The following is a 134,517-nucleotide window of genomic DNA, read 5'->3' as shown; positions in this document are numbered from 1 at the left end:
GCCTCGGACTCGTGACCATGCCTCAACCCTCCCAAGCGCAGGGATGACAGGCGTGTCCACCATGCCTGGCCTCACAGAGGAAGCTTCTGATGGGGGTCCATGTACTGGGGGAGGTTCATTAGTCTACGATCTCTCAAATGAATGCCTTAATGAACTAGAACAAGAACTCTAACAGGACGTGCCAGGTCCTCCAGAAACCGCTAAGAAGGGGCTGGGACCCAAGAACGCTCCAGGCCGCATTCCGGAAGGTCACCCGGAGGGTGAGCCGACGTCAGTCCCTCAGCCCTGCTAGTCTGGCTGCCGCTAGTCTGGCTGTGTCGGGAGCCCACACAGCAAGACCAAAGAGACACTCGCTACCCGACAGGCCCTTTCGCGCGTTCAGCCCCACTTCCGCTTCCGGAATTGGAGGCGGGGCTTCCGTCGGCAGAGGCGAGCCCCGGAGCCGTCAGGGGAGGCCCGGGCGGAGAGCTGCGACTGCTCGGGTGGGAAGCCGCGGGGCGTGCCATGGCGGCGAACCTGAGCCGGAACGGGCCGGCGCTACAGGAGGCCTACGTGAGGGTGGTCACCGAGAAGTCCCCGACGGACTGGTGGGCAGCGAGGCGGGTCGGGCCGGGGTGGTGGGCGGGATTGGAGGGGGCGCCGGGGGCCTCTCTCAGGGGCGCAGAGCCCAGCTCTCAGCCCACCTCAGCACCCCTCCATCGCCCTCGGTGGACCGCCGAGTCCATGCCCTACCTCGCCGCACACTAGGCCCCGCGGGCCTCGGCGAGGACTCGCGCGCCGGCCTTGCAGATCTTTTCCCATTCTGGGACTAGCTAGAGCCCCGGCGTCCTGCGAAGGTGCCACCCCTCCGAAGGTGGACGCCTAATGCTGAGGTTGCGAATGGGCCTTCGTGGTCTGACAGCACTGTTGGGAACTTAAGCTTGTCCTGAGGCTCAGATAAGGAGTTCAGAGGTGGGTCTCTATTTCTCTTTCCTGTGCCTGAGCCATGGGGAGAAGAATGAAGGATGTCTGGGAAAAGGCCCCTCTCTTCCCGCCCCTCTGCTATGCTGTCCATTGTATAGGTCTCATCATGCAGTTCCGCCAGGCGCGGTGGCTCAAGCCCGTAATCCTCCTACTCACGAGGCTGAGATCTGAGGATTGTGGTTCAAAGCCAGCAGGAAAGTCTGAGACTCTTACCTTCAATTAAACACCAAAAAGCCAGAAATGTAGCTGTGGCTCTCAAGTGGTAGAACATTATCCTTGAGCGAAAAAGCTAAGGGATAGCACACAGCCCTGCGTTCAAGCCCCACAGGGGGGAAAAACAGGACCTTACTATGCTGGGAACCTGGATCTGAAGTTTCTAGCTTAATCCTGTACAGCTTTCTGCATGCCCCCATACTCAGCTCTTTGCAGTAGGAATAGCTGATACTGCAATGCCGTTTCACTTTCCTCTTCATTTTTTTTTTCTGCCAGTCCTGGGGCTTGAACTCAGGGCCTGGGCACTGTCCCTGAGCTTCTTTTGCTCAAAGCTAGCACTCTACCAATTGAGTCACAGCACCATCTGGCTTTTTCTGTTTATGTGGTACAGAGGATTCAAACCCAGGGCTTTATGCATGCTAGGCAAGCACTCTACCACTAAGCCACATTTCCAGCCCCTCCGAAATGTTTTTATTAACCAGTTCTTAGCATTTCCATGTATGAGAAATCTGCTAGGTATGGTGAACTAAGGTGACCAACCTTGGGGAACAGAAACTAGACCTCAAAGGTGGCATTATGATGGACCCCTCTCCCCTCACCCCTCCCCCCTCTCCCCCACCCCCCCCCTCTTCCTTCTGCACAGGAGCCAGAAGTAGTCCTGGGCCCTGTGGAGCTTTTTCCTATTGTCTGAACCAAACTCTGTTGCTGTGACTCACCACATTCTCTTATCTAAATGCTTTCTTGTTTCCTCTGCACTTCCTTGGTGTCTCAGTTGTCTTGGGAACTATCACAGCCCAGCTGGCTGTGCAGAACTCTAGTGTTCCTGGTCTTTTCTTGGGATCTGCTGCCACCTTGGTCTGGTACTGGCTTACCCCACCTACTTTTTTTCCCTTCTGAGGCTTCAGGGCCTACTCTTTTCTCTCACCATATCCTCTGCTCAAATAGCTATGTTTCTACCCTCTCATTCACCTCCAAGCTTCTACAGCATTTCAAGTTGTTCTGTTCACTAAATGAGACTCTGGCTTCCACCCAGAGTCACAGCCATTTAGTTACTCAACAAGACTATGGGGCAGGTCCTCACTCGTAAGCTGAAATATATATATCTGAACCATCTTACTTCCCCCTCCCCATAACTCTGTAGTGGCTTCCTGTTGCACTTAGAGTAAAGCCCAGACTCCTGCCCTGCCTGACCACTATATGACCGCCTTCCTGCTCCCCTCCTGCTTAAAACACTGTGGCCACACCTATTCACCACCACTCTGCGTGGCCGTTTTTCTCTTCCTCAAACATCTGATCTGGTTCCTCTTCAGAGCCCTCTTGCTGCTTCCTCTGCCCAGAGCAAACTTCTTCCACATCATTTCAAGTGGCTCTCCAGCCTTCATATCCACTCTTGAAGTTGCCTTCTCAGAGGCTTTCCTAGACTCAGCCTCCCAACTGCAGTCACCTCAGTGACTTCCTTCAGATACATAACAGACATACCTGAAACTCATGGACTAGTTTGTAGTTGTTGTTGGTTTTGTTTTATTTTTTGTCACTTTTATCACTTCACTAGAAGGGGTGAGTGAGTCTTTTGGCTCTAGTGCCCAATTGTTTTGTATAGTAGATGGTCAGATAATGGATGGATAAACTATACAGAAAAGGCAGTATAGAATATCAAAGAAAGGAGATGGCCTTCAATTTGGTGGATCATAGAAGGTTTTACACAGAGGAGGTACCATTGAACCAGGCCTTGAGACTAGATCCAGAGCCTTGGCTCTCAATCTTGGATTTGTCTCCAGCCCAGATCTGGACATGATTTGTTCTCATCCAGTTTACATGTCACCTTCTGTGCCTACTTTACTCCCTAACCAGATATAAAATTAAATGTATTTTTTGTTTGTTTTTGGTCAGTCGGGGCTTGAACTCTGGGCTTGGGCGCTGTCGCTGTGCTCTTCAGTTCAAGGCAAGCGCTCTACCACTTGAGCCACAGTGGCACTTTGGTTTTCTAATGGTTTTTGGAGATAAGAGTCTCTGGGACTTTCCTGCCCGGGCTGGCTTTGAACCGCAATCCTCAGATCTCAGCCCCCTGAGTAGCTAGGATTACAGGCATGAGCCAGCCACACCCAGCTCAGTATTCTTTTGTCTCTGTTAACATGGGCAGAACCTTTTGGGGATTATTCATGGCCACACTCATATCACAGTAAACAGGTTCTTAGAACACATTTTTTGAAAGAATGGTTGAATAATAAGATATTTGCTGTATGTAGGCCAGCTCACTATGTTTTTTTCATGTTGATTTGAAAGAAGGGTGGAGTTCCATTGACTGTGGGGTGTTTCTCTGAACTGGGCATATTCTTGAAATGGTTTAGAGTGGAACCTTGAAGAGAGGGGATAAAGTCAGAGGAGTAGGCAGCAGGCCTGGAGTTTGGCCATATTAACTGCAGAGCCTTTTCTGTCCTCTGCCGCTGTGGTTTTCTTCATCCCCTGGCTGGTATCCAGGGACTTGGGTCCATCAGCAGGAATGGTCTTCTTTTTTTTTGTCCGTAGTGGAGCCTGAACTCTGGGCCTGGGTGCTGTCCCTCAGCTCTTCAGCTCAAGGCTAGCGCGCTACCACTTGAGCTACAGCACCACTTCCAGCTTTTTCTGCTTATGTGGTGCTGAGGAATCGAACCCAGGGCCTCATGGATGCAAGGCAAGCACTTGACCAGTGAGCCACCTTCCCAGCCTGGTCTTCCTTTTTTTTTTTTGGGTGGGGGGTCCAGTCATGGGGCCTGAACTCTGGGCCTGGGTACAGTCCCTCAGCTCTTCAGCTCAAGGCTAGCGCGCTACCACTTGAGCCATAGTACCACTTCCGGCTTTTTTTTTTCTGCCTATGGGTGCTGAGGAATCGAAACCAGGGCCTCATGCATGCAAGGCAAGCGCTCTACCCCTGAGCCACCTTCCCAGCCCCTGGTCTTCCTTTTTTTAAGATGGCTCCTCCAACTCCCCAGTCTTTCTTTCTCCTGTTTTTCTCTGGTCTTTTTTCTTGAATGTTTCTTCTCTATTGTTTCATCTTCCGATAAGCAACAGCTCTTAGTAGCCTGTCTGTTCCCTGCTTACCAGGCCTGCTGAACCTGTGTCTGAGTTCTCTATCTTTCTCAGGCAAACACATTTCTCCAGTGGTATTGGAAAGTCCCTGACTTCTGGATTTCTGTCCAAATTACCTCTCTCAGGCTGGGGAGGTGACAGATACTGGGCAGGGTGTCCCTACCCTTTGCCCATGCAGCATTGCTACAGTGTTGGTGCTGGTGGCTGGGCTCCATGTGCACTGTGGAGACCTCATGCCCACCTTACCTCTATGAGACCTCTGAGACCTCTTCCAGATTACTGTCCTTAAGGAACCTTTGTTTTGGTCAAGAGACTGCATGGCTCAGACTTAAATTTACCACTTAAGTAGTACCAGTTTATACACCAAAAGCCTTTCCAGACTCTTATGAAGAGTCTTCTCTTTACAAGAGAAGAAAAGACACAGCCCAGTGTCAGCAGTGGAGACTTAAGGCTGTGCTAGATAGAGAGTTGTCCATGGCATGGGTCCATGAGAGGAGTGGCAGGTTGGTAGTCTTGACTGGGACTTCATATTGTGTCACTGCTTCTGGTTTCTAATGCTGTACATGCTTGTTAAAACTTGTGTTTGTGGGAATCTCACACCCAGGCTGGACCTATGCCACCTTTCAGGCTTTACAGAAGGCAAATAGGCCCAAGGGTATTGGGCAGCTTTCCAGGGTGCCTGGTGACTCTCTTCCTCTCTCCAGCTTCTCCTTTAGGTAGTTTGTGTTCAGGAATATGTTGCGAGTATCTTTTGTCTTTTCAGATTCATGTTCCTGGTAGTCAGAGGCATATTTTAGCTATGAACATGTAGAACGATAATGTAAACCTTTACAGCCAATGTTTTCCTCTAAGTAGACCTGTGCTCCTCATTTCCACGTCTTTGTCCTCACAGTAAGCCTCACCTGCCTTAGCACCTGCCTGGTGAGTCAGCAGGGCAGAGCAGAGCTAGTACCTGCTGTGCTAGGTGCACTAAAGACACATGGAGCCCATACTACTGGCCACTGAGCACACTTCTGTTTTGTTTCAGGGCTCTCTTTACCTATGAAGGCAACAGCAATGACATCCGTGTGGCTGGCACTGGGGGTGAGTATGACCCAAATGGGTTTTCAGCACCAGAAGGCAGGAAAATGACTGTTACTGGTCCATTTTGCTGACATTTTAGCCATCAAAGAAAGAAGAGGGAATTCAGCACAGAGGCAGCCTGTGTCCAGGGTACTCCATTGGAAGATGCTATTCTAAGAGATAGTGCAGGTAAAAAAGGTCCACAGACATGTCCTTTTCTGTCTGCTCTGCGCTGGCCAGCTACACACAGGAACCTTGTGGTCACTAGGAGAGGCAGTGTTGTTGCAGGTGGTCAAGGAGGCCTATGAGCAGGAACGACCAACTCCTGGCACCAACAGACAGAGGCAAAGTAGGCGAAGTCAGAGATAAAGGGGGTATAAGCCACATGTCTCCAGCTGAGAAAAGCCTGCCTAACCTTCCCCTACTCCCTGCCCTTCCCCTCCCCCTTGCAGTACATGGCTTCATTGTTCAAGGATGCCTGAAATATATTCTTTGTCCTGTTAAACTTAAGTATGACTTTAGTGTCTCATTGATAGAAAGTTTCTTCCTGCTATAAGCTGTTCTCTCTGATACATCCTCTTTGTAATATTGCCTCTGCATGGTCATTGCACATGGCTGGCAGGTGCCCAGCTGGTGCACCTATCTGAGTTTCCTAGTATTGCTTCCAGTGGCACAAAGCAGTGCAGATTCAGTATCTCATGCCCAGATTCTGTGGACTCTAGCTGAAATACCTGCTCCAGTTGCCTTACTTCATGCCCAAGAAGTTCAGGAGTTTAAGCTCATTCAGAAGAATGATGTAAGGCAGCATATCCTGACCCCCGCCCTCCCCATCAGAGACTCTGAAGGAGGAACTAGTAGTTTAGCTGCAGGATGTTTCACAAGGTCCAACCCCTTGGGTAGCCTTGCAATACAAATGGTCTTGCATAACTATCCTGAGCCTTTTGTGGGATCCATAGGACAAGCAACAAAACTAATGTATTGACCCTCCATTTGGAAGTCTGGTGGCTGGTTTACAGTGAGAGAGAGAGAGAGAGAGAGAGAGAGAGAGCCAGCCAGCTTGATCTCAGCGCATGGGCACTGTCCCTGAGCTTTTTTGCTCCAGACTAGCACTCTACCACTTGAGCCACAGTTCTACTTCCAATTTTTTGCTGGCTAATTGGAGATAAGAGTCTAACAGACTTTCCTGTATAGACTGGCTTCAAACCACAGTCCTCAGATTACAGCCTTCTAAGTAGCCAGGATTACAGGCATGAGCCATCAGTACCCAGCTATTTTTATTTTTTTATTTCTCCAGTTACCTTTATGTTTAGAAGAGTTGTTTTTTAAAGTGTGGATAAAAAGTCACATAAGGTGCTTATTAGAAGTACATACTCCTGGGTCCCATCTGCTTTCAGAAATCAGCCTAGCCAGGCACTGATGGCTCACACCTGTAATCCTTAGCTACCTAGGAGGCTGAGATCTGAGGATCACAGTTCAAAGCCAGCCCGGGCAGAAAAAGCTTTGAAACTCTTATCTCCAATAAACCACAAGAAAACTGAAAGTGGCACTATGGCTCAAGTGGTAGAATGCTAGCCTTGAGCTTAAGAGCTGAGGGACAGCACTCAGGCCCAGAGTTCAAGCCCAATGACCAACAAAATAAAGAAATCAGCCTAGTAGGGGCAAGGCCAAGGAATCACTATCATTATTATTATTATTATTATTATTATTATTATTATTATTATCATCGCTATCATTACTATTATTATCTTATGGTATCGGTAATCTAGGACCTTTTGTTAGGTAAGAGCTCTACTACTGAGCTATATCCTCACCCCCAGGAATCTGATTTATTTATTTATCTAATGGTTCTGGGACTGAAACCTAGGAACCTGTACTTCCATGTCAGGCAAGCACTACACCACTGAGCTACAGCCCATCTCAGGATTTTATTTTTTCCCCCCATTTTTTTTTGGGGGGGGTGGTATATGGGTTTGTACTCAGGGCCTTGTGCTTACTCAACCTGCTTCCTTGTTCAGCTGGTAGGTTACCATTTGAGCTACATCCCTAGCCCTGTTTTGTGCTAGTTAATTTTGGAAACTTTTCTGCCTGGGCTGGCCTTGAAAGCACTATCCTCTGAAGCTCAGTCTCGTGAGTAGCTGAGATTACATGAGCCACTGGTACCCAGCAGGAATTTGATTTTAAACATAGTTTCCAGTATAATTCTGAAATAGGTGGCCTGAGAAGCCCTGGATGCAGGTGTCTTGTACTCCTGTATACCAGGACCAGGTACCTGGGCAGTCAAAGGCATGAGCTGTTTCTGATCTTACCTATGATTCTGCAGAGGGTGGCCTGGAGGAGTTGGTGGAGGAGCTCAACAGCGGGAAGGTGATGTATGCCTTCTGCAGGGTGAAAGATCCCAACTCTGGCCTGCCCAAGTTTGTCCTCATCAATTGGGTATGTGGTCTTGTTTCAGCTAGTGTGACTGATGAAAATCCCTGGTCTTCTTTTCTGCTTTGACTTGACTTCAGAAACAGAATATTTTACTGACTTCACTCAGTAGATCAACAGAACAGCTCAGAGCAGGCCAATGAGCAGAATAGTGAATTAAATCAATGTGGTTCAAAGAATAACTGGCCTTGCTGCATAGAATCCATCTTCAAGCCCAGAATTATTCCCGCAAAATGGAGTAAAAGCAGTCACAAGAAGTTACTGCTCCTTCTCCTTCCAGGTAGTCCTTGCCTTGAGCAGAGCCCAAGGGAGTGCACAGGAGCCTGAGAGTGTGGGGTGAAGGCCTCCAGAAGAGTAGAACCCCTTTGGTGGGGACAGGAAGGCTTAGGAAATGACCCCACAATGGGAGCCAGCAGCAGTCCTATGCAGAGAATATCCTTGAGCCTCTTGGAGGTTGAGGACTAATCTTACTGACTGAATTGGGAGAATGGTTTCTGTTCTGGAGGATGGAAGAGGGGCTGTTCTGGCAGGGACAGAAAAGCTAGTGGGTTTCTGAGTACTTGTGGGCAGAGAAGTGGCTTTAGAGGAGGCCTGGGTAATACCAGATATGCTTATATTGCAGACAGGTGAGGGTGTGAATGATGTCCGGAAGGGAGCATGCGCCAACCACGTCAGTACCATGGCCAACTTCCTGAAGGTGAGGGCTAAGGCTGTCTTTCTGCCTATTAGGGGACTTGCAGGATCAAACATCTCATGTACCTGAATGCAAGTGAGTCAGGATAGAGCTAGAGTTGGAAGCTTGCCTACTGATGTTCTGTTTGGCCCTTAGGTCCATAGGCAGAGGCTGCTAGGAAGCCAGAGCTCCCTGCAGGCTGGCCTCCATAGGGCAGAATGAGGACTCTGCTGGTGCTAATCTAGTGGACAGGCTGAACCCAGGATTCTGCTTTGTTTATGATCACTCTGAGCAGTTTAGTCATTTTTTTCAAGATTTGGATGAAAGAACAGGTTGTAAGCCCACCACCCTAACCTGTACCCCTTTGTTGTTTTTGTCAGTCATGGGGCTTGAACTCTGGGCCTGGGCACTGTCCGTGAGCCCTTCAGCTCAAAGCAAGCACTCTACCACTTGAGCCACAGCACTATTTCCAGTTTTCTGGTGATTAATTGGAGATGAGTCTCACAGACTTTCCTGCCCGGGCTGGCTTTGAACTGCGATCCTCAGATCTCAGCCTCCTGAGTAGCTAGGATTACAGGCGTGAGCCACTAGCACCTGGCTAACCTGTATCCTTTTGATGCTTTCCTTTCCAGGCCATTTCCAAAGTAGTAATGTTACTTGTCTTACAATTGTACTTTCTTCTTTTTTTCCCCCAATTTTTAAAGCTTTTTTTTTTTTTTTTTGTCAGTTGTGGGGCTTGACTCTCAGACTGGGTACTGTCCCTACACTCTTCAGCTCAAGGCTAGTGCTCTACCACTTGAGCCACAGTGCCACTTCGGGTTTTTGGGTGGCTTACTGGAGATAAGAGTCTCATGAACCTTCCTGTCAGAGCTGGCTTTAAGCCATGATCCTTAGATATTAGCCTCCTGAGTAGCTAAGATTACAGGTGTGAGCCACTGACACCCAGTTTCCAAAGCATTTATACTGGCGCTGACCCTATGGCTCAAATGATAAGGTGCTTACCTTGTAAAGTGTAAGGTTCTGAGTTCAAACCCCAGTTCCACCAAAAGTCTTTCTGTCAAAAGTAATCTGTCCTTGTTTTTTTGTTGTTGTTGTTGTTTTATTTTTTGCCAGTGCTGGGGCTTGAACTCAAGGCCTGGGCACTGTCCCTGAGTTTCAAGAGGTAGCATTCTACCTCTTGAGCATGGCGCCACTTCCGGCTTTTTCTATATATGTGGTACTGAGGAATTGAACCCAGGACTTCATGCATGCTAGGCAAGCATTCTACCACTAAGCCACATTCCTAGCCCCTGTTCTTTACTTATTGAGTGTATTTTTCCATTTCCTTGGTTCCTGTCTTTTTTTTTTTTATCTTTTCTTTTTTGGTACTGGGAATCGAACCCAAGATGTTGCTCTTGCTAGACAAGTACTTTGTCATTAAGCTATATTCCAGGCCTTTGGTTACTGTCAAGGAGACTTGAAACTCCAGTTTCCAGTTCTACTCACACATCTTGATATATACCTTGGCTTTTCCAACTAGTACCTGAGAGTTTTTGAGCTGCTGTTTCTTACTCATGCATGCATACATGCATTTTCAGTCCTGAGGATTGAAACCCGGGGCCTCCCACGTTAGGCAAGGCACTTTACCACTTAAGCTAGGCAAGGCCCTCCCACTGAGCTCCATCCCAGTGGGTCTATAGTAACAGTTAATGAGGTCACAGGTCTCAGGAATAAGTCAGTGGTTCACTCTTTGTAGAAAATGTGCCTGTTCCAGCATGGCCTTTTAAGTTAACTTGGTTAGAAGTAGGCTTTTTGTATTGTTCATGCCTATGCATCTGCTGAACTACAGCAGGGACTCTGTAGCACCCACAGCTCAGTCAGGGAGGGCAGGCTTTGGTTCCCAGCAGAGAAGTGCCTTTCCATCACCTGATACTACTTCTGAGTACAGTAGTGGCCTTTGCTATGTGGACAGATAGGAGATTGGTCAGTCCTTTTCTGGGTTGCAAAACTTGTATTTTTAAGTGCTGCTCCTGCTACAGGGGGCCCATGTGACCATCAATGCACGAGCCGAGGAGGACGTGGAGCCTGAGTGCATCATGCAGAAGGTAGCCAAGGCCTCTGGGGCCAACTACAGTTTCCACAGAGAAAGCAGCAGCTTCCAGGATGCAGGGCCCCAGGCTCCAGTGGTGAGTGCCACCTGCCCATCACTGGTCCTTCATTGCTCCAGACGTCAGAGTGGGGCCAGAAGTGTACTGATGGCATCTAGGTAGTTGGACCCTCCTGCCCACAGATGGTAACCCGAAGCTCTGTACCAACCAACCACAACTAGTAGTTGAAGTAGCTATTCTGGAGCCTTTGTTCAGAGGAGAGGCTCTTCAAGAGTGTATAGCTATGATAGCCACCTCCAGGGTCACAGTGCCAGCATGACCTGGGGCAGGAGCCACTTCATAGAAACTTCAGGTGGCATCAGAGCAGAGCCTGAAACCAAAAAACCCTCTGGCCTAGCACCAGAGAGCTGACAGCCAGTAACTGTATCATCAGAAATAAGAATTGGGATTTGTAGTGATTCCCATGGATGCTACCATGTCTGAGGAGCAGCCTGGCGGAGGGCTTACAGACAGGGCCTTTCCTTCCCCTGTCCATAAAGGCCAGGCACCATCAGACAATGTTGTCAGGATTCACATCCCTGCTAGGGCAGTTACCTATGCTGCTCTCCTTTTGTGGTTTGTTGTTTTGTTTGTAACAGGGTCTGACTATATAATAAGCTGGTCTCGGCCTCCCGAGTGCTGAGATTACAGGTGGGTGCCACCACAGCCAAGTCCTGGACTTCTGTCTGCACATTTTGTTGTTTGTGTCCCTGAGGGTGATAGTAAGCTCTGTTCAACTGTGCCCACTGGGTAAGGCCCTAGTAGTGTTCACCTGCTCCCTTAAGAGCCCTGAGAATCTTCTCAACCATGCCTCTTCCTCTGCATTCAGTGTCTAAGCTTCTATGTGGGGCCAGCTCTCCAGTGTATGCTCTGTCCCCGCAGGGATCTGTGTACCAGAAGACCAATGCTGCATCTGAGATCAAGAGAGTTGGCAAAGATAGCTTTTGGGCCAAAGCTGAGGTAAGTGCATGTGCATGTGTGTGTGTGTGCACACACGCGCATGCACGTGTGCACCAGTGAACATCTTGTATAGGTCTTTGGCTGCCCATTATGTATGATTAAAGTGAAGGCCTAAGTGGGTTAAGTCACAGCAAAAGTGAGCAGTATCCTATTAGTATAGTCTTCCTGACCACATGTGCCTGTATGACCTGATCCTGGGTAGGGGGTGAGGCCAAGGAGGCAGCATGGGGCTGAGTGGGCAGCTCCCCTTTCAGAAGGAGGAAGAGAACCGTCGGCTGGAGGAGAAGCGAAGGGCTGATGAAGAGCACCAGCGGCTGGAACAGGAACGCCGGGAGCGGGAGCTGCAGGAGGCTGCCCGCCGGGAACAGCGCTACCAGGAACAGCAAAGCAAGGCCAGCTACCAAAGGTGAGCCCATCCTGGGCTGAATCAAGATATTAACCCTTGTGGTAGAGGCTGCTCTGGAAGATAGATCTTCAGGTGTCCCTGTGCCCTCAACTTAATCTCTTAGAGGGAAAAGGACTGAGGGCACAGTCTCAGAGACAGCCAGCAATCCTCAGCACTTCCCCTCCTCCCCCCTTCCCAGGATGTATGAGCAGCAGCAAGAAGCAGGTTCAAGGGACAGAGAGGAGCAGGTGAGTCTTGGGTATCTCCTTCCATGGGGCCTGGGAACTTACTGGTTTGAACCCATCTCCCTCAAGTCAAAGCCTCAAGCCACAGATGGAGGGCTCAGCCCAGACATGTACAGTGAACCTAAGGTACATCTAGGCACATCAGAAGGACCAGTGAGGAGGAAAGCCATGACAGAGCTTCTGGCCCAGTCCTGGGAGAGGCTGTGTCAGTTTCCCACCACCTAGCCACAGCTGGATTGCCTGCCTTTGGGGTGGGGCAGTGAAGTACGATGAGAAGCTGTTGGGTTCCTGCTCACTGCTGAGGTCAATGTATACTCCTCCAGGAGTCTGCTGGTCAGCGGGCCACACACCCAAGGGAGATTTTCAAGCAGAAGGAGAGGGCCATGTCTACCACCTCTATCTCCAGCCCTCAGCCAGGTAGAACTTCTCTTTGGCCCTGGCCACAAGGCTGGGTGGGCTGAGGGGAAGCCTAGAGTGCTGTGCAGGGCACAAGGGAAGAGGGGGTGGGAAGGGCAGCCCAGGGCCCAGTGTCCCATCCTGCCTTTTGCTGGCACAAGGACTTCCGTGGTGTTTCTGAAGTGGCATTGTGTTGGTTGGGGTTTACAGGCAAGCTGAGGAGCCCCTTCCTGCAGAAGCAGCTTACCCAACCAGAGACCTCCTTTGGCAGAGAGTCAGCTGCCACTGTTTCAAGCCCCAGAGCAGGCAAGGCACTGGTTACTCCATAGGTCTCTGAAGGGGGCGGTAGAGAGGGACCTGTTGTGAGAGGGAGAGGTCAAAACCTGCTGTCTTCTGGTGCAGATGTTTGTGAGGAGCCAGTGCCTAGCACTCCATTTATGGTGCAGGCAGAAGAGGAAGCCACATATGAGGAGCCCCCGGAACAGGAGACCCTCTACGAGGAGTCCCCACTGGTGGGTTCCCTGTGGGGGATGGGGCTGTGAGGGAGTCACAGGTCTGGATTTTAATGGTGTACTGCAAGGGGGGGTTGTGGGGTTGGGGTTTTTTTGAGACAGAATATGTAGCCCAGCCCATGCTCACTTAGAACTTGCCTCAATTTTCAGCATTGGGATCAGAGGTATGGGCCATCATGTCTGGTTTGCGGGTTTTTTTGTTGTTGTCGTCATTGGTTTGTTTTTTGGTGTTTTTGTTTTTTTTGTTTTTTTTGTTTTTTGCCGGTCATGGGGCCTGAACTCTGAGCCTGGGTGCTGTCCCTCAGCTCTTCAGCTCAAGGCTAGCGCTCTACCACTGGAGCCACAGCACCACTTCCGGCTTTTTCTGCTTATGTGGTACTGAGGAATCAAACCCAGGGCCTCATGCATGCAAGGCAAACACTTTACCACTGAGCCACCTTCCCAGCCCTTGGTTTTTTTTTTTTATGTGTTGAGTGGTTTTTGTTGTTTTGTTGGTTGAAGGGCTTGAACTCATGGCATGGGTGCTGTTCCTAAGCTTTTGCTCAAGACTAGTGTTTGAGCCCCAGTGCTACTTCCACTTTTCTGGTGGTTTATTGGAGATGAGTGTCATGGACTTGAACAAACTTGGTAAATGCTCTGCCACTTAGTCACAGTCCCACACTGTAGACTTTCAAGCATGTGGCAATTCTCCTTCAACTTTTTTCTTTTTGTGGCAGAAGAGATGGAGGGAGAAATCAAACTCATACTTTCTAAGCAGGTACTTTTACCACTTGAGCCATGCCTCCAGTCCCTTTTTGCTGTGATTATTTTCAAAGTAGAGTCTTAATTTATGTCGGGGCTGGTCTGGGCTGCATTCTACCTGTTTATGCTTCTCCACAATATTAGGAATGACAGGTATGCACCGCTATCCCCACCCATTGATTGAGATGGAATCTCACAAACTTTCGTTTGAGGCTAGCCTCAAATCCTCCATGTCTGCCTCCCAAGTAGCTAGGATTACAGGCTTGAGCCACCATGCCTGGCTTTCATTTGACACTTCAAGCAGCCTGTGCTGAATTGTATGTATCCTTAGTCCATGAGGGGAGGTATATGTGCTGCCTTTTCTTCTGCACCTCAAGGTCACAGTTGTGTTGTCAGGGCAGAAGCAGCAGTTTCCTGTCCCTCCTCCTCTCCCCAGAGCTGCACATCACCCATATGTCGTGTCTTCTGCCCCCCACCTCAGCCTGAGCCACCTGTGTGTGAGGGCTGAGTAGAGGGCAATGATGTCTTCTTCCTCCCAACAGGCGCAGCAGCAAGGTGCCAGTGCTGAGCTCATTGACCACTACGCTCAAGGCCGGGGGCTCAGTGGGCAAGGGTTGTGTGCCCGGGCTTTGTATGACTATCAGGCAGGTAAGGTGCCCCACTTGGCTGCCCTGAGCTACAGGTCCTGGAGGATGGCCCCAGGGGTGTCAGAAGAGAATATCCCCAAGTAGGAAGCATGTTTTGAGGACAGAAGCCTCTTTGGAGGGTGATGACTGTGGTACTAGAGTTTCTATCCTTAAGAGCCTAGGCATTCTCACATGCTAGCTTACTGGAAACTGCTTGCCATCCCTAAGCAGTGGCTGTGTTTGTAGAACCTCCGTGTCTGTTCCATGAGCTGAGCTAAGCCTGGACACTGGTACCAGGCATCCCTGCCCAGGTGGAGGCCTTGGAGCGGTGCCTTGGAGCATCTTCAGCCTCCCACAGTGCTCAGGAAGAAGGTGGCCCTGCAGTGGGCCCACTGCAGTGACAGTGATGCTGAACCACTTGCAGGCTGAATGGAAGAGGGATGCTCCCAAGGGGGATGCAGAGACCCGGGGGCAAGTGAAGGGTGGGGGAATATGGGCAGGACCTGATCAGCACCCACCCCATCTTGCCTTCCTTGTAGCTGATGACACAGAGATCTCCTTTGACCCTGAGAATCTCATTACGGGCATTGAGGTGATCGACGAAGGCTGGTGGCGAGGCTATGGGCCTGATGGCCACTTTGGCATGTTCCCTGCCAACTATGTGGAGCTCATTGAGTGATCCTGAGGTCCATCACCTTTACTTACCCAGATGTGGCTTTCCAATTGCTGGAGGAGGAGGCCCAAGAGTCAACGTCTCCAATGAGGATAAAGCCTCAGGGCTCCTTCTGGCCCAGATGGCTCATCCCAAATGCAGCAATAACCTGGTGGTTCCCAAACATGCTTCCTGCGGCCTGTCAGGCTCACCTGTGGTCAGCTCCTGGGTGAACTACCCAAAGACAGCGGCCATACAAATAGAGGGCTAAGCAGAGCATCTGGAAGCTGTCTTCTTTCTACATTTGCCTTTTCTAACTCATCTCTCCATTGTCTAAGGGGTGGTGGCTATAGCTATTTGGAATGGGACCTGGGAACTTAAAGAGAGTTGCTTTTAGGAGTGTCTATAATCAGAATTGCAGTGGACCGTAACAGTGTTGACAGCAGGGGCTGACGTCCAGAGCCTTCCCTGCCCCACCCCAGTTCTCTGCTTCTGGGTGTGTGAAAAAGCTAAGGCCGTCTGTGCCCTTCTGTGTGTTTCACCCTGTGTCTGCTGCCCTAGGGTACATCTCAACTGAGTTTTGTTTCAGGAGAAAGAACACAGTGATATATTCCTGCTATCTTCCCATTTTCTGTCCCAGCCAACCTATGTCTCTGAAGAACAAATTGAAGTACATTTGAGTCCACAGGCTCAGCTATGCTCTTCACTACTATGGTCTGAATACTCCCATGTGGAACACACACACATGCACCTACATCTGAATTGTGTCCGGGGAGTGTACATGTGTAGTCTACATCTGTGGCCCAGCCACATGTAAGAGAAACAGGATGTAGCTGAAGTTGACGTCTTTCATTTCTGCTCCAGGAGAGACCAAGGAGTCCTAGCCATGTGGTCTAGCATAAGTGTGGACAGAGAGCTGGGTGCCAGTGGCTCACACCTGTAATCCTAGCTACACAGGAAGCTGAGATCTGAGGATCACAGTTCAAAGCCAGCCTGGGCAGGAAAGTATGTTCAACTCATCTCCAATTAACCACCTAAAAACCGGAAGTGGCGCTGTGGCTCAAGTGGTAGAGTACTCACCTTGAAGAGCTCAGGGACAGCACCCAGGCCCAGAGTTCAAGCCCCACAACTGACAAAAATTAAAAATAAGTGTGGACAAAGGTAGCCACACTGGCCATCTGGGAAAATATCCCTCTTCAGCCTGGGAAATGCCAGGTGGATTCAATTCCCAAGTTCAGGTCAAGGTGACAAGTTGCTGCCCCAGGCCATGCCCCAACCCAGTCCCTCTTATATCCTGCCTATCCCTTAGGCTTCTCCCCTGTTCACTGTTACGACTGGAGGCCTTATGGAGTCTGCCCTGTTGTGGGCCTGAGGCTTCATGTTACTTGTCCCCACCTAGGACGTTGGGCTCAGAGTAACAACTATGGTAGAGAAGCATCCATTCTTTGAAGGCAGCAGGTGAGGAAGCACTACAGCCCTATCCTGTCCATGGGTCTCACTTCTTGTGGCAGCGTTTGGTCGCTTAGGTTGTTCCCAGAGTATTGTGGGCTGAGAATATAGCTACCAAATGGCTTTAAAGCTTTAGTTAGGGTTGCCTCAGAGGCTTGTTCACAGTATAGGGCTAAACAGCCCTGGCACCTGCCTCTACTTGTCAGCGGTTGACACTGGGCTGGTGTCAGCTGCTGACAGGGATTGGGGGCAGCTGCAGGCCTGCTTGGGGCTCCCAAAGCCAGTGGGATAAGCAAGACATATGCTCAACTGAATGCAGCGTGCAGAGGTGCTTTTATTGCTTATGTTCCCCCTTATTTAGCCTTGCCCTGGGCAGCCACCGCCTCCATAGCCTTCCGCACAGTCTCTTCATCGCCCAGGAACCGCATGGGTTTGGTGGGCTTCAGTGCCTGGTCCAGCTCATACACAATGGGGATTCCTGTAGGCAGGTTCAGCTCCATGATGGCTTGGTCTGACATCCCTGGACCAAAGGAACAACATCCTTGACCCTTCTGTCCCCAGCCCACCCATACAGCAGATCCCTTGGCCTTTGTGGACCACAGAACTGGGAACTAGGCCTTTTGACACTAACCTAGCCCTTGGAGGCTATAGAAATGTGCTTAAAAGGTCTGGGCAGAACCCAATTTGATGGGGCAGCAGTGGCAGGACAACTTTATTCTCCCTTGAGCAGCTGTGGTCTGTGGTGCCACAGTCTCAGTACAACATGAACTGGCCAAACCACAGTCGACAGTGGGGAAGAGCACTAGCTGTTTGGTTTCTAGCAGTTCAGAGCAGAGGAGACAGGGAGAAACCTGACCCTGCCTACTCCAGCAGCCCCCTCCGGGAATAGCAGCTCAACCTTTGGTATTGCCATCACCCCACCCCCATCTAAGACTACTGGAGAATGTTCTCTGGGGAGCCAGACACCCTCCATTCCCTCTGGGCTCTTGTCACTTGTATGCCTCTTCCAGAGCAGGCTCAGAGGCATGAAGGCTCAGAAGGGAAGGACAGAGGGTCACTCTCATTGGATCCAGTGTCTCCAGGGACTGGAGATCTGAGGTATGCCCTCCTCCTTTATTTTTGTGACCCCAGCCAGCCCCAAGGTCATCTAGAGATTAATGTTAAGGCCCTGGTGAAAAGACCATTAGTTAAGGCCCCTGCACAACCCACCTGTCAGCCCTTGCTCTTCAGTGGGGGCCCAGGGTCTTAATCAACTCCATTAACTCCATACCCATCTTTGGGTACTCTTAGTCTTTGCCTAGAGAAGTTGGGGGAGGGGGGGAGGATGGGACCCACTATGAGAGGAACCCTGAATTAAGAGGCAGGCAAGGTGGCACCTGATTCTAGCACTTAGTAGGCTGAGGCTGGGGACTGAGTTCAGGCCAGCCTAGGCTACACAGCAGAAACAAGGCTGGCACTAGGAGAAATGTCATGAGCTCCCCAGGGACTCATGGTTTTCCCAGAGTCCTGCAGCAAGCTAGGGCTTTTGAGTCCTGCCTTTTCCTAACTGGGCCAGATGCCACCACCAAATCTGTTCTGTTGAGTCAGCTCCTGACCCCACTTTCCTGGGCAGCCAGACTTAATAGATTAAAATGTGCAGAAATAGGAAAGTATCACTAGAACTAGATGCTTCTCAACCCTCTCCATTCAATCCACTTACAAACTCCCTCCCCACTTACAAACACCCCCACATACCCTGCACCTCTGTTTAACTAGCACACAGGAAGCCTTTGTTGTCACCCTATCCATCTGCCTCCTGAGCATGGACTTTACCTTCCAGGTGTTTGACGATGCCTCGCAGGCTATTCCCATGGGCTGCAATGAGCACTCGTTTGCCAGCCTTGATCTGGGGTGCAATTTCCTCATTCCAGAAGGGCAGGGCCCGGGCGATGGTGTCCTTCAGGCTCTCGCAGGTAGGCAGCTCTCCAGGCTTCAGGCCTGCATAGCGGCGCTCCTGAGAGAGGCAGAGACATTACTGTTCCCTGGGCAGGTGGGCCCCTACCCCAGGCTCCCAACCTGGAGCTCCTCCCAGCAGCTCACCTTGCTGATGGTGGTGTAGTAAGGGTGCTTCTCATCCATTGGTGGTGGTGGGATGTCAAAGGAGCGCCTCCAGATCTTCACCTGCTCCTCCCCATGTTTGGCTGCTGTCTCAGCCTTGTTGAGGCCCGTGAGGCCCCCATAGTGCCGTTCATTAAGGCGCCAGGTGCGCACCACAGGCAGCCACATTTGGTCTGTGCCATCCAGGATAGTCCAGAGGGTACGGATGGCCCGTTTCAGCACCGATGTGTAGCAGATGTCAAACTCCATCTTGGCATCCTTGATGGCCTGGGCTCCCCGCTTGGCCTCCTCAGCCCCCTTTTCACTCAGCTCTGCATCGAACCAACCACAAAATCGGTTCTCTTGGTTCCACGTGCTCTCACCATGACGGACCATTACTAGGCGGTGTGCAGCCATGGTGTAAGGGGACACAGGGGCTCCGGATGGGGACAGCTGCCTCCCTAGCACTCCAGCTTTATAACAGTCTTCCCAGCCCCCATTCCATGTAACTGCCAGTCAGCATTCCAGGAAGGACAGGCAGTGGCAGGTGGCCAGTAGCAGAGCTGCTGGGGGTGGGGAGGTACACACGACTGAACTTAAAAATAGCTTCACACAGCCATCAGCCCTGCTTGGGCTTAGGTGACAGGGCCTGGCTTGGTAGAGCTGCTGAGGCAGGGCCAGGGTGAAGGGCAGAAGTCAAGCCTAGGAGATCAGGACTGCCAGGACCAAAAGGTCTCCAGGAGAAGACTTCCTGGAGGCTTATTAGTGTTCCTCTGTGACTTTACCAGATCTGCCTGGCTCAGGCAGAAGCATAAACAAGTCCCAGCCCCACCCAGAGCACTGGTGGCTCACACCTGTAATCTTAGCTACTCGGAGGCTAAAAGCTGAGGATTGCAGTGCAACAAAGTCCAAAACTCCAGTTAACAACTAGAAAACTGGAAGTGGCACTGTGGCTCAAAGTGGTAGAGTGCTAGCTTTGAACAAAAGAGCTCAGGGACAGAACTCAGGTCCTGAGTTCAAGCTCCATGACTAATCAAAAACAAAACAAAATTCCAGCCCCTATTTTGGTCACTTCTTTGTTTGAATGTCTCACTTGTGATCTTCCTGCCTCCACCTGCAGAGTGCTGAGATTAGAAGCAGGTACCACCATACCTGGCCTCTTGGTCACTCTTAACACAGTAAGGAAACTGTTACAGAGGGAAGCCAAGGAGTGAGTGTGTGTGTGTCCCACGTACATAGCTCTGTGAGACTGTGTTTAAGGGTGTCTAAGTGTCTGCATTAAGAGCCTGCAGCACATATGTTGTATGCATGTGTGTACTGTCTTCAGGGCATGTGTTGCATACAAAATGTGTATGTGCTTAATGTTTGTTGCCAGGCAGATCTTCTGGGGACTTTGTTCTAGTTAGCCTGGCAGAGAATTACACATGGCTGGGGCGTGGGGGGTCATACTCATGCATCCAGATCTTTTCCTGGCCTTCTGCTCCTTCCCTCTGCACAAGGACCTTGCAGGGATGGAAGTAACTGGGAGCAAGGCCCCTCGATGGGCAAATGAAAGATCACTGTGGCAGAGCCAGAAAGCAGACTCAGGGCCATCCTTTTGGGAAAAAATATCTGCCCTGGTAGGAAACACCACCAAAGCAACAGCAGGGGCAAAGGCACAAACCACGCTTGGCTTCCAGAACAACCCACAGGCAGTATGGGTTCCCTCCTTTGGGTTCTGTTAAGATTTTGTTCTTATCTGAGTCTTTGCCCAAGCCAGGCTTACCTCACTTGGGAAAGACAGTAGAATTTATAGCTCTGATGGGCCTCCACCTCTAGGGCTAGAATGGAGTCCTGGGGATTGTCATGTGCATAGTAAACATAGCAGAACACCCAGAAATGGGCCAATCCACAGGATAGGCAACAAGGAGTTGAGCCCAGGACTTCCACATTTGGGTTCGGAGAACATAACCCCCTGCTATGCCTCAGGTAACAGCAAAGGGTGATTGGTAGGTGTGGCCTGATTTCACAAGAAGCCCTCTATACACACACCTACCCCTTCTGCCCCTTGCAGACCAAGAATCCTCACATACAGATTTGAGAGAACTTTTTGCAGGCCAAAGAAGCCACTGAGGCTGACAGGTAGAACCCATCTTTCCCAGCAGCCCCATGCAGGCCTCCCATCTCCCTATCCATTTTGTCTGAAGCTGTGTTCCTGATGTCATGGGCTACCTTTTGTGTTGTGACCACACCAGTAATGGAAACATTGGCCCAGCTAAACATAATGTGATGTGACAGTTCTGACCCACAGATTGTGGAGCACCAGATGAAGAGATGCACAGGCAGGACACACACACACACACACACACACACACACACACACACACACACACACACACACACACACACACACACACACACACACACACACACACACACACACACACACACACACACACACACACACACACACACACACACACACACACACACACACACTATAGTATCAGCATAAGATGACACAGAGATCAACGGAAAATTCAGAGTCCAAGAAAAATAACCTACATAGTAAATGATGATGATGATGATGCAGTGCTGGAGTTTGAACTCAGAGCCTCGTGTATGCTAGGCAGGAGCTCCACCAGTGGTGGCTAATTTGCAAAATGAATCTAATAGGAAAAGAGTATCTTTAATAAATTATGTGAGGACAACTAGGTAATGACCCCTTACCTCAAATCTATATAAAAATTACCTCAAGCCAAGCATTGGTGGCTCATGCCTGTACTATCATCTTTTTTGGGGGGTCTGGTCGTGGGGCCTGAACTCTGGGCCTGGGCGCTGTCCCTCAGCTCTTCAGCTCAAGACTAGCACTCTACCACCTGAGCCACAGCGCCACTTCCGGCTTTTTTCTTTTTGCTTATGTGGTGCTGAGGAATCGAACCCAGGGCCTCAGGCAAGCGCTCTACCACTGAGCCACCTTCCCAGCCCTGGTGGCTCATGCCTGTATCCTAGGTACCTCAGGAGGATGAAATCTGAGAATCACAGTTCAAAACCAGCTCACTCAGGCAGGAAAGTCCATGAGACTTTTTTTTTTTGACAGTCCTGGGGCTTGAACTCAAGGCCTAGACACACAAGATGCCAGGGGTTCATTTTCTCATAAGGAAAGGGGAGAGAAGACTAGATCTTCACATAAATCTTGAGATGACAATCCAAAGAGAGCCATAAGATTCTTGATCAATGTATGCTTTTGAAAAAGTATGAAATGAATGCTCATGCAAAATTGGTTTTATCTGGGCACAAAGAGTACAAAGTAGAATGTCTGTCTTCGGGGAAACAACAGAATACATGGGTGGTCATGTCAATAATCTCAACCAACACTAGGGAGACTGACACAGAGGACTGGACTGCAGGGCCAGCCTGGGCTACACAGAGATGGAAACTAGCCACTAGTCTGGTATGGTCTTTTCATAGCAAGAACCTATTTAAAAAAAAAAATAGCTGTAGGACATGCTAATAAAGGAAGGGGCAAGGGCCAACATGAGCTGGCCCAGAGCAGAGCAGCTAGAGGCTAGTTTTCATGTTCTCTATTTTCTACTGAAAGACTGTTTACTGAAAACCTCTTTAACAAAAGTGTGTAAAAAATAAAAAGAGCTGGGTGCCAATGGCTCATGCCTATAATCCTAGCTACTCAAGAGGCTGAGATATGAGGATCGTGGTTCATTGCCAGTCTTAGCAGGAAAGCCCATGAGACTCTTATCTCCAATCAACCACCAGAAAACTGAAAGTGGCGCTCAAAAGTGGCTCAAGTAGTACAGTGCTAGCCTTGAGCTGAAGAGCTCAGGGACAGCAGCGAGGCCCTGAGTTCAAGACTCACAACCGACAAAAAAAATTTAAAAAGACTTGGCTCATACAATTCTAGCTACTCAGGAGGCTGAGATCTGAGGATCACAGTTGAAAATAAGCCCAGGCAAGAAGGTCTGGGAGGCACTTGTTTCTAATTAACCACCAAAAAAAAGAGAGGCAAAAGTGGATCTGTGGCTCATATGGTAAAATGCCAGCCTTGACCAAAAGAGCTCAAAGATAACCCCCTTAGGTCCTGAGTTCAAATCCCAGATGTGGCAAAAATAAAGAAGGAAGAAATTTAAAAAAAAAAAAAAAAAGACTGCTCTATCCTCAAAAGAACAAAAACCAATAAAGCTCCATAGCAGAAGGGGAGGATGTATGGAGAGGAAGGAAGATGTCTGGAGGAACTAAACCACAATGTGTTAAATCTGCAACTGCAGTGACAAAACACCTGACACTAACAAAGGAGGAAAAATTCCTTTTGGCTCATGACTTCAGAGGTTCAGTCAGTGGTCACTTGGCTCCAGTGTTTCCAGGCCTGAGGTGAGACACAACATGGCAGAGGGGTCATGGTGGAACAGAGCTGCTGCTCATCTCATGGGGCCAGATAAAGCCAAAATGGACTGAAGACAGGTATCCCTTTCAAGGACAAACACTCAGTGACCAGTCCTTCAACTGGGCCCACTTCCTAGTTTCTACCACCTCCAATATTGCCATCAGATATACCATGCTCAACTATGCATCAAACCATGATGAGAAGGGAGCCCTAACAATCCAGTCATTCCCAAGCCCCACCTCTGGATATTGCACTGGGGCCAACCCTTCAACACATGAATTCTGGGGGAACATTTCACATCCAAACCATACCTGCCAGACCTACTAAAATGGCTAAATAGTAAAAACACTAAGTGCTGTCAGAGCCAGAGCAACTGCTTTAAAGAACATTTAATGAAGACAGGTGGTTCACTCTGCTGGTAACCTGCAATGTGTCTCTTCTTTGTAAACTTCAAGGCATATTTCCCTCATGACCCCAAAATCGTATGCTTTGCTATTGACTCAGAGGAAATGAAAATGTGTTTACACCAAATCTTACCCTCATGGATATAGCAACTTATGAATAATCATCAAAACCTGGAAACTAAGCCTCCATCAGCAGACTCGATTCACCATGAAGCATTTATAACCTACACTGATAGAGGAACTACTGCTGCCTCAGCAAACTGCATGACTTTCAAAGGCTTTGTGCTAAGGGGGCAGACAGTAATGCAGCTCAATCCCACATTTATGACAGAACCACTGGCTTGCAGGGTGGGAACATGTGACCATAACAGGACAGTGTAAGGTGATATCTATGGGACAGACTGTTGCATCCCAGTGATGGCAGAAGTGACAAGTTTTTGCATGAGATATGTTAAAAACCTATAAAACTACACACCCAGAGCCCTCTTTATTGCATGTTTATTTTTTTTTTTTTAATTTGTTGGTCGTGGGGCCTGGGCACTGTCTCTGAGCTCTTTTTGCTCAAGGCTAGTGCTCTACCACTTTGAGCCACAGCACCACTTCTGGTTTTCTGGTGGTTAATTGGAGATAAGAGTCTCACATCCTTTCCTGCCCAGGCTGGTTTCAAACCATGATCCTAAGATCTCAGCCTCCTGAGGAGCTAAGATTACAGGCATGAGCGACCAGCACCCGGTTTATTTTAAAATTGATAAGTGGTCAGAAGAGCCCTCACCTGACAAGGTGACCAAGTCCCAAAGGAGACCAGAGTGGGCTCCAGGTAGGCACAGCAAGGACCAGACTGTGCCTAAACATGTGGAACACACAAGATGATCCTCTCCAGCACTTCTGCCTCAGAGATGAGGAGTTGACCATGTCCAATCTGGCACCCATCAGCAGGAAATAGTGAGACAGGAAATGGCTTGGATGGGGGGCCCAGGAGAGTGTGTACTGAAGTTGGCAGGGTGGCAGGAATGGTAGCGGCCTGGGGCAGTGCTTGGAACTGCATCATTTGGGTTTGGAAACTGCTGCAAAGCTAGGTAGAGCTGCTGCCAGAGAGGCAAGGCATGACTTTGTCCTTAAAGGCAAAAGAAGAGTCTGGCTGGGGACTGCAATGCTGGACTGGCCTGCAGAGGGCCTGAAGATGCTGACACACACCCCTCAGCACCCCTATGAAGATGTCACAAGGCCAGAATGACCTCCTCCACCTCACAGTACAAGCATGGGGTAGGGATGCCTGCTTCCCTTCCAGGCACTTCTAGTGGGATGCTCTGCAGGAGCCTCCAAGGCATCTCAACTGAACAAATGCGCACACCAGGACCGTAGGCTCTGCCATAGCTCCGGATGTGGGTACTGCTCAGAGCCCTTACCAGGCTAGGACCCTGAGGCATGGGGAGGCTAAAGCTGACCCCGAGCCACACAGCTATGAGGCTGGCTAGGCAGGGCCCACCTCACCAAAGCCCCTGCAGTGAACCCCTCTGCTGGCAGAGATGAGGACGTGGGACGTAGCCAAGCATCTAGCAGTCCCTCATTTCTTACCTGTGGGGACACCACAGGATCAGGCGTTTCTCTGCTCAGGGGGAAGGTACTCAAGGCCAAGGTGTCGGAAGATATCTTCCTCAGAAGCAACATGGAAAATCGTCTTCTGCAACAAGACCCACAGTCTACTGGGACACCCAGTGCCCTCCCCCTGAACCCTCCTGTCTGCATATGTGCAGGGCACCAGCCAGACAGTTTTACTGTGGACAGGGGGGACCGGGAGGCAGAAAGCAGGGACCTTTGCTATGACAGGGTACCCTTGTAGTTTCAACATTTTGCAGGAGTTGAGACCCTGATCTGGGCTCTGTGGGTTCTAGGATGGAGGGATCTGGGCCATTTCTGGGGCCAGGAAGCAGGGTAGTTCTTGTCAGCATACCTTCTCTGGGTCAAACAGCCCATGGCTGTTCAGACATAGTCCTTTCTCCTTGCGGCTGAAACGGCGCAGCTCCCGCTCAAAAAGCTAGGGGGAAATGACTGCTCTGAGTCAAGGTAACCTACCCTGGCCTTGAACAGCTCCAGTAATAGCCCAGACCTACCTGAGAGCCAGTCCAGCCAAGGAGAGCAAAAGGGAACTGACTGCTGGGGGCAACCACCAGATCTACCCTCACGGCTTTCCAGGCACTCCAGGACTCCAGGACTCCCTCAGCAGCCCCTGGAGGTTGTGGCAGGCGGAAAATGCAGAAACTTCTCTCAAAGGCATCCATGGTGTGTTTCTGCTGGGCCAGGTATGTGAGGTCCCCCAAGTGGCTGGGATGGTGCTGGTGATACAGGACAAGGCCCTGCAGGGAGAGGCAGTTGTGTGCCAGGTATCACCACAGTGCCAGGAGGACAGAAGGCGAGTCCGTGGCCACCCCTGGTCTGGGGCACTGAGGGCCTCACCTGGCTCTGCAGGTGGTGCAGTAGTCTGGGCAGCAGCCCCACCTCCTGGCCCTGCTCGGGGTGGGTGATGAGGAAGTCCACATCATGGCCCAGCATCTTCCCTCTGAGGGGAGACAGTATGATTCCCACTTCCGCCTTGGGCTGTTTCCTTCAGGTAGTAAGAAGGCCACCAGTGTTCAAGGCTCTGGTTCCTACCCTGGGGAGGGACCTGGAGTCAAGGAAGAAGGGCATGTTGGGCTCCCTTACCTCCGGAAGCCACCGGTGAGTGTGACAGTGGCCCCAGGCAGGATCTGTCCCACGGCTGCCTCCACCAGCTCCTGCAGGGCCTCAGCATCAGACCGCCCAACTGGGGTGCTCAGGTCCTGGTGGTGCTGCAGTCCTGTGGGTAGCACAACCCTCCTGACTCTCTCAGCCTGCCCTCCCCACTTGGCCCCACACCTCAGCTGAGCCCCAGATGCTACAGCAACACCAAAAAAGGGCTCCAGTAATTCTGATTGCAGGGGGAAGATGTCAGGAAGTCCACCCGCCTACAGCCAAGACCCCCCCCCCCAATACTTCCTGCCACTCAGGGAACCCGCAGATCCATGCAGTACAAAGGGCTTTAATTTGTGGAAACTTCTTGCCCAGGTGGCTCTGGGGAAGCTCAGGGCCAGTCTTCCCTTGAGCTCACCTGCTTTCTGCTGCTGGGTCAGTCTCTGGGGCTGCTCTCGGAGCTCATCTAGGGTTCGAAGCCCTTCAAGGTACCACCGGTTGGCAGTCTTCACCCCCACCCCAAAGATCTGGGTGAAGAGCTGTATGAAGGAAGGAAGCACTGGGTCAGGAGCAAATTTCTCAGGGGACACACATTGTAGCTTTTGTGCCCAAGGCAGAGGGCAAAGACTCCGACCCAGAGTCCAGCCTGTGCAACACTTTCTCAAAGGAGTGAATTCACACAATCTGTGAACAGCCCAAGGTGGGAAGGGGCTCTACTACCCGCCTGCCAAAAGCCTACAGTAAGCTACTTTCTAATCACAACACAAAAGTCCCTTCTCCATGCTCATACAGGCCAAGCCTGTGCTTTTAACAGAACCAACATTTTCTTAATTCATCAACTCAGCAGGCTCTCAGGTCACTGGGAAAACTATGCCTTTCACACTGATAGTAGCTGGAACTTACTGCTGTAGTTCTCAAAAACAAGGTGTCTATCAGCAAGAGGATTGTTTCTGCAGAAATGCTGAAAGGGCTGGATAGGCCTACTCAAGGCTTCAACTTGGCAAGTATGGGGTGGCAAGTCTCCCACATGTAGTAGGTGGGAGGAGGAGGACCCAGTTGCCAACTGGTCCAGGGGAACCCAGGACCAAGCATGTCGCCTGCCCTGGCCTATGGGCCTGAGACTCTTCACAGAAACTTTGGAATGAGACTGAGGCCAGCTCACAGTCGTGGAGGCTGCACACATGGTCTAAACCCTCTGTGATTGGGTCTCCTACCAGTGGAAGGCACTGATGTGCGTCACAAGAGGATGGAGCTGGTGTACAGAGAGGCAGAGGGGATAAACAGCCACAGCCTTTCAATTTCTAGACATCTTTCCCTTGATTCTCTGGACCCAGAGCACAAGGCAGGCCACTGACACAGTAACCAACAGATACTGAGTTTAAAAATGCACTGGTGAGCCAAGTGCCAGTGGCTCACATCTGGAAGCCTCGCTACTCAGGTTGAGATCTGAGGATCATGGTTCAGAGCCAGCCCAGGCAGGAAAGGCCGTGAAACTCTATCTCCAATAAACTACAAGAAACCGGAAGTGGCACTGTGACTCAAGTGGTAGAGCTCTAGATTTGAGCACCGAGAGGCTCAGAGTCAGATACCAGGCCGAGTTCAAGCCCCAGGACAGGCAAAAAAAAAAAAAAAAATGCACTCGTGGCTCACACCTATAATCCTAACTTACTCAGGAAACTGAGATCCAGAGGGCTAAAATTCAAGGCCAGCCTGGGCAGAAAAGTTCACTAGACTCCATCTCCAAAATAACCAACAAAAAACAAGACTGGAAGTATGACTTAAGTGGTACAGTGCCAATCTAGCAAGCATGAGACTCTGAGTTCATGGCCCCGTACTGCAATAGCAACAATTGATAACAATAATAAACCAGGAAAAAACAGGACTGGAGATGTGGCTCAAGAGGTAGAGCGTCAGACTAGCAAGCACTAGGTCCTGAATTTAATCCTCAGTAAGATGAATGCCAAGATTGTGGTGTATACCTATAATTCTAACACTCAGAAGGCTGAGGCAGGAGAATCATGTTTGAGGCTAGCTTGGGCTACCAAGTAAACTGTCTTTAAAAAAATGATTAAGATGGGGAGGGAAGGGATGGTAGGGGAAAAACAAAGGAGAAGGTAACAATGCTCAATAGGAAATGTACTCATTACCTTACTCATTAATTGTAACCCCTCTGTACAGTCATTTTACAATAAAAAATAAAAAAACGATTAAGAAAATAATCAGCTTCACAATTATATTGCTTATGAAACAATTTCCTTGATTACTAATATAACTTTCTGTTTCCTTGATTACTAATATAACTTTCTGCTAGCCTGGATACATCTGGTGACTTTGGAATTCCCAGAAGGAGGGCAGGATGGAGGACAGGGATACCAAGGCTCCAGCATCAGTCAGTTCTTCTCCATCCCCTGCCCAGCAGACCCTCACTGGGGCTGGAGCTGGAACTGAGGGGGAAACCACTCACCTACCTATGTCAACATTGAGATCACTTCATCTCAACACCCATGTTGCTTTACTCAGCAGACAGCCTGCCCCAGGCCCCAGGCCCCAGGCCCCATGCCCAAAAATACATCATACATGGCTTGCAGCTAACTCTTCCAAGACTTACCCGTCAATACTGACAAGGTTCTGGGCAATCTCCCACAGTATCATGGCCTTGCCTGTGATAATCCCCACCAAAAATTCAAAGTACCTGAGTTACTATTCACTGGCAGAAAATTCCTTCTATTGTCTAGCCTCAGTCCCTCCTGCTGCAGGAAACTTATTCTCTCCCCTGAGCCCCTTTCCCTTGGAAAGGAGGATATTTATGGGAACAAAAATGTGAAATCAGAAACATCCTTGCTAAAAAGCAAACATCTTTCCCTCTCTCAAGTTTTGCAGTTTACTACAAACTTTGCTGAAGGCCATTGGCAACCTTGAGGCTTATCACAAGCTGTACTGAGTTGCTATATTTATTAGTCAGGAGCTTGTAAGAGACCGTGAGACTCCTATCTCCAATAAACCACCAGAAAACCGGAAGTGGCGCTGTAGCTCAAGTGGTAGAGTGCTCGCCTTGAGCTGAAGAGCTGAGGGACAGCTCCCAGGCCTAGAGTTCAAGCCCCACGACCGACAAAAAAAAATCACTTCTGTAAAGAAAATTTCAGGGTACCCCCCAACCATGTGAATGAGTTTCTAATGTTTTGAGAACCAGGGGAATAAATTCTTATGTTTTGAGATTTAAAATATACTATCCCTTCCCAAGGTTATGTTTTGACTTCTGTAAGCCAAGGATACGTTTTGACTTTTTGTAATAATGTCAATAGCATTCATAGTATTGACCATGCTGACTAAGTCAAAATTATGTTTTGCCTATGCTCTTGTGACTCAGCCTATGTTTTCCTTCCGTAAGCTTGCTTGCTTGCTTGGGTAAACATGACCTGTGTGAAACCCCTTCCTATAAAAATCCCCCATGAAAAGCAAGTGGGGCTGCTCTCTAGCTCTGTGAGCTAGGGACAGATACCACATGGCTAATAAAAAGGCTTCCAGCCAGTGTGACTGAATGCTGTTGACTCCTTTCACCGATTGTGGGTTCAAGCCCCAGTGGTCCTGGGAAGTTTTTTTTATTACCTTGCCCTCCCAAGAAGCCACACAATACCAACTATACCAACTACCTCAACACATATCTGATGACCTGACACCTCCAGCTACAAACCAGGTGTCAGAAAGGTGTCAGAGTAGACAAAACCATGGCATCCAGAGGGCTGGGCTGGTATGAAGACTAGCCTTCATACCAGATTAGCAAGCACACAGAGAAAAAAGATACAAGCAAGGCAGGCCTATAGCACCAGGATAGCAGCCTGACACACACACACACACACACACACACACACACACACACACACACACACACACACACACACACACACACACACACACACCCCACCCCCACCCCCCCCACCCCCCCACCCCCCCACCACCCCCCCCACCCCCCCACCCCCCCCACCCCCACCCCCCACCACCACCACCCCCACCACCCCCACCACCACCACCCCCCCCCCCACCACCACCACCACCACCCCCACCCCCACCCCCACCACCCCCACCCCCACCCCCACCCCCACCACCACCACCACCACCAGGATAGCCTACACACACACACACACACTCACACACAGAGATGTCATACTGCACCCCCCAAAAAAACCACATTTTGCTGTGTGCTGTTTAGCATACATGACAATAGCCCCTCAAGAAAAGGTGGCTCAAAAATAGGAGCTGGAGCCTGGTGCTGGTGGCTCACACCTGTAATCCTAACTACACAGGAGGCTGAGATCTGAGATCTGAGATCACAGTTCAAAACCAGCACAGGCAAGAAACTCTGTGAGACTTTTTTTTTTTTTTTTGTCGGTCGTGGGGCTTGAACTCTGGGCCTGGGCGCTGTCCCTCAGCTCTTCAGCTCAAGGCGAGTGCTCTACCACTTGAGCTACAGCGCCACTTCCGGTTTTCTGGTGGTTTATTGGAGATAGGAGTCTCACAGTCTCTCCTGCCCGGTCTGGCTTTGAACCACGATCCTCAGATCTCAGCCTCCTGAGTAGCTAGGATTACAGGTGTGAGCCACCAGCGCCCGGCTCTCTGTGAGACTCTTATCTCCAATTAACTACCAGAAAACTGGAAGTGGGGCTGTAGGTCAAGAGGTAGAACGCTCGCTTTGAGCTGAAGAGATGAGGGACAGCGCCCAGGCCCAGAGTTCAAGCCCTACATCCAACAACAACAACAAAAAATAGGAGCTAGGTGCTGGTGGCTCATGCTTGTAATCCTAGCTACTCAAGAGGCTGAGATTTGAGGATCACAGAAGCCAGCACAGGCAAGAAAGTCCTTTAGACTATTATCTCTAACTTTTTTTTTTTTTTTTTTTTGGTCAGTCACGGGGCTTGAACTCTGGGCCTGAGTGCTGTTCCTCATCTCTTCAGCTCAAGGCTACCACTTGAGCCACAGCACCACTTCCCGTTTTCTGGTGGTTTATTGGAGATAAGAGTCTTACAGGGGCTGGGAAGGTGGCTCAGTGGTAGAGCACTTGCCTTGCATGCATGAGGCCCTGGGTTCCATTCCTCAGCACCACATAAGCAAAAAGAAAAAAGCTAGAAGTGGTGCTGTGGCTCAAGTGGTAGAGCGCCAGCCTTGAGCTGAAGAGCTGAGGGACAGCGCCCAGGCCCAGAGTTCAGGCCCCATGAACGGACCCCCCCCCCAAAAAAAAAAAACAGAGTCTCACAGACTTTCCTGCCCTGGCCGGCTTTGAACCATGATCCTCAGATCTCAGCCTCCTGAGTAGTTAGGATTATAGGCATGAGCCACCGGCACCCAGCTTACCTAACGTTGGAAGTGGAGCTGTGATTCCAGTAGTATAGCACTAGCCTTGAGCAAAACAGGGACAACATCCAAGTCCTGAGTTCAAGCTCCAGGTCTCTCTCCTTCTCTCTTGCTCTCTCTCTCTCTCTCTCTCAGACAGACAGACAGACACACTAATAGTCTAGTGAAAACAGATGGTGCTGAATGATCCAGAAAATTCCCTGTGCTCAAAACAGGCTGCCTGTCTCCATATGGCAGCCTGTACCTATCAGGTATTGGATTAGCTGCCATTTCCTCAGAGACCTCTCTAACCCCAGGGTTAACTGCTCCTGCTGGCTTCCCAAAACATTTCCTGAACTGGGAGGTACATACCCACCAGGGTCCTAGACCTGCCTTCGTACCTTCATGGTCTGGTACCTCTCTGAGCAGCGAATTTTCTCCACCTCCTCACATGCCCCATGTTCCAGCAGCTCCTAAGGAAGAGCACAAAGCAAAATCCTAAGCCTAGAAGAATTAAAGAGAACAGTCAGGTCAGGGCTGGGACCTGAGGAGGGAGAATGCCCTCTACACCCTGAAGAAAGGGCTCTGTGCTGCCAGAATCCAGTGGGATCTGGTGAAGAAGCCAATACTTAGGGAGGTGACCAGGAGCTGGTGCCATAGCAGGGGTGAAATCCCCTCAGGACTACAGTTGCAGTAACTGAGGACTTGATAGTATAAGTCAACTTTCAGACAACTAACATATACTAGGATATATAGTGTTTGCTTTGCAGAATGTGTAAGACTTCATCTAAAGGGGTAGCTGAACATGTCAGAGCCTCAAAAGACATATACTCCAGGTGCTTTTTCCTGCCACTGTGGACAGTGTAGAATAGTGAGTGTGGTAGGACACCAATGCTAATAAGGCACTATACCAAGGCTCTCAGCCACCAACTCACACACAAGGAATCTGTGTGATGGCTTGTGTGTCCAAACTGTCATACCACACACCTCCTGCCGCCCCTCATGAACCAGGCCTCCCCATATCCCACCCACTCACCCCATTCACCATGGCAGGCACCTACCCGGACCACCCTTGAAGAATGTTCTCCAAAGTAGGGTAGCCCCTGCAGCTGCCTCAGGGATGTGACAGGGGAGGGCAGGGCCCTGAGCACTGCAGATGCTCTTTGGAAGGAGAGGCACCGACCCTCACTGCCTTCAAAGACTGCTGCCTCTGCCAGTATATCCAGGGCCTCCTGCAGGGAGAGGTTTGGTTAAGACACAGGCTGAGCAGGGTGCCTTGCTCTAACCTATCAACAGCCACCCAGCCATATCCATGGTCCCAGCTGCTATGACCTCCTAAAAGATGCAGCTCACCGAAAGGGTAGTGTTGTGATGTGTGAGAGGCGTGGGGCGCTGACAGGCATAGGATGGAATCCACTCTGGGCTCAGGGGCCCCTTCCTGGGCTCAGCCACCTGAGGAACGGTAATGTAGACATCATCACAGGCTGCAAGACAGGACAGCTAGGTGACACATAAATGCTTGTCTCTCCTGAGCATCCACCTGGCCCCTCTGAACTTAAAGGACACAAGTAGGAAACTCAGAGGGCAACAAAACCATGAGAGGCATAAACATGGGAGGCACTGCTCTGAATAGGTTGAGATGGCACTCTTCATGCCCAAGCAGAAGCAACCCATGGAACACACTGCCTGCCATTGTATATTCGACTTAGTATTTATAGCTCTTCCAACCTTCACAACCCCAGAGGATTGGAAGCATGCTTCTGTGACTGGGCTAACAGATGAAACCAGGACTAAGGACAAGGCAGCTTGGCTTCTGGCCATCCTAAGAAGGAGCTCTTGCTGACCAACAGGTCATCCCAAGTACTCCAGAAGAAAAGTCTGAAGATGCTAAAAAAAAAAAAAAACAAGTACAGCCTAGCCAGATGTGGTGGCTCAAGCCTATAATCTGAGCTACTTGGGAGACAGAGATCAGGGTAGCACAGTTCAAGACCAGCCAGGCATAAAATTTTGTGGGACTGACGAGCACTAGTGACTCATGCCTATAATTCCAGCTACTCAGGAGCCTGAGATCTGAGGACTGCGGTTTGAAGCCAGCCCAGGCAGGAAATTCTGTGAGACTCTTTATCTCACAGTGAGTGGTTAACTAGAAGTGGAGAGCTTTGACTCAAAGTGGTAGATCTCTAGCCTTGAGGGAGAAAACAAAACCTCAGGCCCTGAGTTCAAGCCTCATGATGACTGGGCACAGTGGCACAGGAAGCACAAATAGAACAACTGCAGCCCAGACTGGCCTGAGCATAAAGCAAGACCCAACCTAGAAAATAATAAAGGCAAAAAGGGGCTGGAGGGGCTGGGAAGGTGGCTCAGTGGTAGAGTGCTTGCCTTGCATGCATGAGGCCCTGGGTTCCATTCCTCAGCACCACATAAGCAAAAAGAAAAAAGCCGGAAGTGGCGCTGTGGCTCAAGTGATAAAGTGCTAGCCTTGAGCTGAAGAGCTGAGGGACAGCGCCCAGGCCCAGAGTTCAGACCCCATGACTGGACCCCCCCCCGAAAAAAGGGAGCTGGAGGGGTGGTTCAAATGGTAGAGCACCTGCCTAGCAAGCATGATGGCCTGAACTCAGAACATCAATGTACACACACACACACACTAGTGGACCCTACGTAGTGAGGACAGGTGTTGGGATGGCCTAGTCTCTAAGCTCTTGCTGTAGCCCCTCTACTTGCTCTTCAGGGACCCAGAGGTTAGGGGAGCTCTCTCATTATCCTCCTCTCCCTTCCCTTTCCCCTCCCCTCCGGAGGACAATGAAACAATGCTTCCCATCACACCTCCACTGAGTTGGGCAGCACAGGCTCACCTCTAGGCGGTGCCGGAACTCCACAGGGACAGGCTGCCCAGCTTCCATGCTCTCTGTGAACCAGGTGATGTCCAGCAGAGCAGGGTGGGGGCCATCTGGACAAGTAGTAGCTACATGCTCCTGCCAGCAGATGGCCTCCTCTGCCGAGGTCTGCTCCATCACCACGTGGGTCACCTCAGAGCTGGGGGGAGGGAAAGAAGGGAGAAACCCAGGCCCCATCCTGTTCTGCTCCATACATCCAAGCCTTTGTTCCTGCTATGCCCCTCTGCATGGTGATATTTTCCAAATGTCACCTCTTCCAGAGAGTCTTCCAGGCATCTCCCCCTGATGCAAGGAACAACTCTCACAATTGTAGTTCTGGGTTCCAGATATTCACAAGTCACCTGTTAACTTTCCATTCCACAGAACAGAATTCCTTACAGGTGGGGGAAAAGGTGGTGCTCATCTTGGTGCTGGGGTTTAAGCACAGATGCCCAAGCCTTCCTGCATTATCCTGAACCCATTCCTGCACATGGTTGGGCAAACCCAGTCTATATTTCCTCCTACATAAAGTTAGGTAACCCAGCTATCTTTGTAGAGCTGTTATAAAAATGCAGTGCTGCCAGGTGCTGGTGGCTCACACCTGTAATCCTAGCTACTCAGAAAGCTGAGATCTGAAGATCGTGGTTCAAAGCCAGCCTGGACAATAAGATCTGAGAGACTCATTCCCTATTAACTATCAGAAAACCGGAAGTGGTGCTGTGGCTCAAGTGATAAAGCACTAGTCTTGAGCTGAATAGCTGAGGGACAGCGCCCAGGCCCAGAGTTCAAGCCCCATCACCAACACAAACACACACACACACACACACACACACAAAGCTAGGCCAGGTATTCAGAAGACTGAGATCTGAGGATCGTGATTTGAAGCCTGCTCAGGCAGGAAAGTCCGTGAGATTCTTAAGAGTATATTCAATTAATCACCCCCAAAAGCCAAAAGTACAGCTATAGCTCAAGTGCAGAGTCTTAGTAACCCTAAGTGGAGAAGCTCAGGAGCAGCGCGGGGCTGAGTTCAAGCCCCAGGACCAACACCAAAAAATAAAAAAAATAAAAAAACGGTAAATGAGCTAACGTAAGTCCTCTTGCTCTCCCGATCTCAGCTTCTGTCTGCCCGGGTATTGTCTTTCTGGGGTTCTGTCCCTCCAGGAAAGATGATAACTTGTGCCCACTGTTGCGAGACTCCGGAGGATCAGGTGGCAACAAGCTACTCCTCCCACGCTGCCCCGACCCTGCTCGCCTCTTTGAAATGCCCCTGGCGCCATTCTCGGCAAAGCCACAGCCGTTCCGGCGTTTCCTAACACCCCACGTTGCGGAAGTGCGGCTCCGGGCTGGAGAAGTCACGTGACGGCGAAGGCGCCAGGGGCAACTGCGAACCCCAAACCTCTGGGCGCTGCCGCTGTCCCGTCTGGGTCTCCGCGTCTCCGAGATCAAGGGGTCCCACACGGGGTCAGCCCAGCCCCCCGCGAAGCAGGCGTCCCGCCAACGCGGGCAGCCTCCGGCCCCGCGCGGGCCACACACCTGAAGGCGTCGAGGACGCGGAAGCCTTTGGACCGGGCCAGGCGCGTGAGGAAGGCCCGGCGGCTGCGGCCCATCCTGCGCTCGGCCAGGTAGACGGCGACGCCGGGGAAGCGGCCCGAGGGCGGCGCGAGGGCGGGGGCCGCGAGGGCTCGCGCGCGCCGGCGGTGCGGGAGCATCCGGGCGCAGCCTGGCGGGGCCGGGAGACGGAAGGCGGGGAGAAAATGCCGGGAAGGAGGAAGGAGAGCGGAGAAGTCAAGCGGCCTACGCCAGCAAGAAGAGGAAGTGGAGCCGGCTCGCCGTCAGCACCGCCCTAGGCAAATAAGCTCCTCCGTGGGATTCGCGCTCTAACGCCCGGCCCGCCGTCAAGCTAAGGAACCGAACCCACGCTCGGGACAAACTTGGCCCGGCTTCGCTGACCGGGGGTGTGTGTGGCTTCCTGCATCCGGGATCTCGGCTTCCCCTGTGAGGGGCGGACCGGGGAGGGGGCGGGGCCTTATTTGCATCTGGGAAGAGCTCGGCCTTAGTGGGGCGGGGCGGGGCGGGGCGGGGCGGGCGAGGGGAGACGAGGCGGGTCTTGGCCGCTTTGATCTGGCCCAACGGTCCCCAACAGCAGCCTGCTTCGTCCCACCCAGTGGCTCCTGGTCCGGAGTCCTTGGACCTGCGGGTCCAGGAGCTTCGCGTGGCCCCGTGTTGCTGCTGCTGCTGCTGCTGCTGCTTCAAACACACGAAAGTATTTTTTTTAGTTACATGGCATTGGGACAAACTGGCCAACCATTGGAAAAATAGAAATTGGCTCCAACCGCTACTGCTTAACACTAAATAAATTCCAGATGAATCACAGATTTTAGAAAACCCGAAACACACGGTGTAGAAAGTTGATGAGAATTTTTTAATGTCTAAATACCACAATAAGTTTGGAAATACTAGATGGAAAGAATGATTAACTGGACCACGTACAAATGTAAAAATGTGACCAAGAGTGGTGGTACACACCTGTAATCTCTGCACTGGGAGGAGGCAGAGGGATCTCCATTTAGAGTCTAGTTTAGGTTTTCAATATAGCCTATAATATACTGTACAATATACCCTGTCTAAGAAAAGTGTTGGGGCTGGGAAAGAGTGCTTGCCTAGCGTGCATGAAGCCCTGGCTTCAATTCCTCAGTACCAACCACATAAACAGAAAAAGCTGGAAGTGATGTTGTGGCTCCAGTGGTACAGTGCTAGCCTTAAGCAAAAAGAAGCTCAGGGACAATGCCCAGGCCCTGAGTTCAAGCCCCAGGACTAGCAAAAAAAAAAAAAAAAGTGTTAAAAAGTTTGGCTGGGCCACAAAAAATAAAATACCTAAGAGTTTACTAAAGAAGTGAAGGACCTGTCCTGCCCATGTAATTGTAACTCCTCTGTACAGTATGTTCACAAATAAAATAAAATTAAATTTAAAAAAAAGAAAATAAAAAAAAAAGAAGTGAAGGACCTCTACGATGAAAACTTTAAAAACCTGAAAAAGGAAATCAAAGCAGAACTTAGGAAGTGGAAAAACCTCCCGTGCTCCCGGATTGGAAGGATCAGCATTGTGAAAATGGCAATACTTCCCAAGGCTATCTACAAATTCAATGCAATACCTATCAATAGTCCAACCTCATTCTTCAAGGAAATAGAAGGAGTAATCCAAAAATTCATATGGAACAATAAAAGACACAAATAGCAAAACAATCCTTAACAGAAAGAACAGTGCTGGAGGAATATCAATACCAAATTTCAAACTCTACTACAAAGCCATAGTGATCAAAACAGCTTGGTACTGACACAAGAACAGAGCTGAGGACCAATGGAATAGAACTGAAAACCCAGAAATGAACCCACAGCCCTATACCCACCTAATCTTCGATAAGGGAACTAAAAAAAATAGAATGGAAGAAAGACAGCCTCTTCAGTAAATGATGCTGGAAAAACTGGTTAATCTCCTATAGAAAACTAAAGCTAGATCCTTATATATCACCCTGCAACAGAATAAACTCCAAATGGATCAAAGACCTCAGAGTCAAAGCAGACACCCTGAAAACATTACAGGAAGGAATAGGAGAAACTCTAGGTCTCCTTGGAACAGGCCGAAATTTTCTTAATAGAGACCCAGAAACACAACAAATCAAAGAAAGGTTGGATAAATGGGATTGCATTAAACTGCAGAGCTTCTGCATGGCAAAGGACATAGCTAGCAAGATGAATAGAAAGCCCACGGATTGATTGGTAGAGCTTCACTAGTCAAAGGACAAGGGTCTCATATCGAAAATATACCTGGAATTCAAAAAATTAAATCCCCAAATAACAAATCCTCAAAGAAACAACTGCCTGATAAATAAGTGGGCTAAAGAATTAAAGAGAGGGCTGGGAAGGTGGCTCAGTGGTAGAGCACTTGCCTTGCATGCTCGAGGCCCTGGGTTCGATTCCTCAGCACCACATAAGAAGCCAGAAGTGGTGCTGTGGCTCAAGTGGTAGAGTGCTAGCCTTAAGCTGAAGAGCTGAGGGACAGCGCCCAGGCCCAGAGTTCAGGCCCCATGACCAGACCCCCCCCCCAAAAAAAAAAAGAATTAAAGAATTAAAGAGAAACTTCTCTGAAGAGGAAATAAGAATGGCCAATAGACACATGAAGAAATGCTCAACTTCTCTAGCCATAAAAGAAATGCATATCAACTTTTCTAGCCATAAAAGAAATGCATATCAAAACGACAGAGAGATTCCACCTCACCCCAGTTAGAATGACAATAATCAAGAACTTTAATAACAGATGCTGAAGGGGATATGACCAAAAGGGAACCCTACTGGATTTTTGGTGGGAGTGTAAACTTGTTCAAGCAGTATGGAGGTTCCTCCAAAGACTCCACATAGAGCTCCTCTATGACCCAGCAATCCCACTTTTGGGCATTTACCCAAATGATCACAAACAAGGCCATACTAAGGCTACCAGCACAACTATGTTTATCGCAGCATTATTTACCATAGCTAAAGTATGGAACTAACCCAGATGCCCCTCAGTAGATGAATGGATCAAGAAAATGTAATATATACATATATATACACATACATATGTGTGTGTGTATATATATTGGAATTCTATGCCTCCATCAGAAAGAATGACATTGCCCAATTTGTTAGGAAATGGAAAGACTTGGGAAAAATTATATTAAGTGAAGTAAGCCAGGCCCAAAGAAACATAGGTCCCATGGTTTCCCTTATTTGCAATAACTAGTACACGTGTAGGACAAGCAGAAAAGGCCAAAAGCTATGTACATATGATCATATAAGATGATATTAAGCAAAATGAACCCCAAGAAAGGGACACAAATATCTTTTTTTCTTTCTTGATATTGTCCCTAACATATTTATAATGTACCATGTGATTTTTTTTTCTTTGTATGTTCCTCCCCCACAGTATAACCCCTGTTCTCAGTACAACCACTTGATGTCAGTGCTCTGCATCTTGTATATACACTTCTTTAATTCGGGGAGGGGAAGGGAAAAAACAAAATGCTTAAATAAGGATACAGGTTGACCCATTGTAACAATGAGATGTACAAAACACTGTTGAAAACAAACTTTACAACTTTGGCAGGGGTGGGGTAGTTGTGGAGGTGGGAGGGAAGGTATGGTAGGGGGAAAACAAAGGAAAAGGCAACAATGCTCAATAGGAAATGTACTCATTACCTTCCTCATATAACTGTAACCCCTCTGTACAGCATTTTTACAATTAAAACAACATACAAAAAAATGGCTGAGAAGGTGGCTCAGTGGTAGAGTGCTTGCCTTGCATGCATGAGGCCCTGGGTTAGATTCCTCAGCACCACATAGGCAGAAAAAGCCAGAAGCAGAGCTGTGGCTCCAGTGGTAGAACACTAGCCTTGAGCTGAAGAGCTGAGGACAGTGCCTGGGCACAGAGTTTAGGCCCCACGACCGACCAAAAAAAAAAAACTAAAGTCAAAGTTGAGAGGATGTGTTGGTGCTAGAGGATGGTGAATTCAAGGATAAGTTGGCCTACATAGTAAGAACCTGCTTCAAAACAAAACCAATAGTCAAAAGACAAGCTTGGAACAAGTGTGATTTATTTTGAAGTGGAGTAATTCTGTAATTATAAAATGAAAAAAAAATAAGCAAGTGCTGGTGGCTCATGCCTATAATCCTAGCTACTCAGGAGACTGAGATCTGAAGGTCTCGGTTTGAATCCAGCCCAGAGAAGGAAAGTCTGTGAAACTCTTATCTCTAATTAATCACTTGAAAACTGGAAATGGAGCTGTGGCTCAAAGCAGTAGAGCACTAGCCTTGAGGAATTAAAAAAAAAAGAAAGAAAAGAAAAAGAAAGAAGAAAAAGCTCAAAGGAAGCACCCAGACTCTGAGTTCAAGCTCCATGACTGACCAAAAAAAAAAAAAAGATCACTACTAAAAATCAATAAAACCAAGAAAGAGAGAAAAAGTAATAAAAGAATTCCACAGGGGCTAGGAAGGTGGCTCAGTGGTAGAGTGCTTGCCTTGCATACATGAGGCCCTGAGTTCGATTCCTCAGCACCACATAAGCAGAAAAAGCCAGAAGTAGTGCTGTGGCTCAAGTGGTAGAGCACTAGCCTTGAGCTGAAGAGCTGAGGGATAGTGCCCAGGCACCCAGGCCTAGAGTTCAGGCCCCACAACTAACAACAAAAAAAGAATTCCACAGGTAAAAAGTAAAGGGTAATGAAGAACTGACAACAAAATAAGAGTTTCTGTAATGACCATGTGTGATTACAGAAGCACAAATTTAAGACCATCTTCACCTCTAGGGTTATTAAACAAAAAAATGATCACACATATTGCAGGTATGAGGAAATTGGCAGTTTTAGGAGAGACTTTCTAGAAGCCAGTTTGGCAACCATACCTAACTAAAGGAGAACAAAAGTCACACACACACATTGTTCCATCAATTCCTTTTCCAAGATTGGGGCTATGTGGAAAAGGAGATGAATCTAAGAAGAAGTACCACATCTGGACAGACACCTACCTTATTCAGATGTGCTGCATTTGGAATCTTTACAGAAATGTCTCTCTGCTCAAACCATTAGATGAGGAAGGTGGGGGTTGCAGGTGGGCTCAGCTTTCCCTGTTTCTCTTTGTTGTTTTTTTCCTTCCTCAGTCCTGATCTGCACACTCCCTCAATCCAGCTCTGCACCAAGGCCTTGCACTGTTTCTTCTCCTCAAGCATTTCTTTTATCTCCCAAGGGCTGTCTTACCCCTAGCTCTGGCTAAAAGCACAAGTCTGAAAGGAAGAAACAAATGGTTCAGACCAGTACCTCTTTGTCTTCTGTTGCTCCTCCTAGCCTGCTGACCACTTGCTTACACCTCTAGGCCTTGAGCTTCCGAGGCCTCAGGACACTCATGACCACAGCCTGGAGGTCACGGGTATAGCCTCTTCCTCCTTACTTCCCTGTTGGGAACTCTGGAGCCAAGCTGTGAGGCCTGGAAAGGGTGGAGAGATTGGAAAGCTATCTCAACATCTATCGGAAGGCTGAGAGCTGTGTCCCAGAAAGATCAAATAGTCTAGGCAAACCAGAGGTTCAAATTTCTACCCAAAGTGTGAGATTCTTGGGCACCAAAAGTTTAAGACATTGGAGATAAGATGGAAGTCTATGTTAATGTTGGACTGTTTATTGTTTCCCTCAGCTTCCTAAGATAAGGGAGTCAATTATCACTTATAGGCAAAATATGTTTCTTGTTAATGATTGTAACTTCGAAGATAGATTGATACCCTAGTCTCTGCATGCACAGACCTACAGTCACCTCCCCTATACTGAGCTAAATAAACAAGCTTGTTAACAGGAGCTCTGGGTTCACAAGCTGGTGAGCGCTGGACCCCTGGTGCCTCCTTTCTATCCTCTCTCTCATTTCTTAGTTCTCTTCCTGGTATCCCGTCATAGTGCTCTTCCCGATTGCAGTTAGCGACATCTCTCCATCCTGTCAGCAGGGCCAGAGCCTGTGTTCCTTGTCTGTAGGACAGCTCCTTTCCTCTTCAGGGTATAACTTTTCTAGATGTCCCCTGAGTGGATCCCTTCAGCTGTAAATGGTTCCTTTCCTCTTAATGTCTTCTGTCTCAGCCAAGCCACCTGGGCTCCTCCTTTATCTCCTGGGGAGACAGACAACACTTATTTACTTATAAATAATGAATTCAAGTACTATGGTATGAATTCAGAGTCTCTCCCTCTTCCTCTCTCTCTTTCTCTCTCGTTCTCTTTCTCCCTCTCTGTCTGTCTCATCTTTTTCACTCAAGGCTAATGCTCTACTACTTGAGCAACACCTCCACTTCCAGCTTTTTGGTGGTTAATTGGTGACAACTCTCACCAGTTTGTCTGCCCAGACCGAATTTGAACAGTGATCCTCAAATCTCAGTCTCTTGAGTAGCTAGAATTACAGGCAATAAGCCACCAGTGCTTGACTCTTTCTAAAATTTCTACTAAGGACATACTTATATTACTTGGAAAGAAGAGTGAAAGAAAAGGCTGGAAAACAAGGTACTGAAAGGTCTGTCCCAGGCCATGCAGGCCCTGGCCTCCCTACCTCTGGCATAAGTCTCTACCCAGCTGGTTAGTCACATCCTGGGCTGCCTTGGATCACTCTTCCCAACCAACTTGGGTGGGTCCCAGCCCTAAGGTTACAACTGCAACCAGTGTGGCCACACCTTCCCTCACCTGCCCACCTTCTCCCAGGCCCTTCCTTGTGTAAGCCCAGGTCAGACCTCAACCCTACTTCCCCTTTTGGTTTTTTTTGTTTGTTTGTTTTTGTCAGTCGTAGGGCTTGAACTCTGGGCCTAGGCACTGTCCCTGAGCTCTTCAGCTCAAGGCTAGTGCTCTACCACTTGAGCCACAGCACCACTTCCAGCTTTTTCTGTTTATATGGTGTTGAGGAATGGAACCCAGGTCCTCATGCATGCTAGGCAAGCACTGTACCACTGAGCCACCTTCCCAGCCCCACCTCCCTCTTTTGGCCATGTGGTCTCGGCTGTACACAACTTGGGCGGGGGAGGGAAGCAGCAGTTAGGTGAACTTCTCTTCCTGACTGAATACTGTGTGGTGTCCTCTTTATCAGCTACCTAATTAAACTCAGTATATTTAATTTATCTTACAGGAAACATCCGCATTTTGTAGGTGAGGAGACTCTGCTTTGTTCTCATCACTCCATGCTGCTCCCAAGACCCACTGACCACCCTCCCCCAGGGATCTCCTGGTTCTCAAGAAAACCTCACCCTTGACCTTATCTGAAAGTGTGGGATCACCAGCATCAGGATGATACCCATACCACAAAGCCCAAATGGGACACTTTGTACTATAAATTCCAAACAGGACAGTATGGATGATAATCTTCAACAGGACAGGACAAAGAAATTCCAAAAAAGAGTCTCACCCTAGAATGTACAAAAATCTACAACCCCCCACACTCCCACTCTTTTGTCTCCTTGACCCTGCTTCGTGTTACATGGAATCCCTCTGTAGCCATGATTAAAGCCTGTTCTGGTCTGCCGAGGTCTCTCCTTTTGTTTACTTGATCTTTCCTAACACTCCAGACTCAGTTTCCTAATAATGGGTAAGGAGACTTCTGGCCTGAAGCCAAAGTATTTTCTCCCTCTCCTTCTCCCTCCCTCTCCCTGCTTCCCTCTCTGTCTCTCTGTCTCTCTGTCTCTGTCTCTATCTGTCTCTCCCTCCTTTCTTGTTTTGTTTTCCTCCAAAACCAAGACTCAAACTTACTCTGTGACACTAGCTTTCCCTCACTGGCTTGTGTGCTACCACTTGAGCCACACCTCTAACACTTCTCTCCTTATTGTGCTAGCGTCTTGCATAGGTCATGCAGCACTTTATCACCTACCAGGCTCTCAGACTGCCAGAGATGCCCCCTCCGGATATACACGTAATCCTCCAGGTGCACAGCCACAGGGAGGGTCTGTGAATAAGAAGATGTGGCCTAAGGAGGTAGCCTTGAGCAGCAGACAGGGCTGAGGCAAGGATAGGTATGCAGTCTCCTTGTTTCTCCTCCTTTCCCTGAATCTCTGGGTCACTGCAGGGATTCCTGGGAAGTAGAGGACTCTGACTGGCTTTGATGGGCTGTTCCAATAAACTTGGCTCAGGTGCTCCCAGATCCATCTCCTCCCCTCTCTGAGATCCTCCCACACAAAGTCAGAAAGCCTGCACAGTCCATCTCCTGTCTTGGCCCTTTAAGCATCCCTGAGGATCACAGTCCCCTCCCCTGCTCCCTAAATTTGGTTATTCCTACCCAGCTCATGTGCATGATTTGGATTATTTTGTCCAGATGAGCTTATGTTATTTCCAAGATGAATCTCATTTGGCTATTTCCTGTTCCAACTTCCTGCTCAAGAGTGTCCTACCAGAGACTCCTCTATACTCACAGCCTTTGCAAATCCTTCCTGGGGTATCTCTTGATACCAGTTCATTTTGGAGTCATCTACACCTACGCTCAACCTGACCAGAAGCCATAAGTGCTAGGACTCTGGCTTGCTTTGGAGGCTCTCCCTCCCATCTTGTTCACTCCCTCTTTATAGGCTACCTGCCAAACAGCACTTGCAAAGTGTGTAGCCCATCTGATGCCACCACGAGAAGGCAGTGTGGAGTGGGGCTGGGAAGGAAAGGGGCCTGCCTGCTTTAGGGGCAGCAGTAAGCCTTGCCCCCTCCCCTGTGTGCATCCATACCATTTGACTACTAGGCCTCCATTTTTTTGTTGTTTATTTATTGTTCCAGTATTGGGACTTGAACTCAGGGCCAAGGCACTGTCCCTTAGTTTCTATTGCTCAGGACTGATACTCTATTACTTGGGTCACACTTCCACTTCTGGCTTTTTGGTGGTTCATTGGAGACAAGAGTCTCTTGGCTTTGTCTACCTGGGCTGGTTTGGAACAGCTATCCTCAAATTTCAGTCTCCTAAGGAGCTAGAATTATGGCATGAACCACCAGCACCCAGCTACCAGGCTTCCTTGAGATGAAAAGGACCGGCGCTAGAACAGCCTGCATATCTCAAGTGTCTTGTGCTAAGTGGGAAGAGCCACAAAAAGTAGATCTATATCCTGTTAAGAAAATTTACAAAAGGTAAAACTATGGAAGCTTCTGATCGTGGTTGGCCCCAGAAGTGCTGTTATGGCCTTCTCTGAGCTATTCAACATACAGTGGACAGCTAAGCTGGTATGTTCAGATCACATGATGGCTTTATTGAGTTATCACATTGGGCAGCTAAAACAACAGTTCCTGAGGCCAGCAATTAAAAAAAAATTCATGTGTCAGCAAGGCCATATTCCCTGAGATGTCTAGAAGAGACTACTACCCACCTTGTTGCTCCCAAGTTGTGGGGACTTGCTATAGTCTCTGCTGCTGCTTTTAATGTCTCCTTTTCTTGGGTTTTCTCTGTCTTCTTTGTCTGTAATGTCCTCTCTTCTTTTTTCTTTCTCCTATTTCTCTCTGTCTCTCTCTGTGTCTCTCTTTCTGTCTCTCTCTCTTCCTTCCTTCCTTCCTTCCTTTTTTTGGTGCTGGTACTGGGGCTTGAACTCAAACTCAGGGCCTGGCACTGTTCCCTAGTATTATCACTCAGAATAGCACTTTGAGCCACAGTTCCACTTATGGCCTTTTTTTTTTTTTTTTTGGTGGTGGTGGTGGTTATTTGGAGATGAGACTCTTTCAAACTTTCCTACCTGGGCTGTCTTTGAACCACAATCCTCAGATTTCAGCCTCCTAAGTAGCTAGGATTCGAGGGATCACTTTTCAACCTGTGACCCAGGGTTGCTTTGCCCTGCCTTCCCTGACCTGTACAAATAAATTAGAGCCTTGGAATTTGGGTACTGTTGTGGTTGGTTTTGAGTGATCGGTTGGTCTGTGGTTGTTTTGTTTTGTGGTAGGGTCTTACTTATAGCCCAGGCTAGCCTCAAAACTGTTATCCTCCTACCTTAGTAGGAGTGCTAGAATTATAGGCATGATCCACTTTATCTGGCTTGGATTTGGTTTTTGGACAGTAGAGACTCTAGTATTGGGGCTGTGGCTTGCCCAAGGCCTGGCTGATTATGTAACAAAATATTGGATCTATTTTTGAAAAGTGATGACTGCCTTTTAAGGAAGGTGTGCATCTCACTGCTGCTGGACAGGCATCAAGTAAGAATAGGGCAGGGAGCTGGAGGCCTGGGACAGGATCCAATAGAAGATGTGGGTGGGGAGTTCAAAGAAACACTCTGACCTTTTTCCACCCAGGGCTTTGGCTGGAGAATCATGGAGAAGGAATGTATCCTCAAAATGAAGGTTCTTGGGGTTCACTTGTCTAACCAGGCCAGCACCCTGTTGGCAACAGGGATGAGCTTCCAGAGACCGGAAGGCTTAGGAGAGTGGGGGTGGGGGGAGGTAGAGGGGTAAGGGGTAGGAGTGTGGGTTGGGGGGGTTGCTGGTCACTGTTTTATTGCAAATTACAAACTATCTGCTGCTTCTACTTCAGATTACTTTATTCACTTAAGAGCAGAATATAACATTATTATATTATATTCTTTTATAAACAGACCCAATGTGATTTATTTAATTATTTTCCAGTTTTCTGCTGTTGTCATTGAAATAAAACACAAGAGGTGGGTATCAGCGGCTCACTTCTGCAATCCTAGTCATGTCAGGAGGATGAGATCAGAGGATCAATGTTCTCAAAGCTAGCCCAACTAGAAAAGTCTACCAAGATTCCATCTCCAATTAACCAGCAAAATACTGGACAGGTGTAATAGCTCAAAAGCAAGCAAGCTAAGAGAGTGAGGCCCTGAATTCAAGCCATGGTACCAGCACAGCAACAATAACAAAACCCAAACATGGGTACAAACGTGGAGCCAATAGTTCTAATTATGGACACTGGCATAGAAAGTCTTGCCAGTTTCCCAGCACTTTGATTCATGGCTGGAAATCCAGAGAAGCTAGAAAGGAGCAGGCAGTTCCTATCCCTGAATAGGAACAAGCATTTGATGTACCTGATCTACAGAACATCCTGCAGCAACAGCCACTGTACAACATTGGTTATTTCTTCTCCTGATCAAGTAGCTGGCTAATGGCATGTGGTTCGCTGACACTGGACACAAAATAATACCTTATGACATAGCAGTAGTTTGGGAAAAGATTAAAACCCAAAGTATGTTTTTTTTATGATCACGTTTCATTTTATACCAAAATAAAGTCAGACAGATGATCCTGAGCCAAGTACCATCTACACTTTTTTGTTTACATCTTTGAGATAGGGTCTTGCTCTACAGCTCAAACTGGTCTTGAACTCACAGTCTCCCTCCAACTCAGTCTCCTGATCATTGGAATTACAGGTCACATGCAGCTTGAAAAGTTATCCCCCACCCCCATCTTACAGAGATAAGAAATAGGTTTAGCAGAAATATGATTCAAATACTGTTTCTTTGGGGCTAAAGGTGTAGTTTAGTGATAGAGCACTCATCTTGAGGAATTGGGTTCAGTGGCTCACACCTGTAATCCTAGCTACTCAGGAGGCTGAGATCTGAGGAGGAGGATTTGAACCAATCCTGGGCAGGAAAGTCTGTGAGACTCTTATTTCCAATGAACCACTAAAAAGCCAGAAGTGGAGTTGTGCTCAAGTGTTAAAGTGCTGGCCTTAAGCTAAAAGGCTCAGAGACAGTGCCCAGAGTTTAAGCCCCAAGATCAACACACACACACACACACACACACACACACACACACACACACACACACACACATGCACGCACGCACCCATGCACGCACACACACACACACGCACGTGTGCAAACACACACACACACAGAGCATCTGACTTCACAGCCATTCTCTCATCAATTCACTCAATAAACTTCTGTGTGCCAGGCTGTTCTGTGCAGGGGAAGAATAGAATTATGACACACAGAATCCTCTGCCTGCATGACATTCTCATTGGGCAAGAAAAATGGACAACAGTTCAACAGAGATAACATGTGCTAGCCCAGAAGGTGTAATCAGTGGTAACATATGCCCCACAAATCTTTCCTGTCTGCTTCCCTTTTGCAGTGGTGTTCCCCCCCCCATAAGAGGTGAGGTTTTGCTGGGCACCCCTTCATTCCACACTGGCCCTGGGACTTTCTTTTGCCCACAGAACATAGAAGTGACATTGTGGTTCTTGGAGGCTAATCCTTACAAGGGCTAGATGCTGCACGTAAAGAGGCTGGACCAGTTATCTCTCTGGGCACTGTAGTACCTGCTTGTAATCTCATTACTTCAGAAGCTAGGCAGGAAGATAAGGAGATTGAGGCCAAATTAGACTTTATATCAAGAGAAAGAACAACAAAAAGCATGCTGACAGCCAGCCGCTCACCCCTGTAATTCTACCTATTCAGGAGGCTGAGATCTGAGGATCAAAGTTTGAAGCCATCCTGGACAGAAAAGTTCATGAGACTCTTATCTCCAGTTAACCACCAAAAAGACTGGAAGTGGAGCTGTGGCTCAAGTGGTAGAGCCCCAGCCTTTAGTGAAAAAGCTAAAGAACATGAGGCCCTGAGTTCAAGCCCCAAAGAAAAAGAAAAGGGGTGGTTGCTTTAGTCTGCATGTGACAAGAGGCCACATGGACTAAAAAAGCAAAGTTCCCTGGTGGCCACCAGAACTAACTCTGGCTTCTGCTTCCCACCAGTGTATGGAGGCTTCAATTGAGGGCAATTGGAGCAGCAACTCACAGCATCAAGGGATTCCCTGGTGCTTAAGACCACATCCAGAGCAGGGGGAATGCCAAGGGTAAGGGACAGCTCACCTAGCCAATGAAGTCTAAGCTATGACCTGACAGAACTGAGAGGCCCTCTCTCATAAGGGGAAGAACAAGGTAAAGCCGTGCCCTGCATGTTCAAGGAAGAAGATGCTGTCTAGCCTGAGTCAAGTAGACAGGGAGGAGGAGTAGAAAGTGATCAGATCCTATGTAGCCGTCAGATCTAGTCAAAGTCGCTGCAGGGATTTTGACTTTTTCAGAGTGAGAAGAGTTTTGGGCATAGGCTCAAAGTGTGACATGAGGGGCTGGGAAGGTGGCTCAGTGGTAGAGCGCTTGCCTTTCTTGCATGAGGCCCTGGGTTTGATTCCTCAGCACCACATAAGAAAAAAGAAAAAAGCCGGAAGTGGCGCTGTGGCTCAAGTAGTAGAGTGCTAGCCTTGAGCTGAAGAGCTGAGGGACAGTGCCCAGGCCCAGAGTTCAGGCCCCATGACCGGACCCCCCCCCAAAAAAAAAAGTGTGACATGACCCCTATCAGCAAAAAATCAAGACCCTATCTCAAATAAGCACTGCAAAATGCAAAAAAAAAAAAAAGGGGGGGGTGTTCAACAGTAGTGTGATGCTCTGAGTTCAAACCCAAGAAAAGAGAGAAAGAAAGAGAAAAAGAAAGAAAGAGAGAAAGAAAGAAAGAGAGAAAAAAAGATGGAAAGCGAGAAAGAAAGAGAGAAAGAAAGAGGGAGGGAAGGAGGGAGGGAAGGAGGGAGGGAGAGAGGGAAAGAAGTAAGGGAGGGAGGGAGGGAAGGAAGGAAGGAAGGAAGGGAAAGGAAGGAAGAAAGGGAAAGAAGGCAGGCAGGCAAGCCAGCTGCCAGTGGCTCACACCTGTAATCCTAGCTACTCTGGATGCTGAAATCTGAGGATTGCCATTCAAAGCCATCCAGACAGGAAAGTCTGTGAGACTTTTATTGCCACTACACTACAAAAAAGCTGGAAGTGGAGCTATGGCTCAAGCGGTAGAGTGCTAGCCTTGAGCACAAAAGTTCAGTGACAGCGCTCAGGCCCAGAGTTTAAAAAAAAAAAAAGAAAGAAAGAAGGAAAGAAAGGAAGAACAAAAAAATAGAGATGGGGACCCTGTTTAAGAGATAGATCAATCCCAGTCCATGATCCTTGTCTGGATTCCAATTCAAACAAGTAAACAGTAAAAAGAAAATGAAGAAGAAGAAGAAGGAGAAGAAGAAGAAGAAGAAGAAGGAGAAGAAGAAGAAGAAGAAGAAGAAGAAGAAGAAGAAGAAGAAGAAGAAGAAGAAGAAGAAGAAGAAGAAGAAGAAGAGGACTCATACAACTCATGTGTATAATTACAGCTGCTCAGGAAGCTGAGATAGAAGATCTAAGCTTAAAGCAAAGTTAGCATGAGGCCATATGTAAATTACATACTAAAAGCAAAAAGACCAAATACATGGTTCCAGGTAGAGTGCCTGCCCAGCATGGGACAGGCCTTGAATTTAATCTCCATTACCCAACTGCAAATAAATGTACGACTGGAGGGAGGGAGGGAGGAAAGAGGGAGGAACAGATGGAAGGAAGAAGGGATAGATGGATGGATGGACAGATAGGTGGATAGAATTGAGCAATTAGTGAAGTCTTCACTTTGAGTGGATTTTGAATGGTAAAGATCTAAGGTTGGGAAAGGTTTTTTTTTTTTTGGGGGGGGGGTCCAGTCATGGGGCCTGAACTCTGGGCCTGGGTGCTGTCCCTCAGCTCTTCAGCTCAAGGCTAGCACTCTACCACCTAAGCCACAGCGCCAGTTCCAGGTTTTTTCTTTTTGCTTATGTGGTGCTTGAGGAATCGAACCCAGGGCCTCATGCATGCAAGGCAAGCACTCTACCACTGAGCCACCTTCCCAGCCCCAGGTATTTTTTTTAATTGTTGTTTTATTTTTGGTTTTAGAAATGTATAGTAAGCTGACTATGGTAGCTAACACCTGTAATCCCAGCTATTTGGGAGGTAAAGATTGGGAACTCTGAAGTTCAGGTCAGCCTGAGCAAAAAGTTCCCGGGTCAGACTATCTCAACCAATGGAGGGCATGGTAATATAGAGGCTACATAGAGGCATAAATAGGAGGATCATAGTCCAGGATGGCATGAAACGTAAGATTTCAAAATAGCAAGAATGTGACCTAGCAAGCACAAGTCCTAGAGTTTAATCCCCTAGTACCACCAAAAAGGAAGGAAGGAAGGAAGGAAGGAAGGAAGGAAGGAAGGAAGGAAGGAAGGAAGGAAGGGAGGAAGGAAGGAAGGAAGGAAGGAAGGAGGGAAGGAGGGAAGGAAGGAAGGAAGGAAGGAAGGAAGGAAGGAAGGAAGGAAGGAAGGAAGGAAGGGAGGGAGGGAGGAAGGAAGGGAGGGAGGGAAGGGAAGGAAGGAAGGAAGGAAGGAAGGAAGGAAGGAAGGAAGGAAGGAAGGAAGGAAGGAAGGGAAGAAAGGAAGAAAGGAAGGAAGGAAGGAAGAAAGAAAGAAAGAAAAAGAAAGAAAGAAAGAAAGAAAGAAAGAAAGAAAGAAAGAAAGAAAGAAAGAAAGAAAGAAAAGAGAAGAAAAGAAAAGAAAAGTGTAGCCATTCCTCTTGGTGAAATCATTTGGTATTGTAGGGTGGAGGAGAGGGTCCAGCACACAGATGGACCAGGTGGCCTATCAGTTAATCTGTAAGAGCAGGTGCTGGCAGGGACTTAGTGTATCATCTGTTTTGGCAAATGACTGAAGTTTTCCATAATAGAATATTTCTAAGCATGCGTACATAAGCATGGTGAGATAAAGCCTTGCTCAGGGCTCTCTACTAGATAGTTCTAAGCCCTTTACATGCCTTGGAACTCTTGCCTGGGAGGTTGTGTTACAATCAGTGTCCCTATCTTGCTGGGGAGGAGTTGGAAACAGAGAAGACAAGCCACTTGGCTTAGCTCACACAGCTGGAACAGCAGCATCGGGGTGTGAACCCAGTTGTCTATCTCCCTCAGACATCTCCTGGTCTAAACACTTTCAAAAAGATGGCAGATTATAATTCTACTCTCTGAGAGGTGGGATAGTCTTGAATTTAATACAACTTATCATGACAGTTTTGTTATTTGGCCTGTTGCATTTTCTAATTTTTCTACGGTGAGCACACAGTACTTGCGTAATACAGGACTTTCAAGAGAAAGTTTTTCAGCAGAACAGTGCCAGAATCAGGGTAACCAGCATATGTGCACAAAGAGATTTGTTAGTGAGAGTACTGAGTCCAGGCCCCCAGCAGCTTGAGAAGGCAGCAGTGGATGGCACTGGCCAAAACACAGGGAGGGGCTGCCTGGAGCATGCAGTTCAGGGTAGGGAGAGGTCTCTGACTACTCTGAGGGTCCCTGTCCCTACCCCAGCCTGGCACCAGGCACCCAGGGCACACAGAGTACTGCCACTTATGGCCCTACAGCCCCTCCTCCTCCTGCAGAGCTCATTTTGGGAGTAGCCATCTTGAGGAGGGATAGGGCAATGTGGCCATCCCACCCTAGCCACTACCTCCATGGCATCTGGCTGGGGTAGTGCCCACTAACCCCAGGCACACTGCCAGGAACCAGCCTCACACTTATCAGGATTTGGAGAGGTGTGGACACTGTCATCCAGAATCTTGACAGGATCCCCCTTTCCTTTCCTCTGCTCTCCCCTGCAGCCCCCCTTGGATCTCCACCCATTAGTTCCCGATCTTGTCCACTCTGTCCTAGGCTCCATCAATTCTCTGGTCTGGTCTTGGGCTCCACCTCAGCCTATGGGTATCACTTCTTCATTCAAGACAAGCTACTTAGCGACTTCTGCCTCAATCAGCTAAGTGAAGACCCTCTCTGACCAGGACAGGTCCAGGCTGGCTTCTCACCCTGTGCTCCTTCTTCTGGAATCCCTCACAGTAGTTCCTCCCATCTGGGCCTTGGCATCTCTGTCTCCTCTGTCTAGGGACTCTTCTGGATTATCTAACTCATCTTATCCTCCAGGAAGCCTGAACTGTTCCTCAGGGTTGGGCCCATGAGTCTCCAGTCCATGGGCTGTAGCCATTGTCTCCTTTGCTGAAGGGAAAGCTCCAAGGGCCGGGCCCTGTGTGCACTTGGGGTCCTGACACATGGAGTCAACTTACTAACTGCCTTGTCCTTATGCTAAATGTATGTTCCTATCATCAGGTTCACAGAGGCCCGGGACTGGTCTTGAATGCACCAGCTGTGACTTCCCAGAACTCTACTTCTTTTTAGTTCCCAAGAACTCACTCTAAGCTAGTGGACACAGAGTCTGACTTCCTTTACTGCCTTGGGAGGGGTTTACTGATAGGACTGTGGCTCCGGTTAGCCATGGTAGGCCACAGGGGCTTGCTCACACCAACAAATGGAGTGCCTGATCCTTAGGGTTCAGAGCCCAAGGGAGGGAAAACATTTGGGAGGTCAAGGACTTAGTGGCCCCTCAGAGGGAAAGGCTTCCTCCTTGAGAAACACCAGGACCATCCCCTCCCCAAGTGTTCTACAATGACCTGCAGGTGGTGAATGGGGTTTCAAAGAGAAGCCTGAAAAAAGGAGGTGCTCAGCCAGAGTGAGAAGGCAGGAGAGAAACCAAACCTTTAGGTTTGTGGGAAGCCATGGATCTTGGGAACAACAGACCAGATCCTGTGCCACCAACAGAAGGCAGCTATGCCTGGTCAGAAGTCAGAAGGTCCAGGCTAGCGATGGAACATGAGGGTCTCTTATCAGGTGGGGTTTCTGCAGCAGGGGTGTGTCAGGCTTCTGGAAGGGGAGGCAGGGTGAGGACAAGAGGAGCCTTTGAAGTGGGAAGAAGAAAGAAGAGCCATTCCAGAGCTGGGTATAAATGGCTCACACCTGTAAATCCTAACGGCTTAAGAGGCTAAGACTTGAAGACCCTTGTTTGAAGCCAGTCTAGGCATTAAAGATTGTCTCCAGTTAACCATCAAAAAGACAGAAATTGTGTGCCTCAAATGGTAGAGTACAGCCTTGAGTTGAAAAGGTAAGAGGGCCAGGTGCTGGTGGCTCAGGAGGCTGAGATCTTGTTGCACCATAAAGCAAATACAAATCCAGTCATGAGAAAACAGAGAAGTCATATTTTGGGAGGTGGAATTTGGGGTCGTTATTAAAGGCCAGCCACTGCAGATGGACTCTTGTCTCAAAGATCTGCATCCTGCAAATACAGTTAATGCTGCTAGGAAACTGAGCCATGAAGGCTGGAGAGGAAAGAAAGAACAAAAATAATACCAACAAACCAATTCAGCTCCAATGGAGACTGAAATGGTTTGTCTTAGTGATCGGAGTAGAGCCAGGAGACAGGAAACAGGAGACACATAACATTACACAATGGCTCATGAGCTGGTCTCAGCCTAAATAGTGTGAGAGTCAGGGGTCTGGGTCATAGGAAACTTGAATCCTAGGCACTGGACTGACAGGTTTAGTAACCTACCATCCAAGACCCCACTCCTGCCTGGCTTCATAGTCCCCTACCACAAAGACAAGATGACAGACCCTACCATCCACCATGGGGCCAAGATGGCACCAGATCCAATCTCCCTACTTCAATCTGGGGATCTGTAAGGTCTGTACAGGGACACCTCCCTCCCTCTTGACTAAGTTTCTGCTCAGTATCTGTTACCTAGGTAACTGGCAGACCTGGAAGCAGTCACCTTCCCCTCCTGCTAGGTCACATCTTGGGCCACCTCTGGTCACATGTCTCCCATCTGACCTTAGGAGGGTCCCAGACCCTGAGGTCATGTCCAGATTCAGTGTGCCACACCTGGCCACACCTCTTCCTGTCCCTAGCCTAGATAAGTCCTGGCCCAGGGGTGGACTACCCCTTTTCCTTTTCAGCCATGCCTCTCCACCATGCATGGCGGGGGGCAGCAGTTCGATAAATAAACTTCTTCTCCTGCCTGAATGACACTTGGTGTTCTCTTCATCAGCTACCTATTGAAACCTACCTATTTAATATACCTTACAGGGTTGAGGATTGTGGTTCAAAACCAGTCTGGGCAGAAAAGTCCTAGAGACTTATCTCCAATAAACTACTCAGAAAAAGCTGGAAGTAGTTCAAGGGGTAGCATGCTAGCCTTGAGCAAAAGAAGCTCAAGGACAGTGCCCAGGCCTTAGACTGGCGCACACACACACACACACACACACACACACACACACACACACACACACACACACACACACACATACACACACACACACACACACACACACACACACACACACACACACACACACACACACAGCCCAGAGGTTGAAGCAACCCTGACTGTAATTCTATTAAAGACAGCTAGGTACTGGGTGTCAGTGGCTCAAGCCTGTAATCCTAGCTACTCAGGAGGCTGAGATCTGAGGATCACGGTTCAAAGCCAGCCCGTGCAGGAAAGTCTGCGAGACTCTTTATCTCCAATAAACCACTAGATAAACCAGACGTGGCACTGTGGCTCAAGTGGTAGAGCGCTAGCCTTGAGCTGAAGAGCAGAGGGACAGCACCCAGGCCCAGAGTTCAAGACCCACGACCGACAAGAGAGAGAGAGCACACCCTGGGTGATCCAGGCTACTAGGTCAGTTACCACATGTAAACTGGCTGCCTGGAGTTGAGAGAGCACAGATCAAATGTGAACAACTCCTTTGAGAAGCCTGTCTGGGAGAGATGGAGACCAGGCTGCGATAGGTTCTAGCCCTGGAAACTCTTGGCTCTCCAGTGGCCTTATGGGCATTCTGGCCCCTTCTCTAACAGCTGGAGCTACGGAGCTGGAATGTTGCCTGAGGGGTCTCCTCCCCACCTGCCTCTGGTTGGCTGTGGCTTGCTTTCCTTGGCAGGGCTTCTGACTGAGTGTGCAGACAGGCGGGAGTCAGAGAACCTCAACCACAGCTGACTACAAAGTGGTTAAAGCCACTACTGATTTCCTGTTCTCCGACTTGCCTGTGATGGCCTCCTTTATACCCTCCACCAGATACGGAGTTGTCTTTGTTCCTTGCTAAGATTTTAGGTACCTTAATAGACACAAAGCAAAAGGATGTCATATGTAGCAAAGACTGTTAATTATACCTCCATGGATAGCTATTATCTTCTTCAGTGTCAGAACACATGACATTTAGTGAGCCCAGGACATCAGAAAAAGATGATGTTTCTCATATTCCTTTGTAGCTGGGTGCTGCCTATGAAAGAGATGTGGCCAAGGAAAAATGGAATGAAACAGCTTTGTTTCTCCCTTCCTTCCTTCCCTCCCTCCCTCCCTCTCTCCTTCCTTCCTTCTTTCTTTCTCCTTCCTTCCTTCATTTTTTTTCATTTTTCCTTCCTTCTTTCCTTCCTTCCTTTTCCTTTTTTGGTGCAGGTACTAGGACTTGAACTCAGTATCTCATGCTCTAAATTTGGCTTCTTTTTTTGCTGGAGGCTGGTACTCTACCATTTCAGCCAGGATTATAAGCATGAGCCACCAGCACCTGGCAGTCAAGCTACATTTTGTTTTTGTTTTTGTTGTTTCCCCCATTCAAGGTTGACATTATACCACTTTAGCCATGCTTCCAGTCCAGCTTTTTTTTTGTCAGTTGTGGGGCTTAAACTCTGGGCCTGGTCTCTGTCCCTCAGTTCTTCAGCTCAAGGCTAGCTCTCTACCGCTTGAGCCACAGTGCCACATCTGCCTTTTTCTGCAGATGTGGTACTGAGGAATCAAACCCAGGGCCTTATGCATGCAAGGCAAGCACTCTACCACTGAGCCACCTTCCCAGCCCCCAACTTTTTTTGTTGTTGTTGTTTAATTGGAGATAGATTCTCTTGGACTTTTCTGAAGGGCTGGATCTCAGTCTACTGAGTAGCTAGGATTACAGGCGTGAGCCACTCAAAGTAAGCTGAGCTGGATGCCCATATCTGGCCCTAAAATAAAATAAAACAAAATAACACTTAATAACAATAACAACAAAATTAGAAATACTTTCTACAGGAAATATCTATTTCAGCCAGTTATACTGAAGTCCTAAACACTCCCCACCCCCACACCATTAGCTTACTGAGATTCAAGTCTTAATAGTAAAGTTTGAAACTTGGATGAGTTTTACAGAGAGGAGAGGTCAGAGAATTCATTTTGCATTTGTAAGGCAAGAGTGACTTCTCTCTAATAGGCATATAATTTTTCCCAATGTGAAAAAGATTTGGGCTGAAGTACTTCAGTGTGAACGTCTTTCATGTTTACAGTAAGTGTGGGTTTTCTCAAATTTCAAACTGGTTATTTGATTTTTTTTTTCAAGAGCTGTAATCATTGTAATGCTTAGGAAGAAATCATTTACAAACATTTAATGAGGATACACTATTCATCTTCAAATAGGTTTTTGCATTGTAGTTTGAAATAATGTACTTTATATTCTTTTTTGTCAGTTGTGGAGCTTGAACTCATGGCCTGGCTGCTCTCCCTCAGCGTTTTTGTTCAAGGGTACTGTTCACCACTTTTAGCCACAGCTCCACTTCCAGTTTTCTAGTGGTTAATTCCTAAAATAATAGTCTCATAGATTTTCCTGCCTGGGCTGGCTTTGAACCATGATCTCGGTCTCCTAAGTAGCTAGGATTACAAGTATGAGCCACTGATGCCTGGCTTGAAGTTTGAAGCCAGCCTAAGCAGAAAAGTCTGTAAGACTCTTTTTTTTTTTTTTTTGCCAGTGGTGGGGCGTGAACGCTGGGCCTGGGTGCTGTCCCTCAGCTCTTCAGCACAAGGCTAGTGCTCTACCACTTGAGCCACAGCACCACTTCCAGCTTTTTCTGCTTATGTGGTGCTGAGGAATCGAACCCAGTGCCTCATGCATGTAAGGCAAGGACTCTACCACTGAGCCACATTCCCAGCCTCTCTGTAGGAGTCTTATCTCCAATTAACCACCAAGAAGCCAGAAGCTGAGGTGTGGCTCAAGTGTTAGAGGGCCAGACTTGAGTGAAAAAACTAAGAATGTGAGGCTCTGAATTCAAGTCCCACTACTGGCAAAAAAAAAAAAAAAAAAAATCAAAAACACACTCTGTGTTTTCTTTTAATACATTCCTGAGGGAGGGGGGGCCTGCGCATGCTTGCACACGTGCATGCGCCAGTACTGGGGTTTGAACTGGGTACCATGCTTTAGCTTTTTTCATTCAAGGTTAAAGTACTAACATGAAGCCACAGTGACACTTCCAGTTTTCTGGTGGTTAACTGAAGATAATAGTCTCATGGACTTTCCTGCTCAGGCTGGCTTTGAACTATGATCCTCAGATCTCAGCCTCCTAAGTAGCTAGGATTAAAGACCTGAGTCACTAGTATCCAACTCATGTTCATGATCTTTTTTCTAATGCTGACTTTAATTTTGAGAAAAGAATATGGAAGGAATCAAACATTATTTTGGCACCGGATTCCATTTTGATTGCTGCCTCCTGCTCCCTGACAACACTGGGCTGATTGTTAGGCTAAGTTGTCACATGCCCTCTTTCCAGCTCTACAGGCTGCAGAATTACTCATCGGTGCTGGAAGCCTGCCCCCACCTCGTGGTGGTGACCCCCTTCCCAGCCAGTCTCCCCACAGCTGGGTCTGCTGTCTGCCCTGCGGTGAGTGGAAGGAATTCAGCATGAACTCTGCTCACTCAGCAGCCAGGCCTTAAGAGCTTGGGCTGTGGAAAATCACATGTGGTTTTCAAATAGTTGAAAACCAAGGAAATTCTTCTGCCAGTTGTGAGGATTGCTAGACACTGTCTGGAAGACCCCACATCCCCACAATTCTGGGTACCACCCCTTCTGGTGGGTGAAGCAGCAAACCTCACTAATGATGTCCAGGCGCCCCTCCAGGCATGTCTCTAAGGGTGCCCCCAGAGAAGGGATAAAGCCTGGTCCCTTCTTCTTTGGTCTCTGGCCAGCCTCAGTCTCCAAAGTGGGACAGTACCTGATCTTCAGACATACTGGCCAAAGCCAGGCTTTGAACTTTCTTTTTTTTTTTTTTGGTCTGGTCGTGGGGCCTGAACTCTGGGCCTGGGCGCTGTCCCTCAGCTCTTCAGCTCAAGGCTAGCGCTCTACCACTTGAGTCACAGCGCACTTCCAGCTTTTTTCTTTTTGCTTATGTGGTGCTGAGGAATCGAACCCAGAGCCTCAGGCATGCAAGGCAAGCACTCTACCACTGAGCCACCTTCCCAGCCCCCAGGCTTTGAACTTTCTATTTAATGTCCCACTCCCTCTACCAGTGATCTGCAGAGGACAGACACAACCCACTGAGCTGTTGGTACACATGGCTAAACTTCTCCCAAGGCCCAACCTTATGTCAGTTGCCACAGAGACTCTTAGTCTCAGGTTGGAAAAGTCTGCCACTGCCAGGGCTCCCAGGCCCTGGAAGCCTCCTGTCTCTGGGTTCTGAGATCCTATAATCCCTAACCCCCAGTCTAGAGCTCAGACCTGCAGAGGACTGCGGAAAGGTGAGTTTTAGTCTCTGGTCAGGCTGAGGATGCAGCTTGGCTCAAGAATTGTACCATAGGCTGGGCACCGGTGGCTTATTTTTGTACTCCTAGCTACTCTGGAGGCAGATCTGAGGGTTGCAGCTCAAAGCTAGCCCAGGCAGGAAAAGCTGTGAAACTCTTATTTCCAATAAACCACCAGAAAACCGGGAGTGGCACTATGGCTCAAGTGGTAAAGCACTAGCCTTGAGTTGAAGAGCTGAGGGACAGGGCTTAAGGTTCAAGCCCCATAACTGACAAAAAGAAAAAAAAAAAAAGAATTGCACCATAGGCCCCAGGTTGACCTTACCTTCCCGCTGCCCCTGTCATGGCCCTGTTGCCTGATGGCCAGAGGTGGAGGAGTCAATGTAGAATGAGAGTTCAGCTTAGCCTCAGGGGGCTAAGCTAGGTCCTTTTCTGTCACTTTCCTCAGGGGGCTAAGCTAGGTCCTTTTCTGTCACTTTTGTGCCACAACCCTAATATATAAACCTTCCCTGAACCTCTATTTCCTTGCCAGAAATAGTAAAATTCACTGGGGCAGGGGTGACTCACACCTTAATCCTAACTACTTAGGAGGCTGAGATCTGATAATTACAGTTTGAAATTGGCCTGGGAAGAAAAGTCCATGGGACTCTTATCTCCAAATAACCATCAAAAAGACAGAAGTGGAGGTGTGGCTCAAATGGTAGAACTCAGGCCTTGAGTTCAAGCCCCAGTACTGGCAAAAACAAAGCCAAACATCTTCCTTTGCTGCACCAGAACTGGAGATGCCTTGAAGGATCTGAGGACAGAGTCTGTTCAGCCTAGCTCTCTCTCCTCTTCCTCCAAAGAATACAGATCCTCACCTGTGTTTATCTGTGTGGGGTTCAACTTGCTGACTTCTGGGTCCTGTTTCCCTTCAGCCTCGGGTCTCCAGAGTATGGTTGCACACCTCTGAGGCTGGGACCCCTGGGCCATTATCAGGCTGACACCTGTGGAAACCTCTATAAATAGCATACAGGCATGCATGCATGTGCACACACATACATGCACATGTACACACATTGAAGTCTGTACAAGTTGCCTAGGAACTCTGAGCTACCTGGGCTTATGCCAAGGGGACTCAGGTGGGGGCTAGATGGTTGAGAGATGATGTTCTGTCCCACCAGCACCAGAGGCCAGTACATGGAGCCTTGGAGACACAGAGTGAATGACATTTTGCCAGCGCCCTGCTGACAAGTCTGTCGTTGCACAGACTTGGGAAGCTGAGATGTGTATTTAGGTGCAGAGGATGTTGGGTGAATTTCTTCTGGGATCTTTAGACTCACCAACTTCATGAGAAGGAGCTGCAACATGAGAAGATCAGCTTCAGATATGACACAAAGGAGTTAGGGACCTCCTCCCTGGACATGGAGAGTGAGAGGACAGGGGAACTTGTGTGGTCACTATGTAGATAAAATGGGACCCTGAGGTCTTGAGAGATGAGATCTGGCCAGGTCACCATTGTCCCTGGAGCCCTGAATGATACCTGCCCCAATGACAGATGCTTCCTAGAGCCTTGCTCATAGGCAAGGTTGTTCCAAATGAACAGCTTTTTTTCCCATCAGTGGTCTCCAAGCCACTCTCTCCTTTCAACCTAGGGGAATGTAGGCATTACTCAAGGTCATAGCTGGTCAAACTGAGTTAGCTTATTATCTTTCATCTATCTGTCTGTTCATCTGTCCATCCCTCCACCCATCTATCCAGGGTCTTACTTTGTACACCAGGTTACCCTCAAACCTGTGATCTTCTTACTTCAGCTTCCCAAATGATAGTATTATGAGCATATACCACCCATGCCGTCAAGCTCAGTCTCAAAGTTTCAATGTACTGTTGGCAGTACCTCTTCTCATCCCAAGAGCCTGACCTTAATATTAGGATGATAGTGGGTGCCCTTTCTTCCCGAGGAAGAGGTATTATTGTGAAGAATAAAGAGGCCTTGGTGCCCCACTGGGAGAGGTGTGCTCCCATGTTCCACACACCAGGGCCTGCAGGGACTCTGCAGGGCATCAGAAAGCAGACTGTCCCTGGCCTCTTCAGTGCCCCTGATCTAACCTGTGTGTGTGTGTGTGTGTGTGTGTGTGTGTGTGTGTGTGTGTGTGTGTGTGTGTGTGTGTGTGTGTGTGTGTGTGTCTGTCTGTCTGTCTCTCTGCTCTCTCTCTTTCCTTCCCTCCCTCCCTCTCCTGGCTTTTCTTTGGTAGGTGGCCATCTTGGCAGGGTTCATCTTCAATGACACTCAGTGGTGTCACAGGACACATCAGCTGATGCCCACATCCTTCTCTTATCTTTCCTGTTTCCCTCAGACCTGTTTCCTCTGCTCTTCTCAGAGCTCTCCTCCTACTCCACACCATGGAGGAGTCATCTGTGGAGGTCTCTGAATCAGATCCTTCCAAATGCACATGAGACACTGAAGGGAAGGTGGGTTCGTTCTGGAGGACTTGGTTATGGATTCAGATACCCTATCCAGCTGCTGGATGCAGCTGTCCTTGACCTATGGCAAAAATGATCTTGCTTTACCTTTGTTTGATGTTGAAGCCTCTGAGAACTCTTGGACCCAGAGACTATGAGTCTCCCATTTCCCTGACTAGCTATGGCTGTATCTTTGGGGAGTTTGACTTAGATGATGTGCTCTTCAGTAGAGGTCAGGGGTCCCCTCACAAGTCCTGTAATTGCCCTCAGACCCAAGCAGAGCCCTGAACTCAGGACAAAATGATATCCTGGGGTCACATCTTTAAGCCAAGCAGGGATCAAGAGGAGGAAGTTGCCCTCTCTACTACCTAGTTAGGAGGTGAAGGAAGGCCCCCTAACTCCTGGTCCTCCTGAGGCCAGTTTCCCACAGGGGCTTCTGTTCATGTTCCTGCTGGTGACTCAATGCAGCTTTTTAGTTGTTGTTGTTATTCTCCCTCCTCCTCCTCCTCCTCTTCCTCCTCTTCCTCCTCTTCCTGCTCCTCCTCCTCTTCTTCTTTCTTCTTCTTCATTTTCTAAATGGCTTCTATTTTCCCTGGCAGAGGCTTCTAGACCCAAATGCAATCCATGTGTTAGCCGTTTTCAGGGAAGTGAGGTCCTCAGCCAGTCTCTGGCCTCTAGCGTGATGCACTAGACCAAGAACAGCAGAGCGAATTCCCAGAACCAGTTTTGAGCATGATGATTCAGAGGTTTGTAGGGGATGGTGGTGGGTGAGACTTGTTTCATCCTTGCTATGACTGAGACAAGACTAGGGTCAGTTTTCAGGTCAAGGTCTGGCTGTAGGGCTAATGTGAAAGCCTGGAGTGTTGTATGTATAATTGAAATTGGTTTCCAGGGGAAATTATGAGAGCCAAGAGCCAGTTGGAGTGTATGAGGGCTGAACACATGTGCTAGGCCCAGAACACACATGATCCCCCTTAAGTAGAGGTGGGCACTTAAGTCATTTGCTGAGGTCAGATGGCTAGGAGGGGCAGACCCAGGACTGACTCCAGGGCTCAGCTCTTGATACAACACCTCTGCCTTCTTGAGGAAAGCCAGAGGGAAAACAAAGGCAAGGCCTTTGAGGGACCTCCCATTTACAGGGAGCAATTCTGGGCCTCCTTGGCTCCCACTTATTCCATCTGGCTTAGGGTAGGTGGGGTCAGGGGTCCAGGGGCTTTCTTTTTCTTTTATTGGTCATAGAGCTTGAACTCAGGGCCTAGATGCTGTTCCTAAATTTTTTTGCTGAAGGCAGTTTGGGGTCCAGACTTTGCACAATCATTTCAGAGCTCCTATTTGGCTCTATTGTGGAGCCAAAGGACCACAGACAATCTTGGTTTAGGGCTGGCTGCAGCTGACCTTATGGCAAAAACACAAGTGTATTTTATCTTGCTTCCTCATTCCTTCAAGAGTGAATATTCTTGGAGCTCTGGCCTAAGCCATGATAACCACTTGGGGTTAATATTTGACCTTCTAGAAGCTATGGCACAAACCAGGCTCATGAGAAATCTCCTTTGGCTGGCACCATGATAGTACCACTATAGATAGGGAATGCTCTAAGACTAGTCTAGCACCCTCTGGAGGCATGTGATAGATGGTGCTACCGAGATTTTCTTTTCCCTCCCTCCCTCCCTCCCTCCCTCCCTTCCTTCCTTCCTTCCTTCTCTTTCTTTCTTTCCCAGGCTTGGGGCTTGAACTCAGAGCCTGGACATTGTCCCTGAGCTTCTTTTGCTCAAGGCTAGCACTCCACCACTTGAGCCACAGCGCCACTTCTGGCTTTTTCTGTGTATGTGGTACTGAGGAATGGAAGCCAGGGCTTCATGCATGCTGGGCAGCACTCTACCACTGAGCCACATTCCCAGCCTGTTTTCTTTTTTCTTTAATGGGTCCTGGTAAGAGCAAGGAGAAAAATATCTATGTCCAGGTTAGGTTCCAGGGGTGATGGCATGCCTTTACGTGGGGGTCCTATCCACAGGAAAACACGTAGATGATTTTCCATTGTTTCCTTAAGCTTGCTGTACTTTCAGCGGAGCAAAGGGGCTGGCCCCACGCGGGGTGGCACTGGCAGCAGGTGACAGTCTGAAAAACCAGGCCACCGGGACTCCAGAGCGCGGGAAGGATGCAGTGGGCCCCGAACTCGGTCGGGGCGTGCAGAGGGCACAGCAGGGCAGGGGCGTAGCCCCCTCAGACCTCGCCCGGCCTCCCGCCCGTCTTTCCCTCCTCTAGGCCTGCAGACCCTCCGCCCAGGAGGAATTCCGCTTGAGTTCGCGCTCTGACCAGTTCCGAGCCTGTCCCGCCCATTCCCTCCTGCAGCCCCGAGGTTCAAGCCCAGCTCCTCCCCCGCCCCCCGGAGGGGACCGGCTCCGGCTCCGGAAGCCCGGGCGCCCCCGCCCCGGCTCCGCCAGCACTTCGGAGGGCGGGCCGCGGGAGCCAGCCACGCGGGGCTGCAGGGCCCGACTGCAGCCAACGCCCTGAGGTCCTTGGACCCACTTTCTCTCCCGAGACCCCCTGCCCGGCCCTTTCCACCCCGCATCCTTCCGCGGCACGCCCTCCCGGAGCCCCCAACTCCTCCACCCTTCCGATTCCCTCCCCGCTCCCGCCGGGGCCTCCAGCGCCCCACCCCCGACACCCCTGTCCCGCACCCGTGCCGGGCCATGGCGGCCGTGCTCCCTGCGCCCCTGCTCGGCAGCCTCCTGGCTCTACTGGCCCTGTGCCCCGGGGGGGACCCGCAGACGGTGCTGACCGACGACGAGATCGAGGAGTTCCTTGAAGGCTTCCTTTCGGAGTTGGAGCCTGAACCTGAGCCCCGGGAAGACGACGTGGAGGCTCTGCCGCCCCTGGAGCCCCCCCAGCGCGCCCGCAAAGCTCAGGAGCGGGGCAGGCCGAGGGCGGCCGCAGAAGGTGAGCGCCTCCTGCGAGAAGTGGGGACCGGAGGCTGACACCACGGGGCACAGGGGCTCTTGAGGGCCTGGCTACCCCCCCCCCCCGCCCCCGGCTGCTCACAAGGAGGAATGGCCCGCTCATCCCATCTCCCACGTGGGACCCGGTGCCAGGCGTGGAGCCCGGGGACCTTAAGGCATGTCCGCTGCGGAGTGTTGTGTGCTTTGGGAGGACCTGTGGAATTAGTCGTTTATCCTGGCATCCCCAAACCCTAAAAGGATCTAGGCCTGGGCCACAGGGAGAACTATGCTATCAACAACCTGCCATTCCCATGGGCTTTCAGTCTTTCTGTGGTCTCTAGGCTTCCTGCCCTAGACCTCTGGTCCCAGAAGCAAACAGGCAGGGGAGGTAGGTGCAGATCTCTGCCCTCCAAACTTGCAGGTGAAAGTGGGCAGTGGAGAGTTAGATTGAGGCAGGTCACAGGGTGCCTCTTACGTAATCAGTTGTCAATCAATTTTGGCTGTTTATTGTAGCCCTTTGGAGGATGACAAAAGAGCTTGTGATCTCTCTCCCAGGAGACAGTAAGGCACCATTCCTCATTCCTGAGGGCAGCAGCCCTCCCCTCCACCCCCCAGCAGTCCCAGCTGTTGGTCTTTCCTGGCTCTTGAATGTTGAAGCAGTCCTACTTCTGCTTGTGTTTTATAATTTCCTGGATTTTAGCCAAACTGCCCTCGTGTCTTTGATTCCCCATGAGATTCTCAGGTCCTGCTTGTTAGTCCCACCTCCGGTCCATACTTCTATACTCCTCGACATGCTACAGTAGTGACAAAGCTCCCTGCTTGTCCCTCTGTCTTTTGTGTGGCCTCGGGGGCTCTCTATTGGTCCTTCCTTCCATCTGCCCCAGACCTTCCTCCTTCTTTTGGGGCTTTAAACCCTACAGAAAGCCAGTGGCTCATGCTTGTAATCCTAGCTGTTCAGGAAGCAGAGGTCTAAGGTTTTTAATTCAAAGCCAGCCCAGGCAGAAAAGTCTGTAGACTTTTAGTTCCAATTAGCCAGCAAAAAGCCACAAATGGAGTTATGACTCAAGTGATAGAGCACCTGCCTTGAGCAAAAAGCCTTGAGCTTAGGTCCTGAGTTCAAGCCCCAGTGCTGGCATAAACAAACAACCCACAAAACCTACAGAAAGGTTCTCTATAGGAAGGACATCTCAGAGAAGGCCAAGTTCCATGACCTTTACTTTGTTGGGTAGTTTACCGGGAGGACAGTTGTTCCTTCAGGCCTAGATGGCTCAGTCACTCATGTGCCTTCCATGCCCAGCGCAGAATAGAGCTCCATGATTGACAAGTGGATACATGAAGGAGTGGGCTGAGTAGAGGTCTTGGCAGGGGATGGGTGGCCTCTCCCTGGAAACTGAGTGTCACATGCTGTCTTGAAAGAGGCTGACATGCAATGTTGGCAGCCCTAGACTTTCAGATAGAAAGTTCCAGCTCTGCCACTTGGGTAAGTGCTTAGCCTGTTTACTGTCTATACTGGGGACCAGTAAGAGCCTCTGGGACTAGGTTGCGGGAATCTTGAAGGACCACATGGGGACGCAGTAGGCCTTGTCTGTTTGATCTACATCTCTGTCTTGGACAGGGTCTCCAGAAAAGGCTAAAGACAAAGGGAAGAAAGGGAAGAAGGACAAAGGCCCCAAGACAACCAAACAGCCCTTGGAAGCTCCCAGGCTACCCAAGAAGGGAAAAGAGAAGTCACCCAAGGCCACCAAGAAACCCAAGGAGAAGCCACCCAAAGCCACCAAGAAACCTAAGGAGAAGCTACCCAAGGCCACCAAGAAACCCAAAGAGAAGCCACCCAAAGCCACCAAGAAGCCCCTGTTAGGGAAGAAGCTCTCTCAAACTCCAGCCCCCTTAGAAACCCTAGAGTGGCCACTGCCCACACCACCCAGTCCTGGCCCTGAAGAGTCACCCCAGGAAGGAGGTTTGTGCTAAGCTATTCTGGGCCTATGTGTTCAGGGGCAAAGGTGGGTGAGAGTGAATTCCTGGTACCCTGCTTTTTACAGACAAGGTAGGCTCTGGAGCCTCTGCATTATTGTGGACTTTCCTCAGGGCTTCAGTATCTCTTGGGCAGAGAGAACACTTAGCAGCTGGCATTCTGTCCTCTCCTCTGAGCTCACAGGTTCCTTTTCTCCCTTGTTCAGTGGCAGAAGCCTATGGCAATGCTCCCCAGAAGGAGTCCCCCACATGTGGCACAGTGTATGAAATCATTATCCCCAGGGCCTGGGGAGATGAGATGGTCATGAACATTTGCATCTGGGTGTCTGTATTGCAGGGGAGGCCTCCTCAAACACCTGGCAGGGTCAAGGAGAGGAAACCCAAATGGGAGCCCGGGAACTTCAGCCTGGTGAGTGGCTGACATCCTCTTGGCCTCAGGCTAATGACCCTCAAGCTTGAAGTACCCAGAATGGGCCTGGGTAGAGCAGTCAGGCAGCCACTGGCCTCTTCCCCTCAGAGCCAGAGGAGGAGACGGAGGTGCCCACACTGGACTACAATGACCAGATAGAAAGGGAGGACTATGAAGACTGTGAGTAGCCCCGCTGGTATGGATCAGAGCCTGGCCTGGGCACAGATGCTTCTGCTTGAGGCCATGTCTCAGAGCTTGCCTCTTTCCCAGTTGAGTATATCCGGCGCCAGAAGCGGCCCAGGCCACCACCCAGCAGGAGGAGGTTCTGGCCTGAGCACCCTGAGGAGAAGGCTGAGGAGCTCCAGGGAAAGGACAACCGTAAGACAGGGTGCAGAGGGGGGAGGGGCACAGGGAGGTGCTCTGGCCCACTCCCACCTCCTTATCTCCATAGAGCCACCTTTGAAGCCTCTGCTGCCCCCAGATTATGGGGATGGCTTCGTGATCCCCAACTATGATGACAGTGAGTATCCAGTGCCTTGGCTACGTGATCCCCAACTATGATGACAGTGAGTATCCAGTGCCTAAGTCCATGGGGTGCAGACCAATGAACTCCAGGGCTGCGAATGTGGTCAGGCTTCTAGGCCTTCTCAGCCTCATCATCCAGTGTAGGTTCCCTGTCCTGTGGTCTTCACTCCTTTCTACTAGCTCACTGCCAGCTGTCCTACCCAAGCACCTTCCTGTACTTCACTCCCTTAGCCACCCCCCCCCCCCCCGCTTCCCAGGGCCTGAGGGAACCTTCAGATTCCCTTTCTCCTAGGCACAGCCCCCATCGTGGTTCTAACCCTTGGTCCTGAATCAGATCTCAAGGCCACAGACACCAGATATCACTTAGATTCCTGCCCTGGTGCCAGTCGCTGCCCAGCCTGGATTCTTCCTTTCCTGGCCGAGGGGGGGTGGGGGAAGGAACAGGCTGGTGACCTCAGCAGGGTTTTATTCCTTTCATTTGACTTCCCAAGTTCTCTGCCTCTCTCCCCTCAGTCTCTGGGCTGGGACTTGTCCCAGAGGCTTTAGCACAGGTTCAGGGCCTCCTATACTCAGTTTTCTCCTTGCAGTGGACTATTACTTCCCGCATCCCCCACCACGGAAACCTGACCCTGGACAGGAGACAGATGAAGAGAAGGAAGAGCTGAGTGAGTGGGACCAGTCACCCTTAAGGCCAGTTCTTCCTCCCACACCTTCCCACTCTGGTGTGCCCCAGCTCAGTCTGACCACCCTCACAAGCCCAGGGCCAGGCTGACCAGCCTCCTCTTCCTTGTACCCTCCAGAGAAACCCAAAAAGGAGGGCAGTAGCCCCAAGGAGGAGACAGAGGACAAATGGACTGAGGTGAAGGGCAAGGACCACAAAGGTATGTAACATGCTGATTCCATGGGGCAGCATCTGGATGCATATTGACTCAGGCCCTTGGCTCCACCTCTCCCTTCCTTGTTGACAGGATCCCAGAAGGGTGATGATCTGGAGGAGGAGTGGACCCCAGTGGAGAAAATCAGTGAGTGGGGCTGGTAGTGTGTTGGTAAGCAACAGGGTGGAGGTATCAGGGCAGTGATTTGCTCATGGTTACACATGTAAGCATGGATTTCTTGATGGGGATTTAGGCCCCAGAAGACTTTCCTTCTCTTAGATTCCTCTGTGTGTGTGTGTGTGTGTGTGAGTGCGCACGCACACACACACACACACACACATGCTTATGCATCTGTGCACACATGCCAATACTGGGGCTTGCACTGGGGGCCCCACTCTTGCTTAGCCTTTTCTGCTCAAGGCTAACCCTCTACCTCTTGAACCATACCTCCACTTCTAGCTTTTTTGCTGGTGAATTGGAAATAAGTCTCTAGGATTTGTCTGCCTGGGTTAGCTTCAAACCATGATCTCAACTCCCTGAGTAGCTAAGATTATAGGTGCTCAGCTGAACTTAAGATTCTTGCAGCACAGAAGGGAGAGGCCCAGGAGCCAAGAACACCCTTGCTTGGCTTTAGCTATGCTCTGACCTACAGATGGCTTGCTGCCAGGGGCAGAGATTGGCTGTTGGTGGGGAAATCTAGGGCCTTGGATAGAAAGTAAGGTGCTCCAGCTGCCTTCACAGGTGTCCCTGTGAGGCTGGTGTGCAGCTGGCCTCCCTCATCTGGGTGAATTTGGCAATGAACTGGGTCCTGGGATGGTTTTGCCTGGGATTTATCCCTGAGTCTGAGAACCAAGTGTCATCAGTCCATTCTCCAGCTGAAGCAGCTAAAGCCCAGCAAGGGGGGAAGCAGGCAGTGGGTAATGGGTTTTCTGATCTGGGTCTGAGTCCCCTTCAGGTGGGTGAAGTCTGCAGTATTCAAAGCCAGTAGCTGCAAATCTGACCTCTGATTGGCTCCTCCAAAGTGAGGTAATGGGGGGCTGCCAGCTCCTTGGCTCTGGATTGGTGGAGGGTCAAGCTCCCAAGCCACCTTCCTGGGGTATATGTCCTCAGAGTGCCCACCCATTGGAATGGAGTCACACCGAATTGAGGACAACCAAATCCGAGCCTCCTCCATGCTGCGTCATGGCCTGGGAGCACAGCGTGGCCGGCTCAATATTCAGGTGGGTGAGCAAACAGCCCACTCAGGCAGGCAAGGGCTCTTCTGCCATGCTCAGCCTCCCCTTCGACAGGCTGGTGCCAATGAAGATGACTACTATGATGGGGCCTGGTGTGCCGAGGATGACTCACAGACCCAGTGGATTGAGGTGGACACCAGAAGGACAACCCGGTTCACCGGCATCATCACCCAGGGCCGGGACTCCAGCATCCAGTATGTAGATGGGTGCTCGAGTGGTGGGCAAGGCTCTAGCACTGCTCTCAGGCCCACTGGGGACATTATAGTTGGCCCTTGAGCTGGCCCAGGAAGGGTAGAAAAACCTAGTACGAGTGTTTTGCACATATGTAATCTTAGCTGTTCAGAAAGCAGAGAAAGAACTGAAGTCTGAGGCCAGGCTGTGCCAAAGTCCCTGAGACCTAATCTCAAAAGCAAGCCACAAGTGTTGGTACACATCCAAGTTCCCAGCTATTCCAAAGATAAAGGAACACAGTTCAAGACTGGCTCAGGAAAAGCTAGCCCCAAAATACCATATCTGGGGGAAAAACAAAGCCCTAGAAATAAATGGACTGGGGTATGTGTCTCAAGTAGTAGGTTGCTTGTCTGGCAAGTGTGAGACACTGAGTCCAATCCCCAGAACTGCAAAATAACAACAGCAAACTCTGCAGGAACAACTCTGCACCCTTCAGCCATGGCAGTCAGTCTCTATGTTCAGATGGTCATACAAGATCAGTTAACAGACTGCTCATGCATATAAACAGGCCTGAGACCTTGGCTCCTGATACTCAGACCATGTTCCACAGTTCTGCTCTCTCAGAAAAGGGGCCCAGAGGCTTAAGAGCAGCCTTGCCCTGACCATATCTGTTCCACAGTGATGACTTCGTGACCAGTTTCTTTGTGGGCTTCAGCAACGACAGCCAGACGTGGGTGATGTACTCCAATGGCTATGAAGAAATGGTGGGTGCCCAAATCCTTTACCCTGCTCCTTTCATCTGGGTTGGGGGAAAACCTGGGAGCAGCTACACTGAGGCCTGTCCCTCTTCAGACCTTCCATGGGAATGTGGATAAGGACACACCCGTGCTGAGTGAGCTCCCAGAACCAGTGGTGGCCCGTTTTATTCGCATTTACCCACTCACCTGGAATGGCAGCCTGTGCATGCGGCTAGAGGTGCTGGGCTGCCCAGTGACCCGTGAGTACTGAGGAGCCGGCTGGGGTAACCTGCAGTAGTCCCACAGGCAGCTTATACAGAGTCCTTCCTGCCCATCTCCTACCCCCCTGCAGCTGTCCACAGCTACTATGCACAGAATGAAGTTGTGGCCACTGATGACCTGGACTTCCGGCATCACAGCTACAAGGACATGCGCCAGGTTGGAAGCCTATGTCCAGACAGACAGGCCTCATGCTGGAGCAACCAGAGAGGCCCAGTGCCATGGGTTCCAGGGGAACATTGGCTGTTCTTTGTTCCAAGGAGGCAGCTATGGGCTTAAGCCTATAATCCTACTACTCAGGAGGCTGACATTTGAGGATCATGATCCTCAGTCAGCTAGGGGGCGGGGGAGGGGGGGTGCAGGGGCATCTGTGAAATTCTTAACTTCAATTAACTAACAAAAAAAGCCAGAATGGAGATGTAGTTCAAGAGTGCCAGCCTTGAGAGGAAAAAGCTAAGGGACAGTATCCAAGCCCCAAATCAGGAAAAAAAAAAAAAAGAAAGAAAGAAAGGAGGTTAGGTCCTGGTAAACTTGAGAGAGACTGGGGTTGTCTGTCCTTCCCCATAGAACAGTGGGGGAGGATGGTCAGTGACACAGTGCCCTCTCCCTGCCAGCTGATGAAGGTGGTGAACGAGGAGTGTCCCACCATTACCCGCACATACAGCCTTGGCAAGAGCTCACGAGGCCTTAAAATCTATGCCATGGAGATCTCGGACAACCCTGGGGAGCATGAGCCGGGTAAGGGCCTGAGGGTGTTTTGCTAACACCTTGGGTATCTTGGGCTCTGTGCTGCATGGGAGGGAGCCTCAGCTTCCTTCCACAGAAAATTAAAGGCAACAACTTCACACTGCACAAGAACTTCACACTTCTCAGCCTGTACAGTTGGTATGGGAGCTCCTGCAGAGATTCAGGCCTGTCTTGCTGGGCACTGGAAGCCTTCTTTCTCAGGTGCCCCAGACTTTGCCAAAGTGAGTGCTTGCTATGGCTACTGCCCTTCCAGGGGAGCCTGAGTTCCGCTACACAGCTGGGATCCACGGCAATGAGGTGCTGGGTCGAGAGCTACTGCTACTGCTCATGCAATACCTGTGCCGTGAGTACCGTGACGGAAACCCTCGTGTACGCAGCCTGGTGCAGGACACGCGCATCCACCTGGTGCCCTCACTGAATCCTGATGGCTATGAAGTGGCAGCTCAGATGGTGGGTGTGGGGCTAATTAGGTGTAGCTGGGGGCAGGGGCCATGGGCAACCAAGATGACTGTCTGCTCTCCCTAGGGCTCTGAGTTTGGGAACTGGGCCCTGGGACTGTGGACTGAGGAAGGTTTTGACATCTTTGAGGACTTTCCGGATCTCAACTCTGTGCTCTGGGGAGCTGAGGAAAGGAAATGGGTCCCCTACCGGGTCCCCAACAATAACCTGCCCATCCCTGAACGCTACCTGTCCCCAGATGCCACGGTGAGGAACAAACCCAGCAGTTTTGGTGTAGAGGGAGCTGGTGAGTGGCTGAGCTGCAGGAACTGAGACTTAGGTTGGAGGAGTCAGAAGGGCAAGGACAGGACAAAAGGAGTCCAGAACTTGTGGCCAGGGACTCCTACATTTCATTGATGGAGCACTAGTCACCTGTGCTGGCTACCTGCAGGTATCCACAGAGGTGCGGGCCATCATTGCCTGGATGGAGAAAAACCCCTTTGTGCTGGGAGCAAATCTGAATGGTGGTGAGCGGCTTGTGTCCTATCCCTATGATATGGCCCGCACCCCCAGCCAGGAGCAGCTCCTGGCTGCAGCCATGGCAGCTGCCCGTGGAGAGGATGATGAAGAGGCATCTGAGGCCCAGGAGACCCCAGACCATGCAATCTTCCGCTGGCTGGCCATCTCCTTTGCCTCTGCCCATCTCACCATGACTGAACCCTACCGAGGAGGGTGCCAGGCCCAAGACTACACCAGTGGCATGGGCATTGTCAATGGAGCAAAGTGGAATCCCCGGTCTGGGAGTAAGTAAACTTGGGAGGTTGGGGAAGAAGGGGTGTTGTACCCCAGGGAGAGGGTGATTATGGGATTTTGTCTGTACAGCTATCAATGACTTCAGTTACCTGCATACCAACTGCCTGGAATTGTCTATCTACCTGGGCTGTGACAAGTTCCCACATGAGAGCGAGCTACCGAGAGAATGGGAGAACAACAAGGAGGCCCTACTCACCTTCATGGAGCAGGTAGGGCAGTGGGGGCTGAGCCAGCGAGGGTGAAGTCTAGGGCAGAGTGGGATCCTGAGTATGGGGTCTTCATTTGGTCCCTTGTGCCTCTTCCCCTCTACAGGTGCACCGTGGTATCAAGGGCGTGGTGACAGATGAGCAAGGGATCCCTATTGCCAATGCCACCATCTCCGTGAATGGCATCAACCATGGTGTGAAAACAGGTACTGTATGTGCACACCCTTAACCTGCCTTTTTCTCAGGTGGGCCCATCTGGTTCATTCCAAGTAGCATTAGCAAAAGGGACCAAATCTGTGTGGCCACCCAGCAGGGCCATGCTTCCTCTTCTAGGAGAGGGTGGGCTTGGGAGGATCAGGGAGGGAGGGTGGAGCTGAGGGGCTCCAGGACAACCAGGTTTGTCTTTCCTGGGCAGCAAGTGGTGGTGATTACTGGCGCATCTTGAACCCGGGTGAGTACCGCGTTACAGCCCACGCAGAAGGCTATACCTCAAGCGCCAAGACATGCAACGTGGACTATGATATCGGGGCCACCCAGTGCAACTTCATCTTGGCTCGCTCCAACTGGAAGCGCATCCGGGAGATTATGGCCATGAATGGAAACCGGCCCATTCCGCGCATTGACCCTTCACGCCCCATGACCCCCCAGCAACGGCGCATGCAGCAGCGCCGCTTACAATACCGGCTGCGGCTACGGGAACGGGAGCGGCAGCGGCGCCTCAATGCCACTGTGGGCCCTGCCCCCAGCCTCTCCCCTGATCTCACCACTCTCCCCTTGCCTGCCCCCAACCCTGGCACCACCGGGGGCACCTGGGACCCTCCACCCACATCTACTATGAGCTGGGAGGAGTCAGAGACTGAGACCTACACAGAGGTGGTGACAGAGTTTGGGACAGAGTTTGGGACCCTGCTAGAGCCTGAAGAAGAGGAAGAGATGGCCACTGGCCTCACATATCCTTTCTCGACAGTGGAGACCTACACAGTGAACTTTGGGGACTTCTGAGACCAGGGTCCTGCTTACACCCTGGCCCAGTTCAAGTTACAGCAGCACTTCTAAGCCTATACCTGCAGACAGCAGCCACCAGTAACTGGAAGGTCCCTGAGAGGGAGCCCCAGGGACACTAAGGCCATCAGACCCAAGAGCCAGAGTCTGTACAGAGGCTCCTATTCTGCCTGTCAGTCTTTGGGGAGAAGCAGGCAAGGAAGCCAAGGCCACACCAATAAAACTAGCTCATGGCACTGATCTCTGCTGTTCTGACCAGTCTTGGGAGATGAGGCCAACCTCACTGGGGATTCCACATGGGCCTCCTTCCAGGCATGCTCAGAAGCTCAAGGCTCAGCCTAGCAAACATTCATGCTTTATTTACAAAGCTCATATTTGAAGGGCAGATGCCTAGTCCAGCTGCCCAAGTTAGGGGCCCAACCCCAAGTCTCCTAGGTCGTCATCCTCTGCTCCAAAGCCAGCAAAGCTGATGGGCTGGCAGTCCAGGCTGCGCAGGTTCACCAGGCAGGCAGTCTGTGTGGTGCTGAAGTCAGGAACAGCTACCAGCAGCACCATCTGGTCCTCAGGGCCTGCCAAGCAGTCGTGTGGGATCTACCTTACATTCTGGGTTAGGCATACTCCACAGAGAAGCCCCCAGATGTACGCAGGAGCCACAGTGGAGGAGTGTCCAGAGGCACATGGCTCAGATCCCACCCAGTCAGTGGGGCCACCCAAATAATATGTCAGCCACTAGGCAGATCCCAGGCTGTCTTCCTACAGGATCCCTGTCTCCAGGTGAGAGCTCAGGCCTTGGGCCCCTGAGAAGGCAAAACTTACCCTGGACAATTTTGGAGCCAAATCTGGGAGTGTTGCCACAGAAGTAGACATGAGGGCACTCAGCAAAGATGAAGGGGTCAGTTTTGTAGAAGGGATAACAGCCTGGAGAAGGACCTGGTGCTGAGCAGGGCTTCTCAGCCTCCGTACAGGGCAATCCCACCATGGGGTTGCCCTGCACATATCATGTAGCAACATTTTAACCTCCTCCCACTAAATACTAATAGCAGCACTCCCTCCCCCCACCCCAGCCCAATACAGTACTGGGTTTTCACATGGATCAAGAAGCAGGTGTGGACCCCTGCTGCCTTTGCCTTTATAGAGTGTGTGGGGGGGGGTGATGGGAGGGAGGGGCGGGTTGTACTCAAGCTTCTAGCATATCTCCATGGTCTCCAGTTCTGAGCAGGCCTTGGCCATAGATAAAATTGACAGTCTAGAGTCAAGCTGGGTGCTCATGCTTATAATCCTAGCTACTCAGGAGGCTAAGATCTGAGGATTGTGGTTAGAATCTTAGACAGACAAGTCCATCTTATCTCCAAATTAACCAGTGAAAACCTGAAAGTGGAGATGTAGCTCAAGTGGTAGAGTGCCAGCCTTGAAGGAAAAAGCTAAGGGAGGGCACTAGTCCTTGAGTTCAAGCCCCATTAAAAAGAAAGAGTCTAGAGGGGATTCCAGAATAGACAAGTGTAAGACTGTTAGTACAAGCCTGTGGGAACCAGGCCTGGCTCCCTTGTCCACCAGTGTGACCCAGCTATTACCTAGGGTGTCAGGTGCTGTGGGGCTAATGTGTCGGACCCTCAAGGTCCACTCTAGGATCTCCAAATGGTCCTCCATGCTGCTGTATCGGTAAATGTCACTCACGTTCTGTCCTGATGTCCCCAGGAACCTGTAAAGCAAGGCTCTGCTGACCCCTGTCTGGGAGCCCACCTGGTGCTCTCATCAGGATGTCCCAGGCCAACCTTTTAGGGAAGGCAGACACCAGGAAGGCCCTCTGCAGCCCTGCCCATGCCCAGGTTCACTGTACCCCCATCCTTATGTCACACTGACTACCTGACTCCGTCGATGGTCGCCTGGTAGGGGTTGGTGACCAGCTGGAGGGTGGAGTAGGCAGTGGCCAGTGGGAGCATGCAAGGGTGCAGGGGCTGCTGGGGGAGTGTGTAGTTGGTCGGATCAAATTCCCCTGGCATCACATCCACGGGCACGGAGGCCTGAAGGGCACAGTGCAGGGAGAGTTCACAGGCCCCAAGGAATCTACCTGTCTCTCCTCTGGCCACCCCCTCCCTCTACCTAATGGAAGCTTCTCCCCAACCCCCAACCCAACCAGGTCCTAGTCACTCACGCTCAGCTGCAGGAGGATCTCATCTAGCATTTTGACTGCCTCCACGCTGGCTGCCTGGGTTTTCTTGGTGAGGTACTTGGCCTGGGAGTAGAAGCCCAGGAGGCTATTAAGTCTGAGTGGGATTCAGGACAGAGTGACAGCTGGAGCCCACCTGGGTCCCCAACACTGAGGAGAATGGAGCAAACTCCCTAGAGGGTAGATATGGAGGTGCCCACAGACCCTGAACTTCTTAAAGGTTCTGAATGCCAGGAAAGCAGTGCCACAGGGCAGCAGGTAGACCAAGTGTAGCCAGGAGGCTCCATACCTTGTTGATAGAATCTCTGCTCTGGGTGCTGTGGCTGAGGAGGTTGCCAGCGAGGATGACCCGGGAGACATGGGCAGCACTGCACTGCTCCCCTTCGTCCCCAAGCTGCCCTGTCACCACGTCAACCATCAACTGGGTGCCCAGCAGGCTCTCACCACCACCTCCGCCTAGGCCTAGCCCGGACACCAGCAGCACAAACCTGCAGAGAGGATGGGGTCCTGAAAGGTGTTAAGGAAGTAAGTAGCCTCTGCAAATAGATAGTGGGATTCTCACCTGTCTGTATCAAGTGGGGGCGCAGGCAACTGTGGAGCAAGATCAGCAAAGCAATGGTCCTCCACCTCAAACTTCCCATCATCTCTCACAGAGCCCAACACGGCCAGGACTACTCCTGTGGAATGGCGAAGTCTGGCCTTGAGAGGGAATCCAGGTTCTCCCACCTTCTCCCATCAGCCAGACAGGCAAAACAACCCATACCTCTGGGCTATGCTGGTGAACTCTTTTCAAAAGACTCTGGGCTAATGCCTACTTCCTGGGTCACAGCCTCTGGATGGAGGCAGGAAGAGCCATCGCTGAAAGCCTCCTCTTGCCAGAACCCACACCTACTTCCCCATGAACTCTAGGGTGCCAGTTTTTCATGTACAGGCTGTCTTCACTCCTACCACCTTGCAGACCACCCCCTTCTGGATCACTCAGATTCCCTTTCCACCTGCTGGGCTCCTACCTGTGACCACCTTTGAAATGTCAATGGTGCCTTTCAGTTTGATACGCTGCAGTTCATCCTCCAAGACCAGCTCGTCATCGGGGTGAATATATTTGCTGCGAGGAGGCTGGGGTAGCAGGTTGTGCTGGAAGGCAGAGATGAGAGGCAGCCTCAGGGCCAAAGCCACCCTAGCTTCTCTGTTTTAAGATGGCATCACTCACCCTTCTAGACCTGCTCCCTTGTCCCCACAGGCACAGGCCCAGCTCTGATGCCCTTGGAGGAAGGTGGCACATCAATGCCTACTGAGGCAGGTCTCACCTCCTCGCTGATCTCCCGCAAGATGGAGGGCTGGAGTGGCATGGCCTTGAACAGGGTGCCTACCACACAGCACTTCTCTCCTGGCTGGAGCTCGCACAGCTTCTTCACTCCAACTCCACTGCCTAGACAAGAGGGATAAGGGGCTCTAGATGTAGCTGGACTCTCGATACCCAATGTCCTCTGTGAGAGAAGGTAGGAAAGCTCTGTAAGATGGGACAGGTACACAGCCTGGAACCATCTGAAGTCACTAGGAGCTGCACGAGGCAGGAAGGAGCCTCCTGTTGAACCTCCAAAGGGAACCAGTCCTACTGGTGCTATGACTTCCAGAACTGTCTGAGAATAAATACCTGTGGTCTTGAGACACCCAGGAAAGTACTTGTAATGCTTTGCCCCCATAGTCATGAAGGAAGAAGAAATGGGGAAAAGAAAAAGGGTTGTATTGTCCAGGCCTTTAGGAGGGAGGGAGAGGGAAGAAGAGGAGTGGGGGCAGGTAGGGAGAGAAAAAGCAAGACAGCAAGAAAGCACATATGCACTCCCAAGAGACAGAAGACTAGAAGACTCATGGCCACCAATGCAGGTCAGGAGTTGATACTGATGAAAACACAGGGGTCCCTCAAGACTATGGCATTGGTGCCAGGCCTGCCATGCTGAGGGGCTCTATAGGTATGGTGTGGCACACAATTGAGTAGTTTGCATGGAAGATAGGGAAAACATTTCCTTCTGTCAATAAAATATTCACTGTCACTACCAGAGCTAAACTCTGACCTCTTTTTGTTTTTGTCAGTCATGGGACCTGAACTCTAGGTCTGGGCACTGTCTCTCAGCTCTTCAGCTCAAGGCTAGCACTCTTATCACTAGAGCCACAGCGCCATTTCTGGGTTTTTCTGCTTACGTGGTGCTGAGGAATCGAACCCAGGGCCTCATGCATGCAAGGCAAGCACTCTACCACTGAGCCACCTTCCCAGCCCCAGCTCTTACCTCTTTAAGCCTAACTTTCAATTCACAGATTAATTCATTTAACCCTTGTTATCTTGAAAAGAAATGGTTAATTTGGCAAGGTAACTGGGAAGGAAATTAAATTAGAAAAAATTAGATTAAGTTAGAAGAGGTGCTGGTTCTATATTTGGGGCTGTAGGAGAAGTACACCCCAAATTCACTCACCCCAGTGCTGCTGGGCCCGGCTCACAAGGAATGGTCTCATCTGGATGAGGCGAGTGGCATAAATGTGGGCATATTGCCGGCTAAAACTTCTTTCTCCAAGCCGAAAGGGTTGTGAGGAGTTGGTATAAGTTGCTACAGGCACCCGGGCAAAGGTGGCATTGTTAGCTGAGGGTGGGCAGAGCAGGGTGTGGGCCCTCTGGGCAGCCTGCTCAGAAAACATGGCTGCACTCCTGGCTTGCTCTGTCCAACAGACAACTGTGCTCAGGTCCAGGAGGATCACTGTAAGAACACAAAAGACACTACTGCCAGCTCTGCCTGAACCCAAGGAAGCAGCTCTTTCTTTCTTTTTTTTTTTTTTTGGTCCGGTCGTGGGGCCTGAACTATGGACCTGGGCGCTGTCCCTCAGCTCTTCAGCTCAAGGCTAGCGCTCTACTACTTGAGCCACAGCGCCACTTCCGGCTTTTTTCTTTTGCTTATGTGGTGCTGAGGAATTGAACCCAGGGCATTAGGCATGCAAGGCAAGCGCTCTACCACAGAGCCACCTTCCCAGCCCCGGAAGCAGCTCTCTTAGTGTCCCATCCAAGCTACCACATTGTACAATGGGCATTAGGAATGAGGGGAACAGATGTGATATCCCCCGGAACAGTATACTGTATCTGGATTCAGATATCACACTGTAAACCTAATTCAAGCTGGGATGGTGGCTTACTCCTGTAATCCTATCTAGCTACTCAAGAGGCTGAGATCTGAGAATCAAGGTTGGAAGCCAGACTGGGCAGGAAAGTTTGTGAGTCTCTTATCTCCACTAAACTGCCAAAAAAGTCAAAGGTGGGGCTATGGCTCAAGTGGTTGAGTATTAGCCTTTAGCAAAAAGCTCAAAGGACAAAGGACAGCACCTGATCTTGAGTTCAAGCCCAAGGACCAGCCCAGCCCACTCCCCCACCCCCCCCACAAAAAAACCCCAACACAAAACACCTAATCCAGATAGGGAGAAAAGGAAAGCTGGGAATGTTTCTCTTAAACTCCAAGTTCAGGCATTCCCTGACTGCTCTACATATCTGCCTGGAAAACTACCAGGATCTTAAATCACACCAGCCTCCACCTGGCTCCCTGGCACCCACCTCAAGCTCTGGGATTGAAGCCATACTTCTTAATAAACAATCCAATAATAATAGCTAATAATGAAGCAGCAAATTAATTTTAAAAATGAATTAAAACCAAAGAAAAATAGTCATTACTCTGCTCAAAACTTTGCAAAGACTCCTTAATTTCATCAAATAAAGCCTTATGTCTGTCCGTACAATAGCCTTTAAGATCTGTGCCACTGCCCAGGTTGCTGCTCCCTTCCCAGTGCTGCTCACTCCTTATCCTAGGGTGCCTTGCACAGCAGGGCAAGCCAAGGCTGCTCTAGTTCTGTTGATGGTCTCCCATACAGCTGCAGAGTTCACTGGATCTTTGCCTCCAAGTCTTTACTCAAAATTTGCCTTCTCTCTGATAATTCATAATTGCAGCTCTCCCCTGGTACATTGTCCACAGCATTTACCTTCCACCAATCATATATTAAAATTTGCTTCACTCCTCCAGCTACACTCTGGTCTCCAGGAGAGTTTTGAGTTGTTTTATATCTGGAGGTATTACCAGTATCTAGAACTGCACTGTTGCCATACACAGAAAAGCTGGCATGTACCTGCGGCATGGATAAATATGACAACATGCTTTTCATGTACAGTTCAAGTATTTGGATGTATTAGTTTGGATGTAGTAGTCATGAACAGACATAGCTTCCTTGTTTCTGCTTGCTTTCCCTTTTTCCCTCCCTCCCTCCTTTCCTTCCATTCCTGGGGTTTGAACTCGAGCCCTGGACACTGTCCCTGAGCTTCTTTTGCTCACGGTTAGCACGCTACCATTTGAACCACAGCGCCACTTCTGGCTTTTTCTGTTTATGTGATACTGAGGAATAGAACCCGGAGTTTCGTGCATGCTAAGCAAGCACTCACCACTAAGCCACATTCCCAGCCCATCCTTTTACATTTTTTGATACGATTTCTTTTTGTCGGTTGTGGGGCTTCAACTCGGCCTGGGCGCTGTCCCTCAGCTCTTCAGCTCAAGGCAAGCGCTCTACCACTTAAGCCACAGGCCACTTCAGGTTTTCTGGTGGTTTATTCAAGATGAGTCTCACGGAGGGCTGGGAAGGTGGCTCAGTGACAGAGTGCTTGCCTTGCATGCATGAGGCCCTGGGTTCTATTCCTCAGCACCACATAAGCAGAAAAAACCGGAAGTGGCGCTGTGGTTCAAGTGGTAGAGCGCTCGCCCTAAGCTGAAGAGCTGAGGGACAGCGCCCAGGCCCAGAATTCAGGCCCACGACCGACAGAAAAAAAAAAAGAAGAAGAAGAAAGAAAGAAAAAAAAAGAGCCTTATGGACTTTCCTGCCCGGGCTGGCTTTGAACCGCGATCCTCAGATCTCAGCCTCCTGAGTAGCTAGGATTACAGGCTGATGCGATTTTTTTTTTAAATACAGTGAACATTCTATAGCGTGTGATCCACCTCTACTGCCGTCTCTGGTCTCAAGTATACGTGTTCGCTCAAAGGGCGAATCTGAATGTAACCAAACGTGCACCAGGTGGCTGCGGCCCTCTCAGCGTTCCCAACCAGGGGCAAGCACTGGACCCCGGGACCGCCTCCTCAACTCAGTCCTACGCAGCTGGGTGGAAGCCCTGGGAGATTCGATCCCGCAGACACAGGAGCCCCCCAGCTCTGACCCAAAGCCCCACGAAGATCCCGCTAGGGAGAACTACACTCACCGCGCCGCGCGCCGCATCCCGCCAATCCCCGCGCGCCTAGCCACGCCTATGACCCTCATTCAGCCAATCGACGTACTCCTCTATCGCTGCACCTCACCAATCATCGCTCGCTCTGCTCCGTCCATCGCTGCGCGCCGCAACCCGCCAATCTCCGCATGCCCAGCCCCTGGATACAAACCAAGCGCGGAGCCACGCCTCTGGTTCCCTGAACAACGCGGGGCGGAGCCGCGCGGGACGGCACGGGGCGGCGCAGCAGAGCCACCCCTGTGCGCTCGCGCACGCCTGCTGGCAGCTTTGGTGCCACGCGTGCGCGCCGCAGTGCTCGGGTGGGTCGGTGTCAGGACGTGATGCGGGGGGGGGGGGGGGTCCCTGGATTCCCTGGTAGGCTCCCGGGGCCCCTGCAGAGCCTCCAACCAACACGAGGCGAGGCAAGGCGGCCGAAAGATCTGGTGGCAGCTCCCCCGTCCCTCCCCCCTCCTCCTCCCCGGTCCCCCTTCGCTGTGACTCCCCTAGCGTCCTTGGGTGCGTCTGATCTCTAGGTCTTGTTTTCAAGGCTAGGTTCTGTGGATGTTAGAGCTCTTGCAATGACGTTGCCACTCTTCTAAATTCCTGAAGAAAAGAAAGTCATGCTAGCACTGGGATTTGAACTCAGGGCCGGTCGCTCTCCTACAGTTCCCCTGCCAGTTTCCTGTTTGTTAACTGGAGATAAGAGTCTCAGTCTTCTCTGTCCAGACTTTTTGTTGGTGGGGCTTGAACTCTGGGCCTGGGTGCTGTCCCTCAGCTCTTCACCTCAAAGCTAGTGCTCTACCACTTTGAGCCACAGCGTCACTTCCTGGAGATAAGAATCTCGGGCTTTTCTGCCTGAGCTGGCTTTTAACCAAGCCATGATCCTCAGATCTCTGCCTCCTGAACAGGTAGGATGACAGGCCTGAGCCATCGGCGCCTGGCCCAGGCTGGCTTTTAACTTTCTCGATTGTTTTCCTCAGATCTCAGACTCTTGAGTCCCTAGGATTATAGGTATGATTCACTAGTGACCAGCCTTTTCTATATTCTTCACACATTAATTAACCTAATTCTCAAATGACCCTTTGGAGCATTAACAGTTTTTCCATTTTACAGATGAGGAGACTGAGGCAGAGAGGTCACCCAGCTAGTGGGCAAAATGTAGGGATTCTCACAAAAGGAGCCTGACTGCTGGTTATCATTTTACTGGGCTGAGTCTGAAGTATAATTTTCTTCATGTACTGGGCAGACATAATAATACCTCTTTTCCATGCTGGAAACCTTTTATTTCTTTTTCTGTCCAATTACTTTGACTAGAACCTCTGAGGTGATGCTAAATGAAAGTAGTGATTGTGGTCACCTTAGTCTTCCTCATCTTAACAATAGATAAATCAACTCTTTCATCAAACACAATAGCTGTAGACTCTTCATTTATAGACTTGATTATTTGAGGTGGTTCCCTTCTAGTTTGCTGAGGGTTTTTTTGTTTTGTTTTGTTTTTAAACAAGAAAGCATCTGGTGTCAGGTGGTGTGTGGTCAGAGGCAGACTTCTCTGTGCAGATATGAAAGAGAAATACACCTCCCCATTCCCAGAATTAGAAGATGTGTTATGCTGAATGTATTAAAATGAATAAGAAGATTATGAAAATTTTAATTCTAATGCAAGAAAAAAAGCACTGGTGTTGGAGACCAGAAGGTCACCCCAAACAGACCACCTTATACAATGTTAAAGTATATTTCAATCTGAAGCAATTGAGAAGAAAAGAAAAGCCTCTCTGCCTTCTCACCAGCCATAGAAACAGCAGCTAAGTTCACAGAACTTTTCTTGCCATCTCTACCAGGACAACTTTATAGTCCACAGATGAATTCACTGCTCCCCAATTGCTTGCTGGGTCCCCCTAGCCATCCTGTGTCTGTCTCTGCCTTGCCTACTTTGTGCCAGAACTGGGGCTTGAACTCGGGGCCTCATGCTCTTATTTTACTTGACTTTTTTTGCTCAAGGCTGGCACTCTACCACATGAACCACACTTCCACTTCTGTTTTTTGCTGGTTAATTAGATATGAGTCTCATGGACTTCCTGGTCTCAGTTGGCTTCAAACTTCAATCCTAAAATCTCATTCTGTTGAATAGCTAGAATTACAAATGTGAGTCACTGACACCTAGCTTCTCAGTCAGACTTAAGTATGTAGCTATACAGGTAATTATTTTAAAAAATAGATTTCTCATATCTTCTTCAGTTTCTACTGTTAAATTCTTGAAGTAGTGTGATACACTTATTACAGTTGATGGATCAATATGGATACATTTTTAATATCTCTAATCAGGTATGGTAGTGCACCACTACCAGCACTAGGGTTATGAAGGCAGGGGGATCATGAGCTTGGCCCACCAGGGCTACATAGTAAGAACCTTGTCTCAAAAAAAAAATGTCTGGGCTGGGAAGGTGGCTCAGTGGTAGAGCGCTTGCCTTGCATGCATGAGGCCCTGGGTTCGATTCCTTAGCACCACATAAGCAGGAAAAAAAAATCTGGAAGTGGCGCTGTGGCTCAAGTGGTAGAGCGCTAGCCTTGAGCTGAAGAGCTGAGGGACAGCGCCCAGGCCCAGAGTTCAGGCCCCATGACTGGACCCAACAAAACAAAACAAAACAAAACAAAAAAATGTCTATAGCCTATTGGCCCTGTAGATTCTTTCTTTCTTTTTTTCCTTCCTTTTTTCCCTCCCTCCCTCCCTCTCTCTCTTCCCCCACCCCCGTTTATTTATTTATTTATTTTTATTGTGAGAATACCGTACAGAGGAGTTACAATTACATGGGCAAGATAACGAGTACATTTCTTATCAAGCATTGTTGCCTCCTCTTTGTTTCCTCTTCCCATCTCTTCCAATACACCTCCCCATTCCCAGAATTAGAAGGTGTGTTATGCTGAATGTATTAAAATGAATAAGAAGATTATGAAAATTTTAATTCTAATGCAAGAAAAAAAGCACTGGTGTTGGAGACCAGAAGGTCACCCCACTGAGGAATTGAACCCAGGGTTTCATGCATGCTAGGCAAACACTCTACCACTAAGCCACATTCCCAGCCCTAGTTTTGTTTTTTTTTAGACAAGGTTTCATCACTCCATAGCACTGGCTTACATTTGTGATTCTCCTGCCTCCTGCCTCAGTCTTCATAGTGCTGTAATTGCAGGCATGAGCCACCACTCCTAGTAAAGCTTTGACAATTATGTATCAAGCTACTATAAACAAACAACAACAACAACAAAACTCCCTGGAATCCTGATCTTAAGAAGATCTCTCATTTTCATGAAGGAAAGCCCTCCACTTTCATGAAATCTCACCAGGTTTAACAGTGAAGAAAAGATGGAATAGAAACAATAATATTCCATGTTACCAGCACAGGAATGTATTTCAAAATAGCCATTTGGAAACACACCAGAGTGTTCTGTTCCACATAAGACCTGCACACAAAGGAAGTTCTACCAGAGTGTAACTGTTTGGGGGTGGGGTGGGGAATGTATCCAGCTCTAGCCAATTTAAACCTTCCTGTCTCATCTAAGGGGAGAGGGAAGGAACCCGTCTGAGAAGTGCCAGAAGTGCCAGTGAAGGACACAGCCCACAGGCATAGCCTTGTAACATTCCAAAACACAAAGCCATGAAATACTCTCTTCCCCACACCCACACCAAGTCTTCTGGGAAAGGTTGGCAGCGCTCAGTGGCAAAGCCATCTGCACATGTGATTATTTCTCTGACTTAGTATCTCTAGGAATTCCCTTCTTTTCCTTCCTTCCTTCCCTCCCTCCTCCTTCTTTCCTTCCTTACTTCTTCCCTCCCTTCTTCCTCTTTCTCCCCTTTCCCTTCTCTTCCCCCACTTTTTTGGGGCCACTGGTACTAGACCTTGAATTTAGGGCCTGGGCCTCTCCCTGAGCTTCTCTTGCTCAGGGATAGCACTCTACCACTTAAGCCACAACTCCACTTCCAGCTTTTTGGTGGTTAAATGGAGATAGGAGTCTCATGGACTTATCTGTCCAGGCTGGCTTTGAACTGTGATTCTTATATCTCTGTCTCCCAAGTAGGTAGGATTACAAGCATGAGCGAGAGATGTCTGTCTGGGCATCTCGTTCTTCTGGAGGCAACAGAGACAGATTCCTGACCTCCTGCCATAAGCTCATAAGTGACAGCAGGCTCTGCCATGGATGTTTTTTATTTAAAAGTCCATAGAACTCAGAATCTTTCTCTTGGCCATGTGGCACTCAGCTCATGTCTCCAGAATGTGGGAGGGATGTACATGCAGAAGAAGTTGGGAATTCTGGGGATCTCTGGAGAAAAGGGGGTGGAGGAGGTACTGACAGCCAAGGGCATGAGGAGGAGAGATAAGGTTCTATTTTAGAGCTGTGAGGCTTTGCACATCAGCAGTAAATTCCAGGGAATGATCTGTGGACAGAAGACACAGGAATAAAGTTGCAAGGTCAGAGGCTGCTTCAAATGCCAGGAGTGGTAGAGACAATGTCCCAGAGGGAAGGGGCAAGGAGGGAGTGTGGGCACAGAGTATAGAGGCAGTAGAAGAGAGGCCAGGATGGGAAATCTCTCTGTTGCACACATGTGCACACACACATGCAGCACAGACAGCAGGCAGCAGAGAGGCTCCTACCACTGCAAGACCTCCTCTCTGTACCACTTCTGGATGTCAGGACAGATCTCATGTCAACAGCGTTTGGAAGGGGGCACAATTTGCTACCCAGAGAGGAATCTCTGGGTATACCCTGCCACAGATGGCAAAGTGGATGCACCCCCAGTGTCTAGAAAAATCCACAGGGATCTGTCACGTTGCTCATTCTTGAGATAGTTTTTAAGTGCTTGTTCTGTGTCCCTTACATGTTTGTAGGAATTCCTGGGGAACCGGAGGAGCCCCTGGGGAACACCAGCTGGACTTTAGCTTCCTGGAGGAGGTGACCCTGGGCTGAGGCCTGAAGCCCATGGGAGGGGTCAGGGGTGGGCCTGCCCCTGACAAGGGATCTCTGCAGGTTGCTAACCTCTCTCCTAGCTCTGTGTGCACCCATCCATACCTCTGGTTTTAGCAAAGAACCTGATAAGTCAGCTTGGTCCAAGGCCCTCCCCCTCCCCCCCCCTTCCCAATATCTAATCATGTTCCTCAGCCTGGCTCCTCTCTGACCTCTCCTCAACAGGAATTTTGGGAGTTCAGGTTAGCCACAATCCCCCTACCACCACTTCTTCCCAGTCATTTTTCATCCTGACCACCCTATCCCAGCTATAAATCCCAGTAAGACTCTTTAGGTGCGTCCCACCCCTCCCTCCTGCAGATTCCACTGCTGTGCTCCCTTTACTATTTTGACAGTTCTGAATGAAGTCTGCCTTACCATGCTTTAAGAAGTCTTATTACAAAGTTTTTCTTAGCTGGGCACTGGTGGCTTCTACCTGTTAATCCTAACTACTCAAGAGGCTGAGAGCTGGAGGATCATTGTTGGAAGCCAGCCTAGGAAAAACAACCTGTGAAACTCTTGGGTGTTGGTGGTTCACACCTATAATCCTAGCTGAAATCTGAGGATCACAGTTTGAAGCCAGCCTGGGCAGGAAAGACTATGAGACTCTTAGCTTCATTTAACCACCTAAAAACCCAAAATGGAACTCTGGCTCAAAGTGGTAGAATGCTAGCCTTAGCAAAAAAAAAAAAAAAAAAAGCTCAGGAACAGTGCCCAAGCCCTGTGTTCAAGGCCCATGACTGACAACAACAACAACAAATCTGTGAGACTCCTTTTTCTCTCGCTCTCTTTCTGTCCAAGACTGAGACTTGAACTTGGTATCTGAGGCTTTGGCTTACTGGCTAGTCCTCTACCACCTAAGCCATGCCTTCAATCCTTATGAGACTCTTCTCACCAATTATCCATAAAAAAGAAGGTAGACTGGTGGTGTGGCTCAGGTGGTACAGCACCAGCCACAAGTTAAACAGCTAAATGAACATGAGACACTGAGTTCAAGTCCTGGTATCAACATGTGCACACACATGCACACACACACATACACACACATTTTCTTAAAGAGCAGCAAGGGGTCACAAAGCCTTGTGGGGGGCTTTTGTCCTGCAGCCATGGCAGCAGACACTGGCCCTCAGCTGTCTACCTGGAGTTGGGTAGAGGCTCTTCCAAGGGCCAGCCACGCTGTTGCAGAACCTCCCTGTGCTCACTTAGACCTGTGCTGAATTCTCTGGCCTTCCAGAGTGTCCCATGCCTTCCACTCCTGTCTGGCTTCAGGAAACCAGCTAGAATGCCCTGAATGCCTGCACCAATAGGGGGGACTTAGAGCAGTTACCACTGTGTGTGTCTTGTACATGTGTGTGCACATGTGTATGTGTGTGTGTGTGTGTGTGTGTTAGGGGTGATGACTATTTCTTATAACCAATAAAATGGTCAATTAAGGAATCTCAAGTTTTAGTCTTTTTTTTCTCTGTGCCAGTCCTGGGGCTTGAACTCAGGTCCTGGGTGCTGTCCCTTGAGCTTTTTTTTTTTTTTTAGGTGGTCGTGGAGCTTGAACTCTGGGCCTGGGTGCTGTCCCTCAGCTCTTCAGCTTAAGGCTAGCGCTCTACCACTCCCACTTCCAGCTTTTTCTGCTTATGTGGTGCTGAGGAATCGAATCCAGGGCCTCAGGCATGCAAGGCAAGCGCTCTACCTCTGAGCCACCTCCCCAGCCTCCCCCCACCCCCCTTGAGCTTGTTATTGCTCACAGCTGGCACTCTACCACTTCAGCCACATTTCTACTTCTGTGGTGTTTTTTGTTATTTTGTTTTGTTTTGTAGTTAATTGGAGATAAAAGTCACACAAACTTTACTGCCAGGACTGGCTCCTGAGTAGCTGCTACCCAGGCACGGGTGTAATCCTAGTTACTCAGGAGGCTGAGATCTATGGATCACAGTTCAAAGCCACCCACAGCAGGAAGTCCTTGAGACTCTTGGCTCCAACTAACCAGCAAAAAAGCTGGAAGTAGAGTTATGACTCAAGTGGTAGGGTGCCAGTGATGGGTGGAAAAAAGCTAAGGGCTAGCGCCCAGGCCCTGAATTCAAGTCCTGTTACCAGCAAAAACCAAAACAAAACAAAGCAGCAGCAACACAGTAGGTGAGATGCTGAGCTCACTTGTGGTACGTGGTGGGCACAGGGGCTCTTCGCCTGTGGGGGAGGAGAGTTCCCTCCCCTGTAGGACTGGCTACCCTGTCCCCCTGCTTGTTGAATCAAGTGCTGCCTGCTTCCATTGTGTGGCTGTGTCCAGTGATTTGGAACTAAAATCAGCTTGTATGGGGCTGAACTCAGCAGAGGAGGTGGAGAGGGTTGGGTCAGTGTTGTCAAGAGGTTGTTGTTTATTTGGAGTACAATTTGTGTTCTCACTTGGCTTTTTTCAGCTCAAGGCTGGTGCCCTATCACTTGAGCCACACCTCCACTTCTGGCATTTTGCTGGTTATTGGAGAGAAGAATTGGACTTTTCTGCTTAGGCTGGCATTGAAATGCAATCCTCAGATCTCAGCTGCTGAGTAGCTGGGATTACAGGTGTAAGCTACCAGTGCACATGTCAAGAGATCTTAAAATTTCAGAAATGTTCATTTCAAGCTCCTAGATGTATGTGTGGCACAGAAATTGGCTTGCCACAAGCTGTGCATGGCTGGCTTCTTTGCCTGGAGAGGAAGCCTGGCTGCCCTGTGCTCTGCACTGGATTTCCTCCCCACAATGACTAGAGACAATTCAATTCTGGCTCTGCTACCTGTAGACTGTATTTGATATTGCACAGGTTGCTTAACCATGTGGTGCCTCAGTTTCCCCAGTGACAACAGAGGAATCAGGATTAGATTCTGTTCTACATAGAAAGACTGCAAACAGCAGCAACTTCTATCAGATGGAGCTTGTTTACTTCCTGCAAATTCGAAGTCATGGTGATATAGGATGCCCGTGTCACCTACATGTCGTCCCACTCACTGTCCCCATCCTGTGGCCTTGCCTGTGCTTTCACAAGCCAAGGCAGCTGTGTATGTATGTGTGAGTCCTGTGCCAGTGGGATGAAAGAGACAGACACCGCTGCTTCTTAGGTGGAAAATTGATACCAGGCACCACACTGGTTAACAGGACAGGCTGAGATGGGTTCTTTACTCTGGGGCTAGCGACCCAGTCTTGAACTCAGTTATTGTGGAGGGAGAGAGGGCAGCAGGGGGAGGGAGTGCACAGAGTGCATGTTTGCAGATTATTAGTATTGGTAAGCACACAGAGCCATGAAGCACTGTCCATACAGCCTTTTTTTTTTTTTTTTTTTGCTAGTACTAGAGCTTGAACTCAGGGCCTCAATGCTGTTCCTTAGTTTTTTGTTTTTTGTTTACTCAAGGTTGGTCCTCTCTCTGTCTCTCTGTCTGTCTGTCTGTCTGTCTGTCTGTCTGTCTGTCTGTCTGTCTGTCTCTCTCTCTCTCTCTCTCTCTCTCTCTCTCTCTCTCTCTGTCTCTCTCTCTCTCTGTCTCTCTTTTGTCAGTCATGGGGCTTGAACTCTGGGCCTAAGTGCTGTCCCTGAACTCTTCAGCTCAAGGCTAGCACTCTACCACTTGAGCCTTAGCGCCACTTCTGGTGTTCTGGTGGTTTATTGGAGATAAGAGTTTGAGGGATTTTCCTGCCAGGGCTGACTTTGAACTGTGATCCTCAGATCTCAGCCTCCTGAGTAGCTAGGATTATAGGCATGAGCACCAGTGGCTGAGCCATATTTCCACTTCTGGTTTTCTGGTAGTTAATTGGAGATAAGAGTCTCATGGACTTTTCTGCCAGGGTTTCCTTCAAGCCACAATCCTCAGATCTTAGCTTCCTGAGTAGCTGGGATCACAGGCATGAGTCACTAGTGCCTTACAAAGCAACCTCCCAGACAAATGAAATCCAGCACAAGGTTGGATGATGAATGAGTACACAGTGTGGAGTGGGATGAGGGAAGAACAGGCCTGTTGTAAACTCCACCCCATTCCCTCTTCACAACCCTAGATTTCAGCCAGAAGACTCCACAAGATTTGCTGCCAAGAAACAGGCATGATATGGACCAACATCCCTGGACTCTGTACTTCAGTGCAGTGAAATCAGAGCCAGAGGAGTGAGTGTCCAATGGGGCCACAGCCTGCGGGGAGGGTCTAATGCCCTGGGGTGGGGTGGGGTAGAATACACTGTTAGACTGCAGGTAGCCAGGCTATGATAGTGAAAGCCCAAGCCTGTTAGAGAGGGTTGTCTGGGCAGATGTGGAAGAGCCTATCTTTAGCCTTATCAGTGGTTTTAACTAAGCTAAAGAAAGAATGTGCCGAAGGAGGTAGGTGTGAATGAAGTAGGACTGGGGCCCAAGGCTCAGACAGAGCTAAAAGGATAAGATCATGAAAAGGTCAGAGGATATAATGCCAAAAGTGCCCAACATCCACTCACCCCAATCTTTTTGGGAACAGTTTGTGTTGTGTGCTCCAGCCAGCCAGCTAGCACTAGCTTTGACTTCCTCCATCTTGCAGAGACTCTGCAGGAATGACACATCAGGCCACATTGGCAAGATAATGAGCAAACAGATTCTCTTGCCAACCCAGAGAATCTTCCCACAAAAAGAGATGGGGAAGAAAACAGTTTAATTTTTGAATAAGTACTCAATAGATTATAGTTGTTAATCCTAGCAACCCTGTAAAAGACCTCACAGACATCTTGCCCCTCTACACAGCCAGGTGCAACCCCCTTCCATCCATGTTCTCAAGTGACACAGGAATTGGAACTCAAAGACCACTGGTCACAACAGTGCACCATGAGTCCTGCTGGTAACTAGGCCATCTGGGTTTCCTAATTGCCTCTATTCAAAGGAAAAAAAAATAAACCCTTATCTTTAAGGTTTGGGGAGCATTTACAAGTACAGCCAGATGCTTGCTGAATTGGGCTCCCACTGTTCTAGGGAAGCTAGAAGATAAGGATGCTGTCTCCCAGGCTGACATTCCAAATGGGGCTTCTAGGTCCTTAGGGAATCATTCCTGGGTTGTGGAAACAGGACAGAGGCTTAAGTAGTTTTCAAAAAGATTTGCATAAATAGAGATCAGGAAAAACCCTACAAAGGTTAGTTTTCTAAAGAAAAGGCTCTGAGAAAGGAAAGGGTTAGAAAGTCTATTTCCTTTGTGTATGTATGTGTGTGCACAAGCACTGGGGCTTGAACTACTTAGAGCCTCATGCTTACCCTTGGCTTTTTCCCTCAAAGCTGGTGCTCTTCCACTTGAGCCATACTTCTACTTCTGGATTTTTGCTGTTAGTTGTAGATAAAGGTCCTGTAAAACTTACTTGCTCCAGTTGGCTTTAAATTACGGTCCTTAAATCTTAGCCACCTGAGTAGCTAGGAATACAGGAGTAAGCCTTAGAATGAACCTGGCAGAATGAACTTTTAAAGTTTTTCTTTCTTATTTGTTACTATTAGGTAACACATCATAATTACATGCCATGTGAGGTTTCTATTCATATATACATTGTATAATGACCAAATCAAGGATGGGAAGGGATGAGAAGGGGAAACAAAGGAGGAGGCTACAATGCTTGATAAGAAATGTACTCATTATCTTGCCCATGTAATTGTAACCCCTCTGTACAGTATTTTCACAATAAAAAAATTCATTATTTCTTTTATGTGAAAGCATTTAGAATCCTTTCTTATGGTGTGTGTGTGTGTGTGTGTATGTGTGTGTGTGTGTGTGTGAGTGTGAGAGTGTGTGTGTGTGTGTGTGTGTGTGTGTGTGTGTGTGTGTGTGTGTGTGTGTGCTGGTCCTGGGGCTTAAACTCAGAGACTAGGCACTGTCTTGGAACTTTGCTCAAGGCTAGTGCTATAACGCTGGAGCCACAGTTCACTTCTGGCTTTTTTGGGTAGTTAATTGGAAATAAGAGTCTCACAGACTTTCCTGTTCAGGCTGGCTTCAAACTTCGATCCTTAGATCTCAGCTCCCTGAGTTGCTATGGCTGCAGGCACGAGGCACAGGAACCTGGGTTTCTTCTGGCTTTTTTTTTTTTTTTTTTTTTTTTTTGAGATAGGAAAGTCATCCTCATTCTCTATAGGTCACCTTGCCGTGCCCTGATACACTGGAATTCTTTTTTCTGTTAACTGTGACTTAGTACCCCTCTGACCAACCTCTATCCTCATCCCTCCTTCCAACCTACTCCCCCTTCTATGGGATCAACATGTAACCCGTTCTGGGTTTCATCCTTCTGGCTGTCTCTGCCTGAGACCCCTCAAAGATAGGGCCAAGGCACTTATGCAGCACAGCTGGTCCTGCCTTGCAGGACTGGGGCAGTGAGAGCCCCAGGCAGGCTGCTGGGAAAAGAAGTTCCCACAGGCCTGTTGGAGTAATGTGTAGGGGATAAAGGAGAGGAAGAGGAGGAGCGAGCCATGCTTCTGCTCTCCCAGCGGAGGAAGAGCAGAAGCTGACTAGAGATGGGGAGGCTCTTCCCAATGAGGACCAGCGGCTTCAGGCCTTCCCATGCAGAGTTCCAGGGGGAGATGTGGGGAAGACCCCAAGATCAAGAGCTGTGGGGCCAGCATCTGGACTGAGCACCTTGTGTTGCGGCAAGGTGGGGGTGGGGGGGACTTGTCCTCAGAGCAGCAAGGCTTCTGAGGCTTCTAGAAGACAAGAGAAAGGAGGAAGTGGGCTGTCATGTCACCTCCTGCTGAAGCTTCCTTCAAGGGCCTTTGGGCATAATGGGCACAGGGTGGCAGATGGCAGGAATATGCAAGAGGCCTGTCCACAAGCCACAAGGAACTTGGGTATGGCATGGGTCCTGTTGCCTTTCTTGGATCTGTTTCCAATGGGGAGCCGCTACTTGGCAATCCAGGTGAGACCCAGGCCTGGGCCAGGCAGGGCTCACAACAGAGACCAGTAAGCCTGATGAAGGCATTACTCTGGAGTCCTCCATAGCAAGTCGACCCCAGGAACAGCCTAGGGCTCTCCCCAGCTGTAGCCACTTCACACGCTCTCCCTTTAACCAGCTGAGTTAGGTACCATGAGATCACTCCACACACAGAGGGTTTGAGCTTTTTCTGTTCCTTTTTTTTGGTGCCAGTCCTGGGGCTTGAATGCAAGGCCTGGGTGCTGTCCCTGAGCTTCTTTGGCTCAAGGCTAGTGCTCTACCACTTAAGCCACAGTGCCAGTTCCAATTTTCTGGTGGTTAATTGGAGATGAGTCTCACAGACTTTTCAGCACAGGCTGGCTTCCAACTGTGATCCTTAGATCTCAGCCTCCTGAGTAGCTAGGATTACAGGTGTGAACCACCGGCACCCAGTGCAAAAAAATTGGGTCCTAAAAAGAATTCCTAGGGCTGGGCATTAGTGGCTCACACCTGTAATCCTAGCTACTCAGGAGGCTGAGATCTGAGGATCACAGTTCAAAGCCAGCCTGGGCAGGAAAATCCCTGAGACAATTACAAGCTAAACAAACACATTAGGAAGTCTTTTTTTTTTTTTTGTCAATTGTGGGGCTTGAACTCTGGGCTTGGTCGCTGTCCCTCAGCTCTTCAGCTCAAGACTAGCACTCTACCACTTGAGTCACAGCACCACTTCCAGCTTTTTCTTCTTATGTGGTGCTGAGGAATTTAACCCAGGGTCTCATGCATGCAAGGCAAGCACTCTACCACTGAGCCACCTTCCCAGCCCACATTAGGAAGTCTTACTGCTACATGACAGAAATGTGAGCCACAGAGATAATTCAAATTTTCCAATGCATTTCCAATGAAACTAGGATAAGTGAGGGAGAATGATGAAAGGGTGATGGCATCATGCTTATAACTGTTTTGTTTAATTGTAAACTCTTTCTACACCTATGTAAAGATAATAAAAATATAATTTGAAAGCTATTTCCCCCCCAGTAGTTAGCTGGATTTGATGGCCTGCACTTGTCATTCCAGCTAAGTAGGAGGCTGATATTGGGATGACTGAGATTCCAGGCCAGTCCTAGCAAAGAAGTGGTTTGTTTGTTTGTTTGTTTTTGTTGTTGTTGTTTCTTTCTCTCTCTCTCCCTCCCTCCCTCCCTTCCTTCTTTCCTTCCTTCCTTCCTTCCTTCCTTTCTCTCTCTTTCTCTCTCTTTCTTTCCTCTTTTTTCTTTCATTGTGGGGCTTGAACTCTGGGCCTAGGTGCTGTTCCTGCACTCTTCAGCTTAAGGTGAGTGCTCCACCATTTGAGCCACAGCACCACTTCCAGTTTTCTGGTAGTTAATTGAAGATAGTCTCATGGACTTTCCTGCCCCAGCTGGCTTTGAATCATGATCCTTAGATCTCGGCCTCCTGAGTAGCTGGGATTACAGGTGTGAGCCACTGGCACCCAGTGTGGAGAAGTTTTTGAAACTCAATTGCATTTGAAGAATCTGGTAGCAGTGGCATAGCCTTGTAGCTCAAGGCTTTATAGCAAAGAATGAGACTCTATCCCAAAATAACAAGTGCAAAAAAAGGTTGGAAGTGTGGCTCAGCAGTAAAGCTCTTGACTGACAAGCACAAGGTCCTGAATTCAAGCACAGCATTGCCCCATCCCAGAATCTTTTTTTCTGGCAGCACATCAAAGAGATAAAATAAATAGCTTCATTTAATTTAAAAACTATTTAAATTTAACCAAATGTATCAAAAATACTGTAATTTCAGGGGAAACTAGAAGAAAGCAAAGGAAGGGATGACATTGTCCAGGAAGAATTGTATGCGTTATCTGACTGATGGAATTTTAACTCCACTGTACAACTCCTTAATAATAACCATAAAATTATATCTACAAAAAGAAAAGAAATAGTCATTTCAACATGTAATCAAAATAAAGTATTGAGAAATTTTAGAGTCTCTTTCATGTTCAGTCTTCAAAATCTGGTGTACATTTTATACTTGTAGCACACACAGTGCAAGTCACACTGGCCACATTTCAAATGTTCAGTAGCCCTGGGTGGTACAGCTTAAGCTGAAGTTGTGTCCTCTGTCCCCTTTTGTGTTTCTCTTAGTCCTTCTGTTTCTTATCATGTACATACTCTCTCTCACACACACTATACACACACAGCATCACAGAACACTGCCTCTTCACACTGTATACCAAATGCCATTCACATACCACACACCCATACACAGCAGTAAGAAAGCAGATTTGTTTTTGAAAGGGAAAAATCATGACTCACATACAAAATATGGTGGATGTTTGGCAAAGATTTTATTTGCTAATTCTTTTTTCAGTAGTCATAACTCATTTATTAAGTAAATAGTATATGTAAGAATAGCAATAATAGAGAACTAAAGCTACAATTCTGAAAATAAAGCCAATAAAAAAGGAACAAAATCTATGTAATATGCGAGGATTGTTTGATTTTTGTCCCACAGTGCATTCCTTATGTTGATAAGTAACTTAAATGTCTGTTAGAACAAAACTATGCCTTGGTCTGACATTGATTTTTTTTTTTTTTTTTTTGGTCCGGTCGTGGGGCCTGAACTCTGGGCCTGGGCACTGTCCCTCAGCTCTTCAGCTCAAGGCTAGCGCTCTACCACTTGAGCCACAGTGCCACTTCCGGCTTTTTTCTTTTTGCTTATGTGGTGCTGAGGAATCGAACCCAGGGCCTTGAGCATGCAAGGCAAGCGCTCTACCACTGAGCCACCTTCCCAGCCCCATTGATTTTTTTTTTTTAAAGCAACACATCATAGAACACTTTTACTTTTTGCTTTGTGGTATTTGAGATTCACCATTTGTTCAAGTATAAAAATTCCCACTTACTAACAGATCTACAGATGCTATTCTGTTAAAATCTTGAGTAGCATGTATTTCTGAGGAAGAACTATCTGAAATTCTCAAAGTTCTCATCCTTAAAATAAAACTCACTTGATATACATATAGTAATTAAAGATCTAGAAAATAATTATTTCAGCTGAGTGCTAGTTGCTCATGCTTGTGATCCTAGATAATCAAGAGACAGATCTGAGGATCTCAGTTTGAGGTCAGTCCAGACAGACAAATCTGAGAGACTCTTCTCCAATTACATAGCAAAGTGGAGTGGAACATCAACCTTGAGTGAAAAGTGGGTGTGTGGGCCCTGAGTTCAAGCTCCAGACCTGGCATAATCAGACCCCCAACATTGAATTCTCTCTAGGTAAAAACACTTTTTCTCTGAGGTGAAGGGACAGTGGGCAGCTCCACCACCTCCTACCACAGCCATGGCAGCAGGGCTGGGAGAGAGGGCAAGGCCCAGAGATCGCTGCCCAGCTCTGTGCTGTCATTGATGCTCTCTTGGTTACTCCCTGGGGGGTTGCTTCAGGAGTCCTTGGTTCCCACAAATGAAGTAGGCGATGGGGACACTCACATGAGTCCCTCTCCCCCTCCCCCCACTCTCCAGTGTAAGACCTTTCCACCATACCTTACATGAGAAGTTCTTGAGGCAAGAGATCACTTTCTATTCTTTCCTCTAGCATTTTCTGCAGGTGCTGGTCTGGTATCTGGTGTCCATTTCTCATCATGTCATCATCCTCCCATGCATTCTCGAGGATGCATTCTCGAGGATCTTTCTCTCAATCTCTCTCTCTACCCCCCTCTCCCTCTTTATTTCTTTCCTTCTCTTCTATTCCTTTCTGTCTTCTTCCCTCCCCACTCCCTTTTTCTCCTCCCTCCTTCCCTTCCTCATCCTTCTTTCCTTTCTTTCTCTTTTACATTCTTTTCATATAATTTTTTTTTGTCGGTCGTAGGACCTGAACTCTGGGCCTGGGCGCTGTCCCTCAGCTCTTCAGCTCAAGGCCAGTGCTCTACCACTTGAGCCACAGTGCCACTTCTGGCTTTTTATTTTTATGTGATGCTGAGGAATCAAACCCAGGGCCTCATGCATGCAAGGCAAGCACTGTACCACTGAGCCACCTTCCCATCTTATTACTAAGATGTACAGAGGGGTAACCATCTTATTTCTTTTTTGGGGCAGTGTCACTCCTTCTTTGCTTTCCCTCAGTTTCCTCCTCCCATCCTTGCCCACAAGTTATATAGGTCATTTTCCACATAGCATCTACTGAATAGCATTTATTTACCCTCCTTCCCCTTCTGTACCCCTTTTTACCTCCCAAGAGGAAAAAACCCAAGGCAAAAGTGAACACCATCACCACCACCAACAAAATCCCTTCCTTCTTTCCTTTCTTTCTTTCTTTCTTTTCTTTTCTCTTTCTTTCTTTTCTCTTTCTTTTGTCCATCATGAGGCTTGCACTCATGGCATGGACACTGTCCCTGAGTTCTTTTTTGCTCAAGGCTAGCACTCTACCACTGTGAGCCACAGCTCCACTTCCAGTTCTGGTTTTTGAGGAGTTGATTGGGGAGATCAGAATCTCATGAGGACTTTCCTGCCTGGGCTGGCTTTGAACCATGATCCTTAGATCTCAGCCTCTTGAGTAACTAGGATTACAGATGTGAGCCATGGATGCCTAGCCTACCATTTCTTTCTTTCTTTTCTTCCTTTCTTCCCAGAGATTGACCCCAGGTCTTGTGTATGCTAGGCAAGCACTCTATCACAGGTTCTTCTGTGCCTGTCACACAAAGCCCACTTGAGCCTGCATACCAATAAGGCAGTGGGCAGTGGGCTGGGAGAGGGACTGTTGGCTGGGGAGGGGAGGTCCCCGAGACTCTGCCACTGGTTAGGCTGCTGGGAAAAGAGTTTGCTGAGTACCCAGCTGAGTGGCTGGGTTGGTGATATGGAATGAACTGAGGTGAGATGAAGTGCAAGGTGGTCTTTATCAGAGCGTGGGCCACACTGGACTCCATATCGCAGGTCCCCACCCCATTTGTCACAGACAAGCCAGTACCACAGTTCTAATTTGGCAGCAGAATTTATTGAGGTTCCCCTTCCTGCCCACTACTCTTCTTTCTCATCCCCATGAGTGATGATGTAGCACAGGGATTTGTAGTCAATGTTGCCAGCTGGGTCCATAGGGGTCAGGGCGAACATCTGCTCCACCTGTGGGAAGCAGCACTCAGCAGAGACTCGGCATAAGAGGCCCCTGGGGCTGTGCTGTGGGCTTTTCAACTCCAAGCCACAGATGGCCTCTTGTTGATACCTGGCAGACTGGGTGGTAGCCCAAATAGGGGTCAAAGGTCAAAGAGCCCACCCTGGGTACTGAGTGGACCACCCCCCTCTGACTTCTCCCCACCCCTCCAAGTTTCAGTAGAGAGGGTGCCTCCTTCAGAAAGGTCCCTGTTACCCTGTGATGACGCCAGGGCTGGGTTCTGAGCCCTGGGTGATCACAGCAGTGGCCCAGGAGTCCCCTCAGTGCCCATCTGGGGAGGAGCTAGGAGTCAACACGCCAGGGAGCCTCACCTCGGCTGGAGAGAACTTGTCTGCCTGGGTTAGGAGAAGCTGCTTGAACCTGCAAGAGTAGAGTGGGGGGTGGGGGTGGGGCTCAGACTGGAGAGAGGGTGGCCATAGCATAGGGAAGGGCCGGATACCCACCAAAGTACAACAAAGGCTCAAGGTCCAGGCAATCCCCAGCACAAATGGCCTCACCAGCCTGATTGCCCTCTGCCGTTCCAGGGTGGTGAGGGAGTGCACACTTACTCATCCTTGTTCACCACCCCTTGGCCGCTGGGGTCGAACATGCGGAAGGCACTCAGGATGGCTTCTTCAGGGTCTGTGCCTGCACACCAAGGACATCAGGGGAACACGCACAACTCCAGCCTCCAGGCCCCACCCAGAAGGAAGCTGGGCTGTGTCTCCAGAGAAGGTGAGGGGGCACATTCCCCAATACCAAGCCCCTGGGGAACACTGGCCTGGGAATGGCCATTTCCCGAGGAGGGCAGGTCTGGCGGAGAGATCAGGATTTGGTGCTAAACATTTTCAGACCATCCCATTGGTGGGTGACCAGAGCCCAGGAGGCCAAGAGGTGTGCCCCACATGCTGTATGTGGGCCTTGACCAGGCAGGAGCCATTTAATGCTCAGCCAGGTTCAGACTAGGTTTGGGTGAGTCTCAGGTGGGATTCAGGCTCACTGTTGGCATGGACCTGCCCCTGGCTTACCATTGAGCTTTTCCCCAAAGAGTGTGAGGAAGACGGTGAAGTTGATGGGGCCCTTCCCTTCCTGCAGCATGGCATCTAGCTCCTCATCCGGGACACTCACCTTCCCTGGGATGGTGGGTATCAAGTGAACATAGAGTCTGGGTATCCCAGAGGAAGCTCAGGCTGCCCTCCCCTGCTTTCCAGTAGGGGGAAAGGCAGGGTCTGTTTTGGTGGAAGCAAAGTTAGACTGGGGGGAGGGAGGAGTGAAAGAAAGGGCAAGAAGTTGTTCTCTCTCCCAAGCAATCTCCTTCCCCCTTCTTCCCTCTCCCTCCCCCCCTCCTGCTCTCTTGCTCTCATTCTCTCTCATCAGGGAAGCAGGCTAGGTGGGAGGTGGGCACACATACCAAGCTGGGAGTAGGTCTCCTTCAGGTCTGACTTGCAGATGATGCCATCCCGGTTCTGGTCGATACAGCTGAAGGCCTTAGGGGAGGGGTTTTCAGGAGTTAGCTATCCCCACCCCCACCCCACCCCTGCCCCAGGAAGTCAAGAGAGTTGTGGATGGTAGGAGAAGCAAGGTTGAGGCTAGGACCATCGACCCCCCTCTCCCCCCAGAAGTGTGAATGGGTTCCAAAGAAGAGGAGACTTGGGGGGAGTGGGAAGGGTACTCACTTCCTTGAACTCCTGGATCTGGGCTTGTTCAAACATGGAAAAGACATTTGAAGAGCCCCTTTGGGCCTGCTTGGTGGCCGCGGCCTTGCTCCGAGTCCCAGCCTTCCTGCTAGCCTGCAATATCACATGTGGGAAGGATCTTTCCTCCAGCTCCTCAAAGTTCCCTCCCCACTTTGCACAGCCTCAGGCACTCTCAGGAGAGCCAGGGTGAGGGTTCCGTTTCTATCCCCAAAGACCCTTTCCCTGGACCCAACACAGAAATCTTTGCCTCTGTCCCTTTCTAGCCCAAAGGCAGGCTCCTTGGGGCAATGGGAAGGAAGGGCTGCTGGCTCCTCATTTCTCATTGGGCACTTACCATCCTCTCTGTGGTAGCCTGTCTGCATCTTCCTGCAGCCAGGCCCCCTTTATGTCTCAATCTTATCACCTGGAGGTCCAAATAAGGAAAGAAACAGAAGACAGGGCCAAACTTGGCAGCCCCTGCCTGGGGTGGGGGAGAACAAGAGCCCCAAACAGATTCCAGTCACATTCCTGGTGACCTTCATGTCCCCAAAGTGTAACATCCCAGGATCCATTCATCGTGTGTGACTGGGCACCAGATCTCCTCCCAGAGCAGAGCAACTCAAAAGCTGTTTCTATTCTCAGTGCTGATGAAGGGTCTCTATTCTACATCATCTTACAGTCCCTCCTACAACTCCAGGCCACACCCTTGCCAGTCTAGTTCTCATTCTCTAGGCTTAGAAGACTGTTTCTGAGGATGTTCTCTATAGTCTGAGACCCCTGGGATTCTCAGAGATTTTGCCCTACTGACTAAGGATGGGGGCAGCTCTGAGCTGGCTGTGAGCTTCACAGAATCTTTTGCTTGGCTTTGGGAGAATTCTGGGGCCAGATGAAAGATCCATGGTCTGCTCTGCCCACCTCTATGCCTTCTCTGCTGCAGCTTGCCCTGATTAGACATTCCTGCCACCTATGTTTGTCTCTCACTGTCCCATAAGGCCTATATCAACTCTACCTCCTTGGGAAACTTCTCTCTGTCTCCAACTGGGAACTGGAAACCTGGTGTTTGCCAGATGTTTGTCGCCTGCTCCTGAACATCCCAGCCAGGTTAATATCTGTACCAAAAGGTCCTATGTGCTGTTTTGCATGAAGCTTTTGGAGTCTGGAGTGCTCCCTGCATCCCCAAGAAAGTGAGTCACAAGGCCCCTTTGGTGGTGGACAAAGGCATGGGAGGTTCCACAGCAGGAACCCTGCCAGCTTTTTGTGGGCCTGGGCTTGCTGGCTGGCTAACCCTCACCCTAGCTCAGCTATGCCAGGCCTGCCCACATCTGACAGCAGTGGGCTGAAGAGTACAGATGTTCTCATGCATTGGCCTAAGACCTCCTCTTGGTTGTTTTGGTTTTGTCTTCTCATGCTGGTACTGTGGCTTAAACTGAGGGCCAGGGCACTCTCCCTTAGCTTTTTGGCTCAAGGCTGGTGCTCTACCATTTGAATCACACTTCCACTTCTGGTTTTTTGCTAGTTAATTGGTGATTAAGAGCCTCGTGGACTTTTCTTTCTAGGCTGGCTATCCTCAGATCTCAGCCTCATGAACAGCTAGGATTACAGATGTGAGCCACCAGCACCTGGCTTGGATAAGTATTTTTATAATACTTTCTTTACTATCTGTAAACAAAATTCTTTTTTTTTTTTTTTGTCGGTCATGGGGCTTAAACTCTGGGCCTAGGTGCTGTCCCTGAGCTCTTCAGCTCAAGGCTAGCACTCTACCACTTGAGCCACAGTGCCACTTCCAGCTTTTTCTGCTTATGTGGTGCTGAGGAATCGAACCCAAGGTCTCATGCATGCAAGGCAAGCACTCTACCACTAAGCAACCTTCCCAGCCCTCATTTTTTTTTCAATATAGATGTGTAACCTACCTATGCAGACTTTCAAAAACAATAGAAGGCCTTCAATTGAAAGAGAAAGTTGAAAGAGAATAGGAAATGTTGAGAGTTGATTTATATGAAAACTTGTTCCAAAATATACATGTTCCAACATGAGCACATTAGTTCTGATAATGAGGTGAACAAATACTTGCATCAGGTTAACAGTTAACAGGTAAAGAAGCTTGTTTCCCCACTCTATACCAGCACCTGGTCTGATCCTCCTTTTCTTCAGGCACACGTCCATGGCCAGGCAGGGACTTGGGCCTACCAGCGTGCTGCTGCCTAGTGCCTCTAGCTTCCAGTGTTAATCCATTCCCATTTCTACAGCCCATTCTGCCACTCTCCACAAGCTCTGGGCATAGCTGGATGGATGGAGGGGGCGACAGTGAATTCCAAGACACATTGTAGTTTACACAGCATCTGTGTGCTTACGGTGTGGTATCTTCCTACCCTGTGTCTGTAGTTCTCTGGCACAGATGTCAAAGAAGGGAGGACGGGACATGTTTACATTTTTGAAAATATTTAATTAAAAACCCCACACAATCCCAGGTTGGGCATCAAGAGGGTGGCATGGCACATAGAAAGCCTGGTAAGGACAAGAAGGTAGTCCTCGGTGGTCTCTTGGAGTTCCTGGACCAGGGCAGTGAAGGTAGAGGATGGAGGATGCCATCCTGCAGGGGAGAGTGGAGGAGGGGGAGTTCCTCATGGTGCCAGACTGGCATCCTCCCCTTTGGAGGCCTCTTGGTGTAGAGGATTGGGGGCTGCTCTCCAGGGTCTTCTGTGAGGTCCATTCCAAAAACTATAAGCCCCTTGCGGGGTGAGAGTATGTGAAGGAAAAGCCCTCTTGGGAGGCACTGACAGCCTGGGAAGCCCCCGCTGTACAGCTGGGTTTTCTCTCATGACGACTCGCTGGTCTCTTGGGCCCTGGGTGATCAGCAGTGCTGGCTCTGCTGTGGGCCTAAGGCTGGGCTGGCCCAGCTGCTGGAGCTGCCTCCTCATGCAGAGTGAGTTCCCAGGGAGTCCCGGCCATGGCAAGGTCCAGAGGGCATTCCCTTGGGTGGGTGGGTGGCATCAGTAAGAGTGTGGCAGTGTGGAGATGCATGGAAGTCCTGAGTGAGCAACTCTCCTTTGGGAAGTGGATTCCAAAGAGAAAGGCCTCCGTCCCACCGATCGGATGGACTGGAGAGGAGGCCCCGTTAGATTCCCAGGCGTCTTTCCCCGTCTTCCAGGGGTAGCAGCAGGACAGGAAGCCTCCTGCCTCAGTGGGCTGGGAGCACCTGTGGGGTGGAGCCTGCCCTTACAGCTCCTCTCTCACTGGCCCAGCATGCAAGCCTTCTTACAGGCCACTGCGGAGACCAGGGCCGCGCCCCTGCCGCTGCCTTCCTCTGACTCGATGAAGGTGATCTCGCAGCTGGGCGTCAGCCTGCGCACGCTGGCGTGAAACCGCTCCTTGAAGCTGCACAGGAGGGAGACCAGGCTGCCGTCTCCCCTCCCGCCCTCTCCATCCCCGCTGCCCTCCTCTGGGGTCACTCACATCCCCGGCCCCAGCCTCCAGCGCAGGCCAGCTCACCTGGGGTGCAGCTTGTACACCGAGCCGTCCACGCCCACCGTGATGCGCATCACGTCCTCGCTGCGGCTCTCGCGCATGCGGTTGATGACGCCCGCCAGCCCCGCCGAGCACATGTGCGCGGCGCGCGTGGACACGCTCTCGCAGGCCCGGCGCACGATGTCGCAGTCGGTGGCTGATGGCCGCAGCCCCAGCGTGCTTAGGATGTTGTGGATCTGCTTGCGGTCCCCCAGGTCGCTGCAGGGGAGGGAGGGTCGCTCAGCCCCCCCCACGCGCCCCGGGGAGGGGACGCCACCCACGCACCGCACCCAGGACAGGGCTTTCGGGGCTTGAGCCCGGGGAGGGCTGGTGTGTGTGTGTGGGGGGGGGTGTTCTGCCGAGGACGAGCACCCGCCTGGACAGCAGGAGACCCCGTCTGGCTTGGAGCTCCCACTCCCGCTGTTGGGTTGACAAGTGGTGGTCTCGGGGTAGGCAGCTGCCGGGTCGTGGTTCGACCCTGCCGGGTGGCGGACCCACTGTTTTTTGCTGTCCTGTATCCCTGGTCTGATGCCCCCGCCCCTCCTTCTGCACCTCTGCCCAGGTCCCGCCCTGCCAGTCCCGGAGCCCGACCCTCGCCTCCCCTGATCGCCCTGAGCCCACCCTCTCCCCTCCTGGCCACCCAGCCCTGGGCCCCGTCCCATTCACACACCTCTCCACCTGGGACACGAATCGGGTCTCGAAGGCGCCGCGCGTGCGCAGCTGCTCCGAGGCCTCCCCGTGGAACAGCAGGTTCTCATCCACTAGCTTGAGCAGCACCAGCCGCACCAGCTCGCCCATGTACTTCCCGCCAATGAGCTTTTCGTACCTGGACACAGGGCGGTTGGTTACGACAGCTTGGCCCGTGCTGACTCCCTCCCATAGCGATTACAGCTGCACCGCCCCCCCATCATTCCACCCCCTCCCCCCACCTCCTGTAGCACAGGTTCTTGGGTTCCTGCTGGAGCTTTAGAAACTATGCTGTGTGGCCCTGCTGCTGGGCCAGATGCTGGAAAAAGACAAGGGTTGAGGACTGAAACCTTACTCTGGAGTCAGCATGCCACCTTGTGACACCATCAGGAGCATTACAGCTGGGGAAACTAAAGCTCGCAGGATCAGTGTTCAGCCTGAGGTGCGCTCCACATTTCTGCATAATCTATGAGTCTCCATAGTTTCATCTTGGAATAACTTTTTTTTAATGCCAGTCCTAGGGCTTGAACTCAAGGTCTGTGTGCTTGTCACTTAGGATTTTTGTTTGTTGTTGTTGTTGTTTTGATTATTATTATATTAATATTATTATTGTAATTAATTGGAGATAAGAGTCTCATAGACTTTGCTGTCCTGGCTGACTTTGAACCATGACTCTCAGACCTCAGCTTCCTGAGTAGCTAGGATTACAGATGCCTGGCTTCATCTTGGATTATTTTAATACTAATCACCTAAAGGAGGCATGAGAGAAGGTTTGTTATGAAGCTCATACAACCAGCTTAGGTCTGATGCCAGGCAGGTGGCCAACTCTGATTGCCATGCTTAATGACAAGCTAAGTGCAGTTGGTTCCCAAGATGAGTTGGCTGACCTACAGCATGTCCCTGAATACTGAATTTGTTCTGGAAACAATGGCAAACATAGTGCTTTGGGGTACTCTGGGTTAAAATGCTGAGGTCCTTAGCTGGGCACTGGTGACTCATATCTGTAATGCTAGCTACTTAAGAGACTAAGATTTGAAAATCACAACTCAAAGCCAGTTAGGGCAGGCAGGAAAGTCCGTGGGACTCTTCTCTCCAATTAACCATCAGAAAACCAGAAGTGGTGCTGTGGCTCAAAGTGGTAGAGCACTAGCCTTGAGCAAAAAAGCTCAGGGACAATGTCCAGGCCCAGAGTTTAAGCCCCACAACCACCACCACCACTACCACCACCACCAATTAACAATAACAAAATGCTGAGATCCTATAAACTTTCTCTGGGCTCCAGGTCCTCTGTCAGAAGCAGAGAGAGGCCTATCTAACCACAGATGCATGTTCGCATTTCACTGTCCCAGGTTCATAGTGGACAGGACTGACTGACTGAGATGAAGGAACAAGGAGACAGATTGCAACTTTCCCCCAGAGCTGTTTAAAAACAAGTCATTGTCTGCAGTGCCCAGCTTCTGTCTGCTGGGGAGCAGCCCAGGAATGGATGGAAGGGAGGGAAGGGGGACTTCCTTACAGCTGCTGACCAGGATTCATTGAGCTTTCATCCACCATGCGGTCATACTCCAGCAGGAACTCATCCAGTTCGCCTGAGTCCCCAAAGGCACCCCATTCAGTGTTGACACACATGCGACCCTCGTCTCCTTCCACCAGCTCCACATTCTGCATCTCCTCCATGTAGCAGGCATTGCAGCCAGTGCCTACAGGGATGGAGGCATGAGAGCTGCATTGGGGGAGGGCACGCTGGAAGGCCTGGGCTGGATTTAGTACTCAGGGTGGAAGGGGCAGTCTCCTAGCTATCCACTGGGCTAGGAACACCTTCCTTGCCCATTACCTGGGCTGTTAGGAGGAAGACAGAAGGAAGTAGGGTGGACCCACGTGCTTTGCCAACTAGTGCTGGATGTGGGATAATATGGTTTTGTCTAGTCTGTGTCCCACTCTTTGTTTTCTGGCACTCCCTATGAACATATTTAAGCCCTTCTTTCCATCTGTTTGGGGGCACTTCAAAGTGAGTAAGCCACCATGAGGGCCCTTGCAATAGCTCACGGGCTACTGTAGACAGAATTGGTGCAGAGTTTTTCGTATATTTTGTCCTGTGCAAATGGAAAACGTGGAGTCCAATGTTCGTAAATTCCTAAGAGTTTTGTTGGTGGAAAATATCAGTCAGCACCCTTATCTCCAGTTAACTACCAAAAAAAAAGCCTGAAGTGGAGCTGTAGTTCAAGTGATAGAGCACAGCCTTGACCAAAATAGCTCAGGGACAGCACCCAAGCCTTGAGTTCAAGACCCAGAAGTGGGACACATACACACACACACACACACACACACACACACACACACACACACACACACACACACACACACACACACACACACACACACACACACACACACACACACACACACAAAGGAAACAAAGCCAGATGCTGGAGGCTCATGCCTGTAACCCTAGCTAATCAGGAGGCTGAGACGTAAGTGGAAATATAACTGAAATGGTAGAGATCCAGCTATGAGCAAAACAACAACAATAACAACAAACAAAAACAAAAAACCAAGTAAGAGCACAAGGTCCTGAACACACACACATACATAACACAGACATACACACAAGCAGGAAATAGAAAACAAAGTAAGTTCAGGCTGGAGCTTAAAGCTTAAAAGTTACACATCTTTGTAGCCTGTGTATGTATGTATGGATATAATGTATATATATATGTATACACAAATTTTGAGAGAATATAATTGTAGATGCGAATTATGAGCACATGACATTGTTCAGAGCTGATTCTGAAGGACATATAACTTTAACATTGACTTTCTGGGTAAGCAGGGCCTAGAGAGTCCAGAAAACACCTCTACACCTGTGTACATAGCAGGTAAGTGATCTGAGTCCATTGTTACTCAGGAAATGCTGGCTCCTTATAAGAAGTTCCTTATCAGAAATTCTGGGAAAGCCCCAGGATTGGTGTAGAGTCCCTGCACCTGGCTAGGAGGAAGGAGTGAGGCCAGTTTTTTTTTTTTTTTTTGGATCCGGTCGTGGGGCCTGAACTCTGGGCCTGGGCGCTGTCCCTCAGCTCTTCAGCTCAAGGCTAGTGCTCTACCACTTGAGCCACAGCACCACTTCCGGCTTTTTTCTTTTTGCTTATGTGGTACTGAGGAATCGAACCCAGGGCCTCATGCATGCAAGGCAAGCACTCTACCACTGAGCCATCTTCCTAGCTGACGGGTGAGGCCAGTTTTGCTTATTCTCTTCCAGTTGGATAAATCTGCCTTACTGTGGTCAATTTAGTGGATAAAGTATTTTAATTACATCCGATAGGCTGGACAGGTGTGCAGCTGGTGAACTGACTAATAGACTGCCAGGGTTGAAATGCCTCCCACCAACTTGCAGTACCTACCCCACTACCCCTAAGGCCACCTGATTCAGGCCCAAGGCCCTGAACCAACTGGCATCAATTGTTACTGCTTTGGCCTTCACTCTACAGGGTCCCAGTGCAGCCTGGGTTGGGCAGAGGTAGAATGCAAGGAGCTCTTACCCACAATCATGCCGACCTCACACTGGCGGTCTTCATAGTAGCAGGAGATCATTGTGGCCACTGTGTCGTTCACCATTGCCACCACGTCCATCTCAAAGTCCTGCCGGGAAGTACAGGGACTACAATGATGGAGCTGGGGAGAGGGTCCAATAGTGCAGGGCTGGGGTCCCAGGGCAGCCCCTGCAGCCAATGCAGGCAAAGGTGTCCTCACCCCTCTCCTCTTGATGGCGTCTCTCAGAAGCCCCACAATATTGTTCCCTTCTGCTCCAGAGGCCTTGAAGCCCTTGGTCCAGTTGAGGAGGATGCCCTGTGGGAAGCAGAAGGCCATGTGGCTACTGGTACTGGGCAGTGAGCTCTGACCTTAAACCATCTGCTTCCTGGGCCATAGGGCACACATGCCACCTTACACATCTGATTGAGAAAACAGGCTCTGAGTAGCTGTAAATCTTATAGGGGTGTTAGGAAGGAGTCTCCACAAACACCTCATGTTTCTGCAGGGCTAATATCCAGCCAACTAAAGAATTAAGAATGTGATACCTTTTTTCTTTTTGGTACTGGTACTGGGGCTGGAATTCAAGGTCTGGGTGCTGTTCCCTGAGATTTTTTCCCCTCAAGGCTACTTGAGCTTTGCTTCTGGTGGCTAATTGGAGAAAAGAGTCTCACAAATGTTTCTGCCTGAACTGGTTCTCAGATTTATCTATCTAGCTTTGAACAGGGATCCTCAGATTTCAGCCTCCTGGTAGCTAAGATTACAGGTGTGAGCCACTAGTGCCGAAGTGGATACTTTTAGTTTTTTTCTTTTGCAGTGCTAGGGATAAAACCCAGGGCCTCAAGCATGTTAGGCAAACACTCCACCACTGAGTAACACCCCTAAAGCAAGAACATTGAACTGTAAAGCTCAGAGATGTCACCCCAGAGTCAAGGTAGCTCTCAATGGAGAACAGTGATGTGTAAGATCAGAGTTTCTCTCCTGTAATACACACTGCTACACTACAAGATCCCATTCAACCCTCCCTGCTTCTCTGTGGGGACTGGAGGTTGGGAAACCATGTGAGATGTTGTTCGGGATGCTGTTTTGCCTGGAGCCATAACCTGGCTTTGTCTCTGATCCAGAGGTCTCGTGTGTGTGTGTGTGTGTGTGTGTGTGTGTGTGTGTGTGTGTGTGTGTGTGTGTGTGTGTGTGTGTGTGTGTGTATGATGAATGTATATATAGTACATAAATGTATATATAGACATGTATATACGTAACATATACATTGATACAGAAATATTGTGTGTACATTTACAGATAGGCATATGGACATGTAATCACATGTAACGCATATGTGTGAAATTTATATAAATATATGTGTGTGTGTATATATATATATATATATATATGTGTGTGTGTATAAATGTAACTGGCAGGTGGGGTAAAATCTCACTCCTGTCACATCTGTGACTCAGCCAGAGGTGGTAAGGTATAGTGATGGTCTGTAGTAACTTTAGAGACCATTCAAATGGCCAGCTGCCTTTGCCCACTGTGGGCAAATGGCTTAACCTATTTCCTCATCTGTATTGGGGTGACTACAGCACATGCCTCTGGGGTTGTGGAGAGGATTGCCACACAATAAGAACTAGATGATAGTGCACTTATTTTCCGAGGCTTCATAGGAAGGAAGGATTATAGGGCAACAACTCAAATCTACATTTACCCACTCTGGGCTGAGGCCCTTTTAGCATAAGAGGTGTGTGTGTGTGTGTGTGTGTGTGTGTGTGTGTGTGTGTGTGTGTGTGTGTGTGTGTGTGTGTGTGTGTGTGTGTGTGTGTGTGTGTGTGTGTGTGTGTGTGTGTGGAGGAGGGGGAATGGGAGCTGTGTTTGAAGGTAGAATGAGGCAGGGTTCATTTGGGATCTGCCCTGCCCTCCACCTGGCCCACCTTGTCGATGTCTTCGTGCCTCACAGGAAAGGAGAAGGTGAAGCCCAGGGGCAGTTTCTTGTGCTTCATTTGATGCTTGTCCAAGAAGTCAGAGATGCACTCGGAGATATAGTCAAAGAGCTGAGAGATATACCAAAGTAGCTAAGGCTGAGCCAGACAGAAGCCCTCCCTGCTAAGGTGTTCCTTGAGGTTTCTGAGATGTCAGAGCCAGGGCCTGCCACTGGGTACCAGGTCTGTCGGCAACTGCCCCCCTTCCTTGCTGTTTGTTGGGACTCAGGCCCTAGACCTATGTGATGTAGAACTCTGCCCACTGAAGCCCTGGGAGTAGGGTGACACAGGATGATACTCACAGCCCAGTCCCTCTTCCTTCTTCTGGACCCAGTGAGGTCCAGCCTCAGGCCTGGCTAGGTGTCCTGTGAGGCTCTGGGTAGAGACACATTCTCAACCATACCTATGATGTTTGTCTCTTTTGCCATTTCCAGGTGTCCTGCCATCTGGCCCCTGCTGAAGGTCAGCCATAGCCTCTGCCCACAGGACTGAGCCTGGATAAGTGCTTTGACAATGAACCAGTTGGGTATGCCCTTCCCACTGCTGCTGCCTCAAATTGTACCAATTCCATGGACAGACAGCAAGCTGATAGTATTGAGGACTGGGCTTCAGGAGGCAGTTTCTTATCTTCAGATTCAGTACCTTTGGGAATTGGATTTCCCTTGTGCCTATCCATGTTCAGGACCACTGTCTACCCCCCCCACACACACACCCCAGGGTTCATTCTACTTCTTTGCTCAGAGGGCCTTGCTGCTTGGGCAGATATTGTGCCTTGGGTCACTCCTCTTGGCATGAATCTGTTGGAGGGCAAGGGATAGCCTTTGGGAAGGATGTTTCATAGGCTGCAGGAGGCTGGACAAGTGTATTTTCCTGCTGTCCTGTCCTTATCCTTTATTTTCCCTCTAGGAAATTGGACAAGGGAGGAGGTACCACTGGTTGGGGCTTCTCCTGTCACTGATCCCTCCTTGTTCCTGGCTGTAAGATGGTGATTGTGAGACGTGAGAGACACATTGCATATGTCCACTGAGCTCTTCTGAGCTGCCTTCCTGGGCCTCTGAGGCTGGTGGCCCTCCTGTCCACAGCTGCCCTTGTTTGGTGAGGACTTGCCATGTTCTGGGATCCTGGTAACCTTAGTCCCTACTCCCAGTTATTCTCTCCAACCCGCCCCTCCCCAAGATGCTCACCATCTCTGCAGTGCCTGTCATGGCGTCTTCAGGGATGGAGTACATCTGGTGTTTGGTCTTCACACTCCACTGCCCTGCTTCCCCTTCCCCCACCTTCACCAGCATCACCCTGAAGTTGGTGCCACCCAGATCCAGGGAAAGGAAGTCTCCAACTTCTGTAGGCAAAGGGAGACATACTCAGCTTCATGGCATCTCCTGGCAGTCCTGGGCTGGTTAGAACCTGAGCACCTGACCCTGGGACCATAGGAGACGAGAAGGGCAGGTACAGGACCCCAGAGGAGCTGGATGAGGGGCTGCCAGCCCAGGTGCTGGGGGGAACGGGACAATACACCAGAGCAAGCTGTGGGAGGAGACATAGGTAAGTTGGGAGATATCAGTGGGAAGCCCCTGCCTTAGAGAGATCTAGTCTGGGGTCAGGTAGTCATGAGGACCTAGGGTTGGTCCAGACATGGGACAGAGCTTTGGTCCCCAAGTGATCACTGAGAAAAGCCTTTTACTAGGAGATAGAAAAACTTTTCTGAAGCTTGAGAGCTGTAGGCTAGACCTGCAGAGTCAAGGGTTGAGAACCAATCCAGTAAGTTAGGGACCACCACTGCTTGTCACGGGTCTTGTTTGGGAATAGCTGAGCCTCTGGAAGGACCTGGCCAACAGCTGGCTCAGATGTGGAGCCATCCCTGAGGTACCTGAGCCTTCTGGGGTGGAACGCACGTAGGTGGGCAGCATCTTCACGCTGGCCTCCTCATGAGTCTCCAGTCTCAGACCCCGGTCCATCTCTTTCTGCATCCTCCTCATCACCTTCTTTAGGTCTTCTTCCTGCAGCTGGAACTCTGCCAGGATCTGCTCCGCCTGAACAGGGGCAGGAGGGGTGTGTGTGAGAACAGCCAGAAACCTAGCATTTCCTTCTGTCTTCTCACCACTATGTCCAGGATGACCTGTCCTTTCAAACTACTTACCATAGTGAAATTCAAATTGCTCCAAGACCAGCCTTTCAACAAGCAGACTGGGGTGCTAGAGAGGTGAGCAGGTAGGGGCAGGATGGCTTTTGTATCTGACACTATCATTGTGCTACAATGCTTTGTGGCACCTCCCTTTGCCTCTCAGATTGGCAGTCAGAGGAGAAGAGCTCTAAGTGAGGGATTGTTGAGAGAGCTGGGCCTGTCAGGGGATAGGCAGCTGGCATTACTGCATAAAATCCAGCCAGGAGCCTAGTGCCAGTGGCTCATGCCTGTAATCCTACCTACTCAGGAGGCTGAGATCTGAGGATCACAGTTCAAAGCCAGCCAAGGGCAGGAAAGTTCATGAGATTTCTGTCTCCAATTAAACACACACACACAAAAACCAGAAGTGGAGCTGCGGGTCAAGTAGTAGAGCACTAACCTTGAGCAAAATAAGCTCAGGGACAGGCCCTAAGTTCAAGCCCCAGGACTGGCACCCACCTATAAAAAAAAAAAAGCCAGCTAGGACTTTATGAAACAAATGGGCCAGCTGACACCAGTGTGCACAGATGACAGATGTAGCCAAGGCCAAGCCAGTAGGAGTAACTATAGTGCCTATCCACAATCATGCTTGCAAAAAATGTGGTTACCCACAGCATGCAGATTCTGAGCCAGAAGAAAGAGGTCTCCATCATGTGAGGGGCCTGTGTGCTGGAAGCCAGATTCAACACTGCCTTCCATGAGTGTGGGTGGCCAAGGTATGACCACAAGGTGGCGTGAGGTCAGGCTGTGAGTGCAGCTACTTTTCTGCCTACACATCCCCCATTAGCTGCTCCCTGCAGATGGGCAGAGTTCTTGTTCATGGAGAAGAGGCCATGTGGGCACACTAATTATCTCTGGGCATAATAAAAAAGGTCATCACAAAGATATTTTAATTTTGAGCCAAAAAGGAAAGATAAGCTGATAAAAGCCGTAGACCCAGTCTTTGGAAGATCTTGCATGTTTGTTGTCTTACACCAACTCAAGGGATTAGAGAGACTCTGAATGACAGCCAGGCAGCCAAACAGCCCCTTACTCCTCCCTTAGTTTTTAGAACTAAGATGTTCTCAGGCAAAACATCGGTGATTGGACATGTGACCCAGTTCCAGTTAATGACAAGTGAAAGGAAGCCTGATTTTAGCAGGAAGAGGAAAGTTCAGTGTCACTCTAAATTTGCAACCATGGCTATGTAAGAATGAGTGACTGATTTTGCATCTGCTGCTTTGCAACCATGAGGAGGCAAGACTGGAGGGAAAGGATAATGTTAGCAGTCTACAGATGGCAGAGGAGAGAAGGATGCCAGATTCACCCACCTCTGTTAAGCTGGTGATGGAACAAATACTAACTACTTCAGCCACAGGCAGTTTTGGTTTCCTGCTATCTAAAACATTCCTAATGGACAAAGATTAGTTGAGCCACTTTTCTTAAACAGATCCTCATATTTATCATTTAAACCCAGGGAAGGTCCGAACTGAACAGGGCTGTCAAAAATTCTGGTGAACATAGAATTTGCCAGGAAGTAATATTAGTGATTCATAGATTTAAATTAGACTTTGCCAGAAAATCATGCAGACATCCAGGTACAAAGAACAAAGAAAGGTTTATTGCCAGCAAAGGGATTGGCAAAACCCCTTCTCACAAGAGAGGAGTGAGAAGAAGCACAGGCTATTGTCTGAAGTGACCTAAATAACCTAGGAGGGGCTAGAAGGGGCTAGGAGGCAGAGACCCTGGTGTGGAGTGAGGACCAAGGACTTCATCATGGTGGACTAGGATTTATGGCTACTGTCCAAATTGTAGATAAGGGTCCTGCAGCTGCCCAGGCCTGGTCACTCTAAGGGGCTCTTGTTGCCTTATATGGTGGTAGCTGCCCCAGAGGAGTGCCATCCCAAGGTAAAGGGGGTTGGGGCTGATTATTTACTGTCTTAACTACATGGGCCTTGTGTTGCCTAGGAGGGGAGCATGCTAAGCTGTGGAGAGGGGAGTGAGTGTACTAAGCTATGGGAAGGGAGCTCATTTCGCTAGTAGTAATATTGAACATTCGCTCAATCTCTGCAACATGCCAGGCCAAACTGAGTACTTCCTGTATGGTCTGCCTGAGAAAATGGCCCCTTTGTTTTTTCCTTTTTTTTTTCTTCATGTGGAGTCACATATAGACCCCTTCCCCTTTGCTCTCTCTGTGTGCAAAACTGCATGTGGCCTTCTATAGAAGTCACTGAACAGCACCTGTAATCACCAGGTAACTGCATTGCAGGTCAGTGGGAACTCCTCCAGGCTCGGAGGTCATTTCCTCATCTGCTGCAGTTACAGCTCCTTCTCACCCTTCACTTTATAATCTCTCTCCATCATTAGTTAAGCTGCTATACCCTACCATAGAGCGCAGTTTGGCTTTCTCTGTATGCTTCTGCCTGAACCATGTGGTAGTCTCCTTTTGGCAAACCTTATATCTAGTGCCGAAACCTGGTGGAGGGAGGGGAGATAGCGTCAGGAGTTGCTGGATCCCCTCTGCTTCTCCAAGGGTCCATCCATCTACTGGCCACTACTCCTAGGACTCAAACTGCCAAAGGAACCCCAAGTCAGACCTCTTATATTTCCATTTTTGGCCGTGCATCAACCACACTGTCTCCCCTCTACGTCTGGCTTGTGACTCCTATATATGGACCTTCTGTTTGGCTGTCTCTCTGTCAATGTGGCACCATGCCAGAGGGATCCCCTATACCTTTTGGCTAGTCTCTTGCTTTGGGGTTGCCTGAATTGAGACTTTAATTTTCAGCTGGAGAGACCTTAGGTGAATAAGGACGCCTTCCATCCATTGCCTCCTTCTTCCTATGTCCTCATGGACCCCCCCTCACGGATCCCTCTACATCCTCACCTGACTTTTCCTTTTTGCCTCCCATACCAATGGGACCCAATCAGTCTCTCCTGAGTTGGGACACTCCCTTTAGGTGTTTCCTACATTCTCTTAAGTGTTTTTCTATTAAAAGAGTCTATAAAGCCAAAATGACTTTTTGTTTTTGTTTTGTTAGTTGTTTTTTTTTTTTTTATTTTTGTCTGTCATGGGGCTTGAACTCTGGGCCTGGGTGCTGTCCCTCAGCTATTCAGCTCAAGGCGAGCACTTTACCACTTTTTTTTTGTCAGTTGTGGGACTTGAACTCTGGGCCTGGGCGCTGTCCCTCAGCTCAAGGCAAGCGCTCTACCACTTGAGCCACAGTAGCACTTCTCACTTTCTGGGTGGTTTATTGGAAATAAGAGTTTTATGGACTTTCCTGCCCGGGCTGGCTTTGAACCGCAATGCTCAGATCTCAGCCTCCGGAATAGCTAGGATTACAGACGTGAGCCACTGACACCTGATTGAGTTATCTACTACTTGAACCACAGTGCCACTTCTGGTTTTTCTGGTGGTTTATTGGAGATAAGAGTCTCATGGAATCATGTTGAGCGAGGTAAGCCAAGAACGAAGAGACAAACAGTACATGATAAGTGGATGCTAAATCCAAAATGTTAGGTGATATGACAAAACTAATAGGACTTAAGAAACAAAGAACTCCCACTCATCTGGTTGAACCACTACTAAATATCCCCATGCTGCTGATCACATATATGGTATATAACATGTGAGCACCGTTATATATTACAGACTGTGACAGACAATTTGCTCCAGGAAAGTTAGAATGAACTTGTGACTTTAAATGAGCATCATTATTCCACAATACTGTGAATTTCTGGAAATTATGTAATCACTTAATCACAATCAAAAAAAAAAAAAAGAACCTCGGGGAAGGGAGGGAGGGAGGGGATGGTAGGGGGAAAACAATGGAGGGGGTAACAATGTTCAAGAGGAAGTGTACTCATTACCTCACTCATGTAACTGTAACCCTCTGTATAGTATCTTTACAATAAAAAAATTAAAAAAAAAAAAAGAACCTGGGGAAGGGAGGGAGGGAGGGGATGGTAGGGGGAAAACAATGGAGGGGGTAACAATGTTCAAGAGGAAGTGTACTCATTACCTCACTCATGTAACTGTAACCCTCTGTATAGTATCTTTACAATAAAAAAAAAAAAGAGTCTCATGGACTTTTCTACCTGGGCTGGCTTTGAACTGTGATCCTCAGATCTCAGCCTCCTTACTCAGAATTACAGGCATGAGACACTGGCTCCTGGCTTGACTCATTTTTTTTATTGCAATCAAATCTGACTATATTACAATACTCTCAGAGATCTGGAAAATTTCTGCCAGTGCAATGGCAAATGTTCAAAAGTTCCACATGTTCAGGCTTTCTTTGCTTTCCTTACTGGCCCTTCTTTCTGTCTGTTCTCTAAGTAAACTCCCTCTTGTCTACCTTCACTCCTGTGCCATGCCTGTGTTGCTGACCTAGCCTCCTCTGAAAAGATAATCTCTCTCTCTCTCTCCATTCAAATATCTCATAGTGAGAACAGTTAAACATAGCATACCCAGAACAAACCTGTCCTTTGTTTTGTCTTTGGGACTCAAACAATAATCCATTCCTTTTCTCTTTCCTGAATCTACTCACTTTAGAATCTGGATTGTTAATTTCTCCCTTAAGGCAAAATTCCTCTAGAGGCTGCAAAAGGTCCACTTGAGGAATCCCTCCCTCTCACCTCTTCCCTAATAGCACCATCCAGGCACCTGAACATTCACTCTTTAGGCCTCTCTTTCTGTGCTTTCATTATGGAAACAACAACAAAAGGAGGCGTGGTCTGTAGGAATTTAGAAGTGCTGACTTGTCCCCTTGAAAATCTGGTTTGGGAACTCCCCCAATTCTCTTTGCAGGCTCTGGAGACTGATACCCACCCAAGAAGAGACAAAGGTCAAGTGGTGGGTTTTCAGGTGACTCCCTCTCTTCTACCAAGCTTACCCCTCCACCCATCTCATCACAGCGGCCCATACACCGTTTGACCACAAAGCCTCTACTACATCCTGTAAACCCTTATCCAATAGACAATAGAAGCAGATGCCATATTTTCATTTATCACTCTCTCACTGGACACTCCAAGGGCTGGCTAAGTTCTCCCTTCTGCTTGACAGGCTCTGCCATTGGAGTCCACATCCATCTGACAATCTAATCAGCCAATGGCTCTCAAACCATCCTTTTCTCCTGAGACCTCAGCACAAGTAACTTCTCTAAGGCTTTCCACTAGAAGACAGGTAGATGCTAATTCCTATTCCTGTGCTGTCTGGAAGGTTCTACAGCTCGAGCCATCTGGGGATTCAGCTTTTCACGAGCTGTCTCTCCCCCAAGGTGCATTGGAAATGCCCCTATTCCTGGCACTGGGTCAGTGTGCAACCCAGAGGAAGCGGCACCCTCGTATGGCCTCATAATTCTCAAGGCTCTGGGCATGCAAGGGGGAGAATGGGCAGAAGTCTGCTCACTTTCCTCCTGGAATGCCCCAGGAGCAGATACCTTTGGCCACACCTACTTTGGGCACCCACAGATCTTCCCTACCATTCCCAAATCATCTTGAGACCTGATTTTATCATCTACATTTCTCACAAACACAAAATGCTAACCATCTTCCTGCCTAGGAAACATTTGCCCTAAAAACAGACCGTCATGTGAGGCCAGAGTTCAGGGGAATGCGAGCTGGAGATATATATGGAAGTCATCAGTATACAGAAAACAAGCCCTTCTCCAACCCCACAGCATAGAGCTGGGAGTGCAGAGCTTGGGGTGTGAACTCAGGCACTGGCTCTGAGCTTGCCACAATACCACTAGGCCCCAACCTCCAATGCTTCCTGGGTCCTAGGCCCAGGAATCTACCAGAGTCACTTCATGAGACTCATTCTAGATGTTTGCACAAGTTTATAAGACTTTATTAACCGACTAGGTGATGTGGGCACTGCTTGAAGAGCCCCAAGAAGCCATCTAGCCTCACAGGTATAGCTAAAAAGAAAAGCACAAACAGAGCTTGACCTGCATGGGAGCTAGAGGAATGGAAGGGAACAAGTTCAGGCAGCTTACAAAGGCCTTTAACCAACCTTGACTAAGAGGTCCCAGGATACATAACCAAGGTCCACAGCCATAGGCAAACAGGGCTTTTCTTGCTCCCAGCTGCCCACAGGACATCTGACATACTTCTTCAGCAGATATCTGAAGAGCAAGTGGGGTGAGGAGTCCTTAAAGCAGTTATAGCAGGATTTAGGAATAGGAAAGAAGGTAACCAATGTATTCTAGAAGGTAGGCTGCAGTTCTTCATTGAGGAGAGAACGGAGTGACTCCGAAAACTGTGAAGGGGGTTCTGGGGTAAGAAGCCTGGAGGTTCCTGGGTACAGAGTGGAAGTACCTGAAGCAGAGCAGAAGCTGCAGAAATTCTGGGATGTCCCAACAATCCAGATACATGAACAAGATGCAGGAAGTGGCAGTGATAATCATATACAAATACACTATGGGAGGTTTGAGGCATGAAGAAGAAAAGAACCTAAAAGGACCCATGGATCAGCCTGAGCAGCTAGAAGAAGAGGCTCCACTGGGGTCAGGCAGGTGAGAGAATCAGAGGTTGGTATAGGTATGCTAACCATCTTCCTATATAGGAAACATTTATCCTATACTAGCCATATGAGGCCAGAGTTCAGGGGAATGAGAGCAGGAGATAAATACATTTGGAAGTCATCAGTAAGAGATGTCTTAAAAGCCAAAGGAAAGCCTGGATGAGGTCACTGGGGTGCTCAAGCTGGATAGCAAAGGGAAGGATGGAGAAGGCTGGGCAGGCTCTGAGATCCCACCCCAGAACACAGTAAAATATAAGTCACCAAATGTCATGTTTGACTAATGAGGCTAATCTTAATACTGCGAGGGTAGTCCAGGGTACGAGGGACCGCAGTCAATGGCCATGTCAGCCCATAGGTAAGTGCTCAAATTCCTGGCCTCCAAAGTCAGTCCCTATGCATCCACCCATAGGATCCTTGGGTGGCTGCTCCAGTCTTTGGCTGTGTTTGCAATAGTGAGTGACCCTGGGCTTCCACCAACAAACTCCCCGAGAAAGAGAATCCCACCTTCTTCCCTGAAACTGCCACAAAGATCTCCTGAGGGCAGACAGCACTGGGAGAAGCCCAGTCCAGGCACTGTCAGCCCAGGAGCAAGTTCCCTAGGCCTCCTTGAAAGGTAGACAATGGTGCTCCCAGTGAGGAGACGGTGCTAGGGAGAGGGGCCATATCCAAGACCCCTGGAGGCCTATATGCTTTCTTCAAAGCAGCCCAGTGCCTTCTTCCCCTATCTGGATTCTATAAAACCTAGGGTGCTGGGCATAGGAGCTGCCCTCCCAAGCTAAGGCCCCTGGGCTTTAAACAACCCTTACCAAAGTCAAGGCTGTCTGGGCTTGGCTCCTGGTGGCATCCGTTGCCATCTCTCTGAGGGGCCAAGAAGGAGGTAGTTGTGGTAGATGCTCCTGACTGCTTAGTCCCCAAATCACAGCGTTGGTGGCTACCTGTGGTAGGTAAGAACTTGACTGTTTGATACAAGTTGCCCAATGCAGACAGCTCAGAATTTCTGCACTAAAGAGTCCCCAGCCTGTGGCTGTTTAAATACTCTGCCCATTGCTACAGGGGCAGGGGCAGGGCTGGAAGGGCAGAAGAGGTCCACATTGGATCAGGATTGACAGGGCCGTGAGGACAGGGCTACAGGGCAGGCTGCCATGTCCACTGAGCATAGGTCAGAATCACAGTTGAGAGAGTGAGGACATGCCTAGAGCCAGCTTGTCCACCCACTACCCTGGAATTCAGGGTGTCACTGGGTTGCCTGAGGACAGGAGAAGCAAGGGGTACTGAGAGCCTGGCCTGGCCTAGGAGAATTTGGACTTGCTTTTGGAGGCATGGACTTCCATCTGTAGAGAGATCAGATGTGCTTCATATAGACTGGAGTTCTGCATGGTTTTTGAGTGTGAAGGCACAGGCTAATGTAGGAAGGCCAAAGCTGTTACAGGAAGAATATGGTTCATGTCACAATGGAAGTGAAGGAGAGCACACTGCATTCACAAGCTCTGTATTTAGAGCTGCTCTGAGATAACCCCCAAGTTAAATAAAAATCCACAATATAGTCAGGACTTTTCAGCTGTCAACAACAGGCCTTTTTTCAAGTTGCCTTTAATTGAGACAAGAAATGAACTGGGAAGTCATTAGGTTTTGTGACTGCAAAGTTCAGCCTCAGGCCTCATTTTCGGTTCATCTATGAGGTACAGACAATCCCCCTAAGTCCCTTCCTGGGTTTGTCCAGTAGTTACCCTGAAATACCCTGAACTTGCTGGCAACTGTCAAATTCTGCTAAAATTAGCTGCAGCTGGCAAGTGGGTCAGGGTACAGAGGGTGCCTTGTCAGAGTGCCAGGCTTTCTACCAATGGCCAGTGTGGTCATCCCTTGACATGATTGATCCCTTTCCCAAAATAGAGCAAAGATAGCCTCACCAGATCTCATGTGATAAGTCATCGACCACTCTGCCTCTGGCTCTGGGTCCCTGTTTGCTCTGGGGGCAGGACTCATGCTTGGGTTTGGATTGGCCAGATTTTGGTCCTGCCAGCCGAAGCAGCAGCTTCCCAGGGGTTTTGCCCTTCTCTTGGGACCACCCACAGCACAAGAGAGGAGGATCCAAACCCTCCAAGAATCTAGCGGTAGGATTAGAGGGTGAAGAATAAGGCAGGGCCAGAGGCAAACCAGTACCCCCTTTCTGGTTTGGCTGAAGATCTTGTACTTAGAGCAACAAGCACCCTTCCCCAGACTCCTTTCCTGAGAACAATCCCCTCTCATTCATCAGTACCTCCTGCCTCAACAAGGCGCTGGGATCACAGATGTGCACCACCATGACAGGCTATGAACTTCCTTTTTAATGAAGAGAGAAAGGAAGAGCAGATTTTCTATGTTCTTGTTGATGTAGCCTATCCATTATTCACTTGCCATGCCGATTTATAGGCATGATTTGACTTTCTGTTTCATTTATCTCAAGCAAACAGTTTGACAAGTTCAGTGATGGACAGTCAAGATCATTCATTCTAGTATCAAAAAATGTGTCATGATGTATATATCCAACTACAGGTGATCGGTTAAAACATTATGCTGTATTTATATACAACCATTACAAATGGTAAAGTTGCCCTTTTGTAGTTAGTGAGGGAAGATGTCTGTGACAATCTCTTCAAAAAGAATGTGACAGCCACCCCTCCAGTGATTCTCCACCAAGCTGAGTCTCTGAAACAGTCTTCTCTCATGTTGAATTGGTATAACCTGGGTAAATCACATGATAAGGCAGAAATAATGGAGCATGACTTTGGAGGATGAGCCATGAAATTCACTACAGCTCCTGCCTTTCCTCTTTCCTGCCTTTCCTTTCTCATCCTCATGTTGCTTCTGCGGGGGGGGGGGGGGGGGGGGAGGAGTGTCATAATGACACTCAGATCCTTTGAGGTGACATACCAAGAAGAAGTGAGGCTCTCTGCCAGTAGGCAGCTCTTGCCTGGCATGTGATCAGCACCCTGACATTAGATCTACCAGCCCCAATTAAGCTTTCAGATGATGCAGCCAGAGCTAATCCCTTGATTGGACCTCAGGAGAGACCTCACGCCAGCCCACTAAGATACTACTTCTGGTTTTGTTTTTGTTTTTGTTTTGTGGTACTGGAGTTTGAACTTAAGGTTTTGCACTTGCTAGGTGGATGCTCTACCACTTGAGCTGTATCCTCAGGCTTCCTCTTGGGTTTTAGTTATTTCTTGGGTAGTATTCCTGTTTCTGCTCAGGACTGGCCTACTACCTATTTCTCAGTGATTACAGTTGTTGATGCTAAGACTATTGGTTACAAGGAGAGTTCTTGCTAACATTTTGCCAAGTGATGCTGGCCTCAGATTGTGATGTTACCAATCTCTGCCTCTCGAGTAGCTAGGATTAGAGACATGTCCCACCACATGGGCCCTGCTGCTTCTGAATTCTTGATTCACAGAAACAACATGAGACACTTATTCTCTAAGTCTCTAAATTCTTATTTTCTGCTCAAAGATGGTGTTTTACCCCTTGAGCCACACCTTTACTCTGGCCTTTGGCTGATTAACTGGAGATGAATCTCTAAGATTTGTCTGCCTGGGCTGGCTTCAAATCAAGAGCCTCATAATGTCAGGCTCCTGAGTAGATAGGATTACAGATGAGAGTCACTAGTGCTGAATTTCTCTTAAGTTCCAAAGTAAATTTTTACACAGCAACAAATGACTAATATAGGGGGAAATAATTAGAAAACATGTTATGTTCAAAAAGAAATATACTCATTACCTGACTTATGTAACTGTGATTCTTCTGTATGTCACTTTTACAATAAAATTTAAATTAAAAAACATATTATGATACATAATTCTCCTATGTGTAGATGATACAGATTATATGTGTCTGGAAGGAAATACAGCAACATAATAATCATATCTAGGAGTGATTTTAATTAATTTTCCTTTATGCTTATTTGTGTTTTCTGTGACGAATGTGTATTAACAAGGTAGTACTTTAAAACCAAGTTAAGAATCCTCATGTATCATTATTGTGCAGAACCTCTAAGGCCTGGACTCATAGTTAAATGGATCAGATTGCTAGGCCCTCCATGCCTGTGGGAAAGGAAGTAGGAGCCAGGGAAGCCAAGGAGCCCACAATACCAGCCCTTCCCCTACTGGTCTGTTATCTAAGTGCCTTTAGCACCTGCTGAGGCCCCAAGTATAGACCTACTGATGCAACAAGACCTGGAGGTCAGCAAGTGTTGCAAGTGTTTGCTTACTGCAAGAGTAGATTGAAATTGCCCAGGCCTGTGTGCTAAGGGGCAGGCCTTGGGCCTGGTGAGTGGGAGGGTATTGGGTGGTGGTTTGTAGCCAGGATATCAGGAACAGTAAGGAAGGAGGAGATGGGCCTAGAGATGGTAAAGCATGCCAGGACCAAATGGCTATGTAATCAATCCTTGGTTTCTGTGTGCCAGATGTTATGCTGTATCCTCAACGTGATATCCTCGATGTGGATGACTTCTGTCTTGTGTGCTGTAGGGAGATGGATACACCAGCTACAAGACACTTGGGTAAGATTCTCTCCTGGGTAATTGTGATTGCACACTGTTAAGATTTCAGTTGTTTTAATTAGATGGGGAGCTCTTCAGAGCCAAGCACTTTCTGGGATCAGAATATATCCTTAGAGGCTGCTTCCATGCTGAATATGTTGGGCTCTACCTTCAGCTGGCTGGTGTGGGAACAGGGTAACCACAGAAGCTGTTCTTAGCATTTGCCTCTGATAGCAACTGGGACTAGAAGTCTGGAGCTGCTGTCAGAGGTGAGGCCTAAAGGCTAGCACCATTCAGGAGATGGGGGCAAGGGGACTAATAGGGGACAGGGAACAATCCAGTGTCTTGGCTAAGGAGAGGCAGAAGGGTGGATCATCCAGGATCCCACACAGTGAGGCAGGAAAACACCTAGGCAATGCAACTCCAGGCAACATTTAGCTAGAATGTAAAGACTGAGTCTCATTGGCTTTTACCTTGCATAAGTCCCTTAATGTTTCTAGGCCTCACTTAGAAACACTTTTTCTTTTTCTTTTTGTCGGTCGTGGGACTTGAACTCTAGGCCTGGGCACTGTCCCTGAGCTTTTCAGCTCAAGGCTAGTGCTCTACCTCTTTGAGTCACAGCACCACTACCAGTTTTCTGATGGTTTATTGAAGATAAGAGTCTCATGGTCTTTCCTGCCTTGGCTAGCTTTGAACCGCAATCCTCAGATCTCAGCCTCCTGAGTAGCTAGGATTATAGGCATAAGCCACTGGTGCCCAGCTAGGAAGTTTAGTTTTTATTTATGTATTTTTAAGTGGGAACAGAGGCAAAGTCTATTTGAAAGTTTGAGTAAGGTGCCAAGGATAATGAGACAAACCTCTTAGTACTGTAGGTTGGTAGCAGTCCCAGATCAGGACTCCTGGCTGGGAGGACCACCTTTTGCCATATGAGGTTTTGTCTACTTGCTTCCTGGGCAAGGAAGAGAAGAGGCAAGAGGAGAATGCTGACTTCTCAGTGTAAGAGAGTGTTAAGTGGAACCCAGAAATCAGTAGCCCAGCTAGGATTTAATTTTTTTTAAAATTCTATCAGGGTGAGGGGAAGGAGTGGGGGAGGTAGAAGAGGAAAGGGATAGTAGGGAAAAAAACAAAGGAGGGGGTAACAATGTTGGACAGGAAATGGACTCATTACCTTACTCATGTAACTATAACCCTTCTGTACAGCATCTTTTTATTTTTTTTTTTGGGGGGGGGTCCGGTCGTGGGGCCTGAACTCTGGGCCTGGGCGCTGTCCCTCAGCTCTTTAGCTCAAGGCTAGCGCTCTACCACTTGAGCCACAGTGTCACTTCCAGCTTTTTGCTTATGTGGTGCTGAGGAATCAAACTCAGGGCCTCAGGCATGCAAGGCAAGCGCTCTACCACTGAGCCACCTTCCCAGCCCCTGTACAGCATCTTTATAATAAAACAAATTTAAAGAAATAATATCTGTCTGATACCTTATCTATCCAGATATCTCTCTATGTCCTGGAAGTAGGACTTGAACTCAAAGCCTTAGCTTTCTTTCTTTTTTTTTCTTTTTGCCAGATCTGGGGCTTAAACTCAGGACCTCCACACTGCCCCTGAGCTTCTCTTGCTCAAGGCTAGCACTCTACCACTTGAGCTACAGTGCCATTTCTGGTGTGTGTGTGTGTGTGTGTGTGTGTGTGTGTGTGTGTGTGTGTGTGTGTGTGTGTGTGTGTGTGTGTGTGTGTGTGTGTGTGTGTGTGTGTGTGTGTGTGTGTGTGTGTGTGTGTGTGTGTGTGTGTGTGTGTGTTCCATACATGCTAGGCAAGCTCTGTGCCAGTAAGCCACATTCCCAGCCCTCTCTTAGCTTTTTTTTTTCCCCCTCGAAGCTGGTATTACTTAAGCCATGCCTCCACACCTAACTTTCTGCTAGTTTTTTTTTTTAATTTTATATTTTGTTGGTCATGTGGCTTGAACTCTGGGCCTGGGCGCTGTCCCTCAGCTCTTCAGCTCAAGGCTAACGTTCTAACACTAGAGCCACAGCACCAGTTCCGGCTTTTTCTGCTTATGTGGTGCTGAGGAATCAAACCCAGGGCCTCATGCATGTGAGGCAAGCACTCTACCACTGAGCCACCTTGTCAGCCCCCTGCTAGTTAATTTAGAGTCTCTTGGATTTGTCTGTGCAAGCTGGTTTGAACTCAGTTCCTCAGATCTCAGCCTCCTGAATAACTAGGATTAGAAGTGTGAGCCACTGGCACATGGGTGGCAAAGGATGTTTTAGCTCCTAAGTCCGAGCTGAAGACAAGGTTTGTCCCAAGTTGTTGATTTGTGGCAGTTATAACGTCAAACTCTCACACATGTCCCCTGATTATTTCAGAGGGCTGTAGGGATGCAGACAAGGAAGTAAAGCTACTCTGATGCCAGTTCTACACTAAATCAATAAGGCTATTGCCTGAAAAGAGAATGATAAGAGGTGATATAGAAAATGCTGAAGTAGAAACTTTTAGGATTCAGTCCTCCACCTAAACAAGCATGGAGTTATGGGGAAAGAAAACGCTCTAAGAGCCAACTGTTACAGGAACTCTTATACCAACCTCAAGTCTGTGTGATAAAGGGAGAGGCTACTAATGGTTAGTAAGTGGGTGCCATGGCAATTCAGCCTATTATTTGCCTTTCCTTGGCCTTCCCATGAACATGATATGTTCATGCTCCTAGAGCAGCTGGCTGGAACAAGGATGAGAAAAAGAGATTTTTGTCTTCGGGAAATTTGGGCTGTGCATTTTAATTGATTTGATGTTTTCCCGAGGGCCTAGAATGGGGTTTGTTTTTGTTTTTCCCCTCTCAGGCTGCAGTGGCTCTCCTGATGGCATCCATCAGAATATTTGAAGTGATAATAATGCATTCTGGACTTTTTTCCTTTTACTGACACATTTAAGGACTGCTCTTTAGGGTCACAAGCTGACTACAGAGAGATGGAATGGAAACTTCAGTGACTATAAAACAGAATACAGATTTTGAAAAAGTAATTCAGAAAAATTACTTTATAGTAGATTACTGTGGACCTCCAGCTAGCAATGAAAGAAAGGAAAATTGACTTTCGGAAGTACCAGAGAGCCGGGCTCCGGTGGCTCACGCCTGTAATCCTAGCTACTCAGGAGGCTGAGATCTGAGGATTGAGGTTCAAAGCCAGCTCTGGCAGGGAAGTTTGTTTGATTCTTATCTCCAAGAAACCACTCAGAAAACAGGAAGTGGTGCAGTGGCTCAAGTTGTAGAGCACTAGCCTTGAGCTGAAGAGCTGAGGGACAGCATTCAGGCCCAGAGTTCAAGCCCCATGACTGAAAAAAAAGTACCAGATGTACTATTCAAAATGCTCAGGTCTAAAGAACATACTACAAATTATGCAACATAGGATAATATGGCTCAGTCACAGGAAAAAAATTATCCCCAAAGAAGTTCAGATACTAGAAATATTAATTGTAGACACATCATGGTCTTAAATGTGCTTTATGAGCTAAGGAAACCATGGACAAAGAATTAGATTAAAATTATTAACAAGGAACCAAATAGAAACTCTGGAACCTAAAAATACACTAACTGAAACAAAAATGTTACTGGAAGAGTTCAAGAGCAGAACTTAACAGGCAGAAGCAAGAATCAAAGAACTTGAAGATAAAGCAATTGAAATTATCCAGTCTAAAGCTGGGCACCAGTGGCTCACACTTGTAAACCTAGCTACTCAGTAGGCTGAGATCTGAGGATCTCAGTTCAAAGCCAACCTGGGCAGGAAAATCTGTGAGACTCTTATCTCCAATAAACCACTCAGCAAACCAGAAGTGGTTCTGTGGTTCAAGTGGTAGAGCACTAGCCTTGAGCTGAAGAGCTGAGGGACAGCACCCAAACCAAGTTCAAGTCCTATGACTGAAAAAAAAAACCCAATAATTACAAAATCTATTAGTGGGCATACAGAGTATTAAATAATCTGTGAGGCTGGGCACCAGTGGTGCATGCCTGTAATCCTAGCTACTCAGGAGATGAGATCTGAGGATCAGGGTTCAAAACCAGCCTAGGCAGGAAAGTCCATGACACTCTGATCCACCAGAAAATGGAAATCATCCTGTGGCTCAAGTGATAGAGCACTAACTAGCCTTGAGCTGAAGAGATGAGGGACAGCACTCAGGACTAGAGTTCAAGCCCTACGACCGACAAGAAAGAAAGAAGGAAGGAAGGAAGGAAGGAAAAAAGGAAGGAAGGAGGAAAGAAAGAAAGAAAGAATCTGTGAGAATAATAAGATAAACCAGGATAGGGAAACATCTGGTAAGAAAGAAAGAAAGAAAGAAAGGTACGAAGGAAGGAAGGAAGGAAAGAAAGGAAAAAGGAAGAAGGAAAGAAAGAAAGAAAGAAAGAAAGAAAGAGAAAAAAGAACGAACGAAAGAAAGAATCTGTGAGAATAATAAGATAAACAGGGATGGGGAAACATCTGGCCTGTAGGCCTTATCATTTAGTATATCATCATACTGACATGTAAGCTTCTTGAGCGTTTTTGATTGGCTGCCTGTGGCCATCTGCTTGTATTGGTAATTTGGTATGACCTGTGAAAGATGTTATAAATATCTAAATGACCCTTGGCAGAGAAAAGTTTTCCCAACCCTGCAAGGGAGATGGAGGTATTTAGGGACTGAGTGTATATGGGTGTACTGTTGGAATTAAGTATGGTTCAAATTAGATTCTTATAAACTTAAGCTGTATAAATAGTGAAAGAAAGAAATAAAAATGGAACAACAACAAAAAATAAAATAAAATAAAAAATGGAACAACACAAAAAGAAACTAGAATTTAAAATCCAGTAAGGGAGGAATTGAGTAACAGTAACAACAAAACATATGACATTAAAAAAAATAGCTAAACAGGGGCTGGGAATGTGGCTTAGTGGTAAAATTACTTATCTAGCATGCATGAAGCCCTGGGTTTGATTCCTCAGTATTACATAAACAGAAAAAGCTGGAAGTGGTGCTGTGGTTCAAGTGGTAGAATGCTAGCCTTGAGCAAAAGAAGCTCAGGGATAGTGCCCAGGCGCCAGAGTTCAAGCCCTAGGACTGGCCAAAAAAAAAAAAAAAAAAAAAAGCTAAATGGTAGAAGCCCATCCTTACAGAACAACTTTAAATGTAAAGGAATTAAACTCTAATTGAAAAACAGAGACTGACATATGCATAAAAGAACAAGGTCAGCCGGGCGCTGGTGGCTCACACCTGTAATCCTAGCTACTCAGGAGGCTGAGATCTGAGGATCGCGGTTCAAAGCCAGCCCGGGCAGGAGAGACCGTGAGACTCCTATCTCCAATAAACCACCAGAAAACCGGAAGTGGCGCTGTGGCTCAAGTGGTAGAGTGCTCACTTTGAGCTGAAGAGCTGAGGGACAGCGCCCAGGCCCAGAGTTCAAGCCCCACGACCGACAAAAAAAAAAAAAAAAAAGAACAAGGTCATCTGTATGCTACCCATAAAAACCTACTCTAGATACAGGACACAAATAGTGATGAGAAAGAAGTGCCACTAAAAAAAAAACATGCAGTGACTATGCTATCATCAGAAAAAAAAATAGACTGTGAATAAAAAAAGATCTGAAGAAACAAAGAAGCATTTTGTTTATTGATACAAATTTCAACCTATCAAAGCCAGGCATTGGTGGCTCATCCCTGTAGTCCTAGCTACTTAGTAGGCTGAGATCTGAAGATAATGGTTAAAAGCCAGCCTGGGCAGAAAAGTCTGTGGAATTCTTATCTTCAATTAATCAATAAAAAGACCAGAAGGGGAGTTGGAGCTCAGGTGGTAGCTTTGAGCACAAAATCTCAGGGACAGCATCTGGTTGTTGTTTTTTAGTTGGTTGTAAGGTTTGAACTCAGGGCCTGGGAACTGTCCCTGAGCTCTTTTGTTCAAGGCTAGTTCTCTACCACTTAGGCACTACTCTATTTCCAGTTTTTAAGAGGTTAATTGGAGATAAGAGTCTTACTTTTCTTCCCAGGCTGGTGTTGAACCAGATCTCAGCCTCCTGAGTAGTTAGATTATAGGCCTGAACCCCTGCCATCTGGTTTTCTCCGGGACAGTGTCTAGTTTAAACCCTAGGACTGGCACACTACACACACACACACACACAAACACACACACACACACACACACACACACACACACACAAAGTTTCAACCTATCAAGAAGATAGATACAAAAAATAATAAAGAGCAAAGCTCCGAAATACAGGAAGCAAAAATTTTAAGAACTGAAGATGAATGTAAATAGTGCTAACAACAATAACTGGACACTTCAACAAAACTAATTTCAATAATGGATTGAATAAACAGAAAATCAGTAAGAAAAGAGAAGACTTGAATAAGACTACAAACTAATTAGACCTAAGAGACATACACAGAACTCTCTACTCAATAATAAAATATGCATTATTCTCAAGTATATATTGAAATTTTCAAGGATAGTCCATATTTTAGGTCATAGAAAAGTCTTATACATTTTTTAAAACTCTGAAACCATGTAAAGTATCTATTTTTGGAACACATGGAATAAAACTAAGAGTGAGAGAAAACTTATAAATTATGTGAAAGTTAAACAACTAATGCGTCAAAAAAGAATTCATGAGGAAAATTAGGAAATATGGAGGAAAATTAAACACAAGATGACAAATATGTGAGATTCTGTGAAAGCAATGTTCACTTATAGCTGTAAATTCCTATATTAAAGAGGAAAAACAAGCCAGGTGCTGGTGGCTCATGCCCATAATCCTGGCTACTCAGGAAGCTGAGATCTGAGGATCTCGGTTCAAAGCCAGTCTGAGAGACTCTTATCTCCAATTAACCACCAGAAAACCAGAAAGTGGTAGAGCACTAGCCTTGAGCTGAAGAGCACAGGGACAGTGCCCAGACCCAGAATTCAAGCCCCATGACTGACCAAAAAAAAAAAAAAAAGTCTCAAATTAAAAAACAAACTCTATAACAAGGAACTAGAAAAAGAGCAAGCTAAATTCAAAGCTAGTTAAAGAAAGAAAACAATAGAGTTAACATGAATGTAATGAAATCAATAATAGAAAAGCAATAGAGAGATATAAAGCTTTGAAATGATCAACAAAACTGGCAAATCTTTAGCTATATGGGGGGAGGAGAAGAAAATCACTAAATTACTGAAATTATGAACAAAAGGGGACATTATTACCAAGAGAAATATAATTATAAGGGAATATTGTAAATAATTAAGTCAACAAATCAAACAACAGATAAAGTATAAAAGTCCTAGAAATAAATTAATTGCCCATACAAATTTAGAAAGAAATAGGAAAATCTGATTAGACTAATAACTAGCAGCAAAGAAATTGAATTGGTAATTCAAAACTTACCTAACAAAGGATATCCCAGAATCAGATGAATTCAGTGGTAAATTCTACCAAACATCTGAAGAAAGATTAACAGGAATCCTCAAACACTCCCAAAAAACTGAAGAAGAAGAAATACTTTCTTTCTATAAAGCCAGCATTTTTCCTTGATATTGAAGCCAGATAACAGTATGAGAAAACTATAGGACAATATTTCTTATGAATGTAGATGCAAGAAACGCTAGCAAACAAAATCTTTGCCATATTAAAAAGATTACATACCATAGCAAAGTAGGCTTTATTCCAGGAATGCAAGAATGGTTCAACATATGACACTCAATCAATGTAATTCAACATAAAACTACAATAAATTAAAGAACCTGTGGTCATATCAACTGATGTAGAAAAAGCATCTGACAAAATCTAATGTCTTGTCATGATCAAGATACTCTGGCAAGGAATTTTCTTAATACAATAAAGGTTAAAGATGAAAATCAAATGGGTACCATTGGCTCATGCCTGTAATCCTACCTATTAAGGAGGTTGAGAGCTGAGGATCACAGTTTAAAGCCAGCTTATGCAGGAAAGTCCATGAGACTCTTATCTCCAATAAACTACCAGAAAACCGGAAGTAGCGCTGTAGCTTAAATGGTAGAGCGCGCTGTAGCTTAAATGGTAGAGCGCTAGCCTTGAACTGAAGAGCTGAGGGACAGTGCCCTGGCCCAGAGTTCAAGTCTCACAACTGACAAGAAACAAAACAAAATGAAAATCATATAGGTAGCATCACACTCAGTGATAAGAGACTTAGAGTTTTGTCTTGTTATTTTCCCCACAAGATGGGGAATGAAACAAGAATTCCCCTTTACCACTTATATTTTATACAGTACTAGAATTTCTAGCCAGAGAAATTGAGGAAGGAAAATGAATAAATGATATTCAAACTATGGTCTATGTGAATGTTTGTGTCCTCTTAAAATTCATGTGTAAAATCTTAATTCCCAAAGTGATGATACTAGGAGTTGAGGCCTTTAAGAGGTAATTATGCAAGGAAACTTGTTGAAATTTGTTTCCAGTACCAGAGTTTGAATTCAGAGCATTGCACTTGTTCAATTTGCTTGCTCAACTGGTGCTCTAACACATACCTGAACCACACCTCCAGCTCAGACTTTTGAATATAACATTTTCTACCTGGGCTGGACTTGAATCATGATCCTTTGGACTTTAGTCTCCTAAATAGCTAGGATTACATGCTTAAGCCATAACTGCCTGGATGAACTTACTTTAAGGAGGGAGAGGAGACAGGAGAGAGTGATAGAGCATATGGATTTGATTTGGATACATTGTACAAGTAAGGTAGACTAATAGAAAAAAATAAAAAATTGGCTGCCAGTGGTTCATGCTTCTAATCCTAGCTACTCAGAAGGCTGAGTGAGATCTGAGGACTGTAGTTCAAAGCTGGTCTGGGCAGATAAATCTGAGAGACACTTACCTTTAACCAGAAAAAAAGGAAACTGAGGTGTGTATCAAAAGTCAGTAGCTTTTCTATATACCAATAACAAACATATCAAGAAAGAAATTAGGAAACCTATCCCCTTAAAAATTGTCTCAAAAACAACAACAATAAAAGCCCTAGGAATAAACTATAATGAAAACTAAAGTACTGAAGAAAGAAACTGAAAAGATTATAAAATGGAAGGACCTCCCTTGTTCATGGATCAGCAGAATTATATTGTAAAAGTGGCTATATTATAGGTATAATACAATCTTTATCAAAATTACAATGTCATTCTTCACATAAATAGAATTATCAATCCCCAAATCCAAGTGGAATAAATATAAAAGACCTTGAATGGCCAAAACACTCCTGAATAAAAGAGCAATCACAATATCTGATTCAAATTATACTACAGAACAACAGTAACAAAATCTTTCATGCTAAGGACACAAAAACAGACACATAGACCAATGTAACAGAATTTAAGACCCAGAAACCAACATAGCTACAGCCAGCTGATCTTCAACAAATGTGCCAAAAACATATAATGGAGAAGACAGTCTCTTCAACAAATGGTGCTGGAAAATTTTAGCAGATTAAAACTAGATTCAGCTCTCTACCCTGAAAGGTTTTGTTTTTGTTTTGGTCGGTCGTAGGGCTTGAACTCTGGGCTTGGGCACTGTCCCTATGCTCTTCAGCTCAAGGCAAGCACTCTACCGCTTGAGCCACAGAGCCACTTCCAGTTTTCTAGTGGTTTATTGCAGATAAGAGTCTCAAGGACTTTCCTGCCTGGGCTGGCTTTGAACCTGGATCCTCAAATCTCAGCCTCCTGAGTAGCTAGGATTACAGGTGTGAACACTGGCACCCAGCTGAAAGATCTTAATGTAAGATCTCAAACTCTGAAATTACTACAAGAAAACTGGGGATATGGGGAACAGGGAAATAGGGAAACACTTGAAGACACAGATATAATCAAAAACTTCCTGAATCAGGTACCATTTCCTCAGGAAATAAAAGTACAGATTCACAAATGGAATTTCACTGAATCACAAATCTTCTGCACATCAAAGAGCAGTTACCAGAATGAAGGAAAAGCCTACCAAACAGGAGAAAATATTTTATAGTCATTCATTAGACAAAGGATTCATATCTAGAATGTATATAGAGCTCAAAACTTAAACACTAAAAGACTAAATGATCCTATTCATTAGTGGACAAATGAACATTCTTCTAAAGAAATATCAGTGGCAAATAGATATATGAGAAAATGTTCACATTCTTAGACATAATGGAAAAGCAAATCAGTATGACACCGAGACCCAATATCACCCAGTCAGAATGGTTATGGTCAAGAAAACAAACAATAAAGACTTAGAAGAATGTGGTAGGCTGAAGGAACTAAATTCTCTCTCTCGTTATATATATGTAAGTTAGTCCTGCCACTATGGAGATCAATATGGAGGTCCTTCAAAATATTAAATATTAAAAATAAGGTGGGCTGGGCTGGAAAGGTGGCTCAGTGGTAGAGCGCTTGCCTTGCATGCATGAGGCCCTGGGTTCGATTCCTCAGCACCACATAAGCAGAAAAAAAAAAGCCAGAAGTGGCACTGTGGTTCAAGTGGTAGAGTGCTCGCCTTGAGCTGAAGAGGTGAGGGACAGCGCCCAGGCCCAGAGTTCAGGCCCCACAACCGGACCCCCCCCCCAAAAAAAAGGTGGGTACTGATGGCTTATATCCGTAATCATAGCTACTTAGAAGGTTGAGAGATGATTATCATGATTTGAGGCCAGTCCAGGCAGGAAAGTGTGTAAGACTCGAACCCCCAATTAACCACCAGAAAAACGGAAGTAGAGCTGTGGCTTTCAAAGTGGTAGAGTGCTAGCCTTGAGTAAAAAAGCTCAGGGACAGTTCCTAGGCAGAGTTCAAGCCCCATGACTAGCCAAAAAACAAAAACAAAAACAAAAAAAAAACCAACCAAACCAAACCCTAAAAATAGATCCTGCTATACCACTCTTGGACATAAACATGAAGGAAATGTAAATGAGCCTACAAAAGAGACATTTCATCACCCACATTTACTAGAGCATATTTGCCATAGCCAAGCTAAGGAATTAGCTTAGATGCTCAATAATGAATGAATGAATAAGGAAATGTGGTTATATATACACAATGGACTGTTACTCAGCCATAAAGAAGGATGAAATGATGTGTTTGCATAAAAATGGGTTCAACTGGAGATTATCATTTTAAGTGAAATAAGCCAGGCTGAGAAAGACAGATATCATGTTTCCCTCATGCATGGAATTTAGATCTGAAAGAATGACATAAATGTGAACAGGGAATTTTGGGGGGAATCAGTTAGGGGAAAGGGTTCAATGAATGGAAGGCAATAGGATCAAAGTACATTATATGCATGTATGAAAATACAATGAAATCCCTCTATACAAATGATATATGCAAATAAGATTTTTTGCAACTCAACAATGAAAATATAAACAATTTATCAGGCAAAGGCTTATAACAGACATGTTTTTCTTTCCCAAGTAAGGTTAATAGACAAAAAGAAACAAAGAAAAAAGAAAGACTTAAAAACTAGTCTGATACAGAACTTTGGGGACAGTTACTGGCACATTTTGTTGCCTGTAAACAAAGAAATGAAAGGCCCCATAAGTTTGGGCTTGAAAAAAATCCTTTGAATATTCAAGTCAAAAATAAATTCTGGGTCCCCAGTCTTTATCTACAGGAAGAGGACTGTGTCCACTTCAGACTGCCAAGGGATCTCCCAAAGGGTAGGGCTGAGGCTGCAAAGAATGGACATTTGAGTTCCCCCAGAGGCAGATCCAGAGTCCCCCCTCTACCCCCGATAATTATGCCTACCAGGGTACAGGGTCTTCTAGAGCTCTGTTTCCCATTCTTTCTCTTTCCAAATGGGAGTTTTTATGAAGGATTCTACTATAGT

At 48.5% G+C, this 134,517-nt stretch overlaps 7 protein-coding genes and 1 long non-coding RNA gene across 12 annotated transcripts; 3 read left to right on the top strand and 5 right to left on the bottom strand.

Annotated features, from left to right (window-relative positions):
* Positions 1-414: 414 nt before the first annotated feature.
* Dbnl (drebrin like) lies at positions 415-15,722 on the top strand. Of its 2 annotated transcripts, XM_070014578.1 has the most exons (13): positions 416-587; positions 5,270-5,325; positions 7,625-7,737; positions 8,354-8,428; positions 10,423-10,569; positions 11,413-11,490; positions 11,745-11,896; positions 12,075-12,123; positions 12,444-12,537; positions 12,727-12,822; positions 12,919-13,028; positions 14,312-14,417; positions 14,935-15,722. In XM_070014578.1, exons 1-13 carry the CDS (start codon positions 505-507, stop codon positions 15,072-15,074), a joined length of 1,299 nt encoding a protein of 432 aa, XP_069870679.1. In that variant the 5' UTR covers positions 416-504; the 3' UTR covers positions 15,075-15,722. The 2 variants fall into 2 exon arrangements, with proteins under 2 accessions (XP_069870680.1, XP_069870679.1); XM_070014579.1 differs by lacking the exon at positions 8,354-8,428 and having other exon boundaries at positions 415-587.
* Positions 15,723-16,810: 1,088 nt separating this feature from the next.
* Pgam2 (phosphoglycerate mutase 2) lies at positions 16,811-25,014 on the bottom strand. Of its 2 annotated transcripts, XM_070014582.1 has the most exons (4): positions 24,930-25,014; positions 18,576-18,904; positions 18,309-18,489; positions 16,811-17,016 (listed from the first exon to the last, which is right to left on the bottom strand). In XM_070014582.1, exons 2-4 carry the CDS (start codon positions 18,840-18,842, stop codon positions 16,850-16,852), a joined length of 615 nt encoding a protein of 204 aa, XP_069870683.1. In that variant the 5' UTR covers positions 18,843-18,904; positions 24,930-25,014; the 3' UTR covers positions 16,811-16,849. The 2 variants fall into 2 exon arrangements, with proteins under 2 accessions (XP_069870683.1, XP_069870682.1); XM_070014581.1 differs by lacking the exon at positions 24,930-25,014 and having other exon boundaries at positions 18,576-19,094.
* Positions 24,949-35,967, bottom strand: Polm (DNA polymerase mu). Of its 3 annotated transcripts, none has more exons than XM_070014574.1 (11): positions 35,792-35,967; positions 34,238-34,418; positions 32,739-32,837; positions 32,447-32,617; positions 31,787-31,858; positions 26,479-26,599; positions 26,055-26,187; positions 25,809-25,956; positions 25,466-25,708; positions 25,306-25,389; positions 24,949-25,035 (listed from the first exon to the last, which is right to left on the bottom strand). In XM_070014574.1, the coding sequence occupies exons 1-11, from the start codon at positions 35,965-35,967 to the stop codon at positions 24,949-24,951; spliced, it is 1,515 nt and encodes a 504-aa protein (XP_069870675.1). The 3 variants fall into 3 exon arrangements, with proteins under 3 accessions (XP_069870675.1, XP_069870677.1, XP_069870678.1); XM_070014576.1 differs by having other exon boundaries at positions 24,949-25,032; XM_070014577.1 differs by having other exon boundaries at positions 25,809-25,911.
* A 156-nt stretch (positions 35,968-36,123) lies between these two features.
* Positions 36,124-43,320, top strand: LOC138822060 (uncharacterized). Its single transcript, XR_011370307.1, has 2 exons — positions 36,124-36,213; positions 42,929-43,320. It is a non-coding gene; the product is annotated as an uncharacterized lncRNA (long non-coding RNA).
* Positions 43,321-63,835: 20,515 nt separating this feature from the next.
* On the top strand, positions 63,836-73,990 carry Aebp1 (AE binding protein 1). The gene is made up of 21 exons (XM_070014548.1): positions 63,836-64,343; positions 65,958-66,299; positions 66,651-66,722; positions 66,831-66,902; positions 66,993-67,100; positions 67,174-67,242; positions 67,835-67,912; positions 68,048-68,128; positions 68,216-68,269; positions 69,233-69,342; positions 69,412-69,551; positions 70,208-70,292; positions 70,381-70,525; positions 70,618-70,703; positions 71,159-71,282; positions 71,545-71,741; positions 71,817-71,996; positions 72,181-72,532; positions 72,612-72,751; positions 72,855-72,954; positions 73,164-73,990. The coding sequence occupies exons 1-21, from the start codon at positions 64,097-64,099 to the stop codon at positions 73,748-73,750; spliced, it is 3,369 nt and encodes a 1,122-aa protein (XP_069870649.1). The 5' UTR covers positions 63,836-64,096; the 3' UTR covers positions 73,751-73,990.
* Positions 73,991-74,083: 93 nt separating this feature from the next.
* On the bottom strand, positions 74,084-81,254 carry Pold2 (DNA polymerase delta 2, accessory subunit). The gene is made up of 11 exons (XM_070014549.1): positions 81,187-81,254; positions 78,386-78,664; positions 77,225-77,346; positions 76,928-77,051; positions 76,480-76,594; positions 76,207-76,405; positions 75,903-75,983; positions 75,614-75,771; positions 75,322-75,449; positions 74,567-74,668; positions 74,084-74,319 (listed from the first exon to the last, which is right to left on the bottom strand). Exons 2-11 carry the CDS (start codon positions 78,603-78,605, stop codon positions 74,159-74,161), a joined length of 1,410 nt encoding a protein of 469 aa, XP_069870650.1. The 5' UTR covers positions 78,606-78,664; positions 81,187-81,254; the 3' UTR covers positions 74,084-74,158.
* A 16,746-nt stretch (positions 81,255-98,000) lies between these two features.
* Myl7 (myosin light chain 7) lies at positions 98,001-100,243 on the bottom strand. Its single transcript, XM_070014587.1, has 7 exons — positions 100,207-100,243; positions 99,852-99,965; positions 99,587-99,662; positions 99,204-99,308; positions 98,745-98,823; positions 98,508-98,556; positions 98,001-98,147 (listed from the first exon to the last, which is right to left on the bottom strand). Exons 1-7 carry the CDS (start codon positions 100,207-100,209, stop codon positions 98,046-98,048), a joined length of 528 nt encoding a protein of 175 aa, XP_069870688.1. The 5' UTR covers positions 100,210-100,243; the 3' UTR covers positions 98,001-98,045.
* Positions 100,244-102,311: 2,068 nt separating this feature from the next.
* Positions 102,312-119,130, bottom strand: Gck (glucokinase). Its single transcript, XM_070014589.1, has 10 exons — positions 119,013-119,130; positions 111,411-111,573; positions 110,728-110,882; positions 109,496-109,615; positions 107,790-107,885; positions 107,579-107,678; positions 105,559-105,742; positions 104,026-104,181; positions 103,341-103,574; positions 102,312-103,226 (listed from the first exon to the last, which is right to left on the bottom strand). The coding sequence occupies exons 1-10, from the start codon at positions 119,058-119,060 to the stop codon at positions 103,082-103,084; spliced, it is 1,401 nt and encodes a 466-aa protein (XP_069870690.1). The 5' UTR covers positions 119,061-119,130; the 3' UTR covers positions 102,312-103,081.
* Positions 119,131-134,517: the final 15,387 nt, after the last annotated feature.

Source organism: Dipodomys merriami, unplaced genomic scaffold, assembly GCF_024711535.1.
Source record: "Dipodomys merriami isolate MVZ:Mamm:240054 unplaced genomic scaffold, mDipMer1.0.p SCAF_98, whole genome shotgun sequence".
Lineage (NCBI taxonomy): Eukaryota > Metazoa > Chordata > Mammalia > Rodentia > Heteromyidae > Dipodomys > Dipodomys merriami.
The sequence above is the reverse complement of the archived record's forward strand: the minus strand, read 5'-3'. Positions and strand labels throughout refer to the sequence as shown.

Excerpts from the sequence above, each read along its gene's own strand:
- Pgam2 (XM_070014581.1), bottom strand. The coding sequence starts at position 18,989 with ATGGCTGCACACCGCCTAGTAATGGTCCGTCATGGTGAGAGCACGTGG. Across the intron at positions 18,490-18,575 it reads ACTACACCACCATCAGCAAG|GAGCGCCGCTATGCAGGCCT; the intron begins GTGAGCTGCTGG and ends TGCCTCTCTCAG. Across the intron at positions 17,017-18,308 it reads CATCGTCAAACACCTGGAAG|GGATGTCAGACCAAGCCATC; the intron begins GTAAAGTCCATG and ends CCTTTGGTCCAG.
- Pold2 (XM_070014549.1), bottom strand. The coding sequence starts at position 78,605 with ATGTTTTCTGAGCAGGCTGCCCAGAGGGCCCACACCCTGCTCTGCCCA. Across the intron at positions 77,347-78,385 it reads CCGGGCCCAGCAGCACTGGG|GCAGTGGAGTTGGAGTGAAG; the intron begins GTGAGTGAATTT and ends CCTCTTGTCTAG. Across the intron at positions 75,772-75,902 it reads AGATCCTCCTGCAGCTGAGC|GCCTCCGTGCCCGTGGATGT; the intron begins GTGAGTGACTAG and ends TGTGCCCTTCAG.
- Gck (XM_070014589.1), bottom strand. The coding sequence starts at position 119,060 with ATGGCAACGGATGCCACCAGGAGCCAAGCCCAGACAGCCTTGACTTTG. Across the intron at positions 105,743-107,578 it reads TGAGGTCGGCATGATTGTGG|GCACTGGCTGCAATGCCTGC; the intron begins GTAAGAGCTCCT and ends CCATCCCTGTAG. Across the intron at positions 103,575-104,025 it reads TTCGTGTCCCAGGTGGAGAG|CGACCTGGGGGACCGCAAGC; the intron begins GTGTGTGAATGG and ends CCTCCCCTGCAG.
- Polm (XM_070014574.1), bottom strand. The coding sequence starts at position 35,967 with ATGCTCCCGCACCGCCGGCGCGCGCGAGCCCTCGCGGCCCCCGCCCTC. Across the intron at positions 32,838-34,237 it reads AGTTCCGGCACCGCCTAGAG|GTGGCTGAGCCCAGGAAGGG; the intron begins GTGAGCCTGTGC and ends ACCGTTCCTCAG. Across the intron at positions 32,618-32,738 it reads ATCACAACACTACCCTTTCG|GAGGCCCTGGATATACTGGC; the intron begins GTGAGCTGCATC and ends CTCTCCCTGCAG.
- Dbnl (XM_070014578.1), top strand. The coding sequence starts at position 505 with ATGGCGGCGAACCTGAGCCGGAACGGGCCGGCGCTACAGGAGGCCTAC. Across the intron at positions 8,429-10,422 it reads CCATGGCCAACTTCCTGAAG|GGGGCCCATGTGACCATCAA; the intron begins GTGAGGGCTAAG and ends CTCCTGCTACAG. Across the intron at positions 13,029-14,311 it reads TCTACGAGGAGTCCCCACTG|GCGCAGCAGCAAGGTGCCAG; the intron begins GTGGGTTCCCTG and ends TCCTCCCAACAG.
- Myl7 (XM_070014587.1), bottom strand. Across the intron at positions 99,663-99,851 it reads AGATCCAGGAGTTCAAGGAA|GCCTTCAGCTGTATCGACCA; the intron begins GTGAGTACCCTT and ends CCCTCCCCTAAG. Across the intron at positions 98,557-98,744 it reads GGGGTGGTGAACAAGGATGA|GTTCAAGCAGCTTCTCCTAA; the intron begins GTAAGTGTGCAC and ends CTACTCTTGCAG.
- Aebp1 (XM_070014548.1), top strand. The coding sequence starts at position 64,097 with ATGGCGGCCGTGCTCCCTGCGCCCCTGCTCGGCAGCCTCCTGGCTCTA. Across the intron at positions 68,270-69,232 it reads GACCCCAGTGGAGAAAATCA|AGTGCCCACCCATTGGAATG; the intron begins GTGAGTGGGGCT and ends ATATGTCCTCAG. Across the intron at positions 70,526-70,617 it reads GCTGGGCTGCCCAGTGACCC|CTGTCCACAGCTACTATGCA; the intron begins GTGAGTACTGAG and ends ACCCCCCTGCAG.